This window comes from Anolis sagrei, chromosome 13 (assembly GCF_037176765.1).
Source record: "Anolis sagrei isolate rAnoSag1 chromosome 13, rAnoSag1.mat, whole genome shotgun sequence".
Taxonomy (NCBI): Eukaryota; Metazoa; Chordata; class Lepidosauria; order Squamata; family Dactyloidae; genus Anolis; species Anolis sagrei.
The window spans coordinates 5,415,877-5,554,446 of record NC_090033.1 but is presented as its reverse complement, the minus strand read 5'-3'; the positions used below and the strand labels follow the sequence as shown (position 1 = coordinate 5,554,446).

Here is a 138,570-nt window from a genome sequence, read left to right as displayed (position 1 = left end):
TAAGTGTAGTAGGCCTGGTGTGTGACCCACCACCAAGACACTACAAGAATAGGGCTTGACAGTCACCTATGTACCCACCACCAAGACACTACACTTGGAGGACCACATCAACCCTGACCTTCCACTTGGAAACCAATGTCCTCACTGCAGAACATGTGGATGAAGAATAGGGCTCCACAGCCACCACACTTGGAGGACCATCATCCTTGATTTACGAGGGATCGCCTAAGTAAGTGACGATTGTGTTATGTAGACACATCTCAAACCAGACTTTTGGTTAATTGGGCTGAGTGCCACTTATACTGACCGGAAGTAGCTGTTCTTGGTTTCGGAAAAGTTACTTTTTTAGTCTGGCTGAGGTTTGAATGGATGAAGGGGACTGAGGAAGAGACTTTAAAAACACCTGTCTCCTGGCTATTGCTTACTACATCTTCCTACCACCTCAGAAGGAGAAGGAGGAAATCCTGCTGCTACTCTCCCACTCCCAAGCCAGCCAAGAGGAGGAAGAGGTCTGAGGAAGAGACTTTAAAAACACCTGTCTCCTGGCTGTTGCTTACTACATCTGCCTGCCACCTCAGGAGGAGAAGGAGGAAATCCTGCTACTTCTCCCCCCCCCCCCACCCCCAAGCCAGCTAAGAGGAGAAAGGGGACTGAGGAAGAGACTTTAAAAACACCTGTCTCCTGGCTGTGGCTTACCACATCTGCCTGCCACCTCAGGAGGAGAAGGAGGAAATCCTACTGTTATTCTCCCACTCCCAAGCCAACTAAGAGGAGGAAGGGGACTGAGGAAGAGACTTTAAAAACACCTGTCTCCTGGCTGTTGCTTACTACATCTGCCTGCCACCTCAGAAGGAGAAGAAGGAAATCCTGCTACTTCTCCCCCCCCCCCCCACCCCCAAGCCAGCTAAAAGGAGAAAGGGGACTGAGGAAGAGACTTTAAAAACACCTGTCTCCTGGCTGTGGCTTACCACATCTGCCTGCCACCTCAGGAGGAGAAGGAGGAAATCCTACTGCTATTCTCCCACTCCCAAGCCAACTAAGAGGAGGAAGGGGACTGAGGAAGAGACTTTAAAAACACCTGTCTCCTGGCTGTGGCTTACCACATCTGCCTGCCACCTCAGGAGGAGAAGGAGGAAATCCTACTGTTATTCTCCCACTCCCAAGCCAACTAAGAGGAGGAAGGGGACTGAGGAAGAGACTTTAAAAACACCTGTCTCCTGGCTGTTGCTTACTACATCTGCCTGCCACCTCAGAAGGAGAAGAAGGAAATCCTGCTACTTCTCTCTCCCCCCCCCCCCACCCCCAAGCCAGCTAAGAGGAGAAAGGGGACTGAGGAAGAGACTTTAAAAACACCTGTCTCCTGGCTGTGGCTTACCACATCTGCCTGCCACCTCAGGAGGAGAAGGAGGAAATCCTACTGTTATTCTCCCACTCCCAAGCCAACTAAGAGGAGGAAGGGGACTGAGGAAGAGGCTTTAAAAACACCTGTCTCCTGGCTGTTGCTTACTACATCTGCCTGCCACCTCAGAAGGAGAAGAAGGAAATCCTGCTACTTCTCCCCCCCCCCCACCCCCAAGCCAGCTAAAAGGAGAAAGGGGACTGAGGAAGAGACTTTAAAAACACCTGTCTCCTGGCTGTGGCTTACCACATCTGCCTGCCACCTCAGGAGGAGAAGGAAATCCTGCTACTTCTCCCCCCCCCCCCCCCACCCCCAAGCCAGCTAAGAGGAGAAAGGGGACTGAGGAAGAGACTTTAAAAACACCTGTCTCCTGGCTGTGGCTTACCACATCTGCCTGCCACCTCAGGAGGAGAAGGAGGAAATCCTACTGTTATTCTCCCACTCCCAAGCCAACTAAGAGGAGGAAGGGGACTGAGGAAGAGACTTTAAAAACACCTGTCTCCTGGCTGTTGCTTACTACATCTGCCTGCCACCTCAGAAGGAGAAGAAGGAAATCCTGCTACTTCTCCCCCCCCCCACCCCCAAGCCAGCTAAAAGGAGAAAGGGGACTGAGGAAGAGACTTTAAAAACACCTGTCTCCTGGCTGTGGCTTACCACATCTGCCTGCCACCTCAGGAGGAGAAGGAGGAAATCCTACTGCTATTCTCCCACTCCCAAGCCAACTAAGAGGAGGAAGGGGACTGAGGAAGAGACTTTAAAAACACCTGTCTCCTGGCTGTGGCTTACCACATCTGCCTGCCACCTCAGGAGGAGAAGGAGGAAATCCTACTGTTATTCTCCCACTCCCAAGCCAACTAAGAGGAGGAAGGGGACTGAGGAAGAGACTTTAAAAACACCTGTCTCCTGGCTGTTGCTTACTACATCTGCCTGCCACCTCAGAAGGAGAAGAAGGAAATCCTGCTACTTCTCTCTCCCCCCCCCCCACCCCCAAGCCAGCTAAGAGGAGAAAGGGGACTGAGGAAGAGACTTTAAAAACACCTGTCTCCTGGCTGTGGCTTACCACATCTGCCTGCCACCTCAGGAGGAGAAGGAGGAAATCCTACTGTTATTCTCCCACTCCCAAGCCAACTAAGAGGAGGAAGGGGACTGAGGAAGAGGCTTTAAAAACACCTGTCTCCTGGCTGTTGCTTACTACATCTGCCTGCCACCTCAGAAGGAGAAGAAGGAAATCCTGCTACTTCTCCCCCCCCCCCCCCCCACCCCCAAGCCAGCTAAAAGGAGAAAGGGGACTGAGGAAGAGACTTTAAAAACACCTGTCTCCTGGCTGTGGCTTACCACATCTGCCTGCCACCTCAGGAGGAGAAGGAAATCCTGCTACTTCTCCCCCCACCCCCCACCCCCAAGCCAGCTAAGAGGAGAAAGGGGACTGAGGAAGAGACTTTAAAAACACCTGTCTCCTGGCTGTTGCTTATTATTTCTGTTGTGGTTTTATATTGTATTTCATGTTTTTATGTGCATTTTGATATTATGTATATTACTTGTTGCTTGTAAACCGCCTTGAGTATACAATTACAGTAAATAAATAAATAAATGACCTCTCCTAAACCCAACCCCAAGCATGTTACTATCATCCAACCCCAATTTGCATCAATCGCTGCTTCTCCTTATCAGCCTCAGACGTTCCCGATACGAGAAAACATCATTTCCCTTCCTTTATCTCCTTGGATGAGACAACCCCAGGGATGGTCTCGCTGTTCCGTCCTAGAGAGATTGTGGTGTGCTCAAAAAATATAACATTTCACAAGGAAAACAGGTTGTTCTGCACCTCTTTTGGGTTATGGCTTCGCTTCACTTTGGTGTCGTTGCGACCTTAACGGGTCACAAACTCTTCTCTCGGAAAGTACAGAGTCATTGAGATACCACAGCATGCAAAACCAAAAAACTCTAGGAAGTTGCAGAATTGTTTGCCATCATTGAAAGCGGCACCAATGTTGGCCGTGGCCTATCAAATCTTGCATCTACACGTTAATGCAGTTTGGTGTCACTTTAACTGCCATGCGATCCTGGGATTTGTAGTTTGGCGAAACACTGGCCAAGTTTGGCAGAGAAGGTGCTACTGTTATGAATCATCATGTAAATGTCTGATATGCAGGATGCGTTTTCATTCACTGGAGTTTGGGGAAAATAGGACTTGACATTTGGGAGTTGTAGTTGCTGGGATTTATAGTTCACCTATAATCAAAGAGCATTCTGAACTCCACCAATGATGGAATTGGACCAAACTAGGCACAAGTACTCATAACACCCAAATATGAACACTGGTGGATTTTGGGGAAAATAGGACTTGACACTTGGGAGTTGTAGTTCCTGGGATTTATAGTTCACCTACAATCAAAGAGCAGTCTGAACTCCACCAACAATGGAATTGGACCAAACTAGGCACGAATACTCATTACACCCAAATATGGTGGAGTTTGGGGAAAATAGGACTTGACATTTGAGTGTTGTAATTCCTGGGATTTATAGTTCACCTACAATTGAAGAGCATTCTCAACCCCACCAACGATGGAATTGGACCAAACATGGCACGAATACTCATTACACCCAAATATGAACCCTGGTGGAGTTTGGGGAAAATAGGACTTGACATTTGGGAGTTGCCGTTGCTGGGATTTATAGTTCACCTACAATCAAAGAGCAGTCTGAACTCCACCAACAATGGAATTGGACCAAACTAGGCACGAATACTCATTACACCCAAATATGGTGGAGTTTGGGGAAAATAGGACGACATTTGAGTGTTGTAATTCCTGGGATTTATAGTTCACCTACAATTGAAGAGCATTCTCAACCCCACCAACGATGGAATTGGACCAAACAAGGCACGAATACTCATTACACCCAAATATAAACCCTGGTGGAGTTTGGGGAAAATAGGACTTGACATTTGGGAGTTGCCGTTGCTGGGATTTATAGTTCACCTATAATCAAAGAGCAGTCTGAACTCCACCAACGATGGAATTGGAACAAACTAGGCACGAATACTCATTAGACCCAAATATGAACACTGGTGGAGTTTGGGGAAAATAGGACTTGTAGTTGCTGGGATTTATAGGTCATTTTGCTACTGTATGAATCATAATGTAACTATCCGATATGCAAGATGTATTTTCATTCACTAGACAAAATTTGGCACAAATACCCCACACATCCACATTTGAATGCTGGTGGAATTGGGAGGGATTGATTTTGTCATTTGGGAGTTGTACTTGCTGGGATTTATAGTCAACCTACAATCAAAGAACATTCTGAAGACCACCAATGATGGAACTGAACCAGTCTCTGCACACAGTGCTCCCATAGCCAACAGACCTTGGGCATTGACCTTGAGTTTGGGAGTTGTAGTTCACCTACATCCAGAGAGCACTTTGGACTCAAACAATGATAGATCTGGACCAAACTTGACATGAATACTCAATATGCCCAAATGTGAACACTGGTGGAGTTTGGGGGAAAATAGACCTTGACTTTTGGGAGTTGTTGCTGGGATTTATAGTTCACCTACAATCAAAGAGCATTCTGAACCCCACCAATGATGAAATTGGGACAATCACTGTGGAGGAGGGCTTTGGGTGGGAGGATTTGCCGTCTGTTTCCAAAATAGAAGAGAAGGACAGATTTTCTGATGGTCTTTGGCGACCCCTCTGAAACCCCCTTGCGACCCCCAGGTTGAGAAACGCTGCTTTAAATGCAAGTGTGAAAAATCTTTTATTTTCTCTTTAAAAATGTACATTTACAAAAAATATTTCCAAACATTTATTTCCAGTGCGTTCACTAAAAACAAAACGGGATGCTATCAAAACACACATTCACCCATCCGACCTGAATCGAGGCGATGAACTATGTTTTCCCTTTTCAGTAGTAGAAGTTGGACCACCAGCTAAAGGTAAATAAGGGAAACCAGTGCAGTTTTGGGGCAATATTGATCTAAGGCACATGTTTTGTCTCCTGGCAGTGATTTCTGTAAGAATTATGTTAAAAATGGGGAATCGATCATGTCCCTCCAATTTGAGCTCCGCACGTGCAGCATTTTTCCGAATGAAGCAGAGAGTGTTTGAGGACCAGGACATCCGTAGGAAGACCAAGGTGCTTGTTTATAAAGCTATTGTCCTCCCAACCCTGCTATATGTCTGCGAAACGTGGACTGTCTACGGATGTCACATACACTGCTTGAGCTCTGCAAGTGCAGCATTTTTCCAAATGAAGCAGAGAGTGTTTGAGGACCGGGACATCCGTAGGAAGACCAAGGTGCTTGTTTATAAAGCTATTGTCCTCCCAACCCTGCTATATGTCTGCGAAACGTGGACTGTCTACGGATGTCACATACACTGCTTGAGCTCTGCAAGTGCAGCATTTTTCCAAATGAAGCAGAGAGTGTTTGAGGACCGGGACATCCGTAGGAAGACCAAGGTGCTTGTTTATAAAGCTATTGTCCTCCCAACCCTGCTATATGTCTGCGAAACGTGGACTGTCTACGGATGTCACATACACTGCTTGAGCTCTGCAAGTGCAGCATTTTTCCAAATGAAGCAGAGAGTGTTTGAGGACCGGGACATCCGTAGGAAGACCAAGGTGCTTGTTTATAAAGCTATTGTCCTCCCAACCCTGTTTTATGCCTGCAAAACGTGGACTGTCTATAGATGTCACATACACTGCCTGAGCTCTGCAAGTGCAGCATTTTTCCGAATGAAGCAGAGAGTGTTTGAGGACCGGGACATCCGTAGGGAGACCAAGGTGCTTGTTTATAAAGCTATTGTCCTCCCAACCCTGCTATATGTCTGCGAAACGTGGACTGTCTACAGACGTCACATACACCGCCTGAGCTCTGCAAGTGCAGCGTTTTTCCAAATGAAGCAGAGAATGTTTGAGGACCGGGACATCCGTAGGGAGACCAAGGTGCTTGTTTATAAATCTATTGTCCTCCCAACCCTGCTATACGCCTGCGAAACGTGGACTGTCTACAGATGTCACACTCAACTCCTGGAATGATTCCATCAGCGTTGCCTATGAAAAATCCTGCAAACCTCTTGGGAAGAGAGGCTGACAAATGTCAGCGTGTTGGAAGAAGAAGCAAAGACCACCAGCATTGAAGCGATGCTCCTCCGCCATCAACTCTGCTGAACTGAACGCCACGTTGTCCAAATGCACAATCACCGTCTCCCAAAGCAGTTACTCTACTCCCAACTCAAGAACATAACGTTGGTGGACAGGAAGAGATTCAACGATGGGTTTAAAGCCAACATTAAAAACTGTGGCATAGACACAAAGAACTGGGAAGCCCTGGCCCTTGAGTGCTTGAACTGGTGGTCAGCTGGGACTAGCAGTGCTGCGGAATTCGCAGAGGCACAAAGCATAGAGTTAAACAATGGAGAAAAATTTCACGAGATGTCTTCTCTCCAGGAATTTGGCAGTGCAACTCTAGAGTAACTCAGCATACTATAGAAATACCTGGAGGACTCAGAAAAGTCATAAAGGGGATATTTTGTCAGATATGTACCAAAAGCAGCATTTATGTGAATGCAAGTGATCCAACAGAGTACCAAAGCTGGGCAAAGACTGTGCAATGGTCCCCTCTAGTGGCAGAATCTTGCATTGCAGTGTCTTTCCCTTTGTTGTGTGCTTTTAAGCTGGGTTGCTCTGAGTTTTTTGGGCTGTCTGCCCGTGCTCCAGAAGCATTCTCTCCCGACGTTTTGCCCACATCTATGGCAGGCATCCTCAGAGGTTGTGAGGCCTGTTGGAAACTAGACAAGTGGGGTTTATGTATCTGTGGAATGCTGTCCAGGGTGTGAGAAAGAACTCTTGTCTGCTGGAGGCAAGTGTGAATGTTACAATTAGACATTTAATGGCCTGCAAGTTTCAAAGCCTGGCTGCTTCCTGCCTCGGGGGAATCCCTTGTTGGGAGGTGTTAGTTGATTAACATTTAATGGGCTTGGAGCTTCAAAACCTGGCTGCTTCCTTGCCTGGGGGTAATCCTTTGTTGGGAGGTTCAATTGATTAGGATATAATGGGCTTGCACTTTCAAAGCCTGGCTGCTTCCTGCCTGGGGGAGTCCTTTATTGGGACGTGTTAGTTGATTAGCATTTAATGGCCTTGCATTTTCAAAGCCTGGCTGTTTCCTCCCTCGGGGAATCCTTTGTTGGGAGGTGTCCGTTGATTATCATTTAATGGCTTGCAGTTTCAAAGCCTGGCTGCTCCTTGCATGGAGAAATCCTTTACTGGGCGGTGTTATTTAATTAGCATTTAATGGCCTTGCAGCTTCAAAGCGTGGCTGTTTCCTGCCTGGGGGAATCCTTTGTTGGGCAGTGTCAGTTGATTAGCATTTAATGACATTGCATTTACAAGGCCTGGATGCTTTCTGCTGGGGAAATTCTTTGTTGGGCAGTGTTAGTTGATTAGCCTTTAATGGCCTTGCAGCTTCAAAGCCTGGCAGGTTGCTGCCGGGGGGGGGGGTAATGATAGCAGTGTCTGACCTATTACCAGGATTTCGTTGCAAGATTTGTTCAGGAGAGGTTGTTGCCTTCCTGTAGGCTGAGAGAGTGTGGCTTGCCTAATGTTACCCAGTGAGTTTAATGACTGAGGCTTAGCAAATGTACTTTGTGCAAAATAAGGGCATTAAATTGGCTCAATCTGCATCGTGTCTATTGAATAGTAGTGGTCGTGCTGGGTAGGAGAGGCTGGGAACTGTGGCTCAGAAGGGCACTTTCCCCAATCGTATGGCTATTTGTGTCTGTTTTGCTGGATAGCGCCCTGAGGAAGGGAAGGGGAGGAAGAGTGGGAGGGAGGGATGAAGGAAAGAGGGAAGGAAAGACAAAAGGGAAGGATGAAAAAAGAAAGAGGGAAGGGAGGGAGAGAGGGAAGGAGGAAGGAAAAAAAGAAGGAAAGACAAAAGGGAATGAAGGAGAAAGGGAGAAATGGAGGAAAGAGAGAAGGAAGGAGGGAAGGAAAGACAAAAGGGAGAGAGGGAAGGATGGAAGGAGAAAGAAGGAGGGAAGGGAGGGAGGTAAGGAGGAAGGAAAGAGAGAAGGTAGGAAAGACAAAAGCGAAGGATGAAAAGAGAAAGAGGGGAGGGAGGGAGGGAGGGAGGGAAGGAGGAAGGAAAGAGAGAAGGGAAGACAAAAGGGAATGAAGGAATGAAGGAGAAAGGGAGAGAGGGAGGTAAAAGGGAAGGATGAAAGAGTGGAAGAGACAGATGGAAGGAGAAAGAGGGAGGGAAGGGAGGGAGGTAAGGAGGAAAGAAAGAGAGAAGGGAAGACAAAAGGGAATGAAGGAATGAAGGAGAAAGGGAGAGAGGGAGGTAAAAGGGAAGGATGAAAGAGTGGAAGAGACAGATGGAAGGAGAAAGAGGGAGGGAAGGGAGGGAGGTAAGGAGGGAAAGAAAGAGAGAAGGGAAGACAAAAGGGAATGAAGGAATGAAGGAGAAAGGGAGAAATGGAGGAAGGGGGGAAGGAGGGAAGGAAGGACGGAGAAAGAAGGAGGGAAGGGAGGAAGGTAAGGAGGAAGGAGAGAGAAGGAAGGAAAGACAAAAGGAAAGGATGACAAGAGAAAGAGGGAAGAGAGGGAGGGAGGGAAGGAGGAAAGAAAGAGAAGGGAAAACAAAAGGGAAGGAAGGAATGAAGGAGAAAGGGAGAGAGGAAAGAGGGAAGGAAGGAGGGAGGGAAGGACGAAAGGGTGGAAGGGAAAGATAGAAGGAGAAAGAAGGAGGAAAGGGAGAAGGAAGGAAAGACAAAAGTGAAAGAAGGAATGAAAGAGAAAGGGAGAGAGGGAGGAAAGAGGGAAGAGTGGAAGGGAAAGATGGAAGGAGAAAGAGGGAGGGAAGGGAGGGAGGTAAGGAGGGAGGAAAGAGAGAAGGAAGGAAAGACAAAAGGGAAGGAAGGAAGAAGAAAGGGAGGAAGGGAAGGAGAGAGGAAAGAGGGAAGGGAGGAAAGACAAAAGCGAAGAAGGAAGGGTGGAAGGGAAGGAAAGAAGGGAAGGATAAAGGAAAGAGAGAAGGAAAGAAAGGCAAGAGGGAAGAAAGGAAGGAAAAAGAGGGAGAGAGGGAAGGAAAGAGAAGGGAAGGAAGGAAGGAAAGGATGGTGAGAGAGAGCGGAGGGCCTGAGAAAAGAGCCCAAGGGGCCACATTTGGCCCCCAGGCCTGGGTTTGCCCATACCGGATCTATTCTGTAGAATTAATGCAGGTTGACACCATTTCAACTACCAAGACTCAACGGAGTTGTAGTTTGTGTGTCACCAGCACTCCCACAATTCCATGGCAGCTAAAGTGGTGTCAAACGGCATTGAGTCTACAATGTAGATGCACTCTTGCTCAGACAGAGATTCTGGACGGACAAGGAAGAGGGGGAAGCCACCCAATCATCCAAGCAAAGCCTCATAGTCCACGTACCAGGCGATCTGCCCAGAGGTGGGGTTCACCCCAGAAATGGGCCACTTCTTGGGCTCGTTCCCGGCCCTGCTGACCACCGTCACGATGTCGTGCTTGCCCTTGCCCATGACCAGCACCCACACCCGCTTGGCCTTGTTGATGAACGGCAGGGCGAAGGTCATGCGCTGGTGGGGCTTCACGGGGCTCTCGGTGAAGATCACCTCCTGGCTTCCTTCCAAGCCGACAGAAGCATGCGGGAAAAGAGACGCCGTGTGCCCGTCCGCTCCCAATCCAAGGAGCACCAAGTCAAAGCTGGCGTTGGCAACCAGGGCGCCGATCTCGTTGGCGTACAGCTCCGGACCTTTATCCTCCTCCACGCAGAGCCGCCGGTTGAGGTGCACTGGCATTGGATGGACATTGAAATAAGGCACCCGGACGTGGCGGATGAGATGCTCGTACAAGTTGCCGAAATTGGATTCCGGGTCGTCGAGCGGGACGCAACGCTCGTCCACCAACCAGAGGTGAGTGTGGCGCCAGGGGAAGCCGTAATGATGCAACACCAACTGTTTGAAGAGAGCAAGAGGACTAGATCCTCCCGAGAAGGCCACATGGAATGAACCCGACTGCCCAACGGTGCTGATGGCCACCTTTTCAATATCCGCGGCCAAGTGGGTGATGAGTTCTTCCGACCAGGCGGTGATCAGGCGGCTCTGCCGAAATCTGGACTGGATGGTCTTGTATTGGTCCGGCGTTTGCCCATTCCTGGCGTCCATCATCACCTCGAGGGTCTCCTTCATCACAAAGGACACTTCTCCGCCGACGATCTCGAAATCCAAGAGGTGCCCGTTTTCCTGTCCGCCGGGGTACACGCGCGGGGCTTCGTTCTCCCAGTCGGTCAGCAACCGAGTCCAGAACCCCCACGCGGCCAGCAGATTCTCCGTCGTCACGAAAGATTCCTTCTTGCCGTGATAAATGTGCGAGATGAGGACTGCGTAGGCGTCTAAGTCCGCTACGGGAACGTAGGCGTAGTAGTCGGATACGGACTGTCCGAAAAGACGCGCCTGTGGCCGATCGAGGAGCTCCTTCCATGTGCCTTGCGGCATTGTGGGCTTGAAAAGGTTGCGACTCACGAGAATCGCGGGGGAATTCAATTCTCCGTGCCCGATGTAGAAGATGAGCTGCTTCGGCTTGCACTGGCTCTCTTTGGCGTCCCAGGTCGATTCGTGTTGGGCGCAATAGGCACGGTTTTTGAACACGACTCGGACGTAACCAACCCGTTCGTCCAGGACTTTGCCGGAGGTGAGGATGAAGGGCACGCCTTCCCAGCGGAGGTTGTCCAGGTGAACCAGCACACCTGAAAACCATAATAGCCCATTTATAGACACAGTCCAAAGTCATGTGATGCAATGTTTTTAAGAATTTGGTACATGAAACAAAGTTTGTGTATATGAAACATCACCGAATTTTGTGTTTATCTAAATTTATCTATCTATATTCTATATCTATATACGTAATAAAATATCTATCTATCTATATTATCTATATCTATATCTATCTATCTTCTATATAATAAAAGAGAGTGTTTGTATGTATGTGTGCGGTGGACGTAGGTGTATGTGGCAGCTTTCTGATTGGCTGCCACTATGGTACAATTTGCATAAGATCTCTGATTGGCCAGCCACACCATTCCAACATTCTCAAGTGGCTGAGAGAGGAAAGGAAATTTGCATATGGTTTCTGATTGGCCAGCCTCAATAGGAGCCCCTGGTGGTGCAGAGGGTTAAACCCCTGTGTCGGCAGGACTGAAGACCCACAGGTTGCAGGTTGAGTTCCCTCTGTCAGCTCCAGCTCCTCATGCGGGGACATGAGAGAAGCCTCCCATAAGAATGGTAAAAGATCAAAACATCCTGGCGTCCCCTGGCCAGCGTCCTTGCAGATGGCCAATTCTCTCACACCAGAAACGACTTGCAGTTTCTCAAGTCGCTCCTGACAGGACAAAAACAAACAAAAAACCCATTCTAACATTCTCAAGTGGATGAGAAGAGAAAGGAAAGGGCCTGAGGGATTTGCAGTACCTTCACTCACTCTACATCCTACTGCAGTTTGGAGGAGGATGGACCATGGATGATGGGACTTGCAGTACCATCACTCACTTTCTGAGGCCGCTGTGAACTTCAATGACTGATCTAGACCAAATTTGGCACATAGACCTCCCATGGCCCACTTTACGCCCTGGTGTGGTTTGGCCGGGGATGGACCATGGATTATGGGACTTGCAGTAACTTCGCTCAATTCCTGAGACCACTGCAACCCTCATCCAATTATCGATAAAGACCAAACTTGGCACACTGAGTCTCCATGACGCACTCTACATCCTGCTGCGCTTTGGAGGAGGATGCACCATGGACGATGGGACTTGCAATACCTGCACTCCCTTCCTGAGACCTTTACAACGTCCAACAGTGATGGATCAGGATCATAATTCACACAGAGAGCCCGTATGACCCACTCTACATCCTGGTGCGGTTTGGAAGAATTTGGAGATGGATGATGGGACTTGCAGTAACTTCACTCACTTCCTGAGACCACTGAGACCGTCGCCTTGGCACACAGAGCCACTCTACACCCACTCTACATCCTGGTGCACTTTCGAGGAGGACAGACCATGGATGGACTTCAAGTACCTCCACTCACTTCCCAAGACTGCTGAAACCCTCATCTAATGACCAATCAAGACCAAACTTGGCACACAGAGCCCCCATGACCAGAAAAAAATATTGGAGGTCTTTGGTGAAAATTCACCTTGATTTGGGGGAGTTGTAGTTCACCTACATCCAGAGAACACTGTGAATCCCAAAACACCAACGGATCTGAATCTGGACCACACTAGGCACACATACCTGATATGTTGTAATTTGATTATGGGAGGAGTTTGGGGGGAATGGACTTTCCTTTCTGGGAGTTGTAGTTCACCCACAACTGATCATTGTGAATATGTCCAAGAGCCCTGCCAATGTCCTCTACAAACACCACACTGCCCACAACCCAAGTGAAGGCTTTCATACAGGGACCATTTCATCCTAGATTTTATGTGTTTCCTCCATCACAGACATCCCAGTGTTTCAGACTCTCTCCATTGGAGTGGAATTTGTCTCTCCCATAACCCTATACTATTGTTTTCAAAATTGGCACACAGAGCCTCCATGACCAGCAATAGATACTGGAGGTCTTTGGGGAAAATTCACCTTGATTTGGGGGAGTTGTAGTTCACCTACATCCAGAGAGCACAGTGAATCCAAACACTGAGGGATCTGGACAAAACTTGGCACACAGACTGATATTTGATTACTGGAGGGGTTTGGGGGAAACTGATCTTCCTTTCTGGGAGTAGTAGTTCACTCACAACAAAAAAGTGACCTATACGGATGATGGATCTGGACAAACTTGGCACACAGAACCCCCCAAGATTAACAACTTACTGGAGAGGTTTGAGGGGATGGACTCACCATGGTGGGAGTTGTAGTTCACCCTACAGCCAGAGAGCACATTGAACCCCACCGATGATACATCGAGAGCAAAATAGCCCAACATAACGAACTTTTAAGTACTGATGGAGTTTCAAGGGGTCAATCTGGCATGATGTGAGTTGTAGTTCACCCACAACCTTAATTAAAAATTGACTTTTTCAAATAACCTGGGCAACCCTGCTAAAATATGTCTGGAAAGGTCGTAATATCACTCTTTTCCTCCATTTGCAGGCACTGAAAAAAGCTGCAGACAAAGGGGGAAGGGAAGAGGGAAACCGGGACGTTTTAAAAAGCAGCTGAAAAAATAGGAATGCAGAGAATTGTCAAAATGGAATCGGAAGAAGGTGTATTACCTGCAAAGGTGGGCGTCCTGCTGAAATAGTCCTGTCCCTTCTGAAGCTCCTCCCTGACGTGGCTGTTGTATGCTTCATATTGACCGAGTACAACGCTGCTCCTCTCCAGGCCTTGCAAGGAAGCAAAAGTCTGAAGCTTGCTCCGGAGGACGTCCTCAGAATGGCTCACGTTCGCCGGCAACTCCATGGCGAGAAGCATCAAGACCTCCGTCAGGTGGTTCTGGAGAACGTCACGGATCACACCATATTCTTCATAGAAGCCGGTGCGGTCTGTGTGAGGAGAGAAAAACCAAGCAGTGGTCCAGTGAAGGAGTTTAGGTACTGAAAAAGGACTTGGGGTGCATCTACAACAGGTATGGGCAAACCATACCTGTCTCCTCAGGCCCTCTTCTATCTCACCATCCTATCCTTCCTTCCTCCCCTCTTTCTCACTCCCTCCTTCCTTCCCTTTCATGTTTCTTCCGTTCCCTCTCTCCCTCTTTCTCCTTCCTTCCCTTTTCTCTTTCCTTTCTTCCTTCTGTTTTTTCCTTCATTCCTTCTCTTTTTCCTTCCTCCCTCCCTTCCCTTTTGTCTTTCCTTCCTTACCTGTCTCCCTCTTTCTCCTTCCATCCTTCCCTTCCACTCATTTGTCCTTCCATCCCTCCCTCCCTTCTGTCTTTACTTCCTCCCTTCCCTCCCTCTTTCTCCTTCCATCCTTCCCTTCCATTCTTTCGTCCTTCCTTCCTTCCCTCTTTCCTCCCGCTCTCTCCTTCCTTCCCTTTCTTCCTTCCTTCTCTCTTTCTCTCCTTCCTTACCTGTCTCCCTTTCTCCTTCCATCCTTCCCTTCCACTCATTCGTCCTTCCATCCCTCGCTCCTTTCTGTCTTTGCTTCCTCCCTTCCCTCCCTCTTTCTCCTTCCATCCTTTCGTCCTTCCTTCCTTCCTTCCTTCCTTCCTTCCTTCCTTCCCTCTTTCCTCCCTCTCTCCCTTTCTCCTTCCTTCCCTTCCTTCCTTCTCTCTTTCTTTCCTTCCTTACCCGTCTCACTCTTTCTCCTTCCATCCCTCCCTTCCATCCTTTCATCCCTCCTTCCTTCCCTCTTTCCTACCTCCCTCTCTCCCTTTCTCCTTCCATCCTTCCCTTCCTTCCTTTCATCCTTCCTTCCTTCCCTCTTTCCTCCCTCTCTCCTTCCTTACCTGTCTCCCTCTTTCTCCTTCCATCCTTCCCTTCCACTCATTTGTCCTTCCATCCATCCCTCCATTCTGTCTTTCCTTCCTCCCTTCCCTCCCTTTCTCCTTCCATCCTTCCCTTCCATCCTTTCGTTCTTCCTTCCTTCCTTCCCTCTTTTCTCCCTCTCCCTTTCTCCTTCCTTCCTTCTCCCTTTCTTTCCTTCCTTCCTTCCCTTTTCTCCTTCCATCCTTCACTTCCATCCTTTCATCCTTTCTTCCTTTCTCCCTCTCTCCCTTTCTCCTTCCTTCCCTTTCTTCCTTCCTTCTTTCTTTCTTTCCTTCCTTACTCATCTCCCTCTTTCTCCTTCCTTCCTTCCCTCTTTCCTCCCCCCCTCTCGCCCTGTCTCCTTCCATCCTTCCCTTCCTTTTCATCCTTCCTTCCTTCTCTCTTTCTTTCCTCCTTACCCGTCTCCCTCTTTCTCCTTCCATCCTTCCCTTCCATTCATTTGTCCTTCCATCCATCCCTCCCTTCTGTCTTTACTTCCTCCCTTCCCTCCCTTTCTCCTTCCCTCCTTTCGCCCTTCCCTCCTTCCTCCCTCTCTCCCTTTCTCCTTCCTTCCCTTCCTTCTCCCTTTCTTTCCTTCCTTACCCCTCCCCCTCTTTCTCCTTCCATCCTTCCCTTCCACTCATTCGTCCTTCCATCCCTCCCTCCCTTCTGTCTTTGCTTCCTCTCTTCCCTCCCTCTTTCTCCTTCCTTTTGTCCTTCCTTCCTTCCCTTCCATTCATTTGTCGTTCCATTCATCCCTCCCTTCCTCCCTTCCTCCCTCCTTTCCCTCCCTCTTTCTCCCATCATTTCGTTTGGCTTGCGCCTCCACCGAGATTGGCGGGAAGTGCGAGCCGGCCCCCCAGGTTCCCAGGCTTTGTGGGGAGGCATTTTAATGAGTGGGCGGGGCCAATGGAGACTGCCTCGCGACCCCTCCAAAATGGCCAAGCAACCCCCCCGGGGGTCGCGACCCCCAGGTTGAGAACCACTGCTCTAGAACATGGCCATATATCCCGAAAAGACCTACAACGACCCAGTGGTGAGATGTATGCAGGCGTGCTTGGCGCATGGCTGTGTGGATGACGGAGCACATGCGAGGCTGGAGGGAAGCTCATGCCAGCGAGTCCCTTCAAGGCTAGGAGGTTCTGTGTGGGAAGTTTGGCCCCATTCTGTCATTGGTGGGGTTCAAGGGGTTCTTTGATTGTAGGTGAACTATAAATCACAACAACTACAACTCCAAAATGTCAAGGTCTATTTTCCCCAAACTCCACCAGTATTCAAATTGGGCAGATTGGGTATTAGTGCCAAATTTGGTCCAGTGAATGAAAATACACAACATATTTACGTTACGATTCACAACAGTAGCAAAACGACAGTTGTGAAGTAGCAACAAAAATAATGTTATGGTTGGGGGGTCAGCACAACACGAGGAACTGGATTAAGGGGTTGCGGCATTAGGAAAGTTGAGAACCACTGGTTTAACCCATTGCGCGACTGGGGGGCTCATTTCAAGGTAAACATTGACCTAGAGCTTCAGAGAGTTTCTGTTCAACCATTTCAAAGCTCCCTTCTTGAGCGGTGATGGCATGATCGTCAGCATAGATGAAACTCTTTGTCACTTCTGGCATTTGTAGGAGTTACCACAGCATGAGGAACTCGATTAAGGGGTCATGGCATTGGGAAGGTGGAGAAACACTGCTTCAGAGGAAGAGTGAAACTGTTGTGGCTGAGATGTTCTCTGATGATGAGGATGATGGGATTCAGATTCCTGGCTCTTTTTCTGTGCCTCAGATCTCTGGGCCTGCTTCTAGGTCTTTTTCTGAGGCTCCCACAGACAGTGCAGAGTCAACACAGCGGTTCTTAGAAGAAAAGACTTTTGACGAAGAAGATAGCGAACAGGTGGGGAGGCATTTGCCTCCTTCCCACGCTGATACTGAAAGTGCAGAAAGCCGTGATAGTGACCTGACCCGGCAAGCTCGTCTTGATTAGCGGGTCCTGGCCGGCAGACGAGAAGCCAGCTCAGGGAAGGGTCATCACAATGCTTTCATGTTGGTGAGAGCATAATGTTTTCATGTTAGAAAGGTATTTAGGCTTCTTGCAAACCTAGAGATAGCGTCAGTTCAACGTAGCTTATTACCCTGAAAGCTTCATGGAATAACCTTCGCCTGAAAAGCAGCAACTTGGGATTTCTTGCATTGTGATTCTTGGGGCAATTGTTTCATTCCTTGTACTTTAGACTCTGTTTTGAACTCTGCCTATAGGATTGTGCCTCTTGCTTTTACCTATATTCTGCATTTAACCTAAATTTTTGGAACTTTGCAATGCTTATTCTTTATTTTGACTTGGATTTTTCCCCTCAATAAACTCTAAAACTAAAGCTCTTGTGTGGCGGTGTTTGGAAGCAAGGTGAAGCTTACTCTGAGTTGCAACGGAAACAAATTCAAGGCGCAAAGTTTAGCAAAATGTCAGAATTTCAGTGCTGGGCTCGAGCAAGAGAAGTCTCTCCGCCAATCGAATGCTGCAGTGCCCTTGAAGAGCGACAAGAAAGGTGAATTCCTGCTTCCCAAGTTTCTTCGGCGCCTCTTTTTTCCTGGCTTGATCAAAAATTGGGGGGAAAGTAGGGAGGGAAGAGAAGGAACGGCAATTAATCTCTGGGAGCCTCACCGCTCCCTGTCAAGAGATCTCCGCAGGAGAACGGCCAACGACCAACGGACTCGCTACCCTTCTCGGCTAGTAAAATAACTTTGGAACAAGGAGAGCCACGTCCCTGCCGAATTCACACGGCCGGCGCATTAAGGTAATCAATGCTGCATTTTATTTGGCAGACGGGCGAGCGATCACGGTTTGGGGAAAGCCAATGAACGCCGATACCGGAGGACGAAGGAGAAGGCAGGATCGGGTACCCAAGCGGTGTCTCTCTTCTCGTCCCATCTGTCACCTTTTTCTCCCAAAGGGAAGTTTGGCCCGGCCAAGAAAACAAGCGCCGTAATTTATGTTCCTTTTTGTTAATCACTCAAGGCTTTTAATCACGCAATGGCCTCTTGGCACAACCGGCAGAGAGAGGCATCATCCCAGGACGGATGCAGCCGGCGCTGCAGACGAAATGCAGCAAAGACTGCAGGCGCATCGGGAAGCACCGCGGTGCCCTTGAGTTCGCGGTGTTGCCTGGATAGGGATGCAGGACGGCTCTCACAGTCAGGAAGTGCAGGAAATTCCCATTCAAAGCACCCCCGACAGATGGCCAACCAGCCTCTGCTTAAAAGACTCCACAGATGGAGCCTCCACCACACTCCGGAGCAGAGAATTCCACTGCTGAACAGCTCTCACAGTCAGGAAGTGCAGGAAAATCGCATTCAAAGCACCCCCGACAGATGGCCATTCAGTCTCTGCTTAAAAGCCTCCACAGAAGGAGTCTCCACCACACTCCGGTGCAGAGAGTTCCACTGCTGAACGGCTCTCACAATCAGGAAGAGAAGGAAAATCGCACTCAAAGCACCCCCGACAGATGGCCATCCAGCCTCTGCTTAAAATACTCCATAGAAGGAGCCTTCACCACACTCTGGTGCAGAGAGTTCCACTGCTGAACGGCTCTCTCAGTCAGGAAGTGCAGGGAAATCGCATTCAAAGCACCTCCGACAGAGGGCCATCCAGCCTCTGCTGAAAAGCCTCCAGAGAGGGAGTCTCCACCACGCTCCGGAGCAGAGAGTTCCACTGCTGAACAGCTCTCACAGTCAAGAAGTGCAGGAAAATTGCATTCAAAGCACCCCCAACAGATGGTCAACCAGCCTCTGCTTAAAAGCCTCCATAGAAGGAGCCTCCACCACACTCCATGGCAGAGAGTTCCACTGCTGAACAGCTCTCACAGTCAGGAAGTGCAGGAAATTCCCATTCAAAGCACCCCTGACAGATGGCCATCCAGCCTCTGCTTAAAGGACTCCACAGATGGAGCCTCCACCACACTCCGGAGCGGAGTGTTCCACTGCTGAACAGCTCTCACAGTCAGGAAGTGCAGGAAAATCGTATTCAAAGCACCCCCAACAGATGGCCATCCAGCTTCTGCTTAAAAGATTCCATAGCAGGAACCTCCACCACACTCCAGGGCAGAGAGTTCCACTGCTGAACGGCTCTCACAATCAGGAAGTGCAGGAAAATCGCATTCAAAGCACCTCCGACAGAGGGCCATCCAGCCTCTGCTTAAAAGCCTCCATAGAAGGAGTTTCCACCACACTCCGGAGCAGAGAGTTCCACTGCTGAACAGCTCTCACAGTCAAGAAGTGCAGGAAAATTGCATTCAAAGCACCCCCAACAGATGGCCAACCAGCCTCTGCTTAAAAGACTCCACAGATGGAGCCTCCACCACACTCCGGAGCAGAGAGTTCCACTGCTGAACGGCTCTCACAGTCAGGAAGTGCAGGAAATTTGTGTTCAAAGCACCCCTGACAGATGGCCATCCAGTTTCTGCTTAAAAGACTCCATAGAAGGAACCTCCACCACACTCCAGGGCAGAGAGTTCCACTGCTGAACGGCTCTCACAGTCAGGAAGTGCAGGAAATTCTGAACCCCACCAACAATGGAACTGAACTAAACTTGGCACACAGAACTCCCATGACCAACAGAAAACACCGGAAGGGTTTCATGGGCATTGACCTTGAGTTTGGGAGTTGTAGTCCACCTGCATCCAGAGAGTACTGTGGACTCAAGCCATGATCTGGACCAAACGTGGCACGAATCCTCAATATGCCCCAATGTGAACACTGGTGGAGTTTAGACCGTGACATTTGGGAGTTGTAGTTGCTGGGATTTTTAGTTCACCTACCATCTAAGAGCATTCCGAATTCCTCCAACGATAGAATTGGGCCAAACTTCCCACACAGAACCACCATGCCTTAACGGGACTGGTATGAGCCTCCCTCCAGCCGCTCCTCATAGGGCTTGTTCTCCAGACCCTTGATCATTTTTGTCACCCCCCACATACTTTTCACATCCAATGTTTCCTTCAAGACAATCTCCACTCTTTCCACGTGGTGCCGGTTCCAGATCGGATCCAGATGTTTTCGGTTCTGGTCTCGGAATGGCAAGATATGGGCCACCGTCTTTTGGAGGAGAAAGGGAAGGAAGGAGCAGACCGCAACATTAATCAAAACCCGACACATTTAAAGATCAGCATTTTATGCCTCTGACGAGGAAATTTCTTGGTATTTGATTCAAAATGTTATTGGTGATCCAGATCTGAGGAGCAGGGTGAGCTCCTGCTGCTAGGCTCAGCTCCTTCCAACCTAGCAGTTCGAAACATGCAAATGTAATAACAATAAATAGAGTAAAATAATAAATGTAATAATAATAATAATAGAGCAAAATAATAAATGTAATAGTAATAATAGTGTAAAATGATAAATGTAATAATAATAATAGTGTAAAATAATAAATGTAATAATAACAAAAGTAAAATAACAAATGTAATAATAATAGAGTAGAATAAATAATAATAATAATAATAATAAAGTAAAATAATAACAGTAATAATAGAGTAAAATGACATATATAATAATAGGGTAAAATAATACACTTAATAAATTAATAATAATAATAGGGTAAAACAATGTAAACATAATAATGAAAATAATAGAGAAAAATAATAAATGTAATAGTAATAATAGAGTACAATAATAAATGTAATGACGGCATTAATAGAGTAAAATAATAAATGTAATAATAACAAAGTAAAATTATAGAAATGTAATAACAACAATAATTGAGTAAAATGACATATGTAATAATAGAGTAAAATAATAAATGCAATAATAATAATAAAGTAAAATAATACAAATTTAATAATAACAGTAATAATAGAGTAAAATGACATATGTAATAATAATAGAGTAAAATAATAATAATAGAGTAAAACAATGTAAATATAATAATGAAAATAATGGAGAAAAATAATAAATGTAATAGTAATAATTACAAAGAAATTCCAAAGAAAAAGAAAACCAAGAAGGCAAAATGGTTGTCTGCTGAGACACTGGAAGTAGCCCAAGAAAGGAGGAAAGCAAAAGGAAACAGTGATAATAAGGGGAGATATGCCCAGTTAAATACGCAATTCCAGAGGTTAGCCAGAAGAGATAAGGAACTATTTTTAAACAAGCAATGCATGGAAGTGGAAGAAGACAACAGAATAGGAAGGACAAGAGACCTCTTCCAGAAAATTAGAAACATTGGAGGTAAATTTCAGGCAAAAATTGGTATGATAAGAAACAAAGATGGCAGGGACCTAACAGAAGCTGAAGAGATCAAGAGAAGGTGGCGAGACTATACAGAAGATCTGTATAGGAAGGATAACAATATCGAGGATAGCTTTGACGGTGTGGTGAATGAATTAGAACCAGACATCCTGAGGAGTGAGGTTGAATGGGCCTTAAGAAGCATTGCTAACAACAAGGCAGCAGGAGACGACGGGATCCCAGCTGAACTGTTTAAAATCTTAAAAGATGATGCTGTCAAGGTGATGCATGCCATTTGCCAGCAAATATGGAAAACACAAGAATGGCCATCAGACTGGAAAAAATCAACTTACATCCCCATACCAAAAAAGGGAAATGCGAAAGACTGCTCAAACTTCCGTACAGTGGCCCTTATTTCTCATGCCAGTAAGGTAATGCTCAAGATCCTGCAAGGAAGGCTCCAGCAAGACATGGAGCGAGAGTTGCCAGATGTTCAAGCTGGGTTTAGAAAAGGCAGAGGAACGAGAGACCAGATTGCCAATATCCGCTGGATAATGGAGAAAGGCAGGGAGTTTCAGAAAAACATCTACTTCTGCTTCATTGACTATTCTAAAGCCTTTGACTGTGTGGATCACAATAAATTGTGGCAAGTTCTTGGTGGGATGGGCATCCCAAGCCCCCTTCCCTCTCTCCTGAGGAATCTGTACAAGGACCAAGTCGCAACAGTCAGAACTGACCACGGAACAACAGACTGGTTCCAGATTGGGAAAGGCGTCCGGCAAGGCTGCATCCTCTCACCCAACCTTTTTAACTTGTATGCAGAACACATCATGCGAGGATGTGCGGGGCTGGATGAATGCAAGGCTGGGGTGAAAATTGCTGGAAGAAACATTAACAACCTCAGATATGCAGATGACACCACTCTGATGGCCGAAAGCGAGGAGGAGCTGAGGAGCCTTCTAATCAAGGTGAAAGAAGAAAGCGCAAAAGCCGGGTTGCAGCTAAACGTCAAAAAAACCAAGATTATGGCAACAAGAATGATTGACAACTGGAAAATAGAGGGAGAAACCGTGGAGGCCGTGACAGACTTTGTATTTCTAGGTGCAAAGATTACTGCAGATGCAGACTGTGGCCAGGAAATCAGAAGACGCTTACTTCTTGGGAGGAGAGCAATGTCCAGTCTCGATAAAATAGTGAAGAGTAGAGACATCAGACTGGCAACAAAGATCCATTGCCTAGTCCAAGCCATGGTCTTCCCTGTAGTCACCTACGGATGTGAGAGCTGGACCTTAGGGAAGGCTGAGCCAAGGAAGAGAGAGGCTTTTGAGCTGTGGTGTTGGAGGAAAGTTCTGAGAGTGCCTTGGACTGCGAGAAGATCCAACCAGTCCATCCTCCAGGAAATAAAGCCCGACTGCTCACTGGAGGGAAGGAGACTAGAGACAAAGTTGAAGTACTTTGGCCACATCATGAGGAGACAGGAAAGCCTAGAGAAGGGAATTATGCTGGGGAAAGTGGAAGGCAAAAGGAAGAGGGGCCGATCAAGGGCAAGATGGATGGATGGCATCCTTGAAGTGACTGGACTGACCTTGAGGGAGCTGGGGGTGGTAACGGCCGACAGGGAGCTCTGGCGTGGGCTGGTCCATGAGGTCACGAAGAGTCGGAGACGACTGAACGAATGAACAACAACAACAATAGTAATAATAGAGTACAATAATAAATGTATTGATGACATTAATAGTGTAAAATAATAAATGTAATAAGAGTAAAATAATAAATGTAATAATAACAATAATAGAGTAAAATGACATATGTAATAATAGTAGAGTAAAATAATAAATGTAATAAAGTAATAATAGAGTAAAATGTAATAGTAATAATAGAGTAAAATAATAAATGTAATAATAATAATAGTGTAAAAATAAAAATAATAATAGAGTAAAATAATAAATTCAATAATAACAAAGTAAAATAATAGAAATGTCACAATAACAGTAATAATAGAGTAAAATGACATGTTATAATAAGAGAGTAAAATAATAAATGTAATAACAATAGTGTAAAAATAAATGTAATAATAATAGAGTAAAATAATAAATTCAATAATAACAAAGTAAAATAATAGAAATGTCATAATAACAGTAATAATAGAGTAAAATGACATATGTAATAACAATAGAGTAAAATAATAAATGTAATAACAATAAATAAAGTAAAATAATAAAAGTAATAAAGTAATAACAGAGTAAAACAATGTAAATATGATAATGATATAACAATATAATATAATAATGCAAATGTGAGTAGATCAAATAATATAATATAATAATGCAAATGTGAGTAGATCAATAGGTAACGATGCTCCATTCAGGCATGCTGGCCACATGACCTTGGAGGTGTCTATGGACAACGCCGGCTCTTTGGCTTAGAAATGGAGATGAGCACCAACCCCCAGAGCTGGATTCAACTAGACTTAATGTCAAGGGGAAAGCTTTACCTTTACTTTAAGGCCTTTGCCCAGACATACAAAGGTCAGTTATTTTATTAGACTCGCCCCCCCCCCCCCCCCAATCCCTTGCCCTCTCATTGCGTGTGTGTGAGCGACAAAAAAGTGTTGGAAATGCACACTTGCGTACCGGCAGAGCTTGATCCACCTGATCAGCCAGCCAAGGTCAGAAGCTCCCATTTCGCTGAGCAAGCAACCTTCCCCTTTGCAACTCCTTCCTTCCACTCTCTTTTGTTTGCATGCTTTTGAACTGCTAGATTGGTAGGAGCTAGGGCTAACAGTGGGAGCTCATGCCGCTCCCCAGATTCAAACTGCCAAGTTTTCGATCAGCAAGATCAGCTCACCGGGGGCTCCAATACAATACCGTACTTTACAAAAATATATTTTCGTAAAGTACGGATGCTTGCCATAGATGCAGGCGACACGTCAGGAGAAATGCCTCTAGAACATGGCCTTATAGCCCGAAAAAACCCACAAGAACCTAAAAATATATTTGTTTACATTTCTAAACCAAAGAGCCGGCGTTGTCCGTAGACACCTCCAAAGTCATGTGGCTGGCATGACTGCATGGAGCGCCGTTACAGAAGCAGTACTTATTGATTTACTCACATTTGCATGTTTTTGAACTGCTAGGTTGGCAGGAGCTAGGACTAACAGCAGGAGCTCACACCACTCCTCTGATTCGAACCACCAACCTTTTGGTCAGCAAGATCGGCAGCTCAGCGATTTAACCTGCTGCGCCACTGGGGGATCCAATACAATACAGTACTATACAAAAATATGTTCGTTTACATTTCTAAGCTGAAGAGGCAGTGTTGTTTGGGTTAGGTTGGCAGGAGCTAGAGCTAACAGCGAGAGCTCACCCCGCTCCTCGGATTCAAACCGCCGACCTTTCGGTCAGCAGGACCAGCAGCTCAGCAGTTTAACCCGCAACACCACTTTGGGCTCCAATACAATATTGTACTATACAAAAATATATTTGTTTACATTTCTAAGCTGAAGGTCATATGGCCAGCATGGCCTTCCTGCTGGAGTGGTACCTATTGATCTACTGACATTTGCATGTTTTCGAACTGCTACGTTGGCAGGAGCTAGAGCTAACAGTAGGAGCTCACACCGCTCCTTGGATTCGAACCGTCAACCTTTCAGTCAGCAGGATCAGCAGCTCAGCGGTTTAACCTGCTACAGCACTGGGGGCTCCAATACAATACAGTACTATACAAAAATATATTTGTTTACATTTCTAAGCTGAAGAGCTGGCATTGTCCGTAGACACCTCCAAGGTCATGTGGCCGGCATGACTGCATGGAGCGCCATTACAGAAGCAGTACTTATTGATCTACTCACATTTGCATGTTTTTGAACTGCTAGGTTGGCAGGAGCTAGGGCTAACAGCGGGAGCTCATGCCGAGGACACTCACCTGTTTTCCCAGGTAGTGGTCCACCCTGTAGACCTCTTCCTCTTTGAAGAAGGTCTTCAACTCCTCGGCCAGCTGCTGGGCAGACTGGAGGTCCTGCCCAAAAGGTTTCTCCAGGACGACCCGAAGCCAGGCCCGAGCTGGCGGGCGGCAGCTACTGTTGATATGCCGGGCGATCTCCCCGTAGGCGAACGGCGGCACCGAGAAGTAGAAGATCCGCCCCACTTCCTCCAGGCCCTCCTGATCCAGGACGGTTCGGATCTCCCGGTTGAGGGACGCGTAGTCCTCCTCCGCCTTGAGCTGGCGGTATTCCGTCAGGCGGAGGAACTGGTCCTTGAGCATGGCGCAGCGGTCCGGAGGGACGTCCAGAGGGCACGCCAGGTTCTTCAGGTGCCCGTACATCAGCTGCCGGCCCTTTTCGAGATCGGCCTGGGCTGCCCCGTGGAAAGTGAAGGTGTGCCCGTTGCTCACCTCATCCAGGTAAAGCTGGAAGAGGCCCTGCCATAAATACTTCTTGGCCAGGTCTCCGGTGGCACCTAAAAGCACCACAGAGATGTGGCCGCGGGATTCCCGTGCCATGGACGGAACGACGCCCAGGAAGAAAACGAGGCTCAGGATCAGCCTTGGAAGCATCTTGGAAACAGAAAGATCTAAAGGAAAGGGAGGAGAGAACGTAAATGCTCTTAAACCAAGCAAAGCACCTCAATGGATGCATACAAACTACGTATCCCAATCAATGACAATATGCTGATGATAGCGTAGTCTGTGCGAATTCAGATCTACAACATCTGTTATAGAACTCCAGTATGCTGATGATAACGTAGTCTGTGTGAATTCAGAAGACCTACAACATCTGTTATAGAACTCCAATATGCTGATGATAACATAGTCTGTGCACATTCAGAAGACCTACAACATCTGTTATAGAACTCCAATATGCTGATGATAACATAGTCTGCGTGAATTCAGAAGAACACCTACATCTGTTATAAAACTCCAAAATGCTGATGATAACGTAGTCTGTGCACATTCAGAAGACCTACAATGTCTGTTATAGAACTCCAATATGCTGATGATAATGTAGTCTGTGTGCATTCAGAAGAACACCTACAACATCTGTTACAGAATGCCAGTATGCTGATAACGTAGTCAATGTGCATTCAGAAGACCTACAACATCAGTTCTATAACTCAAATATACTGATGATAAGTAGTCTCTGTACATTCAGAAGACCTACAATGTCTGTTATAGAACTCCAATATGTTGATGATAACATAGTCTATGCGCATTCAGAAGAATACTTACAACATCTGTTATAGAATGCCAATATGCTGATAACGTAGTCTGTGCGCATTCAGAAGAAAACCTACATCTGTTATAGAACTCCAATATGCTGATGATAACATAGTCTGTTATCACCTACGTCTGTTATAGAACTCCAGTATGCTGATGAAAACATAGTCTGTGAGCATTCAGAAGACCTAAAACATCTGTTATAGAACTCCCATATGCTGATGATAACGTAGTCGGTGTGAATTCAGAAGATCTACAACATCTGTTATAGAAATCCAATATGCTGATGATAACATAGTCTGTTATCACCTACGTCTGTTATAGAACTCCAGTATGCTGATGAAAACATAGTCTGTGAGCATTCAGAAGACCTACAACATCTGTTATAGAAATCCAATATGCTGATGATAACAGAGTCTGTTATCACCTACATCTGTTATAGAACTCAAAAATACTGATGATAACGCAGTCTGTGTGCATTCAGAAAAACACCTACAACATCTGTTACAGAATGCCAATATGCTGATAACGTAGTCAGTGCACAATCAGAAGAAGACCTATAACATCTGTTCTAGAACTCAAATATGCTGATGGTAAGTAGTCTCTGCACATTCAGAAGACCTACAATGTCTGTTATAGAACTCCAATATGCTGATGATAATGTAGTCTGTGCGCATTCAGAAGAAGACCTAGAACATCTGTTATAGAACTCCAGTATGCTGATGATAACATAGTCTGTGTGCATTCAGAACTATAAATCCCAGCAACAACAACTCCCAAATGTCAAGGTCTATTTTCCCGAAACTCCACCAGCATTCACATTTGGGCATATTGAATATCCGTGCCAAGTTCGGTCCAGATCTACCATTGTTTGAGTCCACAGTGCTCTCTGAATGAAGATGAACTATAACTCCCAAACCCAAGGTCAATGCTCACCAAACCCTTCCAGTATTTTCTGTTGGTCGTGGGAGCTCTCCAAAAGGAGTCTTACCAGTCCCTACGTGGCAAAACGGAGCGAGGACACGGAAGAGCACGAGATCCGTAACCCGGCCTGCTCTCGCCCGCATCCTTCAAAGGCAATGCGAGGAGCAAACAAGAGACAGCTTGACGGCTGCGGCCTTCTGGAAAAAATCTAACTGATTACAAGCCTTTGTGAATCGCGCTAAGCAGACTCACCTCAGAAGCGGAAGGCGAAAATCCTTTTTTTGCTGGGCAGACTCTCTCCTCCTTCCAAACGTACATACACACAAAGAGATGGGCTTTGTGGTTAAGCAAACAGAAACGTTCCCGAGATAAGCGGTCTCCAACATTTCCTGGCCAAAGTTGGCACGTTCCTTATCGATAACAGGAATCCATGTTGATTTTATTGCTGTATTATGTTGTCCGGGCTTGGCCCCATGTAAGCCGCTCCGAGCTCCCATCGGGAAGATGGTGGTGGGGTAGAAATAACGTTAATTATTATTATTATTATTATTATTATTATTATTATTATTATCCGCATGTTCTCCCGCAGTGAGGGCATCGGTTTCCAGACGGAAAGTGGTCCCGGTCAGGATTGGACAGGCATCACTTCTTCTTCTTGGCACGTTTCTCCCTTTTGCCCTCCATTTGTGCCTCTTTGAATTCCGCAGCACTGATGGTCACAGCTGACCTCCAGTTAGAGTGCGCAAGGGCCAGTTCTCTTTTGGTGTCTATGCCACAGTTTTTAAGGTTGGCTTTAGGCCCATCTTGAAATCTCTTTTTCCTGTCCACCAAGGTTACGTTTCCCGTCCTTGAGTTGCTTTGAGAGACGGTGATCTTTGGGCATTCCGACAACGTGGCATTCGCTGCAGTGGAGTTGATGGCGGAAGAGCATTGCTTCAGTGCTGATGTTCTTTGTTTCTTCTTCCAGCATGCTGACATTTCTTCACCTGTCTTCCCAAGAGATTTGCAGGATTTTTTTGGAGGCAATGCTGATGGAATCGTTCCAGGAGTTGAGCGTGACATCTGTAGACAGTCCACGTTTTGTAGGCGTATAGCAAGGTTGGGAGGACAATAGCTTTATAAACCAGCACCTTGGTTTATATAGAGGTCCCAATCCTGAAACACTCTCTGCTTCACTTGGAAAAATGCTGCACTCACAGAGCTCAGGCGGTGTTGTATTTCAGTGTCAATGTTGACTTTTGTGGAGAGGTGGCTGCCACAGCAGGGTTGGGAGGACAATGGCTTTATAAACAAGCACTTTGGCCTCCCTACGGATGTTCCAATCCTGAAACACTCTCTGCTTTATTTGGAAAAATGCGGCACTCGCAGAGCTCAGGTGGTGTTGTATTTCAGTGTCAAGGTTGACTTTTGTGGAGAGGTGGCTGCCAAGGGAGCAGAAATAGCTTTATAAACAAGCCCCTTGGTCTCCCTACGGATGTCCTGGTCCTCAAACACTCTCTGCTTCATTCGGAAGAATGCTGCACTCGCAGAGCTCAGACGGTGTTGTATTTCAGTGTCAATGTTGACTTTTGTGGAGAGGTGGCTGCCACAACAAGGTTGGGAGGAGAATAGCTTTATCAACAAGCCCCTTGGTCTCCCTACGGATATCCCAATCCTGAAACACTCTCTGCTTCATTCGGAAAAATGCGGCACTCGCAGAGCTCAAGTGGTGGTGTATTTCAGTGTCAAGGCTGACTTTTGTGGAGAGGTGGCTGCCAAGGGAGCAGAAATGGCTTTATAAACAAGCCCCTTGGTCTCCCTACGGATGTCCCAGGCCTCAAATACTCTCTGCTTCATTCAGAAAAATGCTGCGCTCGCAGAGCTCAGGCGGTGTTGTATTTCAGTGTCAATCTTGACTTTTGTGGAGAGATGGCTGCCAAGGGAGTGGAAATGGCTTTATAAACAAGCCCCTTGGTCTCCCTACGGATGTCCCAACCCTGAAACACTCTCTGCTTCATTCAGGAAAAAAAAGCTGCACTTGCAGAGCTCAGGTGGTGTTGTATTTCAGTGTCAATGTTGACTTTTGTGGAGAGATGGCTGCCACAGCAGGGTTGGGAGGACAATGGCTTTGTAAACAAGCCCCTTGGTCTCCCTACGGATGTCCCAATCCTGAAACACTCTCTGCTTCATTTGGAAAAATGCTGCACCCGCAGAGCTCAGGCGGTGTTGTATTTCAATGTCAATGTTGACTTTTGTGGAGAGGTGGCTGCCAAGGGAGTGGAAATGGCTTTATAAACAAGCCCCTTGGTCTCCCTACGAATGTCCCGGTCCTCAAACACTCTCTGCTTCATTTGGAAAAACGCTGCACTTGCAGAGCTCAGGCGATGTTGTATTTCAGTGTCAATCTTGACTTTTGTGGAGTGGTGGCTGCCAAGGGAGCAGAAATAGCTTTATAAACAAGCACCTTGGTCTCCCTACGGATGTCCCAATCCTGAAACACTCTCTGCTTCATTCGGAAAAAAGCTGCACTTGCAGAGCTCAGGTGGTGTTTTCTGATGGTCTTTGGCGACCCCTCTGAAACCCTCTCATGATCCCCCCACAACCAGGGGGGTCCCTGTAATGTGGTTCCACTATGACAGGTTGAGAAGCGCTGACGTATATACAAGCATCTCTGCATGGGCCTAATTCGGTGGAAACACTCGTTGCTCAATGCTCTCGGATTGCACAATATTTATCTGGTTTCTACGGTCAATAACAGCCATTCCCATAAATGCGGACGCATTGAAAGTGGGCAGAGCCGTTGGGGAGGCTGGCTGTCGAAATACAGATCAGCTAAAGCAAACAGGGAAGGAGTGGGAAGCCAAAGGCAAGAGGGAAGTGAGAATTTATCAGAAACGTGCCCTTAGGTGAGGGCTTGAATGGTGATGGAAACGCGGATATGGAAGTCCGGACTTCCATATCCGCGTCTCCAATTAAAAATATAATGAAAATGTTGCTGATCCGATCCAAAAAAGACTTTCTTCTCAGGGTCTTGAGTGCCTCTGGCAACATCAGTGACAATTTCAGCTAATTGTGAAAAGCAAAACCAGGTTGTCAGCAGCTCTCATTCGGGCCAAAAGAGAGACGTAGTAGCCAACTAAGCGTCCAGATCTGCAATGGATGGACAATGTACCTGGGTCATCACACAATGCAACTCTAATGTGGTTCCACTATGGGGTTGACGGCAAACTTCGAGGCGCAGACACATATTGATGGGTTCTTAGGCCACTCTACACATTACAAATGCCTCAGGCTCCATCAATGTTGAACATTTACACAAATGACCAGCCACTGCCAGAAGGAACAGAGAGTTTTGTCTATGCTGACGATCATGCCATCACCACCCAAGCAGGGAGCTTTGAAACGGTTGAACAGAAGCTCTCTGAAGCTTTCAGTGCTCTTACTGCCTATTACAGGGGAAAGCAGCTTGCTCTATTAACGTTTAACATCAACACAAATGACCAGCCACTGCCAGAAGGGGAGAGAATTTCTTCTATGCTGACGATTGTGCCATCACCACCCAAGCAGGGAGCTTTGAAACAGTTGAACAGAAGCTCTCTGAAGCTTTCGGTGCTCTTACTGCCTATTACAGGGAAAAGCAGCTTGCTCTATTAACGTTTAACATCAACACAAATGACCAGCCACTGCCAGAAGGGGAGAGAATTTCTTCTATGCTGACGATTGTGCCATCACCACCCAAGCAGGGAGCTTTGAAACGGTTGAACAGAAGCTCTCTGAAGCTTTCAGTGCTCTTACTGCCTATTACAGGGAAAACCAGCTTCCATCAGCAATGTTTAGCATTTACACAAATGAGCAGCCACAGCCAGAAGGGACAGAGAGTTTCATCTATGCTGATGATCGTGCCATCACCGCCCAAGCAGGGAGCTTTGAAAGGGTTGAGCAGAAGCTCTCTGAAGCTTTAGGTGCTCTTACTGCCTATTACAGGGAAAACCAGCTTCCACCAGCAATGTTCAACATCTACACAAATTACTAACCACTGCCAGAAAGGTCAGATGATTTCTTCTATGCTGACGATCGTGCCATCACCGCCCAAGCAGGAAGCTTTGAAAGGGTTGAACAGAAGCTCTCCAAACCTCTAGGTTAGTGTTTCTCAACCTTCCTAATACTGTGACTCCTTAGTTCCTCATGTTGTTGTCACGCCTACAAATGATGAGCCACTACCAGAAGGGGCAGGGAGTATCATCTATGCTGACGATCATGCCATCACCGCTCAAGCTGGGAGCTTTGAAATGGTTGAACAGAAGCTCTCCGAAGCTTTAGGTGCTCTTACTGCCCATTACAGGGAAAACCAGCTTGCACCATCAAATGTTTATCATTGACACAAATGACCATCCACTACCAGAAGGGAAAGAGAGTTTCAGCTATGCTGATGATCGTACCATCACCGCCCAAGCAGGGAGCTTGGAAACGGTCGAACATAAGCCCTCTGAAGCTTTAGGTTCCCTAACTGCCCATTATAGGGAAAATCAGCTTCCACCATCAATATTTAACATCTACACAAATGACCATCCACTACCAGAAGGGGCAGAGAGTTTCATCTATGCTGACGATTGTGCCATCACTGCCCAAGAAGAGAACTTTGAAATGGTTGAACAGATGCTCTCCAAAGCTTTAGGTGCTTTTACTGCCTGTTATATGGGAAACCAGCTGATTCCTAATCCATCTAAAATGCAGACGTGTGCTTTTCGCCTTAAGAACAGACAAGTATTATTGAGCTCTGAGGAATACATGGGAAGGAATCCCACTGGAGCATTGCACCACACCAAAACACCTGGGAGTCACACTGGAAAGCGCTCTGACTTATAAGAAGCACTGCTTGACTATCAAGCAAAAAGTGGGCTGTAGAAATAGTATTGCACGAAATCTGACTGGCACAACCTGGGGATCACAACCAGACACAGTGAAGGCATCTGCCCTTGCACTTTGCTACTCTGCTGAATACAAATGCCTAGAGTGGAATACGTCTCACCATGTGAAAACAGTGGATGTGGCTCTTTATGAGACATGCCACATTATCACCGGATGTCTGCGTCCTACACTGCAGGAGAAATTATATTGTTTAGCCCATATTGCACCAAGTGACATCCACCAGGAAGTAGCAGCCAATAATGAAAGGACCAAGGCAGTGACATATCCGGCCCATCCTCTGTTCGGATATCAGCCAGCACACCAATGACTCAAGAAACTGCTTCCTAAGATCTACAGAGACATTCGCAGGAAGACCTCAGCAAGCCAGAGTCCAAAAGTGGCAGGCTAAAACGCAGAACCTCAATCAGTGGCTGAGACTTGGATGAGAAACTCCTTCCTGGGCACACAGAACACTGGGCGACTTGGAAGGCGTTCTGGTACCACAAGATGCTGGCTGTTGTTGTTGTGTGCCTTCAAGTCTTTTCAGTTATGACGGAACTGAGGCTGAGAGAGTGTGACTTAACCAAAGTTTGCATGGCCGAACAGAGAACTGTGTTCTGCTCTCCTTGGGTGCATCGACACCGGCCACAGGCAAACTTTGGCTCTCCAGGTGTTCTGGACTACAACTCCCCCAATTTCCAACAGCCTACTGGCTGGGAATTGTGGGAGTTGTAGTCCAAAATACTTGGAGGGGGGGCTGAAGTTGACCCATGTTGGGTTATGGGCCCAGGATCCATAATGTTTGCCCATGCCTGATTTAGATGCACCGACATCGGGCATAGGCAAACTTTGGCCCTCCAGGTGTTCTGGACTACAATTCCCAACAGGCTACTGGCTGGGAATTGTGGGAGTTGTAGTCCAAAATGCTTGGAGGGAGGACTGAAGTTGACCCATGCTGGGTTATGGGCCCAGGATCCATAAAGTTTGCCCATGCCTGATTTAGATGCACCGACATCAGGCGTAGGCAAACTTTGGCCCTCCAGGTGTTCTGGACTACAACTCCCACAATTCCCAGCTAGTAGGCTGTTAGGAATTTAAATCAAGCATGGGCCCATAACCCTGCATGGGTCAACTTCAGCCCTCCCTCCAAGCATTTTGGACTACAACTCCCACAATTCCCAGCCAGTAGGCTGTTAGGAATTGTGGGAGTTGTAGTCCAAAATGCTTGGAGGGAGGGCTGAAGTTGACCCATGCAGGGTTATGGGCCCATGCTTGATTTAAATGCTGAGCTACACTGTTGAATCAATGCAACCTAGTTGCAATAGAACAGTGGGAGGTGTAGTTTGGGTCAGGCACTCCCATCCTGACACAGAGGGGCTATAGACCTTGGGAAACTACAACTCCCAGGACTGATAAAGCAGGGCCAAACTGCACAACGTGAACGGGCCCATAGATTCCTCGCTTTGCAAGGATCCAGCCAGGGATAGATGTCAACCAGGAAGGGGGCCCGACTGGATGACCCCCAGGTTCCTTTGCACTCACCTCCTTCTCTCTGCAGATCTGGAGGAGCCCTCTAGCAATTTCCGGGGCGGCGGCGACGTGAACCAAACCCGGGTCTGGTCTCCCTCTGTTTGCGTCTAAGCCTTGGCTCCGCCCCCCTCGCCAAGGCCAAACAGAGCGAGAGGGAGAAAATGTTATGGTTCACGCCTCGCGAGCGCGGGCGGCTGGGAAGCGGGAGGGAGGGAAATAAAGCAGCCACACTGCAGAATCGTCGCCTTTTGATACCGCTTTATTATGGAGGCAGAAATCCTTGACAGGGAGAGAGGCAGAGCCTTGGGAAGAGAGTGGGTGGTGCTTGTTTATACAGTATGATATAAAAGAAGAGTGTGTGCAGGCCTTAATATATATATATATATAAGTTTAAAAATTTTTTAAAAGTTTTATATGTGTGTGTTTATATAAATATATATGTGTATATATAAATTTAAATATAAATATATAAAGTTATATATATATATAACTTTTATATTATATATATAATATAAAAGATATATATATACACACACACATACATAAACCATATATGAGGATCAGAATATCTCTCAGTCCACACACACAGATATATATATATATACACACACACACACACATACTATATATATAGTACTATATGTACTATACTATATATATAGTGGCGTAATAATATATTACAATATAATAACACAATAATATATTACAATATAATAACATAATAATATATTACAATATAATAACATAATAATATATTACAATATAATAACACAATAATATATTACAATATAATAACATAATAATAATATATTACAATATAATAACAGAATAATATGTTACAATATAATAACAGAATAATATGTTACAATATAATAACGGAATAATATGTTACAATATAATAACATAATAATATAATAATTGTGTGTGTGTGTATGTATATATATGTATATACACACACACATATACATATGAGGATCAGAATATTTCTCTATCCACATATATATTTCATATACATCCATCTACAACAGATATATATATATATATATATATATATATATTTGTATGTATGTATATATCGTGGTGTAATAATATAGTACAATATAACAATATATAATAATATAGTAAATGTGTGTGTCTATATATATATATATATATATATAAACACACATACATATGAGGATCAGAATATCTCTTTATCCACATATATATTGCATATATATCCATCTACAACAGTTATATATATATGTGTGTGTGTGTGTATATATATATATATATATAGTGGTGTAATATAGTACAATATAATAATATAATATTATAATTGTATATATATAATATATATATATATATACACACACACATATATATATGAGGATCAGAATATCTCTCTATCCACATATATATAGCATATATATCCATCTACAGCATTACTCTATATATATAGTGGTGTAATAATATAGTACAAAATAATAAATAATAATATCTCTCTATCCACATATATATTGTAATATATATATATATATATATATAATCTCATGGTGAAATAATACAGTACAATATAATAATATCTAATAATATAATTGTGTGTGTGTGTATATATATATATATACACACACACACATATACATATGAGGATCTGAATATCTCTCTAACCACATATATATTGCATATATATCCATCTACAACACACACACACACACACACATATATATATTGGTGTAATAATATCGTACACACACACACAGATACATATGAGGATCAGAATATCTCTCCACATATATATTGCATATATATCCATCTACAATGGTACTATATGTATATATATGTGTAATAATATAGTACAATATAATAATATATAATAATATAATAATTGTGTGTGTGTATGTATATAGATAGATAGACACACACATACACATATGAGGATCAGAATATCTCTCTATCCACATATATATTGCATATATATACATCTACAACAGTACTATAAATAGGTAAAGTTTTTCCCCTGACCTTAAGTCCAGTCGTGTCCAACTCTAGGGGGTGGTGATCACCTCCATTTCTAAGCCAAAGAGCTGGCGTTGTCCATAGACACCTCCAAGGCCGGCATGACTGCATGGAGCTCCGTTATCTATATCTATATCTAAGTAAAGGTAGGGTAGGTAAAGGTTTTCCCCTTGACATTTAGTCCAGTCATGTCCGACTCTGCAGGTTGGGGATCATCTCCATTTCTAAGTTGAAGAGCCGACATTGTCCATAGACACCTCCAAAGTCATGTGGCTGGAATAATAATATATAATAATACTAGCCGTCCCCTGCCACGTGTTGCTGTGGCCCTGTGTATATGTGTTTTGTGTGTGTATATATGTGTATATGTGTGTATATATAATTTGTGTATATGTGTATTTATGTGGTTACTAGCTGGCAAAAGGAAGAGGGGCCGACCAAGGGCAAGATGGATGGATGGCATCCTTGAAGTGACTGGACTGACCTTGAAGGAGCTGGGGGTGGTGACGGCCGACAGGGAGCTCTGGCATGGGCTGGTCCATGAGGTCACGAAGAGTCGGAGACGACTGAACAAAAAAAAAAAGCTGTCCCGTGCCACACGTTACTTTGGCCAGTGTGTATATGTCGTTTGTGTGTATATATTTGTGTATATGTGTGTTTGCGTATATGTGTGTGAGTGTGTGGTTTTGTGCATGTGTTGTAATGTATTTTTAATGGCTTTTTAAGTCTCTTCTGCTGTATTTTTCAGTATTTTTTATGCGTGATGGTCACTCATTGGCCTGAGAGGTGTCTTGTGTCCAAATTTGGTGTCCACTCGTCCAGTGGTTTTCGAGTTACGTTAATCCCACAAACAAACATTACGTATTTATTTATATAAATTGTAATGTAGCAATAAGATAAGGTTTCCCCTTGACATTAAATCCAGTCGTGTCCGAATCTTGGGGTTTGTGCTCCAATCTCCATTTCTAAGCCGAAGAGCCGGCGTTGTCCATAGACACCGCCAAGGTCATGTGGCTTGCATGACTTCATGGAGCGCCGTTACCTCTCCGCCGGAGCGGTACCTATTGATCTACTCACATTTGTATGTTTTCGAACTGCTAGGTTGGCAGAAGGTGGGGCTAACCCCGCTTCCCGGATTCGAACCTGCGACCCTTTGATCAGCAAGTTCAGCAGCTCAGCGGTTTAACCCACTGCGCCCAGAAAACTCACAGCAACCCAGGAATTGCAGTCTGTTTGTGTATATTCCTCCCTGCCTTCCTTGATTTGGCCTCTGATCTCAAGTCCAAAACCCAAGTCGGGCCTTAAATAAAATGGATCCGGGCATTCTCTCGATCTCCTTCCAACCTTCTTTTGGTTTGATGTTATGGGAAACTTTGGATTGCACCTGCAACGAATCCCCTGGCCGAGCGAGCAAGCCGAGCGTGCCAAAGGGGCCTGAGATGCCTTTCCTCCCCGTCTGCTGCAGTGCGCTGCAATGCACTTGCAGCACATCCAAAGATGGGATGGGAAAACTGCAGTTGCAGAGGGACCACGTTCCAAGCGCCTCACCTGCCTCCACTCGCTCAGCAAGAAATGCATCCGAAAGGACCATGTCGGTGCCCTTCGTTCCCTCTTGCTCCCCACAAGTCACTCCTCTGTCAATGCCACTTCACCGCTGGAGCTGCCAATCAAAAATACACACTGCAAATAATTCAATTTGAATCTGAATTGTGTTGTGCAGCAGGATGGAAATGTGCTATGAGACGCTCCCGGACATAACCGTGGAAGTGTGGAACTGAGGATAACTCCACTGCAGTGTTTCCAGGGGTCGGGACCCTGGGTTCACAGTGCTCTCCAGATGTAGGTGAACTACCTCCCCCCTAAATCACTGTTGATTCATCTCAAACCCCTCCCTCCAAGCAGGGAGGGGAGAGCAGGCATGCTCGGCGCATGGCAACATGGTGTGCATTTGCAGGTGAGGAGGAGCGTGTGAGGCTGGAGGGAGGCTCTCACCAGTGAGACCTTTCAAGGCGTGGGGGTTCTGTGTGGGCAGTTTGGCCCAATTCTATCGTTGGTGGGCTTCAGATTGCGCATGTGTGGACGAGGGAGAGCGTGCAAAGCTGGAGGAAGGCTCATACCAGTTCCTTCAAGGCTTTGGGCTTCTGTGTGGAAAGTTTGGCCCAATTCTATCATTGGTGGGGTTCAGATTGCGCATGTGCGGGCAAGGGAGAGCGTGTGAGGCTGGAGGGAGGCTCTCACCAGTGAGACCCTTCAAGGCATGGGGGTTCTGTGTGGGAAGTTTGGCCCAATTCTATTGTTGGTGGGGTTCAGAATGCGCATGTGTGGGCGAGGGAGAGCATGCGAGGCTGGAGGGAGACTCATACCAGTCCCTTTAAGGCATAGGGATTTTGCGTGGGAAGTTTGGCCGAATTCTATTGTTGGTGGGATTCAGAATGCACATGTGCAGGCAAGGGAGAGCATGCAAGGCTGGAGGGAGGCCCACGCCAGTAAGTCCCTTCCAGGCATGGGAGTTCTGTGTGGGAAGTTTGACCTAATTCTATCGTTGATGAGGTTCAGAATGTGCATGTGTGGGTGAGGGAGAGCGTGTGAGGCTGGAGGAAGGCTCTCACCAGTGAGACCCTTCAAGGTATGGGGCTTCTGTGTGGGAAGTTTGGCCCAATCCTATTGTTGGTGCAGTTCAGAATGTGCATGTGCGGGCAAGGGAGAGTGTGTTAGGCTGGAGGGAGGCTCTCACCAGTGAGACCCTTCCAGGCATGGGGGTTCTGTGTGGGAAGTTTGGCCCAATTCTATCATTGGTGGGGTTCAGAATGCACATGTGTTGGTGAGGGAGAGTGTGTGAGGCTGGAGGAAGGCTCTCACCAGTGAGACCCTTCAAGGTATGGGGCTTCTGTGTGGGAAGTTTGGCCCAATTCTATCATTGGTGGGGTTCAGAATGCACATGTGTGGGTGAGGGAGAGCGTGTGAGGCTGGAGGAAGGCTCTCACCAGTGAGACCCTTCAAGGTATGGGGCTTCTGTGTGGGAAGTTTGGCCTAATTCTGTCATTGGTGCGGTTCAGATTGCGCATGTGCGGGCGAGGGAGAACGTGTGAGGCTGGAGGGAGGTTCACGCCAATAAGTCCCTTCCAGGCGTGGGGGTTCTGTGTGGGAAGTTTGGCCCAATTGTATTGTTGGTGGAGTTCAGAATGCTCTTTAATTGTAGGTGAAGTATAAATCCCAGCAACTACAACTCCCAACCCCACCAGTATTCAATTTTTGAGCATGTTGGATATTTGTGCCAAATTTGGTCCAGTGAATTAAAATAGATCCTGCATATTTACACGATGATTCATAACAGGAGCAACAATACAGTTCTGAAGTAGAAACGAAAATAATGTTATGTTTGGGGGTCACCACAACATGAGGAACTGTATTAAGGGGTCGTGGCATTAGGAAGGTCGAGAAACATTGACCTACAGCTTCAGAGAGCTTCTGTTCAACCATTTCAAAGCACCTTGCTTGAGCGGTGATAGCATTATCATCAGCATAGATGAAAATGTTCATCGCTTCTGGCATTTGTGGGGGTTACCACAACATGAGGAACTGAATCAAGGGGTTGCGGCATTAGGAAGGTTGAGAACCACTGCCCTAGAGCTTCGGAGAGCTGCTGTTCAACCATTTCTAAGCTTCCTGATTGAGCGATGATGGCATGATCATCAGCATAGATGAAACTCTTTGTCACTTCTGGCATTTGTGGGGGTCACTACAACAGGAGAAACTGTATTAAGGGGTTGCAGCATTAGGGAAACACTGACCTAGATCTTCTGAGAGCTTCTGTTCAACCATTTCAAAGCTCCCTGCTTGAGCGGTGATGGCATGATCGTCAGCATAGATGAAACTCCCCCCCCCCCCCCCCCAGAAAAACCAGAAACGTGTGCTTGTTCGTCCTTACAGTCTGAACTGCACTATTGCGATGCGTTCCCAACCAACTGTGATGGACAGAGAGAGGTTTGTGTGTCTGGTTGAAGGAGGACTCATCTGGCTTTCTCTTTCCAAAAATAACGAGGCTGCCGATGTCTGGGTCATTCAATGCCTTTGATGGGAAGCGCGAGATTAAATATATGAAATGTCCTTTTTTTCCTCCACCCACCGATCTCGTTTTCCCTCCTTCCTTCCATTCTCCTTTCAACAGCTCCTGAAAGCTCCTCCGGTCGGTCTCCTGGTCTCCTATCCGTGGAGGCGACACACTCCCGGTCCAGGATTCTCACCAACGAGCATCCTTCCACGAGAGAGCCACAAACTGCACCACCAACGCAGGTAACTTCCAATGCGTCTTTGTGGGTGTGCGGAGCGAGCAAGTTTCACCTGACCCGACTTGGATGCAATGCTTTAGAATCCCTTAGGCATGCATCTTCCTCCACTGGGTTGCTGTGAGTTTGCCAGGCTGCCTGGCCGTGCTCCGGAAGCATGCTCTCCTGACATTTCGCCCACATCTATGTCCGGCATCCTCAGAGGTTGTGAAGTCTGTTGGGAAGTAGGGAAATTAGGTTTATCTATCTGTGGAATGATGTCCAAGAGGCAAGTCTGAACGTTGCAGTTGGCCACCTTGATTAGCAATGAATGGCCTTGCAGCTTCGAAGCCTGACTGCTTCCTGCCAGCACCCAAGCTCGAATCAAGCAATATGAAAGGCACTGCAGATAGATAGATAGATAGATAGATAGATAGATGAGAAAGAACTCTTGTGTGCTTGAGGCAAGTCTGAATCTTACAATTGGCCAATGAATAGCCTTGCAGCTTCAAAGCCTGGCTGCTTCCTGCCAGCATCCAAACACAAGTCAAGCAACATGAAAGGCACTGCAGATAGATCGATAGATAGATAGATAGATAGATAGATAGATGAGAACGAACTCTTGTGTGCTTGACGTAAGCCTGAAAGTTACGATTGGTTACTGAATGGCCTTGCAGCTTCAAAGCCTGGCTGCTTCCTGCCAGCACCCAAGCACGAATCAAGCAACATGAAAGGCAGATAGATAGATAGATAGATAGATAGATAGATAGATGAGAAAGAACTCTTGTCTGTTTGAGGCAAGCCTGAATGTTGCAACTGGCTACTGAATGGCCTTGCAACTTCAAAGCCTGGCTGCTTTCTGCCAGCACGCAAGCACGAATTAAGCAACGTGAAAGGCACTGCAAGTATATATAGGAGAAATAACTCTTGTGTGCTTGAGGCAAGCCTGAATGTTGCCATTGGCTACTGAATGGCCAGCTAACAATTCCCAACAAAGGATTCCCCCAGGCAGGAAGCAGCCCAGCATTGAAGCTGGTTTAGATACCTGTGGAATGATGTCCAGGGTGGGAAGAAGAAGTGTGAATGTTGCCATTAGCCAGCTTGATTAGCACTGAATGGCCTTGCAGCTTCATAACTTGGCTGGTTGCTACCTGGGGGAGGGATCTATTAGCCAGCTAACAATTCCCAACAAAGGATTCCCCCAGACAGGAAGCAGCCAGGCTTTGAATATCATTCCACAGATTCAAAGCCTGGCTGCATCCTGCCTGGGGGAATCCTTTGTTGGGATGGCAATATATTGTATGTACATATAATACTGATCATAATATGGTTGGGAGAAAGGACTCTTGTCTGCTGGAGGCAGGCGTGAATGTTGCTGTTGACCAGGTTGATCAGCATCCCAACAAAAGATTCCCCCAGGCAGGAACCAACCAATCATTGAAGCTGGTTTATATATCTGTGGAATGATGTCCAGGGTGGGAGAAAGAACTCTTGTCTCTTGGAGGCAGGCGTGAATGTTGCCGTTGACCAGCTTGATCAGCATCCCAACAAAGGATTCCCCCAGGCAGGAACCAAGCATGCATCGAATCTGGTTTATATATCTGTGGAATTATGTCCAGGGTGGGAGAAAGAACTCTTATCTGTTGGAGGCAGGTGTGAATGTTGCTGTTGACCAGCTTGATTAGCATCCCAACAAAGGATTCCCCCAGGCAGGAACCAAGCATGCATTGAATCTGGTTTATATATCTGTGGAATGATGTCCAGGGTGGGGAAAGAACTCTTGTCTCTTGGAGGCAGGCGTGAATGTTGCCGTTGACCAGCTTGATCAGCATCCCAACAAAGGATTCCCCCAGGCAGGAACCAACCTTGAAGTTGGTTTATATATTTGTGGAATGATATCCAGGGTGGGAGGAAGAAGTGTGAATGTTGCCATTGGCCATCTTAATTACAATTGAATGGCCTTGCAGTTTCAAAGCCTGGCTGGTTGCTGCCTGGGGGAGGGATCCATTGGCCAGTTAACACTTCCCAACAAAGGACTCCCCCAGGCAGGAAGCAGCAAGGCATTGAAGCTGGTTTATATATTTGTGGGATGATATCCAGGGAGGGAGAAAGAAGTGTGATTAGCATTGAAAGGCCTCGCTGGTTGCTGCCTGAGGGAGGGATCCATTGACCGGCTAACACCTCCCAACAAAGGATTCCCCCAGGCAGGAAGTAGCAAGGCATTGAAGCTGGTTTATATATTTGTGGAATGATATCCAGGGAGGGAGAAAGAAGTGTGATTAGCATTGAAAGGCCTCGCTGGTTGCTGCCTGAGGGAGGGATCCATTGGCCAGCTGACACCTCCCAACAAAGGATTCCCCCAGGTTATTTATTTGTCGTGTCAGAGCAACCAGTCCATTATATATTACATTTCTAACAGAACAAAGCAAACAGACAGAAAAATACACATCTTGTGAGTTTGGTAGTTGGTTAAATGTCCTTTGACCAGTATCTGGCCCCTTGGAGTGCCTCTGGTGTTACTGCAAGAAGGTCCTCCATGGTGCATGTGGCAGGGCTCAGGGTGCATTGCAGCAGGTGGTCAGTGGTTTGCTCCTCTCCGCACTCACATGTCGAGGATTCCACTTTGTAGCCCCATTTCTGAAGGTTGGCTCTGCATCTCGTGGTGCCAGAGCGCAGTCTGTTCAGCGCCTTCCAAGTCGCCCAGTCTTCTGTGTGCCCAGGAGGGAGTCTCTCACTGGTTATCAGCCATTGGTTGAGTTGCTGGGTTTGGGCCTGCCACTTTTGGACTCTCGCTTGCTGAGGTGTTCCAGCGAGTGTCTCTGTAGATCTTAGAAAACTATGTCTAGATTTAAGTCGTTGGCGTGCTGGCTGATACCCAAACAAGGGATTCCCCCAGGTAGGAAGCAGCCAGGCTTTGAAGCTGCAAGGACATTCAATGCTAACCAAGGTCGCCAAACAGAGTTCTTTCTCCCACCCTGGACATCATTCCACCGATATATAAACACCCAATAGACTGCACAGCAAAGGATTCCTCCAGGCAGGAAGCAGCCAGGCTTTGAATCTGCAAGGCCATTCAGTGCAACATCCACATTTGCCTCTAACGATCCAGAGTTCTTTCTCCCACCCTGGACATCATTCCACCGATATATAAACACCCAAGGGACTGCACAGCCTCTGAGGATGCCTGCCCTAGATGTGGGAGAAACGTCAGGAGAGAATGCTTCCGGAACATGGCCAGACAGCCTGGAAAACTCCCAACAACCCAGTGATTATGCCCAGTGTGTAAACGTCTATAGAGATGCTTGGGGTTTTTATGTGTGGAGTTATGAGGCTGCATTGCATGGCTCCAACCTCTCTCTTCCCCCCCCTTTCCTCTGATGCAGTCTTGCTGCAGAACTCTGGGGGAAGGAGGACAGAAGAGAGCTGCAGAGAGAGTTTTTTTTCCGCCTCCCTCCTCTTTGCTGCAGGAGGAGTGTGCATTGGAGGGCATTCCCTTGCAGCAAAAGAGAGGGAGGGAAAGAAGGAGGGAAGGAGGGAACCTCTGCCTTGCATCCTTCCATGGCCCTCCTGCATTGCAAAGAAAGACACCAGAGGCTGGATTGATTGACATGCAAAAGAGCAACCCAGCACGGCAGATTGGGGCAAACCGCTGGCGCGTGAAGCCTTCCATGTGCAATGGGCACACACATGCCCGAAGTCCCTGATTAGAGAAGTTTCCTTTATTTGAGGTCCAAAAAGGTTGGACTGGTGGGGGCCCTAATAATAATAATAATAATAATTATTATTATTATTATTATTATTATTATTGTTGTTGTTGTGTCAGGAGCGACTTGAGAAACTGCAAGTCGCTTCTGGTGTGAGAGAATTGGTGTTTTTTGATGTTTTACCACCCTTGTGGGAGGCTTCTCTCATGTCGCTGCATGAGGAGCTGGAGCTGACAGAGGGAGCTCATCCCTGGATTCGAACCTGCGACCTGTTGGTCTTCAGTCTTGCCGTCACAGGGGTTTAGCCCACTGCGCAACCAGGAGCTCCATTAATAAGCAGGAAAAAATTATTTATTACTAATTTATTAGTAATTAGTAATTAGCTATGGTTATTATTTATCAGTAATTTATTAGTAATTTATTAGTATTATTTATCAGTAATTTATCAGTCCTGCCATCACAAGGGTTTAACCCACTGCACCACCAGGGTCTCCATAATAATAATAATAATAATAATAATAATAATAATAATAAATGAATATAATTATAATAATATAATAATGTATTATATTATATTATATTATAATTATATTATACTATATTATAATATATTCCGCTGTCAGCCCCAGCTTCTGCCAACCTAGCAGTTCAGAAATATGCAAATGTGAGTAGATCAAGGTAATGACACTCCATGCAGTCATGTTGGCCGCATGACCTTGGAGGTGTCTACGGACAACGCCGGCTCTTCAGCTTAGAAATGGAGATGAGCCCCAACCCCCAGAGTCGGACACAACTGGACTTAATGTCAGGGGACAACATTTATCTTTACTTATAACAAATAATAATAATAATAATAATAATAATAATAATAATAATTCAACAGCAGGATTGACGAGAAGTAGTTGGAAAAGCTGACATGATAATGACGATGGAAAGATCAAGCTGCAACGACTCAGGCACAAGCCAGTCAAGGTGGTCCCAGTGGGGATCGGCACACCGGGTGCAGTGCCTCAAGACCTTGGCCTGCACTTAAAAACAATCAGTGTGAGAGAATGCCACAGTGGGAGAAAGACCTCAGTGTGAGGTAGACCCCAGTGTTAGTTCACCTCAGTGTGAGAGAGGCGTCAGTATGGGGTAGCCCTCAGTATGAGAGAACGTCTCAGTGGGAGAGAGGCCTCAGTGTGAGGTAGACCTCAGTGTTTGTTCACCTCAGTGTGAGGGAGGCATCAGTCTGAGGTAGCCCTCAGTATGAGAGAACGTCTCAGTGGGAGAGAGGCCTCAGTGTGAGGTAGACCTCAGTGTTAGTTTGCCTCAGTGTGAGAGAGGCGTCAGTCTGAGGTAGCCCTCAGTGTGTTAGAATGCCTCAGTGGTAGAGAGGCCTCAGTGTAAGGTAGACCTCAGTGTTAGTTCACCTCAGTGTGAGAGAGGCGTCAGTCTGAGGTAGCCCTCTGTGAGAGAATGCCTCAATGGGAGAGAGGCCTCAGTGTAAGGTAGACCTCAGTGTTAGTTCACCTCAGTGAGAGAGAGGCGTCAGTCTGAGGTAGCCCTCAGTGTGAGAGAATGCCTCAGTGGGAGACAGGCCTCAGGAAAAACGTCAGGAGAGAATGCTTCTGGAACATCGCCATACAGCCTGGCAACCCAATCCATCATTCCCAACCATGGAGTTGGTTGGGACCCCCAAAGGGCATCTAGACTAGCTGCCCAAAGCGGGAATCTGCGACTAAAGCACTCCTGAAAGATGCCCATTCTACCTCCAAAGACGGAGAGTACACTGTCCAACTGTTCCGATGGTTCTGATAATCCAGGTGGTGAGGAGAGCTATCCAAGGTGCTGCGCGTATTTCAAGGCCAAGGCTCAGGACTTGGGTAACTTTCAAGTGTGGATTCCCCACTTTGCTTTCAACGGAAGCCTTTGATCCCCCGGAAGATAGAAAGGGAATAGTCTTTGTAAGACCAATTTTGAACTTAGACCCAATTGCCAATCCCATTGGCTATTTCCCGGTCCAATATATCTTGGCCCCACCGACTCCACAAAGGACGGGCATGTTGTTCTAATTTGCGAAATCAGAGAAAAACAACGCGGAGTCAGTCAGGGCCAACTCATCTCCGGTTCGTTTCCTTTTCCTCACCGCAGCCCCTTCCTTCCATCTCTCCTCTGCCCTGAGTAACCTCTGAGTAACCGGGGAACTGATTGCACGCTCCCCCCCGCCCCCGGTGACTAATCCTACTCAGATCTCTCAGTCATCACAATCCCAAGGATGGCCATTTCCAGATTTCTGTCCCATTTTGCAGGAGCAGTGCACAAAAAATAACATTTAATCCAAGCACCTGCATTGCATTATTTGGCAAAGATCTAGCTCTCCCCGTCCATTAATGTCCAAGGAAGAGGTTGTTGCTTCGCGGTCAAAGGAGGGGGAGTGCCTTCCTGCAGAGGACGTATATGGAGCACCATCGAATGCTGAGGGATGATGGGAACTGTTACTGGGTCAGTCTGGATGCATCTACATCAGTGGTCCTCAATCCTCCTAATGCCGTGACCCCTTAATACAGTTCCTCATGTGGTGGTGACCCCCAACCAGAACATTATTTTCGTTGCTACTTCGTAACGGTAATTTTGCTCCTGTTATGAATCGTAATATTTGATATGCAGGATGGATTTTCATTCACTGGACCAAATTTGGCACAAATACGTCCAAACTTGGGGTTCAGAGGGGTCATTGATTCTGTCATTTGGGAGTTGTAGTTGCTGGGATTTCTAGTTCACCTACAATCAAAGAAGATTCTGAACTCCACAAACGATGGAATTGAACCAAAGTTGGCCACATAGAACTCCCATGATGAACAGAAAATACTGGAAGGGTTTGCTTGGCATTGATCTTGATTGTGGGAGTTGTAGTTCACTGGAAGGGTTTGGTGGGCATTGACCTTGAGTTTGGGAGTTGTAGTTCACTGGAAGGGTTTGTTGGCATTGACCTTGAGTGTAGGAGTTGTAGTTCACTGGAAGGGTTTGTTGGGCATTGATCTTGAGTGTAGGAGTTGTAGTTCACTGGAAGGGTTTGTTGGGCATTGATCTTGAGTGTGGGAGTTGTAGTTTACTGGAAGGGTTTGGTGGGCATTGACCTTGAGTTTGGGAGTTGTAGTTCACTGGAAGCGTTTGGTGGGCATTGACCTTGACTGTAGGAGTTGTAGTTCACTGGAAGGGTTTGTTGGGCATTGACCTTGAGTTTGGGAGTTGTAGTTCACTGGAAGGGTTTGTTGGGCATTGACCTTGAGTGTAGGAGTTGTAGTTCACTGGAAGGGTTTGTTGGGCATTGATCTTGAGTTTGGGAGTTGTAGTTCACTGGAAGGGTTTGGTGGGCATTGACCTTGAGATTTGGGAGTTGTCGCTGCTGGGATTAATAGTTCACCTACAATCAGAGAGCATTCTGAACTCCACCATCAATGGAATTGAACCAGACTTGGCACACAGAATTCCCATGATGAAGAGAAAATACTGGAAGGGTTTGGTGGGCATTGACTTTGAGTTTGGGAGTTGTTGTCCACTGGAGGGGTTTGGTGGGCATTGACCTTGAGATTGGGAGTTGCAGTTCACCCACATCCAGAGAGAGCACTGTGGACTCAAATAATGATAGATCTGGACCAAACTTGGCGCGCATATTCAATATGCCCAAATATAAACACTGGTGGAGTTTGGGGAAAACAGACCTTGATATTTGAGAGTTGTAGTTGCTGGGATTTATAGTTCACCTACAATCGGAGAGCATTCTGAACTCCACCATTAATAGAATTGAACCAGACTTGGCACACAGAACTCCAATGGGCAAGAGCAAATACTGGGAGGAGGCTTTGATTTTGTCATTTGGGAGTTGTAGTTTCTGGGATTTGTAGTTCACCTACAATCAGAGAGCATTCTGAACTCCACTATTGATGTAATTGAACTGGACTTGGCACACAAAACTTCCCTGATGAAGAGAAAATACTGGAAGGGTTTGGTGGGCATTGACCTTGAGTTTGGGAGTTGTAGTTTTCCTACATCCATACTCAAACAGTGATGGATCTGGACCAAACTTGGCACGCATACTCAGTATGCCCAAATGTGAACACTAGTGTTTATCCTGAGACTCCGAACCAACCCCTTTGCTCCTTGAGCCGTTCTGCTTGTGTGTTATTTATAGAAGGGCCGGCTACTACATCTGTGTGTCGGACTCCCTCCTTCCTTCCTTCTCCTTCGTTCCTGCAGTCTTCGCTTCCCCAGGATGTACTCCGTCCTGTCTTTTTGGCAAGGATCCTCCTGTCTTATGACTGCAGTGACCTGGAAGGCAATTTCTCCACCTCTTGTTTGCTGGTTTCTCTCTTGCGAGGCCCAGAGTTGAGATGGGAGCATTGCCTTAAACCCTTCCCCAGACTATCTCCCAGGGACCGGCAAACTTCCTAGCATGCTCCCGGCTAGGAGGACTGGCTGGTGATGGAAGGAAGGAAGGAAGGAGGAAGGAAAGAGAGAAGGAAGGAAGGATGAAAAGGAGGAAGGATGGAAGGAGAAAGAGGAGAGAGAGAAGGAGGGAGGAGAAGAAGGAGGGAGGAAGGAAAGAGAGAAAGAAGGAAGAACGAAAGGGAGAAAAGAGGGAAGAAAGGAAAGACAGAAAGGGAGGGAGGAAGGAAGGAAGGAAGGAAGGAAGGAAGGAAGGAAGGAAGGAAGGAAGGAGGAGAGGTAAGGACGAAAGGGAGAGATGGAAAAAGAAAGGGAGAGGGAAGGAGGAAAGATGAAAGGGAAGGAAGTACAAAAGGGAAGAAGGATAGAAGGAGAAAGCGAGAGAGTGGGAAGGAGGAAGGAAGGAAGGAGAGAAGGAAGGAAAGACAAAAGGGACGGAAGGAAGGAAGGGAAAGAGGAAAGAAAGAGAGAAGGAAGGATAAAATGGAGGAAGGATGGCAGGAGAAAGAGGGAGGGAGGAAGGAAAGAAGGATGGAAAGACAAAATGGAAGGAAGGAAGGAGGAGGAGGAGGAGGAAAAAAAGGAAGGACGAAAGGGAGAGTTGGAAAGAGAGAGAGAAGGAAGGAGGGAAGGAGGAAGGAAAGAGAAGGAAGGGACGAAAGGGAGGGATGGAAGGAGAAAGACGGAGAGAGGGAAGGAGGGAGGAAAGAAGGAAAGAGAAGGGAAAGGAGGAAAGAAAGAGAGAAGGAAGGAAGGACAAAAGGGAGGGAGGATGGAAGGAGGAAGAGGGAAGGAGGGAGGAAAGAAGGAAAGACAAAAAGGAAGGAAGGAAGGAAGGAAGGAAGGAAGGAAGGAAGGAAGGAGAGAAGGATGGAAAGATGAAAGGAAAGAGGGAAGGAAGGACAAACGGGAAGAATGGAAGGATAAAAGAAAGAGAGAAGGAAAGAAAGTCCATAGGGAAGGAAGGAAGGAAGGAAGGAAGGAAGGAAGGAAGGAAGGAAGGAAGGAAGGAGAGAGAAAGAGGGAGAGAGGGAAAGGAGGATGAATGGGTAGAAGGGAAGGAGAAAGAGGGAGGGAAGGAAAGAGAGAAGGAAGGAAGGATAGGATGATGAGAGAGAGGAGGGCCTGAGAAAAGAGCCCAAGGGGCTGCATATATAGTTCCCCTACAATCAAAGAGCATTCTGAACTCTACCAACGATGGAATTGAACCAAGCTTGACGCACAGAACTCCCACGACCAATAGAAATACTGGAAGGGTTTGGTGGACAGTGACCTTGAGTTTGGGAGTTGTAGTTCACCTACATCCAGAGAGCACTATGGACTCAAACAAGGATGGATCTGGACCAAACTTGGCAGGAATACTCAATATGCCGAAATGTGAACACTGGTGGAGTTTGGGGAAAACAGACCTTGACATTTGGGAGTTGTAGTTGCTGGGATTTATAGTTCATCTACAATCAAAGAGCATTCTGAACCCCACCAACGATAGAACTGGGCCAAACTTTGTACCTTGCCTCACTTCCTTGAGAAATCTGGCGACCATTTCTTCTGTGTAGGCGGTACGATTTGTTTCAAGTAGCCTTTTCCGTGGTGTGGCATTTAGTCATGGCTTTTGGGTTCACCCACAATGAGCGACTAATGCTTCCGAGCAGAGCTCCTCGGGGTCCAACCATCACAGTTTTCTTCCCCTTCTTCCTTCCAAGGATGCATCTACACCAGTAGTTCCCTACCTGTGGACCACCAGTGGTCTGCCAGAACTAAAATATGGCCTGCGGCCTCACCGTTACTACATTGTTGCAGATGGCAACTACTGGATGGCATATGTTCAGTATCAGAGCTGATGTGGTCTATCCAATGCAATTTTCTGAATCAGCTAATGTATTCTATCCAATGAAGTTTTCTGAATCAGCTGATGCGGTCTATCCAATGCAATTTTCTGTGGGCAAGCAGATGGCAATTACTAGATGGCATATATTCTGTATCAGAAACTAGAGCTGATGTGGTCTATCCAATGCAATTTTCTGAATCACCTGATGTGGTCTATCCTATGCACTTTTCTGTGGGCGAGCAGACAGCGACTACTGGATGGCATATGTTCTGTATCAGAAACTAGAGCTGATGTGGTCTATCCAGTGCATTTTGCTGAATCAGCTGATGTGGTCCATCCAATGCATTTTTCTGTGGGCGAGCAGATGGTGGCTACTGGATGTTCTCTATCATAAACTGGAGCTGATGTGGTCTATCCAGTGCAATTTTCTCAATCAGCTGATGTGGTATATCCAATGCAATTTTCTGCGGTCAAGCAGATGGCAATTACTGGATGGCATATGTTCTGTATCGGAAACTACAGCGGATGTGGTCTATCCAATGCAATTTTCTGAATCAGCTGATGTGTTCTATCCAATGCAGTTTTCTGTGGGCGAGCAGATGGCAATTACTGGACGGTATATGTTCTGTATCAGAAACTAGAGCTGATGTGGTCTACCCAATGCAGTTTTCTGAATCAGCACCCCAAATAACCAAACTGAATCTAAAGTTGACCAAAACTGATCTGTAACAGGGATGTCAGAAGGGGAGAGGTTGATGTTGTCTATCCAGGTCAATTTTCAGAATCAGCTGATGTGGTCTATCTAATGCAATTTTCTGAATCAGCTGATGTAGTGTATTCAATGCAATTTTCTGAATGAGCTGATGTGGTCTATCCAGTGCAATTTTCTGAATGAGCTGATGTAGTCTATCTAATGCAATTTTCTGACTCAGCTGATGTAGTCTATCCAATGCAGTTTTCTGAATCAGCACCCCAAATAACCAAACCGAATCTAAACAGGACCAAAAACTGATTTGTAACCCTCTTCGTACTAATGTTGGAAAGTGGTGCTTGCTCAAGTGGTCCCTGGTCAGGGTGGTCCATAGTCAAAGTGGTCCCTGGTCAAAGTGGTCCCTGGTCAAGTGGTCCCTGGTCAGAGTGGTCCCTGGTCAAGTGGTCCTTGGTCAGAGTGGTCCCTGGTCAAGTGGTCCCTGGTCGAGAGGTCCCTGGTCAAAGTGGTACCTGGTCAAGTGGTCCCTGGTCAGAGTGGTCCCTGGTCAAGTGGTCCCTGGTCAAAGTGGTCCCTGGTCAAGTGGTCCCTGGTCAGAGTGGTCCCTGGTCAAGTGGTCCTTGGTCAGAGTGGTCCCTGGTCAAGTGGTCCCTGGTCGAGAGGTCCCTGGTCAAAGTGGTACCTGGTCAAGTGGTCCCTGGTCAGAGTGGTCCATGGTCGAGAGGTCTCTGGTGAAGTGTTCCCTGGTCAGAGTGGTCCCTGGTCAAGTGGTCCCTGGTCAAAGTGGCCCCTGGTCAAAGTGGTCCCTGGTCAAAGTGGTCCCTGGTCAAAGTGGTCCCTGGTCAAAGTGGTCCCTGGTCAAAGTGGTCCCTGGTCAGGGTGGTCCCTGGTCAAAGTGTTCCCTGGTCAAGTGTTCCCTGGTCATAGTGGTCCCTGGTCAAAGTGGTCCCTGGTCAGGGTGGTCCCTGGTCAAAGTGGTCCCTGTTCAAGTGTTCCCTGGTCAAACTGTTCCCTGGTCAAACTGTTCCCTGGTCAAAGTGTTCCCTGGTCAAGTGTTCCCTGGTCAAAGTGGTCCCTGGTCAAGTGGTCCCTGGTCAGGGTGGTCCCTGGTGAAGAGGTCCCTAGTTAAAGGGGTCCTTAGTTAAAGGGGTCTCTGGTCAGAGTGGTCCCTGGTCAAAAAAAAAGTTGGGAACCACGCAAAGTGAAACAGTAGGGCAACCTCTCCTGCACCCAGCTTTGCTCAAAGTGCCCGGCCCTTGCACCAGAGCACCGCAGTGCCCTCTCCATACGCTCTCCATACGCACATGGACCTGAAGGTCCTCCTTGCTGGGCAGGTCTTCTCCTTCCAACCAGAAGGGGAGGAGAAGGATGCTTAGATGACCTTGGAGCCACTCAGTGCCTCCTTATTCTGTGCCTCTCCTCTCCATGCCCTCCTTCTTCTCTGACGGCCTCCTGATGCCAAGGCGGGCCAGTGGTGCTGCTGCCGCCGCTGTCCTCGTCCCCTTTAAGAGTCTCCCCGGCGCACATGCCGAGATGCAGAACTCCTGCAGGCTGGAGCAGCATTGCCTTGCCTTGCCTTGCCGCACTGTGGGGGGAAGTCTGCTGAGCTGAGCACTTTGCTCTGCCAGAGATCCCCAACAATGTCATTGTGCCGGAGAAAGGAGGAAGGAGGAGCACTGCAGTCAACTTTCCCCACACACAGAGACAGTCAGAGACAAGGGGCCGGCCAGCCACAAGCAAGGCTCCCTCTTGCTCTGGATCCAGGGATGCCTCCCTCCATCCCTCCATCTCTCCATCCCTCCATCTCTCCATCTCTCCATCCTTTCGCCTTGGACCACCAGGTAAGTGACCTTCCTTCCTTACCTGATGGCCAGGTGCATCCTGAAACTGGGAGAAGGTAGCAAAGGTGAGCCAGAACCTGTATTGTCCTCCTTGCAAATGGAATTACACCATTATTATTAGTATTATAATTATTATTATTATTAGACACACAAGATGAGTACACAGCAAACTAAATCACTTTGCTTGCTTTCGTATTCGATCACACGTCAAACACTTCGGAAGTGACTAGGATTGACTGTGTGTTGTATCGGAGAATAATGCATGTAGGTCCTAATAATAATAATAATAATAATAATAATAATAATAATAATTTTTATATTCTTTATTTGGTAGTATCTATTAGACTGCAAAGCCTATTATTATTATTATTATTATTCCTTTATTTTTATTATTTTATTATTTATTATTTATTATTATTAGACTGCAAAGCCTATATTTTTATTATTTATTATTAGACTGCAAAGCCTAATACCATTCCTTTATTATTATTATTACTATTATTCCATTTTATTCCATTTTATTATTTATTGTTAGACTGCAAAGCCTAGTATTATTACTGTCATTCCTTTATTATTATTATTATTCATTTATTATTATTTTACTATTTATTACTTTTTATTATTTATTATTAGACTGCAAAGAATATTATTATTACTATCATACCTTTATTATTATTATTATTACTATCATTCCTTTATTATTATTATTATTATTATTACTATTATTCCTTTATTTTTATTATTTTACTATTTATTACTTTTTAATTATTTATTATTAGACTGCAAAGCCTAGTATTATTACTATCATTCCTTTATTATTATTATTATTATTATTATTCCTTCATTTTTATTATTTATTACTTTTTATTATTTATTATTAGACTGCAAAGCCTATTATTATTACTATCGTTCTTTTATTATTATTATTATTACTATTACTATTATTCCTTTATTTTTATTATTATTGTATTTATTACTTTTTTATTAGACTGCAAAGCCTATTATTATTATAATTTTATTATTAGACTGCAATAATAATATTACTACTACTAGATAATATTACTAGATTTTTGCTTCTGAATTATTGCAGGCTCAAAACTTTATTTTCGTAGTATATATTAGACCGGAAAAGCTATTATTATTATTATTATTATTATTCCTATATTCTTGTATCTAAAATCATTGATGGCTCAAAACTCTACTTGGTGACACCCGGGAGACTGTGAAACCTATTATTATTATATTAATAATAATATAATAATTATATTACTAATATTATAATAATATATTTTTGCGTCTGAATTATTGCAGGCTCAAAACTTTATTTTCGTAGTATACATTAGACCGGAAAACCTATTATTATTATTATTATTATTATTATTATTATTATTCCTATATTCTTGCATCTGAATCACTGATGGTTAAAACTCCACTTGGTAACACTTGGGAGACTGTGAAACCTATTATTATTATATTAGTAGTACTAATAATATGCCTAGATTTTTGCTTCTGTATCATTGCAGGCTCGACTTTATTCGGTAGTCTCCATTAGACCGCAAAACCTATTTATGATTATGATTATGATTATTCCTATATTCTTGCATCTGAATCACTGATGGCTCAAAACTGCACTTAGTGACACCTGGGAGTCTGTGAAACCTATTGTTATTATATTAATAATAATATAATACAATAATATATTATTATATTAATTATAATATATAATAATATAATACAATATATTATATTATTAATATAATCATAGTATATTATAATTAATAATATTATATTAATTATAATATATAATAATATATTATATATTATTATATTATTAATATAATATATTAATTATAATATATTATTATTAATATATTATATTAATTATAATATATAATAAAATACAATATATTAGTATATTATTAATATAATAATTATATTATATTATTATTAATATTATATTAATTATAATATATAGTAATATAATACAATATATTATTATATTATTAATATAATTATATTATATTATATTAATAATAATAATATTATATTAATTATAATATATAATAATATATTATATATTATTATATTATTAATATAATAATTATATTATATTATTAATGTTATATTAATTTTAATATGTAATAATATAATACAATTTATTATATTATTAATATAATTATATTATATTATATTAATAATAATAATAACAATATGCTTAGATTTTTGCCTCTGAATCATTGCAAGTTCAAAACTTTATTTGGAAATACCTATTAGACCGCAAAACCTATTATTATAATATATTATTATTATTATTATTAGTAGTAGTAGTAGAAGAAGAAGAATTAGTATTAGTATAATTATTATATTCTTGGATGGGATCAGAATTGTTTGTATATGTGCATATATATGTGCGTGTGTGTGTGTATGTATACACACACACACACACACACACACATATATATATATGGTAAAAGTTTTCCCCTGACATTAAGTCCAGTCATGTCTGACTCTGGGGGTTGGGGCTCGTCTCCATTTCTAAGCCAAAGAGCCGGCGTTGTCCGTAGACACCTCCAAGGTCATGTGGCCGGCATGACTGCATGGAGCACCATTACCTTCCCGCCGGAGCGGTACCTATTGATCTACTCACATTTGCATGTATTTGAACTGCTAGGTTGGCATAAGCTAGGGCTAACAGCAGGAGCTCACCCCGCTCCCTGGATTCGATCCTGAGACCTTTCGGTCAACAAGTTTAGCCGCTGAGTGGTTTATGCCGCTTCAATAGAAATTGAGTAGTTGCTGGTTCAAAAGTCCAATTGATAAATAATAATAATAATAATAATAATAATAATAATAATAATAATGGGTTGTTGTAGGTTTTTTCGGGTTATATGGCCATGTTCTAGAGGCATTTTCTCCTGACGTTTCGCCTGCATCTATGGCAAGCATCCTCAGAGGTCGTGAGGATGCTTGCCTCACTACCTCTGAGGATGCTTGCCATAGATGCAGGCGAAACGTCAGGAGATAATGCCTCTAGAACATGGCCATATAGCCCGAAAAAACCTACAACAATGCAGTGATTCCGGCCATGAAAGCCTTCGACAATACATAGTAATAATAATAATAATAATAATAATAATAATAATTGTAATGATGATGATGTGTTGTCAAAGGCTTTCATGGCTGGAATCACTGCACTGTTGTGAGTTTTTCAGGCTGTACGGCTATGTTCCAGAAGCATTCTCTCCTGATGTTTCACCCACATCTATGGAAGGCCAATTTGATTAGCATTTAATGGCCTTGGAGCTTCAAAGCTTAGTTGCCACTTGCCTAGTTTCCAGCAGACCTCACAACCTCTGAGGATGCCTGCCATAGATGCAGGCGAAACGTCAGGAAAGAATGCTTCTGGAACAAGCCCAGACGGCCCGGAAAACTCATAGCAATGTAATAATAATAATAATAGTAATACTAATTATCACAAATAATAATAATAATAATAATAACAACAGTCCTAGATGCTTTGGAAGTGTTCGACTTGTGATTTTGTGAAAGAAAATCCAGCATAGCAATTTAATAATAATAATAATAATAATAATCACAAGTAATAATAATAATAATATTAATCACAAATAATAATAATAATAATAATAATACAGCAGGCAGCAGAGTGATCTTGTCTGCTGTGGACTCATCTTGTTGTGTTAATAATAATAATAATAATATTAATCACAAATAATAATAATAATAATAATAATAGTCTTAGATGCTTTGGAAGTGTTCGACTTGTGATTTTGTGATAGGAAATCCAGCATAGCAATTTTATTATTATTATTATTATTAATTATTATTATTACTATTACAAGTAATAATAATAATAATAATAACAGTCTTAAATGCTTGGAAAGTGTTCGACTTGTGATTTTGTGATACAAAATCCAACATATTATTATTATTATTATTATTATCACAAATAAATAATAATAATAATAATAATAACAACAACAACAACAGTCTTAGATGCTTGGAAAGTGTTCAACATGTGATTTTGTGATACGAAATCCAGCATAGTAATTTAATAATAATAATAATAATAATTATTATTATTATCACAAATAAATAATAATAATAATAATAATAATAATAATAATAATAATAACAACAGTCTTAGATGCTTGGGAGGTGTTCAACTTGTGATTTTGTGATACGAAATCCAGCATAGTAATTTAATAATAATAATAATAATAATAATAATAGTCACAAGTAATAATAATAATAATAATAATAATAATAATAACAACAACAACAACAAGTCCTAGATGCTTGGGAAGTGTTCGACTTGTGATTTTGTGATATGAAATCCAGCATAGTAATTTAATAATAATAATAATAATAATAATAGTCACAAATAATAATAATAACAACAACAACAACAGTCCTAGATGCTTGGGAAGTGTTCGACTTGTGATTTTGTGATAGGAAATCCAGCATAGTAATTCAATAATAATAATAATAATAATAATAATAATAACAACAACAACAACAACAACAGTCCTAGAGGCTTGGGAAGTGTTCGACTTGTGATTTTGTGATAGGAAATCCAGCATATAGATCCCGTTTGCTGTGACATACTGTGCTTTTGTAAACTAATGATCACAAGTCAGCCTGTAATAATAATAATAATAATAATAATAATAATAGGCTGAATTGTGGCTCCCCCCCCCCCCCCTCAAAATATGTGGGTGTCCCATTTTGGAAGTCTATTGGATCCGGCCAGAATCGTGACCCTTTCTCTTTTTGATCCATTTCGTTCTACTCAAGCTCCCAAACCCATCATTTAGATCTCTAGGATTATGTATGTATGTATGTATGTATGTATGTGTGTGTGTGTGTATGTATATAGCTTCCCCACCTCTCCATTTCTCTGCCTGATACACATTTGTATTTCCTCCCTCCTCCTTTTTATCGGACACACAAACCCAAAGGGACGTATACCGATCCCGAAATAGAGATAATAGATAAAGTGTGTGTGTGTGTGACAAACGCAACAAGACCCACAATCACGGAGCGGAGAGGAAATAAAATTAGAGGACTGCAATGCTGTGTAAGGAAGTTGCACCAAATTCAGCCGAGACTTTGAACAGACTAGGAATGGACATTGCTGAGAGTCACTCTATGTGTTGCCGATGGCCAGAATCACTGGGTTGCTGTGAGTTTTCCAGGCTGTCTGGCCGTGTTCCGGAAGCATTCTCTCCTGACGTTTCTCCCAAATCTATGGCAGAGGTTGAGAGGTCTAGGCAAGTGAGATATATAGATATAGATATAGATCTGTGCAATGCCCAAGGTGGGAGAAAGAATTCTTGTCCTCTTGAAGGAAGTGTGAATGTTGCAATTGGCCAGCAGCCAGGCTTTGAAGCTGCAAGGCCATTCAAGGCTAATCTAGGTGGCCAACTGCACCATTGTCAAGCAGGCTTCTTTCTCCCACCCTGGACGTCATTCCACAGATATACAAACCTCACTAGTCTGGGGAAACAATCCAGGCCAGCGAACACCTCCCAACAAAGGATCCTCCCAGGCAGCAACCAGCCAGGCTTTGAAGCTGCAAGGCCATTCAAGGCTAACCAAGGTGGACAATTGCCCCAATTCACACTTGCCTCAAGCAGATAAGAGTTCTTTCTCCCACCCTGGATATTCCAACAAAGGATCCTCCCAGGCAGCAACCAGCCAGGCTTTGAAGCTGCAATGCCATTCAGGGTCGCCAGTGGCAACATTCACACTTGCCCCAAGCAGACAAGAGTTCTTTCTCCCACCCTGGACATCATTCCACAGATATATCAGGGCCAGCAAACACCTCCCAACAAATGATTCCCCCAGGCAGCAACCAGCCAGGCTTTGAAACTGCAAGGCCATTCAATGCTAACCAAGGTGGCCATTTGCAACATTCACACCTGCCTCAAGCAGACAAGAGTTCTTTCCCCCACACTAGACATTCCAACAAAGGATTCCCCCAGGCAGCAACCAGCCAGGCTTTGAAGCTGCAAGGCCATTCAATGCTAATCAAAGTGTCCAATTGCAACAATCACACTTGCCTTGAGGAGATGAGAGTTCTTTCTCCTACCCTGGACATCATTCCACAGATATATAAACAATCAGGGCCAGCGAACACCTCCCAATAAAGGATGCCCCCCCCACAGCAACCAGCCAGGCATTGAAGCTGCAAGGCCATTCAGTGCTCATCGAAATGGGCAATTGCACCATTCACCTCCCAACCTCTGGGGATGCCTGCCATAGATGTGGGCGAAACATCAGGAGAGAATTTATGGCTCGCTAAAAGCTCAGCGGGTGACGAGGCTCTTTCCTCCTTCTCTTGGCTTCGTTTTCCGGGCTGGCTTTTGGGGACGGGAAAGGAAGGACATGTCCTCCTTGAGGACTAGTCATTTGAATCTAGCACATCTACACTGTCGAATGAATGCAGGATGAGCTCCTGTACGTCAGCTCCAGCTTCCCATGCGGGGACATGAGAGAAGCCTCCCACAAGGATAGAATCCAGGGAGATCGTGGATGAGCTCCTGCCTGTCAGCTCCAGCTTCCCATGCAGGGACGTGAGAGAAGTCTCCCACAGGAGACATCCAGGCAACGTCCTTGCAGACAGCCAATTGTCTCACACCAATAGGACTGCTGACCAAAAGGTCAGCAGTTCGAATCCTGGGAGCAGGGAGAGCTCACCTCTGTCAGCTCCAGCTTCCCATGCAGGGACATGAGAGAAGCCTCCCACAGGATGGTAACACATCCAGGCAACGTCCTTGCAGACAGCCAATTGTCTCACACCAATAGGACTGCTGAATGAAAGGTCAGCAGTTCGAATCCTGGGAGCAGGGAGAGCTCACGTCTGTCAGCTGCAGCTCCCCATGCAGGGACATGAAAGAAGCGTTGCACAGGATGGTAACACATCCGGGCGTCCCCTGGGCAACGTCCTTGCAGACAGCCAATTCCCTCACACCAATAGGACTGCTGACTGAAAGGTCGGTGGCTCAAATCCGGGGAGCGGGGTGAGCTCCCGTCTGTCAGCTCCAGTTTCCCATGCGGGGATGTGAGAGAAGCCTCCCACAGGATGGTAACACATCTAGGCATCCCCTGGGCAACATCCTTGCAGACAGCCAATTCCCTCCCACCAATAGAACTGCTCACTGAAAGGTTGGTGGTTCACATCTGGGGAGCAGGGTGAGCTGCCGTCTGTCAGCTCCAGTTTCTCATGCGGGGATGTGAGCGAAGCCTCCCACAGGATTCTAAAACATCCTGGCGTCCTATGGGCAACGTCATTGCAGACAGCCAATTCTCTCACACCAATAGGACTGCTGACTGAAAGGTTGGTGGTTCAAATCCGGGGAGCAGGGTGAGCTCCTGTCTGTCAGCTCCAGTTTCTCATGCGGGGATGTGAGAGAAGCCTCCCACAGGATGCTAAAACATCCTGGAGTCCTATGGGCAATGTCCTTGCAGACAGCCAATTCCCTCAAACCAATAGGACTGCTGACTGAAAGGTTGGTGGTTCAAATCCGGGGAGCAGGGTGAGCTCCCGTCTGTCAGCTCCAGCTCCCCATGCCAGAACATGAGAGAAGCCTCGCACAGGATGGTAAGACATCTGGGCAATGTCCTCTGGGCAACGTCCTTGCAGACAGCCAATTCTCTCACACCGGAAGCGACTTGCAGTTTCTCAAGACCAAAGCAAAATGTTCATCAGTGGAGAGATCCAGGAGTTGGCAGGACTCGAAATGTGGGCTGCCGGCTTTTGGTGGTCTGTGATGTCATCGCTGCAGTACGCCATCGTCCTCGGCTGTCAAGCGGGGCTTCTTCCCAATGACTCCAAAGGAGCGACTGCAGAGCGGGGAAGCGGGCAAGGCTCTCTCTCTCTCTTTCTCAACTGCCCCACAGAGAAGGCTGAGGACCTTGGGAAACTACAACTCCCAGGACTGCATAGTACGGAGCTATGGTATTTAAGGTAAGGACAAGATGCCTTCAATTTGCAATGTAGATGCACCCAGAGAAGGGTATGGACCTTGGGAAACTATAACTCCCAGGAGGACTCCATCGCATGGAGCCACAGCATTCAAAGTGGGGCGCAAGGGCATTCATTCCTTACCGTAAATGCACCAAAATAAGGGTATGGGCCTTGGGAAACTATAACTCCCAGGAGGACTCCATCGCATGGAGCCACGGCTGGAGCCACGGCATTCAAAGTGGAGCGCAAGGGCATTCATTCCACACTGTAAATGCACCAAAATAAGGGTATGGGCCTTGGGAAACTATAACTCCCAGGAGGACTCCATCACATGGAGCCATGGCATTCAATGTGGGGCGCAAGGGCATTCATTCCACGCTGTGAATGCACCAAAATAAGAGTATGTACCTTGGGAAACTATAACTCCTTAGAACGCATAGTATGGAGCTATGGTATTTAAAGTGTGGTCCTGGGAGCTATAGTTTCCCGAGGTCCATGCCCTTCTCTGGATGCATTTACACTGTGGAATGAATGCTTTCGGACTCAACTTTAAATACTACAGCTCCGTACTATGCAGTTTTGGGAGCTATAGTTTCCCACGGTCCATGCCCTCCTCTGCGTGCATCTGCACTGAGAATAAATGCAGTCAGGACCCATTTAAAACCTATTATTATTATTATTATTATTATTATTATTATTATGCCATGTCTCCATGTTGTTCAGTCCTGGGAGCCATAGTTTCCCAAGCTCCATAGCCTTATTTTGGTGCATTTACAGTGTGGAATGAATGCCCTTGCACCCCACTTTAAATGCCATGGCTCCATATGATGGGAGTCCCGGGAGTTATAGTTTCCCAAGGTCCATACACTTCTCTGGGTGCATTTAAACTATGGAATGAATGCTCATGAATAGCTCCATACTATGTGTTCTAAGGAGTTATAGTTTCCCAAGGTCCTTACCCTTATTTTGGTGCATTTACATAAAGCATGGAATGAATGCCCTTGCACCCCACTTTAAATGGGGTGCAAGGGAATCTATAACTCCTGGGAGTTAAAGATTCCTAAGGTCCATACCCTTCTCTTGGTGCATCTGCACTCAGAATAAACGCAGTCAGGATCCATTTATATCCGATGATGATGATGATGATGATGATGCCATGTCTCCATGTGGTTCAGTCCTGGGAGCTATAGTTTCCCAAGGCCCATAGCTTCTCTGGGTTCATCTGCACTCAGAATAAATGCAGTCAGGATCCATTTAAATCCTATTATTATTATTATTATTATTAGTAGTAGTAGTAGTATGCCATGTCTCCATGTTGTTCAGTCCTGGGAGCCAAAGTTTTCCAAGGATCATACCCTTATTTTGGTGCATTTAGAGTATGGAATGAATGCCCTTGCACCCCACTTTAAATGCTATGGCTATGGAGCTTGGGAGTTATAGTTTCCCAAGGTCTCTTCTCTGTGGAACAGGAGAGAGAGGGAGAGGGAGTGCATCATGGCTCTGAGGATGCTGGCCATAGATGTGGGTGAAATGTCAGGAGAGAATGCTTCTGGAACATGGCCAGAGAGTCCGGAAAGCACACAATAGCCCAGTGAGAGTTATAGTTTCCCAAGGTCCAAACCCTTCTCTGTGGAGCAGGAGAGAGAGGGAGAGTGAGTGCATCGTGGCTCTGAGGACGCCGGCCATAGATGTGGGTGAAACGTCAGGAGAGAATGCTTCTGGAACATGGCCAGAGAGTCCGGAAAGCACACAATAGCCCAGTGAGAGTTATAGTTTCCCAAGGTCCAAACCCTTCTCTGTGGAGCAGGAGAGAGAGGGAGAGTGAGTGCATCGTGGCTCTGAGGACGCCGGCCATAGATGTAGGTGAAACGTCAGGAGAGAATGCTTCTGGAACATGGCCAGAGAGTCCGGAAAGCACACAATAGCCCAGTGAGAGTTATAGTTTCCCAAGGTCCAAACCCTTCTCTGTGGAGCAGGAGAGAGAGGGAGAGTGAGCGCATCATGGCTCTGAGGATGCCGGCCATAGATGTGGGTGAAACGTTAGGAGAGAATCCTTCTGGAACATGGCCAGAGAGTCCGGAAAACACACAATAGCCCAGTGAGAGTTATAGTTTCCCAAGGTCCAAACCATTCTCTGTGGAGAGGAGAGAGAGGGAGAGTGAGCGCATCGTGCCTCTGAGGACGCCGGCCATAGATGTGGGTGAAACGTCAGGAGAGAATGCTTCTGGAACATGGCCAGAGAGTCCGGAAAGCACACAATAGCCCAGTGAGAGTTATAGTTTCCCAAGGTCCAAACCCTTCTCTGTGGAGCAGGAGAGAGAGGGAGAGTGAGCGCATCATGGCTCTGAGGATGCCGGCCATAGATGTGGGTGAAACGTTAGGAGAGAATGCTTCTGGAACATGGCCAGAGAGTCCGGAAAACACACAATAGCCCAGTGAGAGTTATAGTTTCCCAAGGTCCAAACCCTTCTCTGTGGAGCAGGAGAGAGAGGGAGAGTGAGCGCATCGTGGCTCTGAGGACGCCTGCCATAGATGTGGGTGAAACGTCAGGAGAGAATGCTTCTGGAACATGGCCAGAGAGTCCGGAAAGCACACAATAGCCCAGTGAGAGTTATAGTTTCCCAAGGTCCAAACCCTTCTCTGTGGAGCAGGAGAGAGAGGGAGAGTGAGTGCATCGTGGCTCTGAGGACGCCGGCCATAGATGTAGGTGAAACGTCAGGAGAGAATGCTTCTGGAACATGGCCAGAGAGTCCGGAAAGCACACAATAGCCCAGTGAGAGTTATAGTTTCCCAAGGTCCAAACCCTTCTCTGTGGAGCAGGAGAGAGAGGGAGAGTGAGCGCATCATGGCTCTGAGGATGCCGGCCATAGATGTGGGTGAAACGTTAGGAGAGAATGCTTCTGGAACATGGCCAGAGAGTCCGGAAAACACACAATAGCCCAGTGAGAGTTATAGTTTCCCAAGGTCCAAACCATTCTCTGTGGAGAGGAGAGAGAGGGAGAGTGAGCGCATCGTGCCTCTGAGGACGCCGGCCATAGATGTGGGTGAAACGTCAGGAGAGAATGCTTCTGGAACATGGCCAGAGAGTCCGGAAAGCACACAATAGCCCAGTGAGAGTTATAGTTTCCCAAGGCCCAAACCCTTCTCTGTGGAGCAGGAGAGAGAGGGAGAGTGAGCGCATCGTGTCTCTGAGGATGCCGGCCATAGATGTGGGTGAAACGTCAGGAGAGAATGCTTCTGGAACATGGAGAGAGAGTCCGGAAAACACACAACAACCGATGATAGCTTTCGACAATGCATCTATACAAACCGCTAGTAACCTTGGCTCATTTTCAGGTGATGGATGCGGTCATTGCTGCAGAGACGCTACTGAGGCTCTCCTCCGAGGGAAGCCCACGAACATGGGAAGTGCTGGGCTTGCCCAGGCTTGTTTTCTTCTGGAGATCGGGGAGGAAAGTCAAGCTGCTGCCGTCTCTGGGTCGCCTTCCTGGGAATCTGGCTTCACGGGATCCACATCAGGTAAACAACCAGGTGTAATGTCTCTGGAGTTTGCAAGGCAACGTACCTATGCTCCCAAATTCGATGTGGGTGGAAGTTGTGAGCAAGGATGTTGTAGAAACCACACTGAAGATGCTTTGCTATGTCTGCAGGGGAAGCTTTGTAAACTAGACATCCCACAGACCAGCGTTTCCCAACCTTCCCAGTGCCGCGACCCCTTAATACAGTTCCTCATGTTGTGGTGACCCCCAAATGTAAACATTATGCTCGTTACTACTTCGTAACTCTAATTTTGTTAGGAATCATAATATAAACATTTGATACACGGGATGTATTTTCATTCACTGGACCATGCCCGATATGCCCACATTTGAATACTGGTGGGGTTGATTTTATTTATTTATTTCCAATATGTCATTTGGGAGTTGTAGTTGCTGGGATTTATAGTTCACCTACAATCAAAGAGGATTCTGAACTCCACCAAGGATGGAATTCAACCAAACTTGGCACACAGAACTCCAATGCCGTCAAGGGACTCGCTGGTGCAAGCCTCCGTCCAGCCTCACATGCTCTCCCTCGCATTCTGAACCCCCACAGCCAACAGAAAATACTGGAAGGGTTTGGTGGGCATTGACCTTGAGTTTTGGAGATGTAGTTCACCTATGTCCAGCAATAATGGACTCAAGCAATAATGAATCTGGACCAAACTTGGCATGAATCCTCAATTTGCCCAAAATATGATCAATCGTGGAGTTTGGGGAAAATAGACCTTGACATTTTGGTTGTAGTTGCTGGGATATATAGTTCATCTACAATCAAAGAGCATTCTGAACCCCACCGCTGATAGAACTGAGCCAAACTTTCCACACAGGATCCCCATACCTTGAAGGGACACACTAGTGTGAGCCTCCCTCCAGCCTCGCACACTCTCCTTAACCCACATTGCATATTGTGAACCCCACCAATGATAGAACTGGGCCAAACTTCCCACACAGGATCCCCATGTCTTGAAGATACTTCTTGATGTGAGCCTCCCTCCAGCCTCGCATGCTCTCCCTCACCCACACATGCACATTGTGAACCCCACCAGTGATCGAATTGGGCCAAACTTCCCACACAGGATCCCCATGCCTTGAAGGGACACACTAGTGTGAGCCTCCCTCCAGCCTCGCACGCTCTCCCTCACCCGCACATGCACATTGTGAACCCCACCAGTAATAGAACTGAATCAACTTCCCACACAGAATTCCCATGTTTTGAAGGGACTCACTCGTGTGAGCCTCCCTCCAGCCTTGCATACTCTCCCTCGCCTAAACATAAGTATTCTGAACCCCACCAATGATAGAAATGGACCAAACTTCCCACACAGAATCCCCAGCCTCGCACGCTCTCCCTCACCCACATTGCATATTATGAACCCCACCAATGATAGAATTGGGCCAAACTTCCCACACAGGGTCCCCATGCCTTGAAGGGACACACTAGTGTGAGCCTCCCTCCAGCCTCACACGCTCTCCCTCACACACATTGCATATTGTGAACCCCACCAATGATAGAATTGGGCCAAACTTCCCACACACGATCCCCATGCCTTGAAGGGACACACTATTTTGAGCCTCTCTCCAGCCTCACACGCTCTCCCTTGCCCGCACATGCGCATTCTGAACCCCACCAATGATAGAATTGGGCCAAACTTCCCACACAGGATCCCCATGCCTTGAAGGGACTCACTGGTATGATAATCCCTCCAGCCTTGCATACTCTCCCTCTCCTAAACATAAGTATTCTGAACCCCACCAATGATAGAACTGGGCCAAACTTCCCATACAGAATCCCCAGCTTCGTATGCTCTCCCTCACCCGCATTGTATATTGTGAACCCCACTAATGATAGAATTGGACCAAACTTCCCACACAGGATCCCCATGCCTTGAAGGGACACACTAGTGTGAGCCTCCCTCCAGCCTCGCATGCTCTCGCTCACCCACACATGCACATTGTGAACCCCACCAATTATAGACTTGGGCCAAACTTCCCACACAGGATCCCCATGCCTTGAAGGGACATGCTGGCACAAGCCTCCCTCCAGCCTCGCATGCTCTCGCTCAGCCACACATGCACATTGTGAACCCCACCAATGATAGAACTGAGCCAAACGTCCCACACAGAACCCCCATGCCTCCAGCCTCACAGGCTCTCCCTCACCTGCACATGCGCTCCATACTGCCATGTGCCGAGCATGCCTGCTCTCCCCTCCTTGCTTGGAGTCTCAGAAACAGCCCTCCCCTTGGCTGAGAGGCCAGCCAGTCACAGAAGAGGAGGGCTATGCCTTGAAGGGACATGCTGGCACGAGCCTCCCTCCAGCCTCGCATGCTCTCCCTTTGCGCACACATGCGCCGGGCACGCCTGCTCTCCCCTCTCCACTTGGAGTCTGCCACTCCTCTTCTTTTTCTTCTTTCTGTCTTGTCCTCAGGACTCTCTTCTCCAAGAAGGACCGTCGCTGTGAGTGTTTCTTTGGCAGTGTCTTAGCTGGTTGTTGTGCGCAGCGATTGAGGAAGCAATCAGCAAGAATACTGCCCCAGAAGTGCTGCACGCAACCTTCGGATACGGAGAGGGAGTAACACGGTTGGTTTCTCCGAATGGGAAGTCGGCCGTCGTCTTCGGAATGGACTGCCATTGAGAAGTAGGTAGGGCTTCTCAAGGGTCTGGAAACGTGTTCGATATACACTTGGCTCTCCAGATTTGTTGTTGTTGTTGGTGTTGTTGTGTTTTTTTGCAGATTGTATCATCCAAAGAGTTAATAGAGCCCATACGAATCTCTAGATCCGTCCACTTGTGATACTGAATCCTTGATGGAGTACTTCCTCATTCTTCTGCATGCTGCTGGAAGTTTTTATGGCGTCGCAAATATACTCGAGTATAAGCCTAGTTTTTCAGCTCCTTTTTTAGGCTGAAAAAGCTCCCCTCAGCTTATACTCGAGTCAAGGTTATTATTTTACTCTGTTATTAGTATTATTTTTATTTCATGTATTATTTTACTCTCCCTATTACTAATACATTTACAGTATTTTACCCTATTATTATTATTATTACATTTATTATTTTACACTATTTATGATGATTATTACACTTATTATTTTACTTTATTATTATTGCATTTATTATTTTACTCTATTATTACATTTATTATTTATTATTACCGTTATTGCATTTCCATTATTTTACTTTATTATTATTATAATATTTGTTATTTTACTCTCTTTATTATTATTACATTTACAGTATTTTTCTCTATTATTATTACATTTATTATTTTACACTATTTATGATTATTATTACATTTATTATTTTACTTTATTATTATTGCATTTATTATTTTACTCTATTATTACATTTATTATTTATTATTACCGTTATTGCATTTCCATTATTTTACTTTATTATTATTATAATATTTGTTATTTTACTCTCTTTATTATTATTACATTTACAGTATTTTTCTCTATTATTATTACATTTATTATTTTACACTATTTATGATTATTATTACATTTATTATTTTACTTTATTATTATTGCATTTATTATTTTACTCTATTATTATTACATTGATTATTTTACACTACTTATTATTGTTGCATTTATTATTTTACTCTATTATTACATTTATTATTCTACTCTATTATTACTGTTATTATTGCATTTCCATTACTTTACTTTATTATTATATTTATTATTTTACTCTCTTTATTATTATTACATTTACAGTATTTTTCTCTATTATTATTACATTTATTATTTTACACTATTTATGATTATTATTGCATTTATTATTTTACTTTATTATTATTATTATTATTATTTTACTCTCTTTATTATTATTACATTTACAGTATTTTACCCTATTATTATTATTACACTTATTATTTTACTTTATTATTACTGCATTTATTATTTTACTCTATTATTACATTTATTATTTATTATTACTGTTATTATTGCATTTCCATTATTTTACTTTATTATTATTATATTTATTATTTTACTCTCTTTATTATTGTTGGAAGGATACGTAAGTACATTTACATTGAAGATATGTAATGATTTAATCAGAGTTGGGCAATCTTATCTCAAATTACAGTTTTATGTAAATATTAAAAAACCATTTCACCTCCTGATGCCTCAATTAATATAATTTTATTAGTATCTATTTTTATGCATTTCCCACCCTTGGTTTATACTCGAGTCAATATGTTTTCCCAGTTTTTTTGTGGTAAAATTAGGTGCCTCGGCTTATATTTGGGTCGGCTTATACTCGAGTATGTACGGTAGTTAAAGTAGCATAAAGCGGTACCTAAATTTATAGTTTCAGGCTGCATAGGGTGACAACAAGCTAGAATATTAATGGTTGGGAGCTCACGCTGACCCAAACTCATGACCTCTCCATCAGTTGTGATTTAATGCAGCTGGCTACTAACCAGCTACGCCACAGCCCAGTTACCTTCTTGCCAGAGCGGTACCTATTGAGCTAATCACATTTGCATGTTTTCGAACTGCTAGGTTGGCAGAAGCAGGGGCTGACACCCCACTCCCCAGATTGAAACCTGCGAACTTTCGGCTTGTGAATTCAGCAGTTCAGCAGTTTAACCCACTGTGCCACTGGGCTCCTATACCACTATACTGCAATATTAGGTCGACAACAAGCTAGACTATTAATGGTCGGGAGCTCACTCCGACCCCGGCTGGCTTCGAAATCATGACCTCTCGGTCAGTAGTGATTTAATGCATCTGCAGTAGTGATTTAATTCACCTAACTAGCTGCACCACAGCCCGGTCCTCATGTTTTTGAACTGCTTGGTTGTCAGGAGCTGGAGCTAATAGCGAGAGCTCACCCCACTCCCTAGATTCGAACCTGCAAACCTTAGGTCTGCGAGTTCAGCAGCACAGCAGTTTAACCCACTGCGCCACTGGGCTCCTATACCAATATATTGCAATATTATTAGTAAAGTTAGGTCGACAACAAGCTAGACTATTAATGGTCGGGAGCTCACTCTGACCTGGGCTGGCTTTGAACTCATGACCTTTCGGTCAGTAGTGATTTAATGCAGCTGCAGTAGTGATTTAATGCAGCCAACTAGCTGTGCCACAGCCCGGTCCTCATGTTTTTGAATTGCTTGGTTGGCAGGAGCTGGGGCTAACAGCATGAGCTCACCACACTCCCCAGATTCGAACCTGCAAACTTTGGGCTTGCGAGTTCAGCAGTTCAGCAGTTTAACCCACTGCACCACTGGGCTCCTATACCACTATACTTCAATGTTATTAGTAATATTAGGTCGACAACAAGCTAGACTATTAATGGTCGGGAGCTCACTCCATGGAAGTAATATTAAGTCGACCACAAGCTAGACTATTAATGGTCAGGAGCTCACTCCATGGAAGTAATATTAAGTCGACCACAAGCTAGACTATTAATGGTCAGGAGCTCACTCCATCGAAGTAATATTAGGTCGACAACAAGCTAGACTATTAATGGTTGGGAGCTCACTCCATCGAAGTAATATTAGGTCGACAACAAGCTAGACTATTAATGGTCAGGAGCTCACTCCATGGAAGTAATATTAGGTCGACAACAAGCTAGACTATTAATGGTCAGGAGCTCACTCCATGGAAGTAATATTAGGTCGACAACAAGCTAGACTATTAATGGTCAGGAGCTCACTCCATGGAAGTAATATTAGGTCGACAACAAGCTAAACTATTAATGGTCGGGAGCTCACTCCAACCCCGGCTGGCTTCGAACTCATGACCTCTCGGTCAGTAGTGATTTAATGCAGCTGGCTACTAACTAACTGCGCCACAGCCCGGTCCTCATGTTTTTGAACTGCTTGGTTGGCAGGAGCTGGAGCTAACAGCGGGAGCTCACCCCCACTCCCGGGATTTGAACCGCCGACCAATCGGTCAGAAAGTTCAGCAGCTTGGTGGTTTAAACCTGTGCATAGCTTGAGAATATAGCTTGGCCAAAAATGATCTGGGGGAGCTTCCATTTGAAGCTCCACTCTAACACTCAACACTCAAAACCAGAAGGCCCCATCTGAATATATCTTCAACAATCAGTCTTAAACCCTTGCCTGGATAAGTGATCCTATGTGTTGCTTTTTTCGTAATTTTGTACGTTTTTCGTAAGTTTTTCGTAACTTTTCGTAATTTCACAAATTTTGGAAGAAATCCCTGAATTGGGAAAAAGTTTGAATCATTCTCCTGAGCATTTGATCTGGAGCAACACTGACACCTACAGGCCACAATGGGAACTGTGGTGCAATTTGGCGAAAATAGACCTTGGCATTTGGGAGTTGTAGTTGCTGGGATTTATATTTCACCTATAATGAAAGAGCATTCTGAAGTCCACCAATGATCGAATTGAACTAAACTTGGCATACAGAACTCCCACAACCAAGAGAAAATACTGGAAGGGTTTGGTGGGCATTGACCTTGAGTTTGGGAGTTGTAGTTCACTGGAAGGGTTTGGTGGGCATTGACCTTGAGTTTGGGAGTTGTAGTTCACCTACATCCAGGCAGCACTGTGGACTCAAACTATGATGGATCTGGACCAAACTTGGCACGAATACTCAGTATGCCCAAATGTGAACACTCGTGGAGTTTGGGGGGAAATAGACCTTGTCATTTGGGAGTTGTAGTTGTTAGGATTTATAGTTCACCTACAATCAAAGAACATTCTGAACTCCACCAATGATGCAATTGAACTAAACTTGGCACACAGAACTCCAATGACCAGTGGAAAATACTGGAAGGGTTTGGTGGGCATTGACCTTGAGTTTGGGAGTTGTAATTCACCTACATCCAGAGAGCACCGAGGACTCAAAGATTGCATAGTATACCATCCTGCCTGATTAAAGACCATTTTCCTGTAGTAAAAAGAGGAGTTAATGACCGGAGCGATTCCTGCAAAGTTTGGAGCTTGACCCTTGGAAAGAAATCAAAGCCTCGTCGGGCAAAAGCGAGAGGGATCCCATTGCAGGGCATGTCAGCACATGCAAGGTTGTCCGTAATTGGATCTCCTGGTGGCTTTGGAGGAGCGTTGTCCTCTTCTTTCAAGTCAGCATCTCTCTTTCTCTCTCTGGAACATCCGTCGTTCACACACCATTTTTGTATGTTTGTTTGCTTGTTTAAGGCAGTGTTTCTCCACCTTCCCGAGGTTCCTCGTGTTATGGTGACCCCCAAACATAACATCGTTTCTGTTGCTACTGCCATACGTGTCATTTTGCTCCTGTTATGAATCATCATGTAAATATCTGTATTTTCATTCACTGGACCAAATTGGGCACAAATACCAGTAGGTGGGGTTGGGGAAATGATTTTGTCATTTGGGAGTTGTAGTTGCTGGGATTTATAGTTCACCTACAATCAAAAAGCACTCTGAACGCCACCAATGATGGAATTGAGCTAAACTTGGCACACAGAACTCCCACGACCAACAGGGTTTGGGAAAATAGACCTTGCCATTGGGAGTTGTAGTTGCTGGGATTTATAGTTCACCTATAATCAAAGAGCATTCTGAAGTCCACCAATGATTGAATTGAACTAAACTTGGCATACAGAACTCCCACAACCAACAGAAAATACCAACCAACAGAAAATCCCAACAGTTTGGGAGTTGTAGTTCGCTTACATCCAGAGAGTATTGTGGAATCAAACAATGACAGATCTGGACTTGGTACAAATCCTCAATATGCCCAAATGTGAACACTGGTGGAGTCTGGGGGAAATAGACTTTGACATTTGAGAGTTGTAATTGCTGGGATTTATAGTTCACCTACAATCAAAGAGCATTCTGAACTCCAACAATGATGGAATTGGGCTAAACTTGGCATACAGAACTCCCACGAGCAAAAGAAAATACTGGAAGGGTTTGGTGGGCATTGACCTTGAGTTTGGGAGTTGTAGTTTACCCACATCCAGAGAGAACACTGTGGACTCAAACAATGAAGAATTTGGGCCAAACTTGGCAAGAATCCTCAATATGCCCAAATGTGAACACTGGTGGAGTTTGGGGAGAATAGATGTTGACATTTGAGAGTTGTAGTTGCTGGGATTTATAGTTCACCTCTGACAACACCCAGGCAAACTCGCATCCCCATTGACAAGAGACCCAGGCCCACCACCATGAGGAACATCATCTCCATTCCCACCATGAACATCAGACACAATCACAGGCTGACACACAACAGGTAGCCTTTGACAAGTGCCTGAGAGCATTCCATTCTACGCTGATGGAATGCCAACCCTGTTTGTGGTTTTGTGTGTGTGTGTGTGTGTGTGTGCCAAAGAAGGGAGTGAAGAGAAGCAGCCGGCCATATCCTATTAACCATTAGCAGCCAACCAACCCTCCCTCCCTCTTTAGAGTGCATTTAGTCATTAAGTAAACAGCTCTTCACACACTTGGCGATGCACAGGTGACAGGGAAACAATGCCACAGCGGGTAAGAATATAGCCTGTGCTGTCAGTTGTTTGGGGGAGACGACGTTTTCTGTGGGTTGTGGTCTTCATCATCATCTACAAGGGCGACCTTGTGTGGTCATGGGAGGACCCGAAGATCAGGAGATGATTTGGTAGCACTCCAGAGCAAAGAGTCAAACTTGGGAGCCACAAGGTAATGAGAACACCATTTGTGGTCAGAAATGGCTTTGGAACAAGCAGAGAGAGCTCCCACCTACAATGGAAGAGCGACGACTGGTAAGGAAAGAAGGAAGGAAAGGTAAAAAGGAGGGAAGGAAGAAGAAAGGAAGAGAGGGAAGGAAGGGTGGAAGGAAAGGATGGAAGGTAATAGAGGGAGGGGAAGGAGGGAGGAAAGAGAGAAGGAAGGAAAGACAAAAAGGAAGGAAGGAAGAGGAAAGGGAGAGAAGGGAGGAAAGAGGGAAGGAAGGACAAAAGGGTGGAAGGGAAGGAAGGAAGGAGGGAGAAAGAAGGAAGGAGGGGGAAAGAAGGAAGGAAAGGTAAAAGGGAGGGAAGGAAGAAGAAAGAGAGAGAGGGGAGGAAGGAAGGATGAAAGGGTGGAAGGAAAGGATGGAAGGTAATGCAGGGAGGGAAGGAGGGAGGAAAGAGAGAAGGCAGGAAAGACAAAAAGGAAGGAAGGAAGAGGAAAGGGAGAAAAGGGAGGAGGGAGGAAAGAGGGAAGGAAGGAAGGACAAAAGGGTGGAAGGAAGGAAGGAGGGAGAAAGAAAGAGGAAAGGGAGGGAGGGAAGGAAGGAAGGAAGGAGGAAGGAAAGAGAGAAGGAAGGAAAGACAAAAGGGAAGGACGTAAGAAAGGAAGGAAGGAGGGAAAGGAGGAAGGAAAGAGAGAAGGAAGGAAATACAAAAGGGAAGGAAGGAAGAAGAAAGGGGGAGGGAAGGAGGGAGGAAAGAGGGAAGGGAGGGAGGGAAGAGAGAAGGAAGGAAAGACAAAGAAGGATATAAGAAGACAAGGAGTGAGGGAGGGAAGGAGGGAGGAAAGAGGGAAGGAAGGATGAAGGGGTGGAAGGGAAGGAGGGAGGGAGGGAGGAAGAAGAAAGGAAGGGAGGGAAGGAGGAAGGAAAGGGAGAAGAAAGGAAAGACAAAAGGGAAGGAAGAAGACAGGGAGAGGAGGGAGGAAAGAGGGAAGGAAGGACAAAAGGGTGGAAGGGAAGGAAGGAAGGAGGGAGGAAAGGGAGGGAGGGAAGGGAGGGAAGAAAGAAGGAAGGAAAGACAAAAGGGAAGGAAGAAGACAGGGAGAGAGGGGAGGAGGGAGGAAAGAGGAAAGGGAGGGAGGGAAGAGAGAAGGAAGGAAAGACAAAATGGAAGGATGTAAGAAGACAAGAAGTGAGGGAAGGAGGGAGGGAGGAAAGAGGGAAGGAAGGACGAAGGGGTGGAAGGGAGGGAGGGAGGGAAGAAAGGACGAAAGAGTGGAAGGGAAGGAAGGCGGGAGAGAGGGAGAAAGAGGGAGGAAAGGAAGGAGAGAAAAAAAGAAAGACAAAAGGGAAGAAAGGAAGGAGAAAGAGGGAGGAAAGGGAAGGAAGGGGAAGGATTAAAGGGAGGAAGAGAAGGATGGAAGGAAGGGTGGAAGGTAATAAAGTGAGGAAAGAGAGAAGGAAGGAAAGACAAAAGGGAAAGAAGAACACAGGGAAGGAGGGAGGAAGGAGGGAAGGAAGGATGAAAGGGTGAAAGGGAAGGAGGGAGGGAGGCAGAAAGAGGAAAGGGGGAGGGAAGTAGGAAGGAAAGAGAAAGAAGGAAAGACAAAAGGAAAGGAAGGAAGATAGGGAGAGAGGGAAGAAAGGATGAAAGAGTTGAAGGGAAGGAAGGAGGGAGGGAGGCAGAAAGAGGGGAGGAAAGGAGAAAGGAAAGAGAGAAGGAAGGAAAGACAAAAGAGAAGGATGGAAGGAAGGGTGGAAGGTAATGGAGGGATGGAAAGGGTGAAGGAAAGAGAGAATGAAGGAAAGACAAAAGGGAAGGAAGGAGACAGGGAGAGAGGGGAGGAGGAAGAAGGAAGGAAGGAAGGAAGGAAGGAAGGAAGGAAGGAAGGAAGGAAAGAAGGAAGGAGGGAAGGAGGGAAGGAGGGAGGGAAGGAAGGAAGGAAGGACAAAAGGGAGGAAGAGAAGAGCGGAAGGAAGGGTGGAAGGTAATGGAGGGAGGGAAAGGAGGAAGGAAAGAGAGAAGGAAGGAAAGACTAAAGGGAAGGAAGAAGAAAGGGAGAGAAGGGAGGAGGGAGGAAAGAGGGAAGGAAGGACGAAGGGGTGAAAGGGAAGGAAGGATGAAGGGAGAAAGAGGAAAGGAAGGAAGGGAGGAAAGGAGGAAGGGAAGCGAGAAGGAAGGGAAGATAAAAGGGAAGGACAGAAGAAGAAAGGGAGAGAGGGAAGGAGGGAGGAAAGAGGGAGGAAGGAAGGAAGGACAAAAGGGAGGAAGAGAAGGGTGGAAGGATGGGTGGAGAAGGGAGGAAAGAGAGAAGGAAGGAAAGACAAAAGGGAAGGAAGGAAGAAGAAAGGGAGAGAGGGAAGGAGGGAGGAAGGAAGGACAAAAGGGAGGAAGAGAAGGGTGGAAGGATGGGTGGAGGAGGGAGGAAAGTGAGAAGGAAGGAAAGACAAAAGGGAAGGAAGGAAGAAGAAAGGGAGAGAGGAGAGGGGGAGGAAAGAGGGAAGGAAGGAAGGACAAAAGGGTGGAAGGGAAGGGAAGGGAAGGGAAGGAGGGAGGGAGGCAGAAAGAGGAGAGGAAAGGAAGGGAGAGGGGAAGGAGGAAGGAAAGAGGGAAGGAAGGAAAGACGAACGGGAGGAAGAGAAGGATGGAAGGTAATGGATTTGCAGTTTAGTGTGGCATCAGCACTCTTGGGAAGAGAAGGCTAAAAAGCTTGTCAAACTACAACTCCCAGGAGAAGAAACTAATAATGTTGCTCATGATTCCTTCCAAAGACACCAGAGTTGAGGCTGAGTGGGTCAGGAAGTGGATGGTGCTGGGCGAGGGGGCCACCACAGATGAAGACCGGACCAAGGAAGGGGATGAGTCCATTGCCGAGAGTAATGCCCACCCAGTTCCTTTGCAAGAGACTTGGAGGGAGCTCCACGGGGCGGCCCGAGATGGGGACAAGCGCCTGGTCAAGCAACTCTTGAAGCAAGGGGCAGCCACAGAGGACAGGTGAGGAGGGCTGGGCAGGCAGGTGGCATCGTGCCAACATTGGCACCAAAAACCCTCATATAAATCAAGTTCTATTATTTGATTATGCACTAGCTTGGGTCCCCAGCATTGCATAAGGTTGTGGGTGAACTGCAACTCCCATCACGCCAGTTGAACCTCAAGAAACTCCATCAGTACTTAAAGTTTGTTAGGAACACTGGGATGTCTGTGGCGGAGGAAACACAGAAATCTAGGATGAAATGGGCCATGTATGAAAGCCTTCACTTGAGTGATGGGCAGTATGGTGTTGGTGGAGGACATTGGCAGGGAGTAACAAACACTGGGATGTTTGTGGTGGAGGAAACACAGAAAATTTAGGCTGAAATTGTCCCCTTTTGAACATTTTCACTTGGGTGATGGGCATTATGGTGTTAGTGGAGGACATTGGTAGAGAATAAGAAACACTGGGATGTTTGTGGTGGAGGAAACACAGAAAATTTAGGCTGAAATTGTCCTGTTTTGAACACCTTCACTTGGGTGAGAATACTGCCCATCACACCACTTGGGTGTTGGGCAGTATGGTGTTAGTGGAGGACATTGGCAAAGAGTAAGAAACACTGGGATGTCTGTGGTGGAGAAAACACAGAAAATTTAGGCTGAAATTGTCCCCTTTTGAACACCTTAACTTTGGTGATGGGCAGTATGATGTTGGTGGAGGACATTGGTAGAGAGTAATAAACACTGGGATGTCTGTGGTGGAGGAAACACAGAAAATTTAGGCTGAAATTGTCCCCTTTTAAACACCTTCACTTGGGCGATGGGCAGTATGGTGTTGGTGGAGGACATTGGCAGGGAGTAACAAACACTGGGATGTCTGTGGTGGAGGAAACACAGAAAATTTAGGCAGAAATTGTCCCCTTTTGAACACTTTCACTTGGGTGATGGGCAGTATGGTGTTAGTGTAGGACATTGGCAAAGAGTAAGAAACACTGGGATGTCTGTGGTGGGGGAAACACAGAAAATTTAGGCTGAAATTGTCCCCTTTTGAACACTTTCACTTGGGTGATGGGTAGTATCGTGTTAGTGGAGGACATTGGCAAAGAGTAAGAAACACTGGGATATCTGTGGTGGAGGAAACACATAAAATCTATGAGGAAATTGTCCCTGAAGGCTCGTTGTGTCTGACTCTTGCTTCCTTCTTCCTCTTCCAGAGACGAGAACGGGTGGACGCCCTTACACGCCGCGTCGCTACATGGTCATGTCATGCTGGTGAGGTTTCTCGTCCGGCGTGGAGCCGTGATCCACGCCACTGACAATGCCGGCTACACCCCACTACACTTTGCCGCCTGGAGCGGCCACACTCAGGTAGCCGACTTCCTCGTGACTCGTGGTGCTCCGGTCACTGCCTCCAGCCAAGGAGGCCTCACCCCGCTTCACTGTGCCGCCGCCAATGGGCACATGCTTGCAACACAACTCCTTCTGCAGCATGGCACGGACCCGGTGTTTGGGGACCACAACCAATGGGCTGCCTTGCACTGGGCCACGGCCAACAACCGGCTGCACATCATGGACCTCCTCCTCTTCCAGCATTGCAGCCCGGATCTAAGATGCCGAGGAGGCATCGCTCCCTTGCATATCGCAGCCGAGGTTGGAAGAACGGAAGCGGTGCGCCTCTTGCTTGAGAAGGAGGCGCATGTAAACATCCAGGATGATTTGGGAAGGACGCCACTTTCCGTTGCTTCCACCAACGGCAATCGTGAGGTTGGCCTTTTAAGAAATCACTCCTAGTAGCAGTTCAACTAGGCAAAAATGTCGGGTGAGCGGGCCTAATAACCAAAAACCCTCCTCATAGATGCACAGCCGAGTAACTTATGAGCAGCAGCGTGACCCAGCATCAGTAGCACAAAGACACACACAGACCAATGTTATATCTGCCACAGGAGGCTGTTCTTTATAGCAAAATAACATGGTTGCACTATTTACAAGGTTTCCATGACACAAATAAAGTTCAACCTTCACACTAGAGCTTCACACACGAGGCCTCCTCACACCGAGGCTTACCTCACAGACTGGTTTCTCTCAGACGAAGGCCTACCTCACACTGAGACCTTTCTCCCATTGAGGCAGACTAACACAGAGGCCTACTAAGTTCACACTTGAGCTTCACACACAAGGCCTTTTCATACTGAGGCTTACCTCACAGACTGGTTTCTCTCAGACGAAGGCCTACCTCACACTGTGAGGCTTTCTCACAGACTGAGACTTTTCTTTATAACAAAATAATATGGTTGCACTATTTACAAGAACAAGGTTTTCATAACACAAATGAAGTTCAACCTTCACACTAGAGCTTCACACACGAGGCCTTCTCATACCGAGGCTTACCTCACAGACAGGCTTCTCTCACAGACAAAGGCATACCTCACACTGTGAGGCCTTCTTACCGACGGAGACCTTTCTTTATAACAAAGTAATGTGGTTACAGTATTTACTAGAACAAGGTTTCCATAACACAAATAAAGTTCAACCTTCACACTACAGCTTCACACTCAAGGCCTTCTCATACTAAGGCTTACCTCAAAGACACACTTCTCTCACAGACTAAGGCCTACCTCACACTGAGACCTTTCTCCCACTGAGACAGACTAACACAGAGGCCTACTAAGTTACAGGCACACCTGAGTCCACTACATTCACCATGTAATGGAACTCAAACTTCATTATATGGCAGTGTAAAACCATATGTTTGTGTGTAAGGAGCGATTTGAGAAACTGCAAGTCGCTTCTGGTGAGAGAAAATTGGCCGTCTGCAAGGATGTTTCCCAGGCGACGCCCGGATGTTTTATCATCCTTGTGGGAGGTCTCTGTTATGTCCCTGCATGGGGAGCTGGAGCTGACGGAGGCAGCTCATCCATGCTCTCCCATTGCACCACCTTGTGAGCTCCCACTTACATGGTCAGGCATGGGCAAACTTGGCGGCTGCATGCTAGCACAGCCTGCTAGGAGGACTGGTTGCCTGGTGATGGATGGATAGAAGGAAGGAAGGAAGGAAGGAAGGAGAAAGGGACAGAGGGAAGGAAGAAAGAATGAAAGGGTGGAAGGGAAGGATGGAAGGAGAAAGATGGAGAGAGGGAAGGAAGGAAGGAAAGAAGGAAGGAAGGAAGGAAGGAAGGAAGGAAGGAAGGAAGGAAGGAGAAAGAGAGCCAGAGGGAAAGAAGGAAGGAAGGAAGGAAGGAAGGAAGGAAGGAAGGAAGGAAGGAAGGAAGGATGAAAGGGTGGAAGGGAAGGAAGGATGGAAGGAGAAAGATTGAGAGAGGGAAGGAAGGAAGGAAAGAAGGAAGGAAGGAAGGAAGGAAGGAGAAAGAGAGCCAGAGGGAAGGAAGGAAGGAAGGAAGGAAGGAAGGAAGGAGAAAGAGAGCCAGAGGGAAGGAAGGAAGGAAGGAAGGAAGGAAGGAAGGAAGGAAGGAAGGAAGGGGAAAGAGAGCCAGAGGAAAGGAAGGAAGGAAGGAAGGAAGGAAGGAAGGAAGGAAGGAAGGAGAAAGAGAGCCAGAGGGAAGGAAGGAAGGATGAAAGGGTGGAAGGGAAGGAAGGATGGAAGGAGAAAGATTGAGAGAGGGAAGGAAGGAAGGAAAGAAGGAAGGAAGGAAGGAGAAAGAGAGCCAGAGGGAAGGAAGGAAGGAAGGAAGGAAGGGTGGAAGGGAAGGAAGGATGGAAGGAGTAAGATTGAGAGAGGGAAGGAAGGAAGGAGAAAGAGAGCCAGAAGGAAGGAAGGAAGAATGAAAGGGTGGAAGGGAAGGAAAGATGGAAGGAAGAAAGGATTAAATGGTGGAAGGGAAGGAAAGATGGAAGGAGAAAGAGGAAGGGAAGGAGATAAGGAGGAAGGAAAGAGAGGAGAAAAGGGTGGAAGGAAATGGAGGGAAGGAGGAAAGAGAGATGGAAGGAAAGACAAAAGGGAAGGAGAGAAGAATAGGGATAGAGGGAAAGAAGAAAGGATGAAAGGGAAGGAAGGAGGGAGAGAGAAAGAGGGAGGAAGGGAAGGAGAAAGAGCGAGGGAAGGAGAAGGAAAGAATAGGATGGCGAGAGAGAGGCGGGCCTGAGAAAAGAGCCCAAGGGGCCGCATCCGGCCCGCGGGCCTGGGTTTGCCCATACCTGGTGTAGACTGTAGACCCATACAATGCACTGAATTGCATTACATGGGTATACACATTATACATCAGTGTGCATATTCAGCCTCAGCCTCCGTTCCTCCAAGCAGAACATCCCCATCTCCAAGGGCTTGGCTTCCTAACTTTGATCATTTTGGTCTCCCTTCTTCTCCTTCCTGCTCTAAACCGAAGAAGTTGGAGAGATATGATGTGGACCTCTTTCTTCTCTCGTTCGCCAGGTTGTGGAGGAGCTCCTCAAGGCTCAAGCGGATGTGAACCTGGCCGACGGTCATGGCTGCACCCCGCTCCACAAGGCCACGGCTGCCGGGCACTTGCGCATCGTGTGCCTCCTGGTCGGGGAAAACGCCGCCAGCGTCCATGCGAGGGACAGCCTCGGCTTCACCCCACTCCACCGAGCCGCCATCTGCAGCCACGTGGAGATAGCCAGCTTCCTCCTGGACCACGGCGCCCACGTCAACGCGGTGGGGTGGCTCAGCAAGACCCCTTTGCATCTCGCCTCGGAAAAAAGGCACTTCCCATTCGTGGAACTTTTCTTGACAAACGGTGCGGACCTTTCTCTGAGGACTCAGTGGCAGGAGACGGCCGAAGATCTGGTGCCGAAGCTTCAAGTTTAGGAGACTGCGCTGGCACGGCTGTGCCAGGAGATTTGAATTTCCTTTCTTGCACTGTTAGTTCGTTTGAATTCATTTGGGCCTTGCATTTTGCGATTGGGTAGCTTTCCCCAGGTTGCAATCATAGGGCCAACAACCTATCAATCATCATTAGAGCCCTTAGATCCACCCCTTTCCCCAGGTTTTGGAGGGGAAAGGGGACTTTCAGTTCAGTCTCACAGTTTGAAGCCTTACAGTAAAAAGCTTTGCTCCTTACAGCTCTGCCTGGGCAAAAGAAATAGATCTACAGCCAGCTCTGCTGGGGTCAAAGATTTATGTGCCGTCGCACCTGGGGGCTATAGGTCTTAGTGAAAGAGGTGTGGACGTGACATCTTTCCCCAGGGGATTGCTTCTTGGGTAGCTTTCCCCAGGTTGCAATCATAGGGCCAACAACCTATCAATCATCATTAGAGCCCTTAGATCCGCCCCTTTCCCCAGATTTTGGAGGGAAAAGGGGACTTTCAGTTCAGTCTCACAGTTTGAAGCCTTACAGTAAAAAGCTTTGCTCCTTACAGCTCTGCCTGGGCAAAAGAAATAGATCTACAGCCAGCTCTGCTGGGGTCAAAGATTTATGTGCCGTCGCACCTGGGGGCTATAGGTCTTAGTGAAAGAGGCGTGGACGTGACATCTTTCCCCAGGGGATTGCTTCTTGGGTAGCTTTCCCCAGGTTGCAATCATAGGGCCAACAACCTATCAATCATCATTAGAGCCCTTAGATCCGCCCCTTTCCCCAGATTTTGGAGGGAAAAGGGGACTTTCAGTTCAGTCTCACAGTTTGAAGCCTTACAGTAAAAAGCTTTGCTCCTTACAGCTCTGCCTGGGCAAAAGAAATAGATCTACAGCCAGCTCTGCTGGGGTCAAAGATTTATGTGCCGTCGCGCCTGGGAGCTATAGCTCTTAATGAAAGAGGCATGGACGTGACATCTTTCCCCAGGGGATTGCTTCTTGCCCTCCTTTAGGAAACTGGAACTCTCAAAGACCCAAACACAGTAGATAACTCAAAATAAGTTTTATTGTTCACAAAGAGTTATCTCTTTAAAGCAATAAGCTGGAAGTTTCAGAGGGGTGAAGGAAAATATACATTACAGTCTCAGTTAGTTCTGGGTCCAAGGAGTTTGCAGCTGAGAAGCTTTTCCAAGTTTCCTCTTTCCTCAATGGCTGTAAATGCCGGAGCAATCCACAACCCCAGTCCAGATGGCCTATGTTTGAAGACACAGGGTCTTCCTCTGGTGCCAAATGAACTGGTCTGAAGGCGCTTGAGACTTCCCAATGTCATTCAGGTTGGTCTGAACATAAAGTATAAGTCTCAAGGGTAAAAAAACCTCAGAATTGGTGCTGAGAGGGAATTTACTCAGGGGCTTTTAGAGCCAAGTCTTACTCACGTCTATCTGATAGAAACTCTGATGGCAGAATGAAAAAAGGGAAGCACTCCCCTCCTCCAGGAAGAGGTTGAGCCAAACAATTGAGCTGAAAAAGCAATTCAACTGGTGCAAACAACATTGATTGATAGCTATAAATAACCAATCAATCCAACTATACATAAGCAGGGTAAAAAGGCAGGGGGAGTGTGTCCCTGTTGGTTCTACTGGATCTCTCTTCGGCCTTCGATACCGTCGACCACGGTATCCTTCTGGGACGCCTCGTGGGAATGGGTCTCCGGATACTGCTTTGCAGTGGCTCCGGTCCTTCCTCGAGGGTCGGTCCCAGAAGGTGTCACTAGGGGGTGCATGTTCGACTCCTCAGACATTGTACTGTGTAGTCATGGTCCGTTTCTTCTCCGTGCTCTTTGGGTGTAGGTGAACTACAACTCCCAAACTCAAGGTCAATGCCCACCAAACCTTTCCAGTATTTTCTGTTGTTTGTCGAGTTCTGTGTGTCAAGTTGGGTTCAATTCCATTGTCGGTGGAGTTCAGAATGCTTTTTGATTGTAAGTGAACGATAAATCCCAACAACTACAACTCCCAAATGTCAAGGTCTGTTTCCCCCAAACTCCACCAGCGTTCACATTTGGGCATCTTGAATATCCGTGCCAAGTTTGGTCCAGATCTATCATTGAGTCCACAGTGCTCTCTGGGTGTAGGTGAACTAAAACTCCCAAACTCAAGGTCAATGCCCACCAAACCCTTCCAGTATTTTCATACTGGCCATGGGAGTTTGGTGTGCCAAGTTTGGTTCAGTTCCATCGTTGGTGGAGTTCAGGATGCTCTTTGATTGTAGGTGAACTATAAATCCCAGCAACTACAACTCCCAAATGACAAAATCAATGCCCACCAAATCTTTCCAGTATTTTCTGTTGGTTGTGGGAGTAATATGTATCAAGTTGGGTTCAATTCCATTGTTGATGGAGTTCACAATGCTCTTTGATTGTAACTGAACTATAAATCCCAACAACTACAACTCCCAAATGTCAAGGTCTATTTTTCTCAAACTCCACCAGTGTTTACATTTGGGCATCTTGAATATCCATGCCAAGTTTGGTCCAGATCTATCACTGAGTCCACAGTGCTCTTTGGGTGTAGGTGAACTACAACTCCCAAACTCAAGGTCAATGCCCACCAAACCTTTCCAGTATTTTCTGTTGGTTGTCGAGTTCTGTGTGTCAAGTTGGGTTCAATTCCATTGTCGGTGGAGTTCAGAATGCTCTTTGATTGTAAGTGAACTATAAATCCCAACAACTACAACTCCCAAATGTCAAGGTCTGTTTTCCCCAAACTCCACCAGTGTTCACATTTGGGCATCTTGAATATCCGTGCCAAATTTGGTCCAGATCCATCATTGAGTTCACAGTGCTCTCTGGATGTAGGTGAACTACAACTCCCAAACTCAAGGTCAATGCCCTACAAACCCTTCCAGTATTTTCATACTAGCCATGGGAGTTTGGTGTGCCAAGTTTGGTTCAATTCCATCGTTGGTGGAGTTCAGGATGCTCTTTGATTGTAAGCGAACTATAAACCCCAGCAACTAGAACTCCCAAATGACAAAATCAATGAGGAGCTTGGGGGCATGAACTGTCAATAAGAAAGAAAATTATAATGGGCTTTGTGTTTATAAAGCCAAATCCGGTTAGCGCCAAGCAGATGGCGCAACTTTTAATCCTAATCCTTTTCCTAGAGAAGAGTTCAAGAACATTTAGGTTTTGGACGACGTCTTCCAGAACATCAAGAACTTTAAAATGTGTCGCTTATGCGAGTGGTGGATTTTGAGAGCTTGAAGCAAGAGCACATTCCAGACCTTCTCTTTGTCTGTTCCTCTCTCTGCTTCTCTGCAAGCATCTGCCCAGCTCAGGTGTGAAAAATGTAACAGTATCCAAAAGTCCCAGGCTCAGCATGGAGGGCTATTACCTTCCCACAGAAGCAGTACCTATTGATCTACTCACATTTGCATGTTTTTGAACTGGAAGTTTGGCAGGAGCTGGGGCTGACAGCGGGAGCTCACCATGCTCCCCGGATTTGGACCTGTGACCTTGAAGCAAGAGCACATTCCAGACCTTCTCTTTGTCTGCTCCTCTCTCTGCTTCTCTAAGCGTGAAAAATGTAACAGTATCCAAAAGTCCCAGACTCAGCATGGAGTGCTGTTGCCTTCCCACAGAAGCGGTACCTATTGATTTACTCACATTTGCATGTTTTTGAACTGCAAGGTTGGCAGGAGCTGGGGCTGACAGCGGGAGCTCACCGTGCTCCCTGGATTTGGACCTGCGACCTTGAAGCAAGAGCACTTTCCAGATCTTCTCTTTGTCTGCTCCTCTCTCTGCTTCTTTAGGCGTGAAAAATGTAACAGTATCCAAAAGTCCCAGGCTCAGCATGGAGTGCTGTTGCCTTCTTGCCAGAGCGGTACCTATTGATCTACTCACATTTCATGTTTTTGAACTGCAAGGTTGGCAGGAGCTGGGGCTGACAGCGGGAGCTCACCGTGCTCCACGGATTTGGACCTGCGACCTTGAAGCAAGAGCACATTCCAGACCTGCTCCTCTCTCTGCTTCTCTAGGTGTGAAAAATGTAACAGTATCCAAAAGCCCCAGGCTCAGCATGGAGTGCTGTTGCCTACTTGCCGGAGTGGTACCTATTGATCTACTCACATTTGCATGTTTTCGAACTGCTAGGTTGGCAGGAGCTGGGGCTGACAGCGGGAGCTCACCGTGCTCCACGGATTTGGACCTGCGACCTTGAAGCACATTCCAGACCTCTTTGTCTGCTCCTCTCTCTGCTTCTCTAGGTGTGAAAAATGTAACAGTATCCAAAAGTCCCATGGTCAGCAAGTTCAGCAGCTCAGCAGCTCCAACCTTCTTCACTGCCATGCAAAACCCAGATTATCCGACTGGAACCGGATTATATGGCAGTGTAGACTCACCTAATCAATTTCATAGCAGATCAAGAGGATTATTGGTTATTGTTTATATGTGATTTATGTTAATTGTATTGTATTTATTGTTTTCTGTTTATTGCTTTTTGTTTTTATTGATGTGTTGTTGGGCTTGGCCTCATGTAAGCCTCTCCCAGTCCCTTGGGGAGATGGTGGCGGGGTATAAATAAATTATTATTATTATTATTATTATTATTATTATTATTATTATTATTATTATTATTATTATTATTATTATCTGCTTTGATCATGAGCAGTGTAGAAGGGGCCTTAGAGCGGCCTGTCTCTTTAAGAGACGTCCAGGTCAACAGAGTGGCGAATGAGATCGGAAGTGTAGGGGCGAGCATTGCCTTGCCGTCCTCTTTGGCGCTCTGTCTTCCCGGGAAGGAGGCGTCGCCGGGCGCTCCGCGTGGTCCTAAAGCCCGCCTCTTATTTAGCACTTCCTTTTCCTTTTCCAAGATGGTGTTCCTAACCTCCAGTTTGTGGCTCCGGAGTCGTTTGACCGACCGCTTCTGGCGCAAGCACGAGGTGCTTCAGCATGCCCGGGTAAGCTAGGCCTCGCGGGGAAAGAAAGGGGCTTGTTTCCCTTGTTGGCCTTCCTTCCTTCCATCTCTCTTCCTTTTCCTCTTCCAGCATTTCCGGGGAAGGAAGAACCGGTGCTACGCCTTGGCGGTCCGGGCTGTGCGGAGGGCCTTCGTGTATGCAACCAACGCCCGGTGCCTCAAGAAGAGAGACATGAGAAAGGTAAAGGGACATGGAGAACTGCCCTTGGCATGGCGCTTAGGTTCCTCAGTTGTTAGACTGATAGGCTTAGGCATCTCTTTGAACTGTTAGGGACAAAGATATGTCAATGTACATATCGTAGAATACTAATAATAATAAATATATCTATAATATTGTATAATACTACTACTTATTATTTATTTATTTAAAACATTTATATTCCGCCCTTCTTCTCACCCCGAAGGCGACTCAGGGCGGAGCACAGCGTATACACGGCAAACATTCATTGACGGCAAACATTCATGGCCTGGTCATCTTTCCTATTGCCACTTTATTGCCCTGTCCCGAAAGCCTGGTCCCACAGCCAAGGTTTGACCATCCTTCTAAAGGACAGGAGGGAGGGGTGATCTTTCGGAGACTTGATCCATATACTTCACACATTGACTCCGGTTTCAGAGAAAGGAGTTGAACCAATTGAGGGCCTGACCGTGAACTCCAGACATGGCAAAATGGTGAATCAATGGTGTCAAACGCTATCGTAAGGTCAAGAAGTACCGGTAACACCGATCCGCTGCTATCAGACTGGCAATGAAGTTCATCCGTAATGGCAACCAGGACTGTCTCCATCTCATGGCCAGGGTGGAAACCTGACTGGAAAGGGTCCAGGCCGGCTGTGTCATCCAAAAATTGTTGCAATTGTCCCAGTACAGCCTGGTGATGGCGTGATCATCAGCATAGATGAAACTCTCTGTTCCTTCTGGCAGTGGCTGGTCATTTGTGTTGATGTTAAACATTGATCGAGCAAGCCGGTTTCCCCTGTAATAGGCAGAAGAGCACCTAAAGCTTTGGAGAGCTTCTCTTCAACCATCTCAAAACTCCCTGCTTGAGTGGTGATGGCATGATCGTCAGCATAGCTGAAACATCTGTCCCTTCTGGCAGTGGCGGGTTATTTGTGTAAATGCTAAACATTGGTGGAGCAAGCTGGCTTTCCCTGTGATAGGCAGTAAGAGCACCTAAAACTTCAGAGAGCTTCTGTTCGACCATTTCAAATCTCTCTGCTTGAGCGGTGATGGCACAATCGTCAGCATAGATGAAACTGTCCCTTCTGGCAGTGGCTGATCATTTGTGTAAATGCAAAACATTGATGGAGCAAGCTGGTTTTCCCTGTAATAGGCAGTAAGAGCACCTAAAGCTTCAGAGAGCTTCTGTTCAACCGTTTCAAAACTCCTTGTTTGGGTGGTGGTGGCACGATCATCAGCATAGATGAAATTAATGAAACTCACAGATGAAACTTGAGCGGGTGGATATAAATGGCCCAATGTACTAAAATAAAAGTATAGTTTCCAATTGGCCAAAGGTGATTGAAATTGGAGTGCAGTCCTTGTAACATTGCAGCCTGGGTAAATACTGCTCTTCATTCCCTGTTTCTGTTTCCAGCTTTGGGAGACCAGGATTGAAGCCGCATCTCTTGAACACGGTGTGCAGTACCACGTCTTCATGAGCGGCCTTTATAAGGTAACCTGTTCTTCTTCTACTTCAAGGCCATTTGTAGTGAATCTTGCCTTGTAGGCCGGAAAAGAAGCCTGGATAACAGTTTCTTCTGGCCCTAACAAAGTAGCGGGGCCTTAATGCCTTTAGCCCAGTTTCTGCCTACCTAGCAGTTCAATAACAAATCTATATAAATAAAAATGTAATGTTCGTTTGTGGGATTAACAGAACTCAAAAACCACTGGGGGAATTGACACCAAATTTGGACACAAGACACCTAACAACCCAATGTGTGTCCTTCACCCAAAAAAAATCATTTTGTCATTTGGGAGGTGTAGTTTCTGGGATTTATAGTTCACCTACAATCAAAGAGCATTCTGAACCACACCAATGATGGAATTGAACCAAACTTGGCACACAGAACTCCCACGACCAACAGGGTTTGGTGGGCATTGACCTTGAGTTTGGGAATTGTAGTTCACCTACATCCAGAGAGCACTCAAACAATGGATCTGGACCACTCAATATGCCCAAATATGAACACAGATGGAGTTTGGGGGAAATAGACCTTGACATTTGGGATTTGTAGTTTCTGGGATTTATAGTTCACCTACAATCAAAGAGCATTCTGAACTCCACCAACAATAGAATTGGACCACACCTCCCACACACAACCCCCATGTGGGCCACAGCAACGCATGGCAGGGGAAGGCTAGTTATATTATAATATTATAAATTATAATATTATAATTAAATATATATATATATATAAATGCTCTGTGCGTAATGAGTACCTTAAAAACAAAAAAACTACTGGGCCAAATGATGCCAAATTTGGCAACAAAACTCCTCACAATCCAAGGAATGACCATCACTGAAAAAAACCCCCACAAAAATATGTTTAAATTCAAAATATTACTATATTAATAGACTCATAGAATAGAGTTAGAAGGGACTCTATCATAGTATTGTGGGAGAACAGACAGGAAGGAAGGAGAGAAAAGGGAGGGGGAAAGGGAAGTAATGTAGGAGGGAAAGGGAGAAGGAAGGAATCAGGGAAGGAAGGAGGGAGGGAAGAAAGGAAGGAGGAAAGGAAGGAAGGAAGGAAGGAGGGAGGGAAGGAAGGAAGGAAGGAAGGAAGGAGGGAGGGAGGGAAGGAAGGAGGAAAGGAAGGAAGGAAGGAAGGAGGAAAGTAAGGAGGGAGGGAGGGAGGGAAGGAAGGAGGAAAGGAAGAAAGGAAGGAGGAAAGGAAGGAAGGAGGGAGGGAAGGAAAGGAAGAAAGGAAGGAGGGAGGGAGGGAAGGAGGGAGGGAGGGAAGGAGGGAGGGAGGGAAGAAAGGAAGGAAGGAAGGAGGGAAGGAGGGAAGGAAGGAGGAAAGGAAGGAAGGAAGGAGGGAAGGAAGGAAGGAAAGAGGAAAGGGAAGGAGGGAAGGAAGGAGGGAAGGAAGGAAGGAAGGAAGGAGGGAGGGAGGGAGGGAAGGAAAGAAAGAGGGAAGGAACGGAGCGAAGGAAGGAAGGAAAGAAACAGGTACCAAAGGAAGGAAGAAGAGAAAGTAGAAAGGAAAGAAAAAGGGGAGGAATGGCAGGAAAGAGGTAAAGAAAGAAGGAAAGAGAAAAGGAAATCAAAAATGAAAGAAGGAAGGAAACAGGGAGGGAAGAAAGGAGACAAAGGAAGAAGTAGAGAAAGGGAGAGGGAAGGAAGGAAAGACAGAGAGAAGGAAGGATGAAACCAAAGAGCAAAAGAAGGAATGAAAGAAAGAGGTACAGAAGGAAGAAAGGAGAGAAAGGGGAAGAAAAAGGGGGGAAGGAATAGGTAGGTCCAGATATCTACTTCTACTTCGAAAATTCTTACTACAGGTCACAGCAACGTGTGGCAGGGCACAGCTAGTATATATTATAATTATATTATCATATTATAATTGAGGGGTTTCGACTGCCAACTTTCCCCCCTTTGTCATTTCAGTGTCAAGTGGAACTGAACCGGAAAGCGCTGGCCGACCTGGCGATCTACGAGCCGAGGACGTTCAAGTCCTTAGCTGCTTTAGCCAAAAGGAGAGGAGAAGAAGGCCTGCTCGCTGCCCAAGGAGATGGAAAGGAACCCAATGGGATATTCTCACGCCTTTTTAAATATGTTTGAAGATGTCGCTGGGCTTAAATTAAAAATGGGACTGTTTTGGAAAATTTGGTCTGTGGCTTGCTGAAATGGCGAGAAGGTTTTTCTTTTCTGCTAGTGTTTGGAGATTTTGTATGGGATGTTTGGGTCTCCTGAAAAGGGGAACTCCAGACAAGAAACCATCAGGGACAACTAATCGCCTCTCAACAAAGGATTCCCCCAAGCAGTAAGAAGCCACACCTTGAAGCTGCTAGGCCATTAAATGCTAATCAAGGTGGCCAATAATACAATGTTCTGGTTGCGGATGACACGATAAATAATACAATAATACAATGTTCTGGTTGCGGATGACACGATAAATAAATAAGGTGGCCAATGGAAACGTTCACACCTACCTCCAACAGACAAGAGTTCTTTCTCCCACCCCACAGATAGATAAACCCCATTTCCCCTAGTTTCCAACCGACCTCCCAACCTCTGAGCATGCCTGCCATAGATGTGGGAGAAACGTCAGGAGAGAATGCTTCTAGAATTTATTTATTTATTTATTTGCTATATTTATATACCGCCGTTTCTCAGCCTAGCCGGCGACTCAACGCGGTTTACAACATAATATAACAATCAACAGTATACAGTTAAAAGCATAAAAAACATAAAAAACATAAAAGCACATAAAAAACATGGCCAGACAGCCCGGAAAACATAACAACAACCCAGTGATTCTGGCCATGAAAGCCTTCGACAATACACTGTTTGGGTCTTGTTTGGCAGCCATTTTTTATAGTGGAATCACCTTGCCTCTGTCTACAAATCGTATTATATATGTCCTAATGCGGGCAAAGAGCTCTTGAAAATGTGGCAGTGTGGACACTCCGGTTCTGTATTCGTTGCCTTGTCTTCTCTGGAAGGATAGAAGGAAGAAGGCTCTGTGAAATTAAAAGCTGAAGGTCTGCCTGGGATGATAATTGATCTTTGTCTGGCTAGGAAAAGAAGACAGGGGAACTCCAGACAAGAAACCATCAGGGACAGCTAATCAATTGGGCCTCTTTGGGAGACAGTTCCACTGCTTGGAAGTAGATACTAAGGGTGCATCTACATTGAAATTAATGCAGTTTGAAGCCACTTTAACTACTATGTTTTCATGCTCATGGTTCAGGACAAATGGCAAGCTATTTGACGTTTCCTTCTTGGGAGCAGAACAATGACCAACATACAATTATTATATAGTGTAATACAATATACAAATAATAATACAATATAATGTGCAATAGTGCAATTGTATGACTCATATTACATGTAAAATACAATATACAATCATTTTATTATATATTATATTGTATTATTATTAGTATGTTGTATTATATTATATAATTATCAATATGATACCATATTCTAATAATAATACAATATAATTGTATATTTTATATGTAATATGACTAATAATATTGCAGTATATTATAGTATAATATACTGCAATATTATTAGTCATATTACATATAAAATATACAATTATTTTATATTGTATTAGTATATTGTATTACATTATATAATTATCGATATAATACGGTACAATATTCTAACAAGAATACATTACATAATATAGTGCAATATTATTAGTCATATTACATACAATTATTATATATATTATATTGTATTATTATTAGTATATTATTTATGTAATTATAAATATATCATCTAATAATAATGCAATATAATTATACTATAATATACTGCAATATTATTAGTTATGTTATATATAAAATATAATATACAATTTTTACATTGTAGTAGTATATTATATAATTATCAATATAATATGATACAATATTCTAACAAGAAATCATATAATATAGTGCAATATTATTAGTCATATTATATGTAATATATATATTATATTGTATTATTATTAGTATATTGTATTACATTATATAACTATCAATATGATATAATGTTCTAATAATACAATATAATTATACCATAATATATTGCAATATTATTAGTCATATTTTATATTGTATTAGTATACTGTATTATATTATATATTATTAATATAATATGATACAATATTATAATACATTATAATATATAGTGCAATATTATTAGTCATATTACATGTAATATATATCTTACAATTATATATTATATTATTAGTATTTTACATTATATAATTATCAATGTAATGTAAAACAATATGCTAGTAATACAATATAATTATAATATTATAATATACTACAATATAGTGCAATATTGTTAGTCATATTACATGTAATATATAACATACAATAATATATATAATATATTATTATTAGTATATAACATTATATATTTATCAAAATAATATGATACAATATTCTAATAATACATTATAATATATAGTGCAATGTTATTAATCATATTACATGTAATACATACAATTATTTTATATTATATTATTAGTATATTATGTTATATAATTATCAATATAATGTGAAACAATATGGTAATAATACAATATAATTATAATATATTATAATATGGTGCAATATTATTAGTCATATTACATGTAATATATAATATACAATATACAGTATATTATATCCTCCAGGAAAGAAAGCCCGACTGCTCATTGGAGGGAAGGAGAGTAGAGACAAAGTGGAAGTCTTTTGGCCACATCATGAGGAGACAGCAAAGCCTAGAGAAGGGAATGATGCTGGGGAAAGTGGAAGGAAAAAGGAAGAGGGGCCGACCAAGGGCAAGATGGATGGATGGCATCCTTGAAGTGACTGGACTGACCTTGAAGGAGACCCTGGGGGTGGTGACGGCCGACAGGGAGCCCTGGCGTGGACTGGTCCATGAGGTCACGAAGAGTCAGAGACGACTGAACGAGTGAACAACAAACAACATAATAATATATAATATACTGCAATATTATTAGTATTACATGTAATATATGATTATATTATTAAATATACTGTATTATAAATATATTGTATTACATTGTGTTATTAATATACACTAATTTTAATACAATATAATATAGAATATTATGATATACTGCAATATTATTAGTAATATTACAGTACATGTAATATATAACTGCGCCCGTACCTTGGGAAGTCTGACTTGGCCACGGTAGTCCACACTCTGGTTACATCCCGTTTAGACTACTGCAACGCTCTCTACGTGGGGTTGCCTTTGAAGACGGCTCGGAAGCTCCAATTAGTCCAACGTTCGGCAGCCATGATATTAACAGGAGCGGAGCGCAGGGAGCATACTACTCCTTTGCTGCACCAGCTCCACTAGCTGCCGATGTGCTACCGGGCTGAATTCAAAGTGCTGGCGTTGGCCTTTAAAGCCCTAAACGGTTCTGGCCCAACCTACCTATCCGAACGTATCTCGGCCTATCAGCCCACCTGGACCCGAAGATCTTCTGGGGAGGCCCTGCTCTCTATCCCGCCTGCTTCACAGGTGCGGCTGGCGGGGACGAGAGACAGGGCCTTTTCTGTGGTGGCCCCTCGGCTATGGAGCGCCCTTCCCATGGAGGTAAGATCAGCCCCCTCGCTGATGGTGTTCCGAAGAAGATTAAAAACCTGGATGTTCGGATAGGCATTTGGTTAATTCGGTGCAATGAATGTGATGATTAAAGGATTGGTAATATGGACGACGGAACTGGATCACGATTTTAGTCAGGAGATGCTTTGGATTGTTATTGATGTACCAATATTGTGTATTATGTTTTTATGGTTTTAAATTGTATACTGTTGACTATTGTATTTGGTATTTTGTTGTAAACCGCGTTGAGTCGCCAGCTAGGCTGAGAAACAGCGGTATACAAGTACAGTAAATAAATAAATAAATATATTGTACTATATATTATATTATCTACATTTACTAATACAATATAATAGTATATAATATAATATGCTGCAATACTATAAAATACAGCAATTTTATTATTGAATGTTGAATTACATTATATTATTATGAGTTTATACTACTAATTCAATATAATGATATATATTTCTTAAAATACAGCAATTATATTATTAAATGTATTACATTATATTATTATGAGTTTATACTACTAATAATTCAATATAATGATGTATTGCTTAAAATACAGCAACTATATTATTAAATATTGTCTTACATTATATTATTATCAGTTTATACTAATAATTCAATATAATGATATATATTTCTTAAAATACAGCAACTGTATTATTAAATATTGTATTACATTATATTATTATGAGTTTATACTACTAATAGTTCAATATAATGATATATATTTCTTCTTATTATAGTCTGAAGCTGACTGAGTCCTGCTCTGACTAGGCCCAAAGCCTTTGGGAAGAGTTCCTTTGGGGCGCGTTGCATGCTGGGAGAAAGCCTCCCTAACGTCTTTTTTTCCCCTTCATTCGAAACCGAAAAGCAACGCTCCGCCCCCGCCTTTGACGTCACAACGCGGTCGCCCAATAGGAGCGTCCTCTCGGCGGGAGGAGACCAATGGGAGGCGAGGAGGAGGCGAGCCGGGCTGAGGGGGAGACAAAAGCCTCGCGCGAGACAGGAAGAGGCCAGTCGGGGACAAAATGGCCGCCGCGACCACCACGACGACGGGAGGAGCCGCTTCCGCCGCCGCCTCCTCAGCGCCGGGCTTCGGCTCCTCGGCCTCGTCCAACTCCTCGTCGTCGTCCAGCGGCGGACCCGCGGCTTCGGCGGCGTCTCTCCCTCCGCCGGCTCTGCCTCCTCCTCCCGGCGCGGTCCGCATCGGCGACCGGCTCTACTCCGGGGTGCTCATCACGCTGGAGAACTGCCTCCTCTCGGACGACGCGCTTCGCTTCACGCCCTCCATGGGCAGCGGCCTCGACGTCGAGACCGAGGGGCAGCTCCGCATCACCGGCTGCGAGCTCATCCAGGCCGCGGGGATCCTGCTCCGACTCCCTCAGGTACATCCGGGTAGGCCGCACTAGGCCTCAGGCGCCTCGGGGTGGGTTGAAGCCTAGTTTGGAGTAGAATGAGAGAAGGAAAGAAGCCCCAAAGGCTTCGCTAGGCCTCAGGCTCTTCGGGGTGAGTTGAGGCCTAGTTTGGGGTAGAATGAGAGAAGCCCCAAAGGCCTCGCTTGGCCTCAGGAGCCTCGGGGTGGGTTGAGGCCTAGTTCAGGGCGGGAGGAGAGAAGGAAGGAAGCCCCAAAGGTCTCGCTAGGCCTCAGGAGCCTCAGGGTGGGTTGAGGCCTAGCTCGGGGCCGGAGGAGAGAAGGAAAAAAGCCCCAAAGGCTTTGCTAGGCCTCAGGAGCCTCGGGGTCAATTTAGGCCTTGTTCGAGGTTGAATGAGAGAAAGAAGGAAGCCTCAAAGGCTGTGGGGAGAGGCTGGGAAGTGTTGGTTACGCCTCAAGGACCACAGGGTTGATTGAGGCCTAGTTCAGGGCGGGAGGAGAGAAGGAAAGAAGCCCCAAAGGCTTCTCTAGGCCTCAGGCGCCTCCGGGGTGGGTTGAGGCCTAGTTTGGGGTTGAATGAGAGAGGGAAAGAAGCCCGAAAGGCTTCGCTAGGCCTCAGGGTCCTAGGGGTTGATTGAGGCCTAGTTCAGGGTGGAAGAAGAGAAGGAAAGAAGCCTCAAAGGCTTTGCTAGGCCTCAGGAACCTCGAGGTCGATTGAGGCCTTGTTCGGGGTTGAATGGGAGAAAGAAGGAAGCCCCAAATGTTGTGGGGAGAGACTGGGAAGCGTTGGTTGAGTCCTAGTTCAGGACGGGAGGAGAGAAAAAAAGAAGCCCCAAAGGCCGTGGGGAGAGGCTCGAAAGCGTTGTTTAGGCCTCAGGCACCTCGGGGTGGATTAAGGCTTAGTTCGGGGTTGAATGAGAGAAGGAAGGAAGCTCCAAAGGCTGTTGGGAGAGGCTCGGAAGCGTTGGTTAGGCCTCAGGCGCCTCGAGGTGGGTTGAGGCTTAGTTCAGGGCGGGAGGAGAGAAAAAAAGAAGCCCCAAAAGCCGTGGGGAGAGGCTGGGACGTGTTGATCAGGCCTCTGGAAGCTTAGGGTTAGAGTCCTCAGTGTGAGAAGGCCCCAGTGGGAGAAAGGTCTCAGTGTGAGGTACCATAAAATAAGCCATTCTTCAGGAAAAATAAATATAAAACTGTGTTTGGAAGCCTTGGGGAGAGGCTGGGAAACATTGGTCAGGCCTCTGGAAGCTTAGGGCAAGAGTCCTCAGTGTGAGAAGGCCCCAGTGGGAGATACCATGTTACTCTGAAAATAAGCCATTATTGAGGAAAAATATAAAACTGTGTCTTCAAGGTGGATTTAGGCGAAGTTTGGGATGGAAGGAAGCCCCAAAGGTTGTGGGGAGAGGCTGGGACGTGTTGGTCAGGCCTCTGGAAGCTTAGGATTAGAGTCCTCAGTGTGAGAAGGTCCCAGTGGGAGAAAGGTCTCAGTGTGAGATACCATGTTTCTCTGAAAATAAGCCATTTTTGAGGAAAGATAAATATAAAACTATCATCAGGGTGTATTTAGGCCAAGTTCAGGGCGGAAGGAGAGAAGGAAGGAAGCCCCAAAGGCTGTGGGGAGAGGCTGGGAAGCGTTGGTCAGGCCTCTGGAAGCTTAGGCCTCGCTAGGCCTTGGGTGTATGTAAGCCAAGTTTGGGGTGGAAGGAGAGAAGGAAGGAAGCCCCAGAGGCCGTGGGGAGAGGCTCGGAAGTGTTGGTCAGGCCTCTGGACTCATAGGGTTAGGGTTAGAGCCCTCAGTGTCAGAAGGCCCCAGTGGGAGAAAGGCATGTGTGAGGTACCATGTTTCCCTGAAAAAAAGCCATTCTTGAGGAAAAATAAATATAAAACTCTGTCTTCTGGGTAGATTTAGGCCAAGTTTGGGGTGGAAGGAGAGAAGGAAGGAAGCCCCAAAGGCCGTGGGGAGAGGCTGGGAAGCGTTGGTCAGGCCTCTATAAACTTAGGGTTAAATCCCTCAGTGTGAGAATGCCTCAGTGGGAGAAAGGCACCAGTGTGAGGTACCATGTTTCCCTGAAAATAAGCCATTCTTGAGGAAAAATAAATATAAAACTCTGTCTTTGGGGTGGATTGAGGCCAAGTTCGGGGTAGAAGGAGAGAAGGAAGGAAGCCCCAAAGGCCCTGAGGCCTAGCAAAGCCTTACAATATAGTAATATATACAAATATTGTCCAATGCCAAGGCTTGGAAGTGTTGGCCAGTCTTCTGTGTTGTCGAAAGCTTTAACGTCAGGAATCACTGGGTTGCTGTGAGTTTTCCAGGCTGTCTGGCCGTGTTCCAAAAGCATCCTCTCCTGACGTTTCACTCAAAGCCACCCAATAATAAATTTTATTTACATACTGTCCTATCTCCCCAAAAGGACTCAGGGCAGGGAACAATAAGGCCATTAAATTCTAATCAAGGTGGCAGATGGAACATTCACACATGCCTCTAGCAGACAAGAATTCTTTCTCCCATTCTGGACATCATTCCATAGATATATTAACCTCACTTGACTAGTTTCCAACAGACCTCACAACATCTTGATGATGCTTGCCATAGGTGTGGGTGAGACATCAGGAGAGAATGCTTCTGGAGCCTGGCCATATAGCCCAGAAAACTCACAAGTAATACATTTTATTTATATGCTGCCCTATCTCCCTGAAGGGAGTCAGGGTAGGGAACAATAAAATGATATGTTTTGAAAGGCTTTCATGGCCGGAATCTCTAGGTTGCTGTGAGTTTTCCGAGCTGTCTGGCCTTGTACCAGAACCATTCTCTCCTGACGTTTCAACCACATCTATGGCAGGCATCCCCAGAAATTGTGAGGTCCTTTGGGGAGTTCTGCAATCATTGAAAGGTTGTAGCGTTCCCTCGATCCCAGGAAATATTTGGGGCTAGAGTGAGTAGAGGCTTTGAAGCCAAAATATAAGATTTTATAGCCTGTATGGTGGTTCAGACTATCAGGATTGTGGCTGAGACTGAGTTTCTCCCCCTCCCCTGTAAAAACAATGACTTGGTTCAGATTAAAAGAAAAATATTTATGCCTATGTGTGTGGGATAAAGTTAAACTATATATTTTACACAATGTATTTACTAGACTATATGGACTCTGGTTTATAGCAAATACAGAAGTTGATAAGCTACTATACCTGCCACCTGATTGAAATTTCTTCATGAAAGATGGGAGATTTTTGTTCCTTTCAGCAAAACAATGCAACTGAATCCTAGAACAAAAACATGCTGGTTTCCAGATATACTGGAATAACCCAGAATACCTTCAAAAAGTTTCTGTGATTGAATCAGGGAGGAGGGCAGAGAGGGAAATCTTGCTCAATAGAGCAATCCTGCCAATGGCCAGTTCCAGGAAGTGAGTGATGTAAACACTGCTGGAAATTACAGCTTTCCCTTTTGTTGCTCCCCCTTTGTGTTTGCGAAAGTATTCCCGAGGGGGGGGGGGGGGAGACACATTTTTTGTGCTGTGTGTGAGTGGATTAGAACAGTTTTTGTTTCAGTGCTGAAGTGACTTGTGAGTCATCCTACTTTTATTCCAGTTTTAGAGGATATTATTCTCATGCTTTTCAAAACTACCTTCACTTGTGATATCATAGATTTGTATAGATTTGAGACACTGCTCACTGTGATTTTGCTTATTTTTTCCTAGGTGGCCATGGCTACTGGACAGGTGTTGTTCCAGCGTTTCTTTTACACAAAATCATTTGTGAAGCATTCCATGGAGGTATGGCAATTATTTCATGAAATTACCTGGTCCATGTCTACGTTCCAAAATGGAGCATGGTGTTATTTACGTTTCTTATATTTATTTTCCAGCATGTGTCTATGGCCTGTGTTCATTTGGCATCGAAAATTGAAGAGGCTCCAAGGCGTATAAGGGATGTAATTAATGTATTCCACAGACTCCGATATCTGAGAGAGAAAAAGTAAGTAGAATACAGGATGATGGAATTTCGAAGTAACAGTTTTTCAGGCCATTTGGTGATTTAATCCTGACCCTGTTTCCATTCTCAAGGCTATTCTCCTACCTCAAATGTAAATTTGTTCTTTTAGCTAGTGTTTGGATTGGTTGAAGGAATATGTAGAACACTTGGGGGAATTTTTGAACTTCTGTGGGCTAAATAGTTATACTTAAAGGAGTGCCTCCCCAGCTGACAATTGGAGGAACTGTGTTTGTTTGTTTATTTATTTACAGCATTTATACCTGCCCTTCTCACCCCGAAGGGGACGATATATTATTAGCATGGCATAATATTGGTATTATACATTATTATATTATTTATTTATTTATTATTGTAAAATATTTAGTATAGTACAATATTTATTGTACTATACCACTATTTTGCAATAATATTAGTAATTTTACTTGTAATATAAAATATATTATATTATTATATTGTAGTATTACATTGTACTACAATATTATGATCAATATTACATGTATATACAATATATTATCATTATAGGTATTGCACAATATTAGTATCATATATTACTACATTTTACTATACCACTATACTGCAATATTATTAGTAATTTTTCATGTAATATAAAATATATAATTATTATATTGTAGTATTATATTGTATTACAATATTAGTATCATATATTACTATATTGTACTATACCACTATACTGCAATATTATTAGTTATTTTACATGTAATATAAAATATATAAGTATTATATTGTAGTATTATATTGTATTACAATATTATGATCAATATTACATGTATATACAATACATTATAATTATTGGCATTGCACAATATTTGTATATATTACTATATTGTCCTATACCACTATATTGCAATATTATTAGTAATTCTACATGTAATATAAAATATATAATTATTATATTGTAGTATTATATTGTATTACAATATTATGATCAATATTACATGTATATACAATATATTCTAATTATTGGCATTGGACAATATTAGTATCATATATTACTATATTTTACTATACCACTATACTGCAATATTATTAGTAATTTTACATGTAATATAAAATATATAAGTATTATATTGTATTACAATATTGTGATCAATATATGTATATACAATGCATTAAAATTATTAGCATAGCATAATATTAGTATTATATATTACTGTATTGTACTACACAACTATACTACAATATTATTAGTAATATTACATGTAATATATAATATGCAATAATTATCTCATATTATTAGTATTATATTGTATTACCTTATAATATTATCAATATATACATATATATACAATATATTATATTATTAGCACAACAAAATATTAGTAATCTTTCTATTATTATTTATTATAAGTATTATTTCGCAGCACAATATTAGTATTAGTATTTCAGAAGCCTTTCCTTTGCTAAACTTGATAAGGAGGACAGTGCTATGGGATAGGTCCACTGCTGTTTTAGTCTTCAGGCGTTAGATCCAAACTCTTTTTTTTCTTGTTTCCTTCTACAGGAAGCCCGTACCACTAATACTGGATCAGGAATATGTGAACTTGAAGAACCAAATTATAAAGGCTGAGAGGAGAGTTCTTAAGGAATTGGGATTTTGTGTACACGTGAAGCATCCTCATAAGGTTTGTCTTTCTTTTTCACTTTGCAGTGGTGTATGTTCTGTGATACTGTTGGACGACGGAATAGATGAGAGAGGAGTCTTTGGTGCAATGTAGTCGAGCTGTAGTTATAGCATTTGCTGTCTTTGTTTCTCATTTCAAGAAATGCCTACTAGTTGGTCCTGTGATGAGTCAAGACTGGTGGCTTCAGATTTTAAGTGCTCATTATACTTAGCCGTACTTGGATTCCCCACTCCAAGTCCTTAGCATGAAAGGAGCTTATTCTTGTGCATGCAGGTAATACCATTGTGTGTAACTGTTGGATAGTGTGTGATGAGAGTCTGGATTTGATCCTACAGTGAGCACTATACACAATGACACTAAACCTGCAAAGCTATTGTTAGTTCCTAGATCAGCTAATAGCAATATAAGGAGCCATGTTGCTTTTTCGTAGTTTCTCATTTCTTGCTCTGTTTGCTTTATCTTTCTGGTTCCTTTGACCTCAAAAGCACACACAAGGCAGAAGTGTTAGTCTGAGGGAGCCCTCGGTGTTAGCAGAAGTTTCTGAGAAGGGCCTCAGTGTGAGAAGGCTTCCATGTTATTTCACCTCAGTGGGAGAAAGGCCTCAGTCTGAGAGAGCCCTCAGTGGGAGAAGGCCGCAGTGTGAGAAAGGCTTCAGAGGTACCATGTTTCCCTGAAAATAATCCATACTGTGTCTTCTTGAGGAAAAATAGCTATAAGACGGAAGCTGCAATTACTCCAATGCTCAGCAGCCAGGCTATTAACGGGAGCGCAGGGTACATCCACTGGCTGCCAATTAGCTTCCGAGCACAATTCAAAGTGCTGATGTTAACCTACAAAACCCTATACGGTTCCGGCCCAGTTTACTTGTCCCCTATGAACATCAAGGATGTTAAGATCATCTGAAGGGGCCCTGCTCTCAGTCCCGCCACATTCGCAATTATGTCTGGTGGGAACGAGAGACAGGGCCTTCTCTGTGGTGGCCCCTCAGCTATGGAACTCTCTCCTGATTGAGATCAGATCTGCCCCCTCCCTCCTGACCTTCAGAAAGCTAGTGAAATCCAGAGTAATACCTGCAATAGACTTAAGTTATTGACCACATATGCCGACTAAGTTGGACATGATTTTATCCTGGTGATTTGGCTTATATGTATTTTATCCTGTATGTATTTTAATCTGTTGTTTTCTGTATGTTGTTTTAGACTTTATTATGAGTATTGAATCCTTGCTGTTAGCCGGTCTGAGTCCCTGTATGGAGGTAGCGAAGATTAGGATGTAAAAGTTTTAAATAATAATAATGCTTTTCAGAGAAACGTGGCTTCTCACATTGAGGGCTTTCTCAGACTGAGGCCTTTCTCTCACTGAGGCGAAATAACATTGAGGCCTTCTCATACTGAGGCCTACTAACACACTGAGTCCCTTCTCTCAGAGACCTCTGGTAACAACTGAGGACTGCTAAGCTACAGGAACACCTGCTTATATAGAATTACAGCTTTTGCCGGTCTGAGTCCCTCTACGGAGGTAGAGAAGATCAGAATATAAAAGTTTTAAATGATAATAATTCTTTTCAGAGAAACAGGTACCTCACACTGAGGTCTTTCTCACACTGAGGGCTTTCTCAGACTGAGGCAAAATAACATTAAGACCTTCTCATACTGAGGCCCTTCTCTCGGAGACCTCTGTTAACAACAGGAACACCTGCTTATATAGAATTGCAGCTTTTGCTGAGCCATTGCACCCATTTAACCCTTTCAGTGCTTGACTCATATTTTTATTATTAAGAATACCTCGGTAAAGGCAAAGGTATTCCCCTGACATTAAGTCCAGTCGTGTCTGACTCTGGGGGTTGGTGCTCATCTCAATTTCTAAGCTGAGGAGCCGGCGTTGTCCATAGACACCTCCAAGGTCATGTGGCTGGCATGGCTGCATTTTTAATATTTTTGATGTAAACCACCTGTCATTGAGGTCCAGACTGAAGGAGGAAGGCATAAGGAGATGCTTGACACCATACATTAATGATATTGATCTGCATATTGATCTGAATTTCACATCCTTCTAAGGCATGCTTTTTGCAGTCTGTAAACACCGCGGAGTTGTCGGTCCAGGTCAGATCGATAACACTCTAACTTAAAACGGTTCTCTTGCAACATGGTCACCCGTATAACTCAATCACCCATATCTTCCAGATTATCGTTATGTACCTTCAGGTATTAGAATGTGAACGTAACCAACACCTGGTCCAGACCTCATGGTAAGTTGACGTTTCTTGTTTCTCTTGGGGGGCCGGCAGGGCAGTGGCAGAAAGAAATGTCATTGTTTGGGGGCAGTTGGGTCTGTGTTTGCTTGGCTGCCCGGTTTGTGGCGTTCCCTTGAAGTTGGCGGGGCCTCTTTGTTTGAGGTTGAAAAAGTGCCCTAATGGTAAGAGAGCTTGGATGTTCCCCAGTGCATTTTCTTTCTCTATTCTCAGCCCTTCCAATTGTGCTGAAATGAAAATATCCTTATATGAGAGGGAGTGAAAAGATGGTGGCCTTGCTGAATCAACCAAAGGCCTGTTGAGGCTAGGGCTGTATTTCCTGCAGCGAAAGTTGGTGGCCCTTTAGCTGCTCAGTAGCGGCTCTCTCTTCCCGTTGGTTCTACTTCATTACACCTTAATGCAGTGTTTCTCAACCTTCCTTATTCCGCGATCCCTTAACACAGTTCCCCATGTTGTGGTGGCCCCCAACCATAACATTATTTTCATTGCTACTTCATAACTGTAATTTTGCTACTGTTATGAATTCTAATGTAAATATCTGATATGCAGATTGTACTTCCATTCACTGGACCAAATTTGGCACAAATCCCCGATACACCAAAATTCAAATACTGGTGGGGTCGAGGGGGATTGATTTTGTCATACAGGAGTTGTAGTTGCTGGGATTTATAATTCACCTATGATCAAAGAGCATTCTGAATGCTACCAACGATGAAATTGAACCAATCTTGGCACGCAGAATACCCATGACTGACAGAAAATACTGGAAGCGTTTGGTGGGCATTGACCTTGAGATTTGGAGTTGTAGTTCACCTAGATCCAGAGAGCAATGTGAATTCCAACAATGATAGGTTTGGACTAGGCACAGATACTCAATATGCCCAAATGTGAACACTGGTGGGGTTTGGGAAATGTAAACCTTGACATTTGAGAGTTATAGTTGCTGGGATTTATAGTTCACCTACAATCAAAGAGCATTCTGAACTCCACCAATGATGGAATCACACCAAGCTTGGCACACAGAACTTCCATGACTGACAGAAAATACTGGAAGGGTTTGGTGAGCTTAACCTTGAGTTTGGGAATTGTAGTTCACCTACCTCCAGAGAACACTGTGGACTCAAACAATGATAGATCGGGACCAAACTTGTCACAAATATTCAATATGCTTAAATGTGAACACTGGTGGAGTTTGAGGGAAATAGACCTTGACGTAAGGGAGACTCCCTCCAGCCATGCACGCTCTCCCCCTCCCACACATGTACACCACGCTGCCATGCACCAAGCACACCTGCTCTTCCCTGCTTGCTCAACATGCCCAAATGTGAACACTGGTGAAGTTTGGGGAAAATAGATCTTGACATTTGGGAGACTCTCTCCAGCCACACACACTCTCCCCTGTGTTTTCCGATGGTCATTGGCGACCCCTCTGACACCCTCTCACGACCCCAAGGTTGAGAAACACTGCCTTAATATGTTGTTATGAATGAAAGAGTGCTTTCTTTGGTCATGCCATCATTGGACTTGAGAACGGGTCATGAAACAGTCCTTTCCAAACAATTCAAGCAAGTTTTCTGCTGCTCATCCTCAATATTATAATGCCGTGCTTTCTTTTTTTGACTGTTCTTTTGTTTTGTGGATCATATTATTTGTTTTTGAGGCAATGTTGGGGGACCTGTGAAACTGACATGATGTAAAATGGCTCTAGAAGCAATGTGTGAACTGTGTCTGGTGCTCTTTTGGAGGAGAACCTCTTTTGACTCTTCTTTTCTGTACTCTTTTGATCAAAGGGTAGCCTCTGAGGGTAAGTGACTAAGACTTCTCCTCTGCTGCCCAAGCGCTATGGTGTCTTCAGTCAAACCCAAGCAGGCTCCACAGAGAGAAGGCTGACTCTAGACAGGTGGTATGCCAACACTAGTAGAGTTAACAACTGGCCAACTTCTGCTTGTCCTTTCTTTTTCCAACCTGTTGACGTTTTATTTGCACAGTTGCAAGTGCTACCGTTTTACTGCCAGGATGTTTACATCTTTTCAGTACAAATGCATAATAAACATGGGTTTAAAATAGTACTGGGTTTCAAGGGGGGAGGGAGTTGAAGTCTATCTAAATGTGTTATTTGTAATACCTGTATTTTAAGAAGTATAAAACCTGAGCTTTGCAATAAAGCAGTGGCTCCCAACCTGTGGCCCGCAAGGACTCAAATATGGTCCACGCCCTCACCGTTACTACACAATTGCAACAAGACCTACTGGTCTCACGAAGTCCTTTTATAGTGCCGAGGCTTATTAAATATGGTTTTCTGTGGGCAATCAGATGCTACTGGATGGCATATGTTCTGTATCAGAAACTAGAGCTGATGTAGTCCATCCAATGCAATTTTCTGAATCAGCTGATGTGGTCTATCTAATACAATTTTCTGACTCAGCTGATGTGGTCTGTCCAGTGCCATTTTCTGGCTCAGCTGATATGGTCTATCCGATACAATTTTTGGAATCGGCTAATGTGGTCTATCCAATGCCATTTTCTGACTCAGCTGATGTCTATCCAATGCAATTTCCTGACTCAGCTGATGTCGTCTATCCAATGCAGTTTTCTTAATCAGCTGATGTGGTCTATCCAATGCCGTTCTGACTCAGTACCCCAAATAAACAAACCAAATCTAAAGTTGACCAAAAACCAATTCATAACCATTTTGATACTATTGCTGATACTATCCCTGGTCAAAAAAAGGTTGGGAGCCGTTGCAATAAAGAGATGTGTCCCTCTGTTGTAGTCCCCACATTATACACCTACATCATGTCTCTTACTGAGGCTGAAAAGTTGAATCCTAGCCACAGTTACTTCTTTGTGCCCAGTAGGATTTTATCAATATTTGTTCATTAATAACGAATAAGCTTGAATTATGTGGGACTCTGAAAACTAGTTTGTTTATGTTCTTATTCTCTGCTATGTAATGAGTAAAAATGGAAACTTAAGATCTCACAGGGGGTATTAAGCCCTTTGGTTCCTTCCGTGGTGGTTGCTGGCATTTGTGTATCCTCCATTGGCAGTGGCTTAACCCCAAAGGAAGGATGCCATTAGATCTGCATGGCTACTGCCATTTGGATTCATTTGGATTGCTTGCTTGTACATCTCTGAAATTGGGCCCATTTCTGAAAGCCAGCCTGTTATTTAGCATTCCAGCAGAGATTGGGTGACACCATCACCAACAGTTTGGATCCATTTGGAAGAGAGAGGACATCTTTCCCAATCCCTCTCCTCTGTAGGAAACTTCCTTATTGATCTGTCTTGAAAATACTGGAAATGGGATGCTATGAGTTTTCTGGGTTGTCTAGCCATGTTCCAGAAGCATTCTCTTCTGACGTTTTGCCCACATCTATGGCAGGCATCCTCAGAGGTTGTGAGGTCTGTTGGAAACTAGGCAAGTGGAATGTCCAGGGTGGGAGAAAGAACTCTTGTCTGTTGGAAGTAGGTGTAACTGTTGTAAATGGCTACCTTCATTATCATTTGATGGCCTTGCAGCTTCATTGCCTGGGGGAATCCTTTGTTTGCAGGTGTTAGCAGTTCCTGATTGATTCTTGTCTGGACTTCCCCCTTTTCTGGGTGTTGCTCTTTATTTAAATAAAGAGCAATAAATAAGCATTTCATGGTCTTGCAGCTTCAATGCCTGGCTGGTTCCTGCCTGGGGGAATCCTTTGTTGGTGGGTATTAGCTAGCCTTGATTGATTCATGCCTGGAATTTCCTGTGTTTTTTTAGTGTTGCCCTATATTTGGGTGTTGCTCTTTGCTTATTTAAATGAATAGCAACACCCAAAAGGCAGGTGAATTCCTCACAACCTCTGAGGATTTTTTGGTGTGTGTGTCAGGAGCGACTTGAGAAACTGCAAGTCGCTTCTGGTGTGAGAATTGGCCGTCTGCAAGGACGTTGTAAGGTTATTTTGATCAAAAATATCAAAATATTTGATACTTCAAAATATTTGATATTTATATCAAAATATAAAATATTATAATTTGATATTTTACCATCCTTGTGGGGGGCTACTCTCGTGACCCCACACAGGGAGTTTGAGCTGACAGTTTGAGCTCACCCGCCCTGTCCCCGGATTCGAGCCTCTGACCTGTCGGTTCTGGTAGCACAAGGGTTTAGCCCAGTACGCCACCTCTGAGGATGCCGGGCAGAGATGTGAGTGAAACGTTAGGAGAGAATGCTTCTGAACTTGGTGAGACAGCCCGGAAAACTCACAACAACCCAGTGATTCCAGCCATGAAAATTTGAAATTTTGGTTATAGTATAATACAATACAATACAGTACAAAACTTTATTACCAGATTCTATTTTGTTTGTGTTTTTGTTTTAAATGGTAATTACAATTGTTAAAAAAAAGAAAAGAATGTGTGACCTTATTTATTTTTTGAAATTGCATAAGTGCAATGTGTCAAAATGTACTGACTGTGGGTCGTGTGCAATGTTTTTACAGTCTGCCTCATTCTATGAACATTTATTTTGAGCCACCTTGTTGCAGTGTGGGCGGTCTGGAGGCGGCCCAGGGACAATCCATTGAGGAACACTACTCGAGCATCGTCCCCTGGCAGCCATAGCGCTGAACGCCAAGACTGAACTGCTGTATTTTGCGGTCTGAAAGAAACTGACGTGTGCTGTGCTTTTCCTGAGTGGACGCATTTCTCTCCAAAGGAAGACGGCAAGAGAAGAAGTTAATGTTTTGGAAGGAAGACATCCTCACGTTGGCTGGATCTCCCTCTTCAGACTGTCTGTTTTGTTTTGAATTTGCATGCAAGGGTTTAAGCCTAGCTCTTGATGACAATTCTTCACGTTGTACCCCAAATCAAAATACAAAGTGGTGCTCTGAATGAGAATAGGCCAGTAGGAGATAGCAACAGAAAAGTGAAGTTAAAATTGGTTCTCTTTCCTAACACGCCAGCATCCTAGTTCATTATTTTCCGACGGACGCCCTTCTCCGGGAGGGAGTTGTCCATTGTAACATCTTGTCAGCTTTCACAGAGTTTTCTAGCATTCAAGCCTAGCTGTAGAATGCCTAGAGAGCTAGCTCCCAGTAGCCTTTTCCAAAAAGTGTTAGCCCAAGGAAGGATGTGGTAGGGCTCTGCAATTTTCCCGTCTTCTGTGTCTCCTCAGGAATTACATGAACGACAGCCTGCGGACCGATGTCTTTGTACGATTCCACCCGGAGAGTATCGCTTGCGCCTGCATTTACCTTGCCGCTAGGACACTCGAGGTTTGTAGGTCTTCTGCTCTTGTTTCCCAGTGTTCCTGATTCTTTAGGGTGGGATCCAAGGGACCCAGCCAGGGAAGGGTTAGCCCAGGCATGGGCAAACTTTCTAGCTTGGGGGCTGCATGCTAGCACACCCTGCTAGGAGGAATGGCTGTCCAGTGATGGGAGGGAGGGAGGAAGGGAAGGATGGAAGGAGAAAAAGGGAGGAAGGGAAGGAGGGAGGGAGGAATAAAAGAGAGAAGGAAGGATGGAAGGAGGAGAAGGAAGGAAGGAAAGAGAAAAAAGGAAGGAAGGACAAAAGGGAGGAAAGGAAGGATGGATGGATGGAGAAAGAGGGAGAGAGGGAAGGAGGAAGGGAAGAGAGAAGGAAGGAAAGACAAAAGGGAAGGATGGAAGAAAGAGAAGGAAGGAGGAAAGGTGGAAGAGAAAGATTGAAAGGAAGGATGGAAGAAGAAAGAGGAGAGGGAAGGAGGGAAGAAAGAAGGAAGGGAGAAAGAAAAGGGAAGGAAGGACAACGGAGGAAGAGAAGGATGGAAGGAGAAAGAGAGAGGGAAGGACGGAGGAAAGACAAAAGGGAAGGATGAAAGGGTGGAAGAGAAGGATGGAAGGAAAAAGGGAGGGAGGAAAGAGGGAAGGATGAAAGGAGAAAGAGGGAAGGAAGGAAAGACAAAAGGGATGAAAGGGTGGAAGGGAAGGATGGAAGGAGAGAGGAAAGACAAAAGGGAAGGAGGGAAGGGAAGAATGAAAGAAGAAATGGAGGATGAGAAGGATGGAAGGAGAGGGAAAGAAGGACATAATGTAGGAAGGGAAGCATGGAAGGAGAAAGGGAGAGAGGGAGGAGCGGAAGGAAGGAAGGAGAAAGAGGAGAGAAGGACCAATGAAGTGGAAGGAGGGAAGGAAAGGCAAAATGGAATGAAGAATGAAATGATGGTAGGGAAGGATGGAAGGAAAGAAGGAGGAAAGGGAAGAGAAGGAGAGGGAGGAAAGAGGGAAGGATGGAAGGAAAAGAAAAGAAGGATGAAAGGAAGATAAGGACGAATAAATGAATGAAAAAGAAAGAATGAGACAAAATGGAAGGAGAAAGAGGGAAGGAAGGAAGGAGAAAGGGAAGGAAGGATGGAAGGGTGGAATGGAAGAAAATCAAGGAAAGAGAGAAGGAAGGAAGGATAAGATGGTGAGCGAGAGGAGGGTCTGAGAAAAGAGCCCAAGGGGCCACATTCGACCCCTGGGCCTGGGTTTGCCCGTACCTAGATTAGTCTGATGTCTAGTCTTACAAATGACGGGGCATTAGCTTGTGCAGAATACACAGGGAAGACTAAATATTATCTTTGTTTACGAGCAAGCCTGAAAATTCATGATCAGCATAGAAATCTACTGTATACTTAGTCAAATCAATAATATTAGGCTAGATGGAGCATTGGCCTCATTTGTTTTTGTTGGATATATTAAGCTAATAGATGGGTATCTTGTGGCATTGAGAAGTTATTAAATTGGGTTGAAATCGATATTTCCATTGATGATAAACTGGGCACGATTATTTACAGATTGCACTTCCAAATCGTCCCCACTGGTTTTTACTTTTTGGAGCGACGGAGGAAGAAATTCAGGAGATCTGCGTTAAAATTCTACAGCTGTATACACGCAAAAAGGTTTGTTCTGTGAGCCCTTCCAAAAGGGGACTAGAATGCGAGGGGATAGATTATAAGAAGACACTAGCCGTCCCCTGCCACGCGTTGTTGTGGCCCACATGGGGGTTCTGTGTGGGAGGTTTGGCCCAATTCTATCATTGGTGGGGTTCAGAATGCTCTGTGATTGTAGGTGAACTATAAATCCCAGAAACTACAACTCCTGAATCTCAAGATTCTCTTTTCCCCAAACTCCGCCAGTGTTCACATTTGGGCATATTGAGTATTTGTGTAGAGTTTGGTCCAGATCCATCATTGTTTGAGTCCACAGTGATCTCTGGATGTAGATGAACTACAACTCCAAAACCAAAGGACACCCACCAAACCCTTCCAGTATTTTCTGTTGGTCATGGGAGAACTGTGTGCCAAGTTTGGTTCAATTCCATCGTTGGTAGAGTTCAGAATGCTCTTTGATTTTAGGTGAACTAGAAATCCCAGCAACGACAACTCCCAAATGACAAAAATCAATTTTTTTGAGTGAAGGACATACATTGGGTTGTTAGGTGTCTTGTGTCCAAATTTGGTGTCAATTTGTCCAGTGCTTTTTGATTTCTGTTAATCCCACCAACGAACATTACAATTTTATTTATATAGACTAGCTGTACCCGCCACGCATTGCTGTGGCCAACCGTCCCTCCCTCTTTCTTTCCTTCCTTCCCTCCTTCCTTCCTTTTTCTTCTTCTCTCTTTCCTTCCTTCTCTACCTTTCCTTCCTTCCCCCCTTTTTCTTTAGCTCTTTTTTCTCTAATTTCTTCCTTCCCTACTTCCTTCCTTCATTTTTTGCTTCCATCCTTTCTTCTTTTTCCTTCCCTCCCTTTCTCTCTCCTTCTTTCCCTCCTTCCTTCACTCCCTCTTTCCTTCCTTCCTTCCTTCCTTCCTTCCCTTTTTTCTTTCTTTCTCTCCTTCCTTTCTTCTCTACCTTTCCTTCCTTCCCCCTTTTTTATTTTCTTTTTTCTCTCATTTCTTCCTTCCCTGCCTATTTCCCTCTTTCCTTCTTTGCTTCCTTCCTTTGCATTTTGCTACCATCTTTCCTTCTCTCCCTCTTTCTCTCCTTCTTTCCCTCCTTCCTTCGTTCCCTCTTTCCTTCCTTCCCTTTTTTCGTTCCTTCTTTCTTTCCTTCCCTCTCTACCTCTTTCCTTCCTTTCCCCTTTTTTCTTTTCCTTCCCCCTTTTCTCCTTTCTTCCTTCTCTACCTCTTTCCTCCCTTCTCTCTTTGCTTCTTTATTTCTCTACCTTTCTCTTTCTCTCTCTCTTTCTCCCCTCCTTTCCCTCCCTCTTCCTTCCTTTTTTTCTGTATTATCATTTAGCTTTTTGGGGTTTTTAAGTCCTTTTCACTGTTTTGGGTTTTTTTAATATAAGTTATGGCCACTCGTTGGTCTGTTAGGGGTATAGTGTCCAAATTTCGTGTGAGTTTGTCCAGTGGGTTTTGAGTTATGTTAATCCCACAAACAAACATGACATTTTTATTTATATAGATAATCAGAAATATATTTTTTCTGATGGTCTCTGGCGACCCCTTTGAAACCCCCCTCTTGAGTCCCGACCCCCAAGTTAAGAAACACTGGTATACATAGTACAGACCTTCTGAAACCGCCTATCTCTTTGGATTCCTAGGTGGATTTGGCTGTTCTGGAAGGCCGAGTCGAGAAGAAGAAGTTAGCCATTGAAGAGGCAAAAGCACACGCCAAAGGGCTCTTACCTGATGGGACACCCGGCTTAGACAGTGTGTCGGGATTTTCTCCTGTCCCCAAAACCGGTATGTATTCGGGAGTAGCATCCCAGTTTCAATTGTGTCTCACTCCACTTAATGGCTCATCAAAACAATCTTTTCTTTCCTACTTCTTTAGAATCTCCAAAGGAAATGAAAGGTACCAAGCCTTCCCCACTTGCTGTGCAGGCGGTTAAAAATGCCAAGAGGAAAATGGAAGGGACCAAGAGGGTGAAATCGAATAGTCCCATCAACGGGTAAGGGCCTTGCATTGCATCTTTTCTTATTATTTTTGAGTGTTTTTTCTCATTAATGCGGCCTCTGTTTCTCCGTTGATCCTTAAAGCTGTTTCTTAACTTTGTGACAGTGTTCAGAAAGGTCGAGAGAGCAGGAGTCGGAGTGGAAGCCGAGACCAGAGTTATTCCCGGTCAGCCTCAAGATCACCTTCTCCAAAACAGAGGTATGTCAACTCTGATTAAACCATTATTCTGATCTTCTTCAATGGAAATGGGCTGATGTATCCTTCCAATAATAATAATAGAGTAAATGTAATAACAATAAGAGAGTTAAATAATAAATGTAATAATAACACTAATAGAGAAAAATGATAAATGTAATAAGAGAGTAAAATAATGTCATAATAATAAATAGTGAAAATATTAAATGTAATAAGAATAATAAATATTTATTTTATTTATTTATTTACAACATTTATATCCCGCCCTTCTCACCCCGAAGAGGACTCAGAGCAGCTTACAAGTAAAAAGTAAATACAATATATTATATTATTACCATAGCACAATATTAATATTATATATTACATTGTACTATTTCGTGTCAGGAGCAAGTTGCTTCTGGTGTGAGAGAATTGGCCGTCTGCAAGGACGTTGCCCAGGGGACGCCGGGATGATTTGATGTTTTTATCATCCTTGTGGGAGGCTTCTCTCATGTCCCTGCATGAAGAGCTGGAGTTGATAGAGGGAGCTCATTCGCCTCTCCCCGGATTCGAACCTGCGACCTGTCGGTCTTCAGTCCTGCCAGCACAGGGGTTTAACCCACTGTGCCACTGGGGGCTCCATTGTACTATAACATTATACTGTAATATTATTAGTAATATTACATTTAATATCATACACACACACACACACACACACACACACTTGATATAAAATATATAAATAGAGAAAAATAATAAATATAATATGAGTAAAATAATGTAAATGTAATAATAACAATAATAAATAGAGAAAAATAATAAATGTAATAATAATAAGAGTAAAATGTAAATTAATTTATTTACTTTATTTCTTTACCGCTTTTCTCAGCCCTCAGGCGACTCAAAGCGGTGATGTGATAATAATAGGTTGCTATAGGTTTTTTTTCGGGCTATATGGACATGTTCTGGGGTCCCCAGATGTTTTTGGCCTACAACTCCCAGAAATCCCAACCAGTTTAGCAGCTGTTAGGATTTCTGGGAGTTGAAGGCCAAAAACATCTGGGGACCCCAGGTTGAGAACCACTGCTCTAGAGGCATTCTCTCCTGACGTTTCGCCGTCATCTATGGCAAGCATCCTCAGAGGTAGTGAGGTCATATTGCCCGAAAAAATCTACAACAACCCAGTGATTCCGGCCATGAAAGCCTTCGACAATACAGTGATAATAATATAGTAAAATAATAAATGTAATAACAATAATAAATAGAGAAAAATAATAAATGTAATAATAACAATAAATAGACAATTTATTGTTGTTATTACATTATTATTTTTCTCTATTATTGTTACTACATTTATTTTATTCTATTATCACATTTATTAATATAAATGATCAGTTTTAGTGGTATATCTGAGCTTTATTTTCCTCTTCCCTGGTTTCATTAAAGTATAAATATTTATTAATATAAATAACAATCCAAATACATCGATAATACGTATAAAACATCATAAAATAGCAATTTAATAATATACATTCAAAATCTTATGGCATAACTAGCCGTCTCCTGCCATGCGTTGCTGTGGCCCACATGGGGGTTCTGTGTGGGAGGTTTGCCCCAATTCTATTGTTGGTGTGGTTCAGAATGCACTGTGATTGTAGGTGAACTATAAATCCCAGCAACTACAACTCCCAAATGTCAAGATTCTATTTTCCCCAAACTCCACCAGTGTTCACATTTGGGCATATTGAGTATTTGTGTAGAGTTTGGTCCAGATCCATCATTGTTTGAGTCCATAGTGATCTCTGGATGTAGGTGAACTACAACTCCAGAACCAAAGGACACTGCCCACCAAAGCCTTCCAGTATTTTCTGTTGGTCATGGGAGTTCTGTGTGCCAAGTTTGGTTCAATTCCATCGTTGGTGGGGTTCAGAATGCTCTGTGAATGTAGGTGAACTATAAATCCCAGCAACTACAACTCCCAAATTTCAAGGTCTTTCCCCCCCAAATTCCATATGTGTTGGTCATATTTGAGCATATGGAATGTTTGTGCCGTTTGGTCCAGATCCATCATTGTTTGAGTCCACAGTGCTCTCTGGATGTAGGTGAACTACAACTCCAAAACTCAAGGTCAATGCCTAATGAACAAACCCTTCCAGTATTTTCTGTTGGTCAGGGGAGTTCTGTGTGCCAAGTTTGGTTCAATTCCATCGTTGGTGGGGTTCAGAATGCTCTTTGATTGTAGGGGAACTATAAATCCCAGTAACTACAACTCCCAAATATCAAGGTCTGTTTTCCCCAAACCCCACCAATGTTCACACTTGGGCACATTGAGTATTCATACCAAGTTTGGTCTATAAATCCCAGCAACTATAACTCCCTAATGACAAAATCCTAATTTTTTGAGTGATGGTCACTCCTTGTGCTGTGAGACATTTTGTTGCCAAATTTCGTGTGATTTCGGTCATTGGTTCTTTTGTTTTTAAGGTACTCATTATGCACAGAGCATTTTCATATATATAGATGTCAAATCATATTGCACTTTGTTCCAGTCCATAAACCTTATGGTGTTTTGTACATATTTTTAGGGCTGCCCTTGAGGGGGACACAGGTCGCAAACTTACTTTTTCTCTCTCCTCTTCTTCCTTAGGAAAAGCGAAAGCTACTCTCCGTCGAGTGGCTCCAAATCCCACAGCCGTTCGAGGAGCCGCAGCGATTCCCCGCCGCGGCAGTTCAACCACGGCGCTTCCAGTTACAAAGGCTCCAAGATGCGGAGCTACAAGAAGGCCAAGGGGTACAAGTACGCCTCCCCGAAGCAGCGGAAGTCCCGCAGCCGGAGCTCGTCGCGGTCCAGGAGCCGCTCGCGGGAACGCTCGGACCACTCCGGGAAGTACAAGAAGAAAAGCCACTACTACCGGGATCAGAGGCCCGAGCGGCCACACTCCTACGAGCGGCCCAGCCATCGCTACGAGAGGGACCATCCTGGCCACAGTCGGCACAGGAGGTGAAGCGGATCGGACAAAATGCCAAAGCGGAGGGTTCGGCATGGCGCCTATTTCGATCTAGGCTCTTGCGCGGGAACTCGGAAACGTACCGGATGTGTGGGGGATTTTTGGAATCTCTGTCCTTGCAATGTGGGAGAGCCACTCTCTTGGGATCGTCTGTCAGTCATGTCAGACTATTGATGCTCTTTCGCGCTTTGGGAGCCGGATTGTGTCCAGATCTGTGGGGAGAATGGCCTTGTGGGACTCTTCCAAGATGGCCTCCCCATTCTTTTTGCCCCAAAGAGTCTCGGAAACTCATCGCTCGGTGCTAACAGCGGTCCTTGTATTTTTCTCTCTCTCTCTCTTTTGCAATGGATGTGATTGCATTGTATAACATATGGTGAATTTTTTCTTTTTTTAGGATCAATGCCTATATTAGGCAGCCCTTTTGTGTATATATTTCTCTCTTGTTATTGGAACAGTTTTAAGGACAAGGGAAGGCCTTAACACTTCCAAAAAGCGCATACGTGTTTTCTTTCGATTTGGGGGAGACTTGTATACCTGGCTATGGAAAACGTTCAATCCTTCTCTTCTGCCCCCCATTTTTTTTTGGCGACAGGACTCTGGAAATGTGAAAAAGTATTTAGATTCCTTGTGTTGGAAGTGGTCTATTTTTAAAAACAAGGGTGGGATGCCTGGTGCTGGCCACCAGCTCAGGACTTGGCGATGCTTTTGGTATAATATAATGTTTTAAGTGGTTTAGATAAACTTCTTTACTCAGGATCTTTACAGAGATGCCCACGAACCCCTCGTTTGTCCATCCCTTGCTTGCTTAAGAGAAGTCTTTTTTTTTCTATTGAGAGAGAAAAACGTATGCGGCGCAGGAATATCAGTTTTAGTGGTATATCTGAGCTTTTTTTCCTCTTCCCTGGTTTCATTAAAGTATTTGATTTTGTATTTAAACATGCTGCCTTTGTCTGCAAGCTGCTTGGAAAACCTGTTTTAATTGAAAAGCGTTCAGATCATGTGCTTAACTCAGGCATGGGCAAGCTTTCTAACTTCCTCTGTTCTTTCGGAGGCAGAAAGTTAGCAAAAAACTAAACATTTGGATCCCAAAGGGATTCAGTGTGAGAGGCCTCAGTATGAGAACACCTCACTGTTAGTAGGCCTCACTGTGAGGTAGGCCTCAGTGTGCAAGAACGTGTGCGTAGACAGGAAACATTTGGACCCCAAAGAGTTCAGTGTGAGAGCCCACAGTATGAGAACACCTCACTGTTAGTAGGCCTCACTGTGAGGTAGGCCTCAATGTGAGAGAATGTGCATGGATGGGAAACTTTTGGACCCATAAAGGGGTTCAGTGTGAGAGGCCACAGTATGAGAACGCCTCACTGTTAGTAGGCCTCACCGTGCAAGAAGGTGTGTGTGGACAGGAAACATTTGGACTCCAAAGGGGTTCAGTGTGACAGGCCACAGTATGAGAACACTTCACTGTTGTGAGGTAGGCCTCAGTTTGTGATAAGGTATGGGTGGATGGGAAACATTTGGACCCCAAAGGGGTTCAGTGTGAGAGGCCTCAGTATGAGAACACCTCACTGTTAGTAGGCCTTACTGTGAGATAGGCCTCAGTGTGAGAGAATGTGCATGGATGGGAAACTTTTGGACCCTTTAAAGGGGTTCAGTGTGAGAGGCCACAGTATGAGAACGCTTCACTGTTAAAAGGCCTCAGTGTGAGGTAGGCCTCAGTGTGCGAGAAGGTGTGCGTGAATGGGAAACATTTGGATCCCAAAGGGATTCAGTGTGAGAGGCCTCAGTATGAGAATGCCTCACTGTTCATAGGCCTCAGTATGTGAGAAGGTGTGCGTGGACAAGAAACATTTGGACCCCAAAAGGGTTCAGTGTGAGACGCCTCACTGTTAGTAGGCCTCAGTGTGAGGTAGGCCTCAAGTGTGTGGGAAGGTGTGCGTGGACGGGAAACATTTGGACTCCAAAGGGGTTCGGTGTGAGACACCTCACTGTTAGTAGGCCTCAGTGTGAGGTAGGCCTCGGTGTGTGAGGTGGTGTGTGTGGACGGGAAACATTTGGACTCCAAGGGGGTTCAGAGTGAGAGGCCACAGTATGAGAAAGCTTCACTGTTAGTAGGCCTCTGTGTGTGAGAAGGTGAGTGTGAATCCCAAAGGGGTTGGCTGTGGTCAGGGTGAGATGACAGACGGGAGAGAAAAAGTGTACTCATGAGACCCTGTATTGCCTACTCCTAATATGGAATCATAGAGCTGGAAGAGACCCCCAAGGGCCATTCAGTCCATCCCCTTGCCATGCAAGAGGGCACAAACAAAGCACTCCCGATAGACAGCCTCTACGGAAAAGCCTCCAGAGAAGAAGATTCCACCACACTCGGAGGGAGCCTATGCCACTCTCCGGGAAGTTCTTCCTAATCTTTTCAGTGGAATCTCTTTTCCTGCCATTTGAATCCATGGCTCCCTTGTTCCCTGGTCTCTAGAGCAGCAGGAAGTCAGTTCCTTCTCCTCAACAGGACACCCTTTGAAATCTTGAAACATGGTTCTCTTGTTCCCTCTTGACCTTCTCTTCTTCCAGGTAAACATCCCCCAGGAGAAAGGAAAAAGAGAAGGAAGGCAGGAAGAGAAGGATGGAAAGAAGAAGAGAACGGAGGGAGGAAGGAAGCAAAGAGAGAAGGAAGGAAAAACAAAAGGGAAGGAAGGAGAAACAGGGAGGAAGGGAGAAAAGGGGGAGGGAAGGAAGGACGAAAGGGAGGCGAGGGAGGAAAGAATAAAGGGAGAAAGAAGGATGGAAGGGACGGGAGGGAGGAAAGAAGTAACTAAAGACAAAAGGGAAGGAAGGAAGGAATGAGAAAGGGAAGGAGGAAGAAAAGGGAAGGAGGGAGATAAGGAAGAAGGAAAGAGGGGAAGGAAGGAAAGGTGGAGGAGAATGGAGGGAGGGAAGGAGGAAGGAAAGGGAAAAGGTAGGGGAAGGATGGATGGAAGAGAATGGAGGGGAGGGACGGAAGAGATAAGGAAGGAAAGACAAAAGGGAATGTGGAATGTCCAGGGAGGGAGAAAGAACTCTTGTCCGCTTGAGACAAGTGTGAATGTTGCCATTGGCCAGCTTAATTACCATCCCAACAAAGGATTCCCCCAGGCAGGGAGCTGCCAGGCATTGAAGCTGTGGAATGGGAGAAAGAAATCTTGTCTGTTTGAGGCAGGTGTGAGTGTCGCAATTGGCCACCTTGATTAGCATTCAATGGCTGCTCTCTGCCTGGGGGAATCCTTTGTTGGGAGGTGATTAGCTGGCCCTGATTGTTTCTTGTCTGTCTGTTAAATTCTAATCAAGGTGGCCAATTGCAGCATTTACACCGGCCTTAAGCAGACGAGTTCTTTCCGGACAAGAAACATTTTTTTGGTCGTGTCAGGAGCGACTTGAGAAACTGCAAGTCACTTCTGGTGTGAGAGAATTGGCCGTCTACAAGGACGTTGCCCAGGGGACGCCTGGATGATTTGATGTTTTTATCATCCTTGTGGGAGGCTTCTCTCATGTCCCCGCATGAGGAGCTGGAGTTGATAGAGGGAGCTCATCCGCCTCTCCCCGGATTCGAACCTGCAACCTACTGGTCTTCAGTCCTGCCGTCACAGGGGTTTAACCCACTGCGCCACAGGGTTAAACAATAATCACCTCCCAACAAAGGATTCCCCCAGGCAGTAAGAAGCAAGGCCTTGAAAATTGCTAGGCCATTAAATGCTAATCAAGGTGGCCAATTGCAACATTCACACCGGCCTCAAGCAGACCAGAGTTCTTTCTCCCATCCTGGACATCATTCCACAGATATATAAACCCCACTTTCCTAGTTTCCAACATACCTCGCAACCTCTGAGGATGCCTGCCATAGATGCAGGTGAAACGTCAGGAGAAAATGCTTATGGAACATGGCCAGACAGCCTGGAAAACTCAGCAATCATGTGATTCCGGCCATGAAAGCTTTCGACAACACACAGAACCTGTTGTCCTTTGAGGCATATGCAAATGTTGCCATTGGCAGCTTTGATTAGCATTGAATGGCCTTGCAGCTTCAAAGACTGGCTGGTTGCTTCCGGGGGGGGGGAGAGATCCTTTGTTGGAAGGTGTTAGCTGGCCCTCATTGTTTCCTGTGGACTTTCCGCAGATATATAAACCTCGCTTGCCTAGTTTCCAACAGACCTCACAACCTCTGAGGATGCTTGCCATAGATGTGGGCGAAACGTCAGGAGAGAATGCTTCTGGAACATGGCCAGACAGCTTGGAAAACTCAGAAACCCAGTGATTCTGGCCATTAAAGCCTTCGACAACACACAGAACTCTTTGTCCTTTGAGGCATATGCATATGCAAATGATTAGCATTGAATGGCCTTGCAGCTTCAAAGACTGGCTGGTTGCGTCCTGGGGGGAGAATCCTTTGTTGGAAGGTGTTAGCTGGCCCTCATTGTTTCCTGTGGACATTCCGGAGATATATAAACCTTGCTTGTTTAGTTTCCAACCTCTGAGGATGCCTGCCATAGATGCGGGCGAAACGTCAGGAGAAAATGCTTCTGGAACATGGCCAGACAGCCTGGAAAACTCAAGCAACCCTGTAATTCCAGCCATGAAGGCCTTCAAAAATGTTTATCCCCGATTATCTAGCAGTGCGGACTGACACATATAATCCAGATTAAAGCAGAAAACCTGGGATCAAGAAGATATCCAGGTTGACTCCACTGTGCTATTCTATGTGCCACCTCTAGGGGGAGGCAGAGCCCATTGCAATTTCCTTCTAGGCGGAACCTTAGGAGCGGGTGTGTGTTGCTGGGAGGGACGATGAGCGAGCCGGACTCGCTGTGCTCAACCGGAAGTTGCTGTTTCAGCATCACGCTCTTAAAGGGGAAGGCCAGAGCGTGGAGAGGGGGCAATATTTGGAAGCCCCCAAACCGGAAGTGGGGAGCAATTGAGGGAAAACTTGCTGTGTTCTCAGGAAGAGGAAGGAGTGCTGGAGGCTCCAGTGGAAACAACTCTTTTGGTAAGGGCTGAATGTGGGAAGTAGGCCTCTAATTGTTGAATAGGCTCTAAGGCAGGCCTGGGCCAACTTGGGCCCTCCAGGTGTTTTGGACTCCAACTCCCACAATTCCTAACAGCCGGTAGGCTGTTAGGAATTGTGGGAGTTGGAGTCCAAAACACCTGAAGGGCCCAAGTTGGCCCAGGCCTGCCTTAGAGCCTATTCAACAATTAGAGGCTGTTAGGAATTGTGGGAGTTGGAGTCCAAAACAAGGGGTTGGACTGGATGGCCCTTGGGGGTCCCTTCCAGCTCTGGGATTCTATATCAGGAGTAGGCAATACTCATCTCATCCTGACACATGGCCAACTCCTTTGGGATTCACACACACCTTGTCACACACTGAGGCCTACTAACAGTGAGGCGTTCTCAAACTGAGGCCTTCCTCACACTGAACCCCTTTGGGGGTCCTAATGTTTCCTGTCCAAGCACACGTTCTCACACACTGAGGCCTTCCTCACACTGCCTAATTTTTCTTGTCGACGCACATCTTCTCACACACTGAGGTCTTCCTCACACGGAACCCCTTTGGGGTCCAAATGTTTCCTGCCCATGCACACCTTCTCACACACTGAGGCCTTCCTCACACTGAACCCCTCTGGGGGTTCTAATGTTTCTTCGTCCATGCACACCTTCTCACACACTGAGGCCTTCCTCACACTGAATCCCTTTGGGGTCCAAATGTTTCCTGTCCATGCACACCTTCTCATACGCTGAGGCCTTCCTCATACTGAACCCCTTTGGGGTCCAGATGTTTCCTTTCCATGCACACCTTCTCACACACTGAGGCCTACCTCCCGCTGAGGCCTACAAACAGTGAGGCATTCTCATACTGGAGGGCCCAAGTTGGCCCATGTCTGCATTAATAGCTACTCAACAGTTAGAGGCTGCTAGTTATTGTGGGAGTTGGAGCCCAGAGTGGAGGAATGGTGGGAGTTGGGGTCCAAAGTGGAGGAATTGTGGGAGCTGGGGTCCAAAGTGGAGGAATTTTTGGAGTCGGAATCCACAGTGGAGGGCCCAAGTTGGCCTTTGCCTGCGTTAATGGCTACTCAAGAGTTAGAGGCTGTTAGGAATTTTGGGAGTTGGAGTCCAAAACACCTGGAGGGCCCAAGTTTGCCCGTGCCTTAGCATTAATGGCTACTCAACAGTTAAAGACTGTTAGGAATGGTGGGAGTTGGAGTCCAAAGTAGAGGAATTTCTGGAGTTGGGAGTCCAGAGTGGTGGGCCCAAGTTGGCCTTTGCCTGCCTTAATGGCTACTCAACAGTTAGAGGCTATTAGAGGGAGTTGGAGTTCAAAGTGGAGGGCCTAAGTTGGCCCATGCCTTAGTATTAATGGCTACTTAACAGTTAGAGGCTGTTAGGAATGGTGGGAGTCCAAAACACTTGGAGGGATGGCGCCCTTTGGGGTTGGGGAGACTATGGGCCCCCATAGAGTGTGACTCTCAATGTAATAGGGGAGTGGGGAGAGGGTTCGTATCCTTCCTGCACTGCTATGTTGTTATGTCTCTTCCCATTTCTGACAGAATGATCCAACATGCTAGTCTCACAGCTGATGCTTCCGATTGCACGGGCCGCACGATGTACAGGTGAGAACACGGAACCCTCACTTAGTGGACTTGGGCATTCTCTACACTCCTTAGACATCTTTTCATTTGAGACGCCAGGCTTTTCCTATGGGACTTCCTTGCATACAAATCAGGCCACAGTGGTCTATGCCTTAGTTGCATCCAGAATGGACTACTGCAATGCACTCTACGTGGGGCTGCCTTTATTTTATTTACTAGCTGTCCACTGCCACTCGTTGCTGTGGCCAACATGGGGGTTCTGTGTGGGAGGTTTAGCCCAATTCTATCACTGGTGGGGTTCAGAATGCTCTGTGATTGTAGGTGAACTATAAATCCCAGCAACTACAACTCCCACATTTCACGATTCTATTTCCCCCAAACTCCACCAGTGTTCACATTTGGGCATATTGAGTATTCGTGTAGAATTTGGTCCAGATCCATCATTGTTTGAGTCCACAGTGATCTCTGGATGTGGGTGAACTACAACTCCAAAACGAAAGGACACTGCCCACCAAACCCTTCCAGTATTTTCTGTTGGTCATGGAGAACTGTGTGCCAAGTTTGGTTCAATTCCATCGTTGGTGGGGTTCAGAATGCTCTTTGATTGTAGGTGAACTATAAATCCCAGCAACTATAACTTCCAAATGACAGAATCATTTTTTTTTTTTAGTGCAGGACATAGATTGCCTTGAATGGTGTCTTGTGTCCAAATTTGGTGTCAATTCCCCCAGTGTTTTTTGAGTTCTGATGGTATCACAAACGAACATTACATTTTTATTTATATAGATTGATTTATTTACAGTATTTACATTCCGCCCTTCCATCCCAATGCACATATACATGGCAAACATTCAATGCCATAGACACACAACATATATAGAGAAACACAGAGGCAGTTTTAACATTCCAGCTTCAGAGGGGCATGCTCGAATTCTGGCCACCGGGGGAGCTGTTGCCGAATCCTTGATGGAGTACTTCCTCATTCTTTTGCATGCCGCTGGAGATTTTTATGGCGTCGTAAATTTGTTAAATTGGCTTTGGCCACCGGGGGAACTGTCGCCGAACCCTTGATGGAGTACTTCCTCATTCTTTTGCACGCTGCTGGAGATTTTTAAGGCATCATAAATTTGTTAAATTGGCTTTGGCCACCGGGGGAACTGTCGCCGAACCCTTGATGGAGTACTTCCTCATTCTTTTGCACACCGCTGGAGATTTTTATGGCGTCGTAAATTTGCTAAATTTCGCAATTGTCTTTCGGGTTGTAAACTATTGTAAAGAAAGAACCCCGACAAAGTTATTGTCTTTTCCTGTTGTGTATTGGTGAATGTCTCAAAATTTAATCTCCCTCCCTCACAGGACGTTTTGTGTCGAGATCGGCTGCTTCCCTTCTGGCTCTCCGGCCAGCTATTTCCGCACATTACAGCACGCAACCCTCCAGTAAAAATGGTGCCCACCTCCAGCAGTGGTATGCACTGGACCCCGAACTGGAAGAAATGCTGGTGCCTCGAAAGATGTCCGTCTCTCCACTGGAAAGCTGGCTGACCGTCCAGTATGTCCTCCCAAAAGATGGGGGCTTCGTTAACGTTCACGAGAGGCTCCGTTACGAGCCCGCTCAGCAGTACGACCTCCCGCCTTGTTCCCGGGGTAGCGAGGAGGACGACGAAATTGGGGAAAGTGGGCCGAACCAGGGCAACATGGAGTGCAAGAGGATCCTGAAGATCCGGAGGAGGAAAATGAATCGGCACAAGTACAGGAAGCTGATGAAGCGGACCAAGTTTTTGCGGAAGAAGATCAAGGAAGGCAGGCGGAAGAGAAAACAGGTGAGTCGGGAACAAGATATTTGACCAATGCGGATTGACTTACCGTATATACTCGAGTCTAAGCTGAGTTTTTCAGCCCTTTTTAGGCAGAACAAGTTATTTATTATTTTACTCCGTTGTTATTATTATTATTATTATTATTATTATTATTATTGTACTCTCTTCCTGTTATTGTTACATTTACATTATTTTACTCTATTATTATTACATCTATTATTTTACTCTATTATTATTACATTTATTATTTTACTCTATTCTTATTATTACATTTACATTATTTTACTATTTATTATTCTTACTATTACATTTATTGTTTTACTCTATTTATCATTACATTTATTATTTTACTCTATTATTATGAGATTTATTATTTTACTCTATTCTTACTATTACATTTACATTATTTTACTCTATTTATTATTCTTACTATTGCATTTATTGTTTTACTCTATTATTACATTTATTGTTTTACTCTATTATTCTTATTATTACATTTATTATTTTTCTCTGTTACTGTTATTAATACATTTATATTTATTTATTTATTTATTTATTTATTTATTTACCTTACTTATATACCGCTGTTCTCAGCCCAAAGGCGACTCACAGCGGTTCACAACAAATACGAACAGCAAAAATTCAGTGCTACAGTATAGAAACAGTTAACAATGTAACACATTACACAATTAATAAACAGTTACTACAATACCCATTCCCTGTCGTCTCGTCATCAAAAACATGTTCCAGATTCATCATCCATTGTTCCATTCCAGTGTTCATTAACCAATCATTGCACTAATTATTCGAACGCCTGCTCAAACAGCCAGGTCTTCACTTTTTTGCGGAATACCATTAGAGATGGTGCTAGTCTAATGTCTGTAGGAAGGGCGTTCCACAGCCGAGGAGCCACCACCGAGAAGGCCCTATCTCTCGTCCCTGCCAGCCGAGCTTGAGAAGCAGGCGGGATCGAGAGCAGGGCCTCCTCGGAAGATCTCAAAGTCCTGGTGGGTTCATAGGCAGAGATGCGGTCGGATAGGTAGCTTGGGCCGGAACCGTTTAGGGCTTTAAAGGCCAACGCCAGCACTTTGAATTCAGCCCGGTAGCAAAGCGGTAGCCAGTGGAGTTGGCGCAACAGGGGGGTTGTATGCTCCCTGCGCTCCGCTCCTGTTAAGATCATGGCTGCCGAGCGTTGGACTAGTTGGAGCTTCCGAGCTGTCTTCAAAGGCAACCCCACGTAGAGAGCGTTGCAGTAGTCTAAACGGGATGTAACCAGAGCGTGGACTTCCGTGGTCAAGTCAGACTTCCCAAATCAGACTTACATGATTTTACTCTATTTATTATTGTTATTATTACATTTATGATTTTGCTCTATTATTATTACTTTTTAAATTATTATTATTATTATTATTGTTATTATTATTATTATTATTATTATTAAGGAGGCCCTCTTTGCAGCAACACCAGAGGCACTCCAAATGGCCAGATACTGGTCAAAGGACATTTAATCAACTACCAAACTTTGTGTTTTATCTGTTTGTTTGTTTTGTTAAAAATGTAATACAACTGTCTGGTTGCTCCTGACACGATAAATAAATAAAATTATTACATTTATTATTTTATTCTATTATTTTTATTATTACAATTATTATTTTCTTTTCTTATTTTTTATTACATTTTTATTTTCCTCTATTTCTTATTATTACACTTATTATTTCGCTCTATTTATCATTATTATTACATTTATTATTTTACTCTTACTCTTATTACATTTACATTACTTTACTCTATTTATTATTGTTATTATTGCATTTATTATTTTATCCTATTATTACATTTATTACTTTACCCTATTATTATATTTATTATTTTTCTATTTATTGTTGTTATTACCTTTATTATTTTACTCTTATTACATTTATATTATTTTATTCTATTATTGTTTTTATTATTTACTATTTTACTTTATTTATTATTATTACATTTATTATTTTACTCCATTATTATTATTACATTTATATTATTTTACTTTATTATTATTTTTATAATTTTCTATTTTACTCTATTTATTATTATTATTACATTTATATTATTTTACTCTATTATTATTACATTTATATTATTTTACTCTATTGTTTACTATTTTACTCTATTATTATTACATTTATTATTTTACTCTTATTATTACATTATATTATTTTATTCTATTATTGTTTTTATTATTTACTATTTTACCTTATTTATTATTATTACATTTATATTATTTTACTCTATTATTTACTATTTTTCTCTATTATTATTACATTTATTATTTTACTCTATTATTGTTACATTTATCATTTTACTTTATTTATTATTGTTATTGCATTTATTATTTTACTCTATTATTATTATTATTATTATTACATTTATTTTACTCTAACCTCTAGAAATCTGCCTTTCTCCTTTGTGGTCTCTGTGTAATCGCACAAATCCCAGTCCCTTCTGGTTGTTTCCTTTCTCCTTTTGCAGAAGAGGTTTGAACGCGACCTGGAACGGATCTGGAAGAGAGCCGGGTTGAAGGAGCCACCAGCGGGATGGGTCACCCCCAAGATATACCTCAAAAATGTGAAGTCTGATTGACGTGGTCTTGGACGGATCTCCGTAGTTGCTCATTAAAGAATATTTAAGCTAAATGTTGACAACCTTCATCCTGTTCTGATTGGTTGATTGACAACTTTCTCACCATTCTGATTCCATATTACACAGAAACAGAGAACCTTGAATTTGAAAGAGACCCCAAGGGCCATTCGGTCTAACCCGCTTCCCACACACTGAGGCCTACCTCACACTGAGGCCTTCCTCACACCGAACCCCTTTGGGGTCCAAATATTTCCCGTCCATGCACACCTTCTCACACACTGAGACCTTCCTCACACCGAGGCCTTCCTCACACTAAACCCCTTTGGAGCCCAGATGTTTCCTGTCCATGCATACCTTCTCACACACTGAGGCCTTCCTCACACTAAACCCCTTTGGAGTCCAAATGTTTCCTGTCCACGCATACCTTCTCACACACTGAGGCCTTTCTCACACCGAGGCCTTCCTCACACTAACCCCCTTTGGAGTCCAGATGTTTCCTGTCCATGCACACCTTCTCACACACTGAGGCCTTCCTCACACCAAGGCCTTCCTCACAACGAACCCCTTTGGGGTCCAAATGTTTACTGTCCACGCATACCTTCTCACACACTGAGGCCTTTCTCACACCGAGGCCTTCCTCACACTAACCCCCTTTGGAGTCCAGATGTTTCCTGTCCATGCACACCTTCTCACACACTGAGGCCTTCCTCACACTGAGGCCTTCCTCACAACGAACCCCTTTGGGGTCCAAATGTTTCCCGTCCACACATACCTTCTCACTCACTGAGGCTTTCCTCACACCGAGGCCTTCCTCACACTAAACCCCTTGAGTCAGATGTTTCCTGCCCACACACCCCTTCTCAAAAACTGAGGCCTTCCTCACACTGAGGCCTTCCTCACACCGAACCCCTTTGGGGTCCAAATGGTTCCTGTCCATGCACACCTTCTCACACACTGAGGCCTTCCTCACACTGAGGCCTTCCTCACAACAAACCCCTTTGGGGTCCAAATGTTTCCCGTCCACGCATACCTTCTCACACACTGAGGCTTTCCTCACACCGAGGCCTTCCTCACACTAAACCCCTTGAGTCAGATGTTTCCTGCCCACACACACCTTCTCAAACACTGAGGCCTTCCTCACACTGAGGCCTTCCTCACACCGAACCCCTTTGGGGTCCAAATGTTTCCTGTCCACGCATACCTTCTCACACACTGAGGCTTTCCTCACACCGAGGCCTTCCTCACACTAAACCCCTTGAGTCAGATGTTTCCTGCCCACACACACCTTCTCAAACACTGAGTCCTTCTTCACACTGAGGCCTTCCTCACACCGAACCCCTTTGGGGTCCAAATGTTTCCCGTCCATGCACACCTTCTCACACACTGAGGCCTTCCTCACACTAAACCCCTTTGGAGTCCAGATGTTTCCTGTCCACGCACACCTTCTCACACACTGAGGCTTTCCTCACACCGAGGCCTTCCTCACACTAAACCCCTTGAGTCAGATGTTTCCTGCCCACACACACCTTCTCAAACACTGAGTCCTTCTTCACACTGAGGCCTTCCTCACACCGAACCCCTTTGGGGTCCAAATGTTTCCCGTCCATGCACACCTTCTCACACACTGAGGCCTTCCTCACACTAAACCCCTTTGGAGTCCAGATGTTTCCTGTCCACGCACACCTTCTCACACACTGAGGCCTTCCTCACACATTGTCATGCAGGAATGCCAGGTCAAGCCCATTTGCTTAAAAGCCTGCAGAGAAGACGATTCCAATGAACATGTCAAACGGTATTGATTCTGCAGTGTAGATCCATCTTTGGAACCAACAGAGGGCACCTGATAGCAAGGGATCAATGATGGAAGATCCCACCAGTTTCCTTGAAATGAAGACCCGATTCGCGCAATGGGTTAAACCAGTGGTTCTCAACTTTCCTAATGCCTTGACCCCTTAATCCAATTCCTCATGTCGTGGTGACCCCCCAACCATAACATTATTTTCATTGCTACTTCACAACTGTCATTTTGCTCCTGTTATGAATCGCAATGTAAATATCTGATATGCAGGATGGATTTCCATTCACTGGACCACATTTGGCCCAAATACTGGTTGATTTTGTCATTTGGGAGTTGTAGTTGCTGGGATTTATAGTTCACCTACAATCAAAGAGCATTCTGAACCCCACCAACAATGGAATTGCACCAAACTTGGCACACACAACTCCCATGACCAACAACAAATACTGGAAGGGTTTGGTGGGCATTGACCTTCGGTTTTGGAGTTGTAGTTCACCTACATCTAGAGAGCACTGTGGACTCAAACAATGATGGATCTGGACCAAACTTGGAATGGATATTCAATATGCCCAAATGTGAACACTGTTGTAGTTTGGGGGAAATAGACCTTGATATATGGGAGTTGTTGCTGGGATGTATAGTTCCCCTACAATCAAAGAGCATTCTGAATCCCACCAACAATGGAATTAAACAAACTTGACACACAGAACTCCCATGACCAACAACAAATACTGGAAGGATTGGGTGGGCATTGACCTTGAGTTTGGGAGTTGTAGTTCACCTACATCCAGAGAGCACTGTGGACTCAAACAATGATGGATCTGGACCAAACTTGGCACGGATACTTAATGTGCCCAAATGTGAACACTGGTGGAGTTTGGGGATAATAGACCTTGACATTTGGCCCAGTTCTATCGTTGGTGGGGTTTGGAATGCTCTTTGATTGTAGGTGAACTATAAATCCCGGCAACTTCAACTCCCAATGCCAAGGTCTATTTTCCGCAAACTCTGCCCTTGTTCACATTTGGGCACATTGAGTATATGTGCCAAGTTTGGTCCACATCCATCATTGTTTGAGTCTAGTTTCCAACAGACCTCACAACCTCTGAAAATGCCTGCCCTAGATACAGGTGAAACGTCAGGAGAGAATGCTTCTGGAACATGGCCAGACAGCCTGGAAAAATCACAGCAACCCAATTTCCTTAATCTTATTTCTGGTCAAGTGTAAACAGATGTAAACATTTCTCTTATCACTGTGACAGTTCTTATCACAGTTTCAACCATTTCAGTTCTCATTGGAAGGCTTTAATTACAATTCATCAAGAAGGGAGTTAATGGTTTGGTCATTGCAGGCCTTAATCATCAGAATGGTGTCTCCCAAATCATTCATTCATTCCTTTCATGCAGTTCATTCATGCCCACACATATTAAATCCACATTTATCAAATCCGCACGTTATATTTCTTGGGCATTGTTCCCTCGCTACTTTGCCGTCCGCTTTTCGCAGACTCGCTGTCCTTACTTTGCGAATTTTCACTTTTTGCGGATGGTCCTGGAACGTAACGCCAGCAATAAGTGAGGGGGCACTGTATATTCTCCTTGTTTCTTTATTCGTTGTACTCCAGAGCATACAGTGGGATATTTTTCCTACCTGTTCTGCTTCTGCCAGTTTGCCGCGCTTTCTCTCCCGGCGCTCTTTTCATTGGCACCTTTTGTACAAAGCAGCCTTTCAACGCAACCAGACAAGTTCGCGCTCCTGTCGCAAAGCAGCCAGACCTTGCCTGCCAATCTGGACGGGAACAAAGGAGGCCTTTACATTTGAGAGCTACATAAAATGCCTTTTTATTCCTACCTGTTAGCAACCTGAGACTTAATGGCGTAGCAATGAGTTTGTTTCCTCCGTGGCTTGACACATAGTGCAGACCCCAACATAGTAGTACATGTGCATGTCAGAGAGGGAAGAGAGCCGGTTGCACTCCAGAGCAGGATCCTCTCTGACCTTAAACCACACACTTGAATTAAAATAGCAAGCAGTTTATTGAAGGTAATAAAAGCCAAAGCAATCCACAGTAAAAAGTAAATCCAATTGACTAGGAAGGAAAACGAGCAATTAATCCAAAGAGAAATAGTCCAAAGAAGTCTATGAAACTCGAGTCTTGATTTCAAAGACAAAATAACAGCAAAGGCACTTAAAACAGGAATCAAACAAAGACAAAGGTCTAGGAACTTGACATGAAGAACTTATTGTGAATCCAACGTTGTATTGTCGAAGGCTTTCATGGCTGGAATCACTAGGTTCTTGTGGGTTTTTTTGGGCTATAGAGCCATGTTCTAGAGGCATTTCTCCTGACGTTTCGCCTGCATCTATGGCAAGCATCCTCAGAGGTAGTGAGGTCTGTTGGAATTAGGACAATGGGTTTATATATCTGTGGAATGGCTGGGGTGGGGCAAGGAGCTCTTCCCTGCTGCAGTTAGGTGTGAATGTTTCAGCTGATCACCTTCATTAGCATTTGAAGGCCTGGCTGAGCCTGGGAAAATCTCTTGCTGGGAGGTGTTAATCTGTGCCTGGTTGTTTCCTCTCTGTTGTTTTGTTGTTGTAATTTTAGAGTTTTTTAATACTGGTAGCCAGATTTTGTTCATTTTCATGGTCTCTTCCTTTCTGTTGAAATTGTCCACATGCTTGTGGATTTCAATGGCTTCTCTGTGTAGTCTGACTTGGTGGTTGTTGGTGTGGTCCAGCATTTCTGTGTTCTCAAATAATCCAACGTTGCTTCGTCTGAAGCTAAATTCAGGTCTTGGCACTTATATCCCAAACAGCTAAGAACGGATTTTTGTTTAACTTTGGTTTCACTTCTAGCTTTTGCTCTAATCTGTCTGAGCACCTTAATTTCTGATTTATTTGTCTTTGCTGGTTAAGAGCACTTCTTCTGTTCAAGGCTCCATTAAAATCTGCACCTGGAAATACTTACTTACTTAGGCGATCCCTCGTTGGAGGAGTAAGATGGTCTTCCTTGATGAGTATTTTTGTGGGTTTGTAGGTGGCTGTGGAGCCCTATTCTTGACCCGCATCTTCTCCCACAGTGAAGGCATTGGTTTCCAGGTGGAAGGCGGTCCCGGTCGGGGTTGGCTTGACGCGCCTTCCTCCTGGCACGTTTCTCTCTTTCACCCTCCACTCGTGCCTCCTCGAATTCTGCAGCACTGCTGGTCACAGCTGACCTCCAGCTGGAGCGCTCAAGGGCCAGGGCTTCCCAGTTCTCGGTGTCTATGCCAGAGTTTTTAAGCTTGGCTTTGAGCCCATCTTTCAATCTCTTTTCCTGTCCACCAACGTTCCGTTTTCCGTTCTTGAGTTCAGAGTAGAGCAACTGCTTTGGGAGACGGTGGTCAGGCATCCGGACAACGTGGCCGGCCCAGCGGAGTTGATGTTGGAGGACCATTGCTTCAATGCTGGTGGTCTTTGCTTCTTCCAGCACACTGACGTTTGTCCACTTGTCTTCCCAGGAGGTTTGCAGGATTTTACGGAGGCAGCGCTGATGGAATCGTTCCAGGAGTTGCATGTGACGTCTGTAGACAGTCCACGTTTCGCAGGCATAGAGCAGGGTTGGGAGGACAATAGCTTTATAGACAAGCACCTTGGTCTCCCTACGGATGTCCCGGTCCTCAAACACTCTGCTTCATTCGGGAAAATGCTGCACTCGCAGAGCTCAGGCGGTGTTGTATTTCGATGTCGATGTTGACTTTGGTGGAGAGGTGGCTGCCAAGGTAGCGGAAATGGTCCACATTTTCTAATGTTACACCATTAAGCTGTATCTCTGGCATTGGGGAGGAGATGGCTGGTGACTGCTGGAATAGCACTTTGGTTTTCTCAGTGTTCAGTGACAGGCCAAGCTTTGTGTATGCTTCTGCGAAGGTGTTTAGAGTGGCTTGTAGGTCTTCTTCTGAATGCGCACAGACGACGTTGTCATCAGCATACTGGAGTTCTATAACAGATGTTGTTGTAACCTTGGTTTTGGCTTTCAGTCTGCTGAGGTTAAACAGCAGACTGGGGGACTACAGCGCAGAGCCTTTCCCCAGCTCAAGGCCTTGAGAATCCCTTTGCCACAATACAGGCCTCTCTAAGCCACCCACTGAACTGCATTCAGGCCCCACATCTCTAAAACTAGGCCCAGGAATCAGACCAGAAATATCTCCATGAACAGCGTCCCCATTCCCATCAGAAGAATCAACTTGAACATGAACAACATTGTCATTCCCACCATCCAAAGCAACCTGATCATTAGACACAATCACAAGCTGCACAGGCTGACATGCAACAGAGCCTTCCTTTCATTTCGAATTGGAAGCTGCAGTTGCACCTTCATCTTTGCAGAGTGGACTTTAGCGGAATTGATTAAAATACGAACACGACTTGGTCTGTCCCATTTGGGGAAATTGTCATGCGCTTTGTGTGTGACTGCCTTTCAAAAGTTATTATTCTCCCTACGGCCAAGTGTTGATGCTTTTCCATTTCCAACATTAACAACCTGGCTTTTTGAACCAAGTTTCAGAGAACATACAAGGACCAACAGCCACATACCAGTACTGCCTCAACAGATGGCAGTACTGGAATGTGGCAGGTACTGGCTTGTTCAGTAGACTCTCCTTTACAGTTCCATTTTGGCAGGAAGCCTTTGCATTGAACGGTTGTGTTGTTAAAGTGCAAAGAAAGAAACCCTGCGGAGACGGTCGGTCAATGCGCCTTAAGCAACGGATGCGGCACGTACTGGCTTATTCAGTAGACTCTCCCCTACAGTTCCATTTTGGCAGGAAGCCTTTGCATTGAACGGTTGTGTTGTTAAAGTGCAAAGAAAGAAACCCTGCGGAGACGGTCGGTCAATGCGCCTTAAGCAACGGATGCGGCACGTACTGGCTTATTCAGTAGACTCTCCCCTACAGTTCCATTTTGGCAGGAAGCCTTAGCATTGAACGGTTGTGTTGTTAAAGTGCAAAGAATGGAATCCTGTGCAGACGGTCGGTCAATGCGCCTTAAGCAATGGATGCGGCACGTACTGGCTTGTTCAGTAGACTCTCCCCTACAGTTCCATTTTGGCAGGAAGCCTTAGCATTGAACAGTTGTGTTGTTAAAGTGCAAAGTATGGAACCCTGCACAGACGGTCGGTCAATGCGCCTTAAGCAACAGATGTGGCAGGTATTGGCTTGTTCAGTAGACTCTCTTCTACAGTTCCATTTTGGTGGGAAGCCTTAGCATTGAACGGCTGTGTTGTTAAAGTGCAAAGTATGGAACCCTGCGGAGACGGTCGGTCAATGCGCCTTAAGCAACATGCAGTCATTGAATTCTTGACTGCAGAAGATGTCACCCTAAAGGAGATTTATGGTGATTGTGTTGATGTGAGTACTGTGTGTCGTTGGGCGAGTAAGTTTAAAGATGTTGAGGTGGGAATATCTGACTTGCATGACAAACAAAGAGTTGGACGTCATGTGACAGCAATCACCGAGTTTCACAAGCAAAAGGTTGACAGATTGATTCAGGACGATCGTTGTATCACTCGGAGAGAAATTTCAAACATAATCAGCATTTCACAAGAACGTGTGGGTCACATTATTGCTTTGCTTGGCTATCGGAAGATCTGTGCACAATGGGTACACAGCAGAACTTCAGAGACTGGATCTCACCACCGTATGGCATCCTCCATACAGTCCTGATTCAGCACCGTCTGACTTCCATATGTTCCCGATAATGGAAGAACATCTGCGGGGACATCATTATGCTTCTGATGAAGACGTTGAGAGAACTGTGAGACGTTGGTTGCGGAAACAGAGTGTCGACTTCTTATGTGATGGCTTCAGAAAACTTGTTCATCGTTGGAAGTATGGAACCCTGCACAGACAGCCGGTCAGTGTGACTTAAGCAATGTGCAGTCATTGAATTCTTGACAGCAGAAGGTGTCACCCCAAAGGAGATTCATCAGAGAATGCAAGCTGTTTATGGTGGTTGTGTTGATGGGTCACATTATTGCTTTGCTTGGCTATCAGAAGATCTGTGCATGATGGGTACCCAGGATGAGAGAATGGTGAGACACTGGTTGCGGAAACAGGGTGTTGACTTCTTCTGTGACGGCTTCAGAAAACTTGTTCATTGTTGGCAGAAATGTATCCAGTTGTCTGGTGGAAAAGTGAATAGTGGTAGTTAAAGAGCACATTCTAAGAATTATTTCTGCATTTGATTTATTAAAATATTCCCACCCAAACCCAAGTAACGAAGGTGGAGGCATTACTTTTCATTCCACCCTCGTAGCAAAGTTACAGTACCATTTTGCCTGGTAACCAGCACCCACAGGGCCAGCTGGGGTCCATGATGTGCCATTCTGTTCATTTCACAAACTACCAGAGAAACATCTAAACTGAAACAAGCTGCTCTGGTTGACACGCAATCCACAGCTTTCAGCAAAGACGGTCGAAACAGAACCGTCGCCACAATTATAGGCTCGCAAGACATAACCTCCCATTATGCCTGTGATTTCAGCCATGCCAGCATCTCTGGAGGACACCATGTCACAGCAGGCTTTCTGTGTTTTAATTAACATGTACTACAACTCCCCACAAATTGAAAGGCTCAGGGACTTCATCTAAATGGAATTTTCACAATCCAAACGACAACCCTTTTCATGCCCGTTGGATTTTTCCACCCTGTCAATGTAAATCCAGTTCAAGATTCATCTGCTGTTATACAGAGAAGAGGCCCTTCTCCAGATAAGGTTGGACTATGTCTCCCAGTGTTATGCTGGTTAGGGTTGATTGAAGCTGGAGTCCAACAACATCTGGCATGGCATTATTGTGTTCCTACCATCAACCTGTGACCTTCAGAGAGGAAGCTCCCTCTTTGAAAACTAGGAGGCATGCTTGAAACCCTAGAACAGTGTTTCTCAACCTGGGGGTCGGGACCCCTGAGGGGGTCGTGAGGAGGTGTCAGAGGGGTCGCCAAAGATAATCAGAAAACACAGTATTTTTTGTTGGTCATGGGGGTTCTGTGTGCAAAGTTTGGCCCAATATTATCATTGGTGGGGTTCAGAATGCACTTTGATTGGAGGTGAACTATAAATCCCAGGAATTACAACTCCCAAATGTCAAGTCTCTTTTCCCCAAACTCCACTAGTGTTCACATTATTGAGCATTCATGCCAATTTTGATCCAGATCCATCATTGTTTGAGTCCACAGTGTTCTTTGGATGTAGGTGTACTACAACTCCAAAAACTCAAGGTTAATGTCCACCAAACCCTTCCAGTATTTTCTCTTGGTCATGGGAGCTCTGTGTGCCAAGTTTGGTTCAACTCTATCGTTTGTGGAATTCAGAATGCTCTTTGATTTTAGGTGAACTATAAATCCCAGCAACTACAACTCCCAAATGACAAAATAACCCACCCACCCACCCACCCCCAATAATCACATTTGGGAGTATCGGGTATTTGTGTCAAATTTGGTCCTGGGAATGAAAATACATTCTGCATATCGGATATTAACATTACAATTCATAACAGTAGCAAAATTACAGTTATGACGTAGCAACAAAAATAATGTTATAATTGGGGGTCACCACAACATGAGGAACTGCAATATGGGGTCGTGGCGTTAGGAAGGTTGAGAACCACTGCCCTAGACTCTCACGGCAGTGTCCCTCTCATGGCATTGGCAAACGCACGGGAGAAGAGGGCCGGTGCAGGGAGCACGCACCCTTCACTGTCCTTTGGGCACGCACTCCCTGCACTGGGAGAAACTTTAAACTTTTTTGCTGCCCTTAGGAGGGGTGGCCCGTCAAGGCTCAGTGGCCCATCGCATCCGGCAGGCCGGATAAATACCCTCGGGGGCCGGGTTTGGCCCGCGGACCGTAGTTTGAGGAACCCTGCCCTAGAGAGCCATGACTTGACTGTGTAGACAAGACAGCTCTAGATAAATTCTTTGTTTCTGGTGCTGATTAAGTTTTCCAGAGAGAAGTCATCTTCTTAAGAAGCGGGAGGAAATAACAAAGAGATCGAATCAGCACTTCATGATGCTTTAGCCAGCCGACTTGGTCTCAAGAATCAACATGACAGCCAACAAATGACATTCCGTGTGTTGTTACTCATCTCTGTTGGCCGGCGAGCGAGACAATACTCCAGAAGAGTCTGGGAGTTGAGAGCACTGCATTGCACTCTTCTTTTGGTGATGGTTTCTTAATAGGTTATTCATGCATTGCTTAACATTATATATACTTTTTAGAAAGTTGACCTCAAACGGACATGGTAGCGTTCAGTCTGGCTTGACTGGAGTACTTCTCTGGGAAAATCAAGCTAGCTCCTTCCTCACAATGCATCTTGTAGGAAGTCAAAATTATGTTAATATGTTTGGCTTTGACCTGAGTCGCCTTCGGGCTGAAATGGGCGGGATAGAAGTGATGTAAATAAGTATTTTTTTAATTCTGAGATTCCAGGATCTCAGTGACTATTTCCACAAGCTGTGGCAGGGACGATAACAGAACCTTGTACTATGTGCATGAACGTGCCTTCAAGTCACCATAAATTTCATTGGGTTTTTCTTAGGCAAGGAACACTCAAAGAGGTGCCTTTGCCAGATGCTTTCTCTGAAATACAAGGGCTGTTCAGTAAAGATGTCCCCTGACTCACTTCCTGTGGACGGAGAGCAATGAAACTTGACCCAGTTCTGAGTCCTTCTCTCCATAGGTGCCACCTCGGGGGACACACTTCTCCCATGTTTGGTAAACACCTTGCTTGGAGAAGTTGACAGGTTGCTCCAAAAGCAACTTTGGAAATCAGAGTCTCATCACCTGAGAAATGCTTGCTCTTACAAAATAATGTCACGGTTGGAAAGAGGTGAAAGCCTGATGGTGCTAGGTCGGGTGAATAATTTGAATGATGTAGGATTTCAAAGCCAGAGGAGCATGCTTCTTCTATTTGGGCAACAGGTGAGTTGCCTTGCAGAAGGCAGACACCTTTGGTGAGCATGCAGGGGCGGCTGAACCAATAGGCAAATTAAGCATTTGTGTAGGGCGCCGACCTCAATGGGTGCTCTTGAGGCAAGAGGAACAACTACGAGGGGTATTTTTTAAGTAAGGTCCGTTTTGTTGTAGACACTAGTAGTTTGCGCGCATACCAAAACGAGTGCGTGCGTCGTGTACCAGCATGCCTCGGGAACAACTGTGCTCAGTTTCCGCTCTGTAGCTCACCTGTACGGTTCTGTTCTGTGCTTTAAAAATTTTTAAGACTCTCAAGTCACCCGCCGCATGTGAGGTTCGCTCAGGGATACGGTTTTTGTCAGCAAGGAATCTGCCTGCTGCAGAAATCCATCGACAGATTTGTGAAGTGTACGGTGAGACTGTTATGAGTGAAAGCAAAGTGCGTAAGTGGGTACGACAATTCAAAGATGGCCGTGACAATGTCCATGATGAGGACCGCTCAGGTTCCTTACTGACAAAAACCGTATCACATGCGGCGGGTGAGTTGATAGTCTTAAACATTGTAAAAGTACAGAACAGAACCGTATAGGTTAGCTACAGAGCAGAAACTGAGCACAGTTGTTCCCGAGGCATGCCGGTACACGGCGCACGCACTTGTTGCGGTATACGCGCGAACTACTAGTGTCTACAACAAAACGGACCTTACTTAAAAAATACCCCTCATATATATCCCTTTCCAACAACAGCAGAAAGTTCCTTCTGCAGCCCTCAGCCTTGCTGGGCCCGGCACGGGGTGGGCGGGACGCGCTTTTCAAGGTGGACCTCGCTTGTCCTGCGCGGCTGCAGGACACCTTCCTGTCTGTTTGGCAGGTGGGTGCACAGGTGGTGTCATGTGAAAGGAGTTTGTTAATTAAAGGTGCGTTTTACGTGACCCGTTTGTGTACCCACCCGCCAAAGAGGCAGGAAAGCACCCCACTGCCACGGCAGAAAAAAGAAGGGACTGGCACTGTGAGCATGCCACACCTGCCCCTTGGTTTGGATGACCTTCCAGAATGTCCGCAGCCGTGAAGCCTAGTCTGCCTCAGCCATCCTGGTCCCCTTTGCTAGGAAATCCATCCATATGACTTCATGCTGGTCCCAAAATACTGTGAGTATGACCTTGCCTGCCAAGAGATGGGCACAGGCCTTTTTTGGAGGCGGTGAGTCATCACATGGACTTGAGTCTCAGGATTAGAGTGATGGACCCAGCTTTCTTCCTGTTTGATCAGTCTGTTGGTTTCCATGGCACATCATTGTCAAGCGAGCCTGAGAGCATTCGACTCGTTCCTGCTTCTGGAAAGGTGTGAGTACCCAGCGAGCGGAGACCTTATGCAGGTGAAGATGGTCTTGGGTGATTTTTTTCTATGGACCCCACACTCATCTTGGCATTTTGGGCTAGCTGGTGAATGCTTATGTGGTGATTTTCCAAAATGGCAATATCCACTTGCGCGATGGTGTGTTCCTCAATAGCAGAGTGGGGTTGCCTTGGAATGGGACCTGTTTGCACCAAAGTCCGACCACATCGGAATGGACAATGCCCGTTCTGGACTCCATCCTATGATGGGGAATCCTCACCATCAACCTCTTCCACCTCATCGAACGTCTCCTTTGGTGTGCGGACTTTCGAGTAAAGGAACTTGAGGACTGCTCTGTCTTCCATCCTATGATGGGGAATCCTCACTATCAACCTCTTCCGTCTCATCGAACGTCTCCTTTGGTGTGCGGACTTTCGAGTAAAGGAACTTGAGCACTGCTCTGTCTTCCATCCTATGATGGGGAATCCTCACCATCAACCTCTTCCATCTCATCGAACGTCTCCTTTGGTGTGCGGACTTTCGAGTAAAGGAACTTGAGGACTGCTCTGTCTTCCATCCTATGATGGGGAATCCTCACCATCAACCTCTTCCATCTCATCAATCGTCTCCTTTGGTGTGCGTACTTTCGAGTAAAGGAACTTGAGGACTGCTCTGTCTTCCATCCTATGATGGGGAATCCTCACCATCAGCCTCTTCTTTCTCATCGAACGTCTCCATTGGTGTGCGGACTTTCGAGTAAAGGAACTTGAGGACTGCTCTGTCTTCCATCCTATGATGGGGAATCCTCACCATCAACCTCTTCCATCTCATCGAACATCTCCTTTGGTGTGCGTACTTTCGAGTAAAGGAACTTGAGGACTGCTCTGTCTTCCATCCTATGATGGGGAATCCTCACCATCAGCCTCTTCTTTCTCATCGAACGTCTTCTTTGGTGTGCGGACTTTCGAGTAAAGGAACTTGAGGACTGCTCTGTCTTCCATCCTATGATGGGGAATCCTCACCATCAACCTCTTCCATCTCATCGAACGTCTCCTTTGGTGTGCGGACTTTCGAGTAAAGGAACTTGAGGACTGCTCTGTCTTCCATCCTATGATGGGGAATCCTCACCATCAGCCTCTTCTTTCTCATCGAACGTCTTCTTTGGTGTGCGGACTTTCGAGTAAAGGAACTTGAGGACTGCTCTGTCTTCCATCCTATGATGGGGAATCCTCACCATCAACCTCTTCCATCTCATCGAACGTCTCCTTTGGTGTGCGGACTTTCGAGTAAAGGAACTTGAGCACTGCTCTGTATTCCGCTGGGTCCATTCTCAAACCTCACACCACTTCCGCACCTATCACATCAAGACTGTGATCAGTTCTGAGTTGTCAATTGGCACGTCACCTATAGAGACTTATATCTTGACACACGTGCAGTTTCAGCATCCTGTGATAAATAGAAGTGGGTCAGGGGAAATATTTAATGAATGCCAAACGAGGCAAACCTTTTCGACAG

General features: G+C 44.9%; 5 protein-coding genes across 10 annotated transcripts; 4 read left to right on the top strand and 1 right to left on the bottom strand.

Moving 5' to 3' along the window:
• Positions 1–5,148: 5,148 nt before the first annotated feature.
• On the bottom strand, positions 5,149–33,772 carry H6PD (hexose-6-phosphate dehydrogenase/glucose 1-dehydrogenase). Of its 3 annotated transcripts, none has more exons than XM_060758953.2 (5): positions 33,675–33,772; positions 25,032–25,678; positions 19,862–19,979; positions 13,699–13,968; positions 5,149–11,172 (listed from the first exon to the last, which is right to left on the bottom strand). In XM_060758953.2, exons 2-5 carry the CDS (start codon positions 25,659–25,661, stop codon positions 9,809–9,811), a joined length of 2,382 nt encoding a protein of 793 aa, XP_060614936.2. In that variant the 5' UTR covers positions 25,662–25,678; positions 33,675–33,772; the 3' UTR covers positions 5,149–9,808. The 3 variants fall into 3 exon arrangements, with proteins under 3 accessions (XP_060614936.2, XP_067329119.1, XP_060614935.2); XM_067473018.1 differs by lacking the exon at positions 33,675–33,772 and adding an exon at positions 27,498–27,587; XM_060758952.2 differs by lacking the exon at positions 33,675–33,772 and adding an exon at positions 27,313–27,436.
• A 38,498-nt stretch (positions 33,773–72,270) lies between these two features.
• On the top strand, positions 72,271–81,255 carry ANKRD65 (ankyrin repeat domain 65). Its single transcript, XM_060759105.2, has 4 exons — positions 72,271–72,672; positions 75,354–75,576; positions 76,767–77,316; positions 79,940–81,255. Exons 1-4 carry the CDS (start codon positions 72,618–72,620, stop codon positions 80,333–80,335), a joined length of 1,224 nt encoding a protein of 407 aa, XP_060615088.2. The 5' UTR covers positions 72,271–72,617; the 3' UTR covers positions 80,336–81,255.
• Positions 81,256–85,131: 3,876 nt separating this feature from the next.
• On the top strand, positions 85,132–89,121 carry MRPL20 (mitochondrial ribosomal protein L20). Its single transcript, XM_060758954.2, has 4 exons — positions 85,132–85,276; positions 85,364–85,474; positions 86,891–86,968; positions 88,904–89,121. The coding sequence occupies exons 1-4, from the start codon at positions 85,190–85,192 to the stop codon at positions 89,075–89,077; spliced, it is 450 nt and encodes a 149-aa protein (XP_060614937.2). The 5' UTR covers positions 85,132–85,189; the 3' UTR covers positions 89,078–89,121.
• A 4,475-nt stretch (positions 89,122–93,596) lies between these two features.
• On the top strand, positions 93,597–114,866 carry CCNL2 (cyclin L2). 4 transcript variants are annotated; one of them, XM_060758955.2, is made up of 11 exons: positions 93,599–93,981; positions 97,658–97,732; positions 97,825–97,934; positions 99,475–99,595; positions 101,779–101,843; positions 106,999–107,098; positions 108,640–108,744; positions 110,393–110,534; positions 110,626–110,743; positions 110,854–110,946; positions 113,570–114,866. In XM_060758955.2, exons 1-11 carry the CDS (start codon positions 93,625–93,627, stop codon positions 113,925–113,927), a joined length of 1,644 nt encoding a protein of 547 aa, XP_060614938.2. In that variant the 5' UTR covers positions 93,599–93,624; the 3' UTR covers positions 113,928–114,866. The 4 variants fall into 4 exon arrangements, 3 of the variants coding, with proteins under 3 accessions (XP_060614942.2, XP_060614938.2, XP_060614940.2); XR_010910434.1 differs by lacking the exons at positions 106,999–107,098; positions 108,640–108,744; positions 110,393–110,534; ... (1 more) ...; positions 110,854–110,946; positions 113,570–114,866 and adding exons at positions 103,637–103,746; positions 106,325–106,410 and having other exon boundaries at positions 93,597–93,981; XM_060758957.2 differs by lacking the exons at positions 93,599–93,981; positions 97,658–97,732; positions 97,825–97,934; positions 99,475–99,595; positions 101,779–101,843 and adding an exon at positions 103,665–103,746.
• Positions 114,867–118,747: 3,881 nt separating this feature from the next.
• AURKAIP1 (aurora kinase A interacting protein 1) lies at positions 118,748–125,031 on the top strand. The gene is made up of 4 exons (XM_060758960.2): positions 118,748–118,941; positions 120,498–120,560; positions 121,896–122,359; positions 124,868–125,031. Exons 2-4 carry the CDS (start codon positions 120,509–120,511, stop codon positions 124,976–124,978), a joined length of 627 nt encoding a protein of 208 aa, XP_060614943.2. The 5' UTR covers positions 118,748–118,941; positions 120,498–120,508; the 3' UTR covers positions 124,979–125,031.
• The last annotated feature ends 13,539 nt before the right edge of the window (positions 125,032–138,570 follow it).

Excerpts from the sequence above, each read along its gene's own strand:
- H6PD (XM_060758952.2), bottom strand. The coding sequence starts at position 27,388 with ATGCGGGCGAGAGCAGGCCGGGTTACGGATCTCGTGCTCTTCCGTGTC. Across the intron at positions 19,980-25,031 it reads ACCACTACCTGGGAAAACAG|ACGGTGGCCCATATCTTGCC; the intron begins GTGAGTGTCCTC and ends CTCCTCCAAAAG. Across the intron at positions 13,969-19,861 it reads GGAAACATTGGATGTGAAAA|ACCGCACCGGCTTCTATGAA; the intron begins GTATGTGGGGGG and ends CTCCTCACACAG.
- ANKRD65 (XM_060759105.2), top strand. The coding sequence starts at position 72,618 with ATGGCTTTGGAACAAGCAGAGAGAGCTCCCACCTACAATGGAAGAGCG. Across the intron at positions 72,673-75,353 it reads CAATGGAAGAGCGACGACTG|ACACCAGAGTTGAGGCTGAG; the intron begins GTAAGGAAAGAA and ends TTCCTTCCAAAG. Across the intron at positions 75,577-76,766 it reads GGGGCAGCCACAGAGGACAG|AGACGAGAACGGGTGGACGC; the intron begins GTGAGGAGGGCT and ends TTCCTCTTCCAG.
- MRPL20 (XM_060758954.2), top strand. The coding sequence starts at position 85,190 with ATGGTGTTCCTAACCTCCAGTTTGTGGCTCCGGAGTCGTTTGACCGAC. Across the intron at positions 85,277-85,363 it reads AGGTGCTTCAGCATGCCCGG|CATTTCCGGGGAAGGAAGAA; the intron begins GTAAGCTAGGCC and ends TTCCTCTTCCAG. Across the intron at positions 85,475-86,890 it reads AGAAGAGAGACATGAGAAAG|CTTTGGGAGACCAGGATTGA; the intron begins GTAAAGGGACAT and ends TTCTGTTTCCAG.
- CCNL2 (XM_060758955.2), top strand. The coding sequence starts at position 93,625 with ATGGCCGCCGCGACCACCACGACGACGGGAGGAGCCGCTTCCGCCGCC. Across the intron at positions 97,935-99,474 it reads CGATATCTGAGAGAGAAAAA|GAAGCCCGTACCACTAATAC; the intron begins GTAAGTAGAATA and ends TTCCTTCTACAG. Across the intron at positions 110,947-113,569 it reads TCACCTTCTCCAAAACAGAG|GAAAAGCGAAAGCTACTCTC; the intron begins GTATGTCAACTC and ends CTTCTTCCTTAG.
- AURKAIP1 (XM_060758960.2), top strand. The coding sequence starts at position 120,509 with ATGCTAGTCTCACAGCTGATGCTTCCGATTGCACGGGCCGCACGATGT. Across the intron at positions 120,561-121,895 it reads ACGGGCCGCACGATGTACAG|GACGTTTTGTGTCGAGATCG; the intron begins GTGAGAACACGG and ends CCTCCCTCACAG. Across the intron at positions 122,360-124,867 it reads GCAGGCGGAAGAGAAAACAG|AAGAGGTTTGAACGCGACCT; the intron begins GTGAGTCGGGAA and ends CTCCTTTTGCAG.